At 37.3% G+C, this 144,179-nt stretch overlaps 9 protein-coding genes and 2 long non-coding RNA genes across 13 annotated transcripts in view; 6 read left to right on the forward strand and 5 right to left on the reverse strand.

Moving 5' to 3' along the window:
• Positions 1 to 11,266: 11,266 nt before the first annotated feature.
• On the forward strand, positions 11,267 to 15,952 carry ccdc43 (coiled-coil domain containing 43). Its single transcript, XM_039685918.2, has 5 exons — positions 11,267 to 11,480; positions 11,840 to 11,930; positions 12,386 to 12,521; positions 12,665 to 12,711; positions 12,917 to 15,952. The coding sequence occupies exons 1-5, from the start codon at positions 11,307 to 11,309 to the stop codon at positions 13,102 to 13,104; spliced, it is 636 nt and encodes a 211-aa protein (XP_039541852.2). The 5' UTR covers positions 11,267 to 11,306; the 3' UTR covers positions 13,105 to 15,952.
• meioc (meiosis specific with coiled-coil domain) lies at positions 15,734 to 25,960 on the reverse strand. The gene is made up of 8 exons (XM_039685919.2): positions 25,688 to 25,960; positions 25,119 to 25,232; positions 24,627 to 24,766; positions 22,468 to 22,581; positions 20,233 to 21,955; positions 19,859 to 19,993; positions 18,267 to 18,447; positions 15,734 to 17,256 (listed from the first exon to the last, which is right to left on the reverse strand). The coding sequence occupies exons 1-8, from the start codon at positions 25,691 to 25,693 to the stop codon at positions 17,075 to 17,077; spliced, it is 2,595 nt and encodes an 864-aa protein (XP_039541853.2). The 5' UTR covers positions 25,694 to 25,960; the 3' UTR covers positions 15,734 to 17,074.
• A 954-nt stretch (positions 25,961 to 26,914) lies between these two features.
• On the forward strand, positions 26,915 to 29,537 carry fzd2 (frizzled class receptor 2). Its single transcript, XM_039685913.2, has one exon. It carries the CDS (start codon positions 27,123 to 27,125, stop codon positions 28,773 to 28,775), a length of 1,653 nt encoding a protein of 550 aa, XP_039541847.1. The 5' UTR covers positions 26,915 to 27,122; the 3' UTR covers positions 28,776 to 29,537.
• A 10,474-nt stretch (positions 29,538 to 40,011) lies between these two features.
• Positions 40,012 to 43,739, forward strand: LOC148982013 (uncharacterized). Its single transcript, XR_016155120.1, has 3 exons — positions 40,012 to 40,244; positions 40,367 to 40,416; positions 43,207 to 43,739. It is a non-coding gene; the product is annotated as an uncharacterized LOC148982013 (long non-coding RNA).
• A 644-nt stretch (positions 43,740 to 44,383) lies between these two features.
• Positions 44,384 to 61,639, forward strand: mylk5 (myosin, light chain kinase 5). Its single transcript, XM_089128533.1, has 17 exons — positions 44,384 to 44,696; positions 49,542 to 49,687; positions 50,595 to 50,747; positions 50,900 to 51,097; positions 51,908 to 51,943; positions 53,082 to 53,206; positions 53,306 to 53,459; positions 54,812 to 55,120; positions 55,766 to 55,865; positions 56,272 to 56,475; positions 56,645 to 56,862; positions 57,706 to 57,829; positions 57,933 to 58,085; positions 58,175 to 58,307; positions 58,973 to 59,057; positions 59,479 to 59,601; positions 59,689 to 61,639. Exons 1-17 carry the CDS (start codon positions 44,536 to 44,538, stop codon positions 59,892 to 59,894), a joined length of 2,628 nt encoding a protein of 875 aa, XP_088984659.1. The 5' UTR covers positions 44,384 to 44,535; the 3' UTR covers positions 59,895 to 61,639.
• Positions 61,640 to 66,434: 4,795 nt separating this feature from the next.
• On the reverse strand, positions 66,435 to 72,847 carry ccdc47 (coiled-coil domain containing 47). The gene is made up of 13 exons (XM_039685915.2): positions 72,709 to 72,847; positions 70,167 to 70,459; positions 69,987 to 70,079; positions 69,734 to 69,908; positions 69,517 to 69,638; positions 69,366 to 69,431; positions 69,156 to 69,257; positions 68,287 to 68,397; positions 67,397 to 67,482; positions 67,226 to 67,284; positions 67,026 to 67,135; positions 66,779 to 66,946; positions 66,435 to 66,693 (listed from the first exon to the last, which is right to left on the reverse strand). The coding sequence occupies exons 2-13, from the start codon at positions 70,449 to 70,451 to the stop codon at positions 66,613 to 66,615; spliced, it is 1,458 nt and encodes a 485-aa protein (XP_039541849.1). The 5' UTR covers positions 70,452 to 70,459; positions 72,709 to 72,847; the 3' UTR covers positions 66,435 to 66,612.
• A 1,238-nt stretch (positions 72,848 to 74,085) lies between these two features.
• dcaf7 (ddb1 and cul4 associated factor 7) lies at positions 74,086 to 80,385 on the forward strand. 2 transcript variants are annotated; one of them, XM_039685917.2, is made up of 7 exons: positions 74,086 to 74,602; positions 74,929 to 75,087; positions 76,420 to 76,531; positions 77,315 to 77,433; positions 77,548 to 77,757; positions 77,837 to 77,954; positions 79,187 to 80,385. In XM_039685917.2, exons 1-7 carry the CDS (start codon positions 74,465 to 74,467, stop codon positions 79,357 to 79,359), a joined length of 1,029 nt encoding a protein of 342 aa, XP_039541851.1. In that variant the 5' UTR covers positions 74,086 to 74,464; the 3' UTR covers positions 79,360 to 80,385. The 2 variants fall into 2 exon arrangements, with proteins under 2 accessions (XP_039541851.1, XP_088984661.1); XM_089128535.1 differs by having other exon boundaries at positions 77,837 to 77,953; positions 79,183 to 80,385.
• Positions 80,386 to 81,113: 728 nt separating this feature from the next.
• On the reverse strand, positions 81,114 to 120,185 carry kcnh6a (potassium voltage-gated channel, subfamily H (eag-related), member 6a). 2 transcript variants are annotated; one of them, XM_039685910.2, is made up of 16 exons: positions 119,546 to 120,185; positions 115,171 to 115,401; positions 107,227 to 107,379; positions 106,377 to 106,480; positions 106,053 to 106,296; positions 103,690 to 103,889; positions 88,976 to 89,401; positions 86,409 to 86,826; positions 85,745 to 85,944; positions 85,253 to 85,505; positions 84,508 to 84,701; positions 84,307 to 84,403; positions 83,927 to 84,211; positions 83,026 to 83,206; positions 82,745 to 82,943; positions 81,114 to 82,404 (listed from the first exon to the last, which is right to left on the reverse strand). In XM_039685910.2, exons 1-16 carry the CDS (start codon positions 119,619 to 119,621, stop codon positions 82,135 to 82,137), a joined length of 3,531 nt encoding a protein of 1,176 aa, XP_039541844.2. In that variant the 5' UTR covers positions 119,622 to 120,185; the 3' UTR covers positions 81,114 to 82,134. The 2 variants fall into 2 exon arrangements, with proteins under 2 accessions (XP_039541844.2, XP_039541843.2); XM_039685909.2 differs by having other exon boundaries at positions 83,026 to 83,209; positions 119,546 to 120,184.
• A 6,887-nt stretch (positions 120,186 to 127,072) lies between these two features.
• Positions 127,073 to 134,539, reverse strand: gfap (glial fibrillary acidic protein). The gene is made up of 9 exons (XM_039687821.2): positions 133,942 to 134,539; positions 131,229 to 131,289; positions 131,060 to 131,155; positions 130,287 to 130,448; positions 129,462 to 129,587; positions 129,112 to 129,332; positions 128,983 to 129,026; positions 128,821 to 128,906; positions 127,073 to 127,742 (listed from the first exon to the last, which is right to left on the reverse strand). The coding sequence occupies exons 1-9, from the start codon at positions 134,436 to 134,438 to the stop codon at positions 127,701 to 127,703; spliced, it is 1,335 nt and encodes a 444-aa protein (XP_039543755.1). The 5' UTR covers positions 134,439 to 134,539; the 3' UTR covers positions 127,073 to 127,700.
• Positions 134,540 to 136,868: 2,329 nt separating this feature from the next.
• Positions 136,869 to 138,073, forward strand: LOC148982014 (uncharacterized). The gene is made up of 3 exons (XR_016150671.1): positions 136,869 to 136,979; positions 137,235 to 137,330; positions 137,826 to 138,073. It is a non-coding gene; the product is annotated as an uncharacterized LOC148982014 (long non-coding RNA).
• Positions 138,074 to 141,143: 3,070 nt separating this feature from the next.
• Positions 141,144 to 144,179, reverse strand: part of map3k3 (mitogen-activated protein kinase kinase kinase 3) — an 18,323-nt gene continuing 15,287 nt past the window's right edge. The window contains exon 18 of the mRNA XM_089128536.1: positions 141,144 to 143,964. Coding sequence (XP_088984662.1) covers positions 143,736 to 143,964 — 229 coding nt within the window. The 3' untranslated portion in view covers positions 141,144 to 143,735. The remainder of the gene's footprint in view (positions 143,965 to 144,179) is intronic.

Consider the following 144,179-nt stretch of genomic DNA (forward strand, 5'->3'; position numbering starts at 1 on the left):
GGTAGGCTTAGACAGTGATTTGTATGCACAGTGTTCAAAGCCACTATGGGTCAGGGTGACTGTCAAAGTGCCCAATCACAGAATGACAGGGGAGTTAACACCCGCCCTTTGACACACTACCTGCCTCCAATTGGGCAAGTTGAACAGGCAGGTTGGCACACAGGTGTTACGGGACTGGCTGCCCACAGTGGTGAGTGACAGCTGCCCATAGAACAGGTGTGTTTGGAGAAGACAGGTGTGTGGGTCAAAATATACGTGATTCTCTATCTCTCCCTTACACGCAGGCTTTTTTAGAACTTCTCAAATCTGATTTAACATTTCTGAGAAGATTTTACAGAGACATATTCACGTCAATATAGGTAACTTGATTTAAAATCTGATTTGAAGTAAATGCTAATGCCATCCCTCTGATTTGACTAAAAACACACAATCAAAAAAACACTGTTATGGAAGGCGCACAATCCGCACATACTATTTAGTGGGCCTTCAGACCTCTATCTTTAATCTTAGGCCTTACATAAATCTCTAAGAGATTACTGGAGGATCTTTCTTTTATGTTTGCTGAACAGGGCAAATAAATCAAGGAACTTTCATTGCATTAAAAATATCCTTAACATCATATTAGTTTTAATACACAAACAGATGCAGTTTTGATATTTTGAGACCCCTGATCAAAAGGTTGTGAAACTACCACATTGAATGGCACCCCAAATGTATGGTTTCTCTAAATAATCAAAACTCCCATATCCAATGAATGAATGAATGAAGACAGACAGACAGACAAAAGTTATGCATGAAAGGGAAGAGACGGCCATGTGCAATGTGGAGTGTTGGAGTGTTGGGTGCAGACAAAGACAACAGACTGAGCAAATATTTGAGGCACCGAATGCAAACAGCTAGCATTGCACGGGTTTGTGTCAGGGACTGAGAGATGGAGACTTGCAGAGAAAAAGAGAAAGGGTGATCATCATGGCCTGTCTTTTACACACTGACAATAAACACAATAAAATAATAATTCCAACACTCTATAATAGCATCTCATTATAAAAAAAAAAAACATTTAAAGCAGTTATGGTAAATGGACTGCATTTAAATAGTGTTTTCATAGACCCAATGGCCACAAAAGCGCTTTACAATTTGCCTCACACTCACCCATTTATACACTCATTCACACACCGACAGCGGTGTCAGCCATACAAGGCGCCATCCAGCTTGTCGGAAGCAGCTGGGGTTAGGTGTCTTGCTCATGGACACCTCGACACTTGGTCAGGTGGAACCGGGGATTGAACCACCAACCTTTCGGTTTGTAGACAGCCTATGAACCACTGAGCCACTGCAGCCCCACAATGAAATTCTTATGAAAAATTAACACAACTAAGAAGTGTATCTAACTTATTTTTAACATAAGTGCAAGCACATCCATTTATAACTTGAATGGCTTCTGGAGTTTGGTGTTATATTACCAAAAATATTCCATTATTCAGCTTGATATCACAAACACATTTGATCATATACTATATGTATACGGTATTTCATATACTATTTTCATATAGACATTTGATCACACTGATCAAAACTCATAACAGACGTTTTTGTCTATACAGAAGGTTTTTTTGGAAAGCTGTTTCGTCAACTATACAAAATGTATGTTTTAAAACAACAATTGTACAATCCATTGAACACTATTGTGTCCCTTACAGTCTCGTTTTTGATTAAAAGAAAATGTAATATAGCTCACTGACTATAGGTGAATTGTAACTGAACTTTATGTCATCTGTCTATAAATGTACAGCTACAATGTTGGTGCTTTTCTCAACCATTTCTATCAAATGTACTACTAATTGGCCATTGCTTTGTTGTCTGTTTTCCACATCATCTACAGCTACAGTACTGTTATGTGTAAGTGTAAGACCTACAACATGTTCTCATTAACGGATACGGCTCATGCTTCCTGTAGTCAGACTTGAATTGAATGAAAAAAGGTTTGCTTCTCTTCGCTTTCCTCCTACGTCAGCCAAGACTTTCTCATCCACTGTTCCCGTCTGCTTTCCTCATCTATCACCAGCAAAAGCCACTCTTATCTATCTCCTCCTTTTTCTCTCTGCAACCTTCCTCCCTCTGCCACCCTGCGCTCCATCCATCCATCCATCCATTCATCCTTCGGCTGATACCGAGCCAGCTCTCCAATTTAATTCCCCATCTGTGGACTGCTTGAGATATTAGTCCAGAGATGAGATCCGTGACCCTGAATACGGGGGTAGAAGATTCAGCGGGGGCGGGGCAGGGTCTCCATCCCGAGTTGAAGTCACGTCTCTGAGCTTGGCAAAGACATTGCTGCCTCTCTACCTTCCCAGATCTCCTCCTGAAGTGGCTGGGCTAAATATTTGCCCTCTGCCTCATCGCCGTCTGGAGATGTCCTCTCTTGCTAAGTGACCGTCGTCATCACCTTCCAGCTCCTGAGCCAACACCATCTCCACCCCTTCTCTGCATCAACCATGAGAGCTGGCACAGCGACAGCCGGCCAGAACGGAGGCTAGGAAAAGTTTGAGCGCTCAGCTCAAAAGAGGTCAAAAGAGCCCAGTTCAGTGACCTGGAAAGAGATGGCTGATGCCGAGGGTCTTACTTGCAGGAAATCATCAGCTCCGGGGGGACTACATTTTCATGAATAAAAAAATAAATAAAACTTAAATAAAAATAGCCAAATACAAATACCTTCACATCCTATCAATATTAAACAAGAAAAAGCCACTAGATAGCAGTAACAACACTATAGAAAATTTGATCTGTGTTAAGAAACAGACATTTTAAGTAATATCAGTTAAAGCAGTTGCTCTCCGAAGGTCCTTCAAGATGACTTAAAATTATTAAAAATTTGACTAAGACCTAGAGACACATAAATGAAAGTTACGATGAAATGCAAGTTGCGAGAGATGTTTTCTTTTTTATTGTGATGTATGACTGAGTGTAGTATAATATCAAAATATCGGGAGTTGGCTAATTGACTTTGTTGTTGTTGTTAGACGGTGTTTAATTGGACTGAATGATTGGAGAAGTTTTGCATACGTCACCAGAGAGAAGTCTGCCGTTTTTGTCACAAGGTACAGTTATGACAGTTTGATTAAACATGATGAGGTCAAATATATATATATATATATATATATATATATATATATATATATATATATATATTACAAATTAAATATACGCACATCAGATTAATTGCTCACTAGATCTATAACACACAACAGTTAACACAAAATTTACAGAAAGCAGATACTGTAAATTTTCATCTGAAAATTGCATGGTTTGAATTTTTATAATGAATACAGTGTGTGTGTGTGTGTGTGTGTGTGCGTGTGTGTGTAAATAAATATATATATATATATATATATATATATATAATCAGGTAGAAATTATGAGTGATTTTTTATTCATTTAATTATTAGTTTTATATATATATATATATTAAAAAAAATAGACCAGTTGACATTCATTTTTGCAGACCCCAAAACACTAAACAAAAAAATTAAAACTAAACTGATCAAAAAATAAAAATAAAAAACACTATACAAATAATACTAAGTAGCCTAGTGGAGGTAATGGACTTAGAGCGTATAAGAACAATTTATTCAATATAATTTCCATGAGTTTTCGATGACTTGATAATAGTTATATTAATTAACGTATCTAATTAATTTTCCTGGTCCTCCCTCCCTTGTTTCCATCACACAATTTTCCACACAAAAGAGACCTGTCAAGCAGTCTTTGTGTTTCTGTGGTGCTGCTGTGGAGAAAGAGAAGAAACGGATCAGAGCTGACAGACCACTCTCGCTGGACCGGAAGCAGCCTGTGAAGCCACCTGAATATTCATCAGATTCATTATCCCTTTTTTTCTTTCCTCACTATCCTCTCATTCATCTCGCATTTAAATGCCTTAATTCCATTTAAAACATTTCAGAAGGGCTGGATGGGACGGGTGGATTCAAGAAGGAGCAAGCACACGTCTACAGGGAAGGACGTGTGTATTTACACGCGCCAGCACATTCGGATTAATGACACCATGCCACGATCGCAGGGAGCGAAAGTTGCAGTGAACTTTTTTGCCTCTGAGGGCCAGCTGAGATTTGCCTGGCACACACTCGAACTACTCCTCCCAGCCACTTGACCCCAGCCATCATCTCTGTACACGAGTGTGCGTGTGTGTGAGAGAGAGAGAGAAGAGAGACTTTGTGTCCGTACCTCTCACAGGCACTTCTGTCAACAACGTTTCTATAATATAAGCTAATTAGGTCTTCATTGTTTCCTCATCTCAATCTTCTTCCATCCAAACCTTTTTGCTTCTTTCATACTCTACCATGTGGCACGACAGAACTAAAGTGCTCCCATTATAATCAACAGAACTGTCTACACTGTATGTGATGTGGCAGCTTTGTTATACATAATGGGGACATTGTAGTTTTGTCGCGTCGTTTGCTTCCAGCATTGATGCATTGCAGACTGTACCAATTTACATACTTAAACTGCACTCTTTGCTGGTGATTGACATGTTGTATTTCTCAGATTCGTAAGGCCCTATTGAGAACAGCTTTTCAGGGAATATTCTTTTACAGGCACGATTGCACCCAAACAAAGAAATTAGTATCTAGCTAAATAAATTAACTTCATAAAATGAATTACTTTTTAAAACATTTCAATATCATACGCCTTGATTATGGTAAGGATAAGGATTTTCAAAATAATTTTTAAAGGAGATTGCCTATTTGAATTTGCACTCCTTCATCTCCTTCACAAAATATCTTACTAAGTTTATTGCCTTGTCATAGTAGCCTTAAGCTGAATCACTGGGGGAATTAAGAGCCTTTTTAAAAAATATGTTTCTAAACAATATGTATGAAAAGCGCTTTACAAATAATCTTGACATGGAATAGATTTAAACAGATATAGAAAGTTAATCAAAAGTTAATCGCAATATCTTAGAGGAGTACATGTCAAGTAAATCGTTTTTTAACATTACAAAAATATTAAGCAGCTGTTTTCAATAATAATAATAATAATGTTTCTTGGGCATCAAATCAGCATATTAGACTGATTTCTGAAGGATAATGTGGCACTGAACACTGAAAATTCAGCCTAGCCATCAGAAATAAATTAATAGAAAATAGTACATTTATATAGTGTTTTTAATCATATAAATGCATAAGACACTTTAAATAATAATAATAAATCTTGGGAACCCTGTAATTAAGAAAGTTAAAAGTGTGATCTCTCTTGTTTTGTGCAAGTGATTATGGTCAACATTAGCTGAAAAAGCAAAAACCAACCAGAAACAATAATACACCATACAATTTTCAATGTACTATAATTGGAGAAGAGCGCATTTTATTCTCTGAAACAAATTAGGATGCAAATTCAGGTGTACTATGCCCTTTTCCTGAATAACACAATCCATCCTCTATCCTTCCTCCATTGTTTGTTTGCTATTCTGTCCTCAGAGTGAGACTCTATTAGACAGGCTCTTCTCAGTGTCTGTGTCTCAGTTTGTCGTTTTACCGAGACCAACTGACGAGCAAAAACACAACTGAAAACAGCCAAAGAAGGGGTCGGCACAGCGATAAGACAAGATGGCCAAACAATGGGAGCCGCTTGCCTAGCAGAGGGAAGACAGCCCTGGAGAATGGAGTGAAACCGAAGATAAGACACAAGCGTCTGAAGAGGACAGCGATAGTGTAGGCCAGAGCTGTCACACTGAGAAAGACAGAGGAAGAAAAGTGATAACCTCTGCTCTGCCATCCACTCCATATGCCAGAAAATGGCTACATATATGACCTTCTGCATCTCTATTGTTCTGCTGACTGTCTTTTATAGCCAGAACTTGCACAGCTAACACACATATATGAGAGCATATGAATGCAAAAACACATAAAGAGGTATAGATCTAAAACGTTTAGTTAAAGGTGCCAAAAAATCCAGCTAAAACCAGCCTAGGCTGGTTGGCTGGTCTTAGCTGGTTTAAGCTGGAAGTAGCTGGTTTTAGTTGGTCACCCAGCTTGGCTTAGCTGGTCAAGCTGGTCTCCCAGCCTGGCCAGCTAAGACCAGCCTGACCAGCTGAAAAAGTGTTCAAAACCCCTCTAAAACCAGCCTGATAAACCAACTATAACCAGGCTGGGAGACCAGCCAAAACCAGCCAACCAGCCTTGGCTGGTTTTAGCTGGATTTTTCAGCAGGGATCTGGAACTAAGAATCAAAACATATTCCATTTTCCGTAACAGATGGGGGCAGTATACAGTACCTCCAGAAAGTGAGTTGTGCCGCGGCCGCGCACACTCTCACGTCTACAAATAACACAAGCGAGCGCTGTTTTGCTCTCTACTTCTCCGCATGTTATCAAAATCATTTGACACGATAGTGAAAGGTTGGAAGACTGCAGTTTCACGTGGAGAATTTGGATATTTTTAGAGATCAGAGACTCAATGAACAACATCTCAACACTAAATGATGAAGACCGTCTCATAAACGCCTGTCTCAAAAACAAGCTGCATTTCGACGATATGGGAAAATAAAAGCCTGGGCTATTATTTTAAGTTTACTGTATTCGTTTTGTTCATATTAGACTTTTATTGTTAGTTTGAATTAATTTGACAGACAGCATTCGCTGATGTTGATCAAGCTAGCGCCATTCAGAGCTGCCAACTCTCACGAATTCACCGTGAGACACACACAATTGACACTTAGCAAGCAGGTTAGTTAAGCTCTCAGATTCTGTCAATTTTATTACGCAATTCAAACAATAAATACAGTTTTGGCGTTTGTACATGTTACACCACAGATCCCTAGCGCACGTGAACCGATCATCTCTACTAGCTAATGGGAAAAGAACACGAACACTGTTGAAAGATACAGTATGTTACAAATTATCAAAATTTATTCCTCATGCATAATGTCGACCAATCATTTTTTGAAATTTTCCCTGAACTGAAATGTAGTAGTGGGCTGTATTTCCACACGACTGACATCAGATTCAAGTACACACAAGCCACGCGATTTACTCGTCTATTGCAGTTTGGCTGGTGGTAATGTTGCCCGCCCGCATACCGCCTCCCATGGCCGAAACTGGTATTACGACACTTGCCGGGCCGGGGCTAGTAATTTAGCATGCTAATTTAGGTTTATATCTCGGCAGCACTATAACTTGTCAGTTTTTTAATGAAATCATTGCACTTATTTCTTCTCATTCTTTTGATGCATGTAGCTCATTTTCTGGATATTTTTACCTCAATTATTCCATATGGCACCTTTAAATATTATCTTCACCCGGGCTAACATGCTGCACAAACACATGCATGTATCCGCATGTTTAAAAGAATGAAATGAAAGACTTTTAAGGATGAAAAAAAACATCAGGAATGTCATTAAAGGACTTTAAAAAATGAGGACTTTATCAGTGTGGTCAGTTAAACTAATGGTGATTAGTGTAGTAGACCTTAGTCAGGTTTATAGTCAAAGAGGAAAACAAGGCTGTGAGGGATAGACGTAGTCTTTACAATGGCATGCACTCAATAAAGGTCCAAGATCACGTAATTTTACCAACTTTTAAAACTGTTGCACAGGGTTTTTGTCTACTGCAAGTAACAATCGGATTGTTGCTAAACAACAGTAAAATTCATTGAACGCACTGTGACTCTATCCCTCACAGCCTCGTTTTATTCCCGTAAAAAATATATGGTGCAACCAATAAAAAGAAATTCCGATTTTTTGGGATATGTTATATTTTGGTTTAAAAACAACAATTTCATTTTAATATTGCATGCATTTTTCTAATTTTCTAATATTTAAATTAAGATTAAAATATTTCATGGCATAACTAAAACACGATAAAGAATAAAACAATCAAGCCAAATTTAGTTTTTCACTAAATAAATGAAAAACATGGAAAAAAAATATTTAATCATAATCAGGAAATGTTTTCTTTGTATTCTCAAATTACAACATCCACAAACATACTGTAATTTATTCTCTTTAAGAAATGTAAGATCTTTTATCACCTTAGATTTTTAAATGTGACTGTACTACATTTTAAGGACACCCTGGAAGCAGTCACGAACACACACTGATCATGAAGTGGGCCGGAGGTTTGTGTCACATACAGCTGTGGGTAGCCTCGATACTGACAGAGAGGACACAGTATTGGTCCCCGAAGGGCTTCAGTGATGGGTGGTGGGAGATAGAGATCTTTGAAAGAGAGGCGGAGAGAGCACGAGTGTTTGCCTTTGGACCTGAGCATGTAGATGCCCACCCGCACGCTCTGCCACAGCCCCTGGCTCTTGTCGCTTTGTATCAATCTGCATCCCCTTGATAAAAATAGTGCTTAAAATAGAGGCCTACAGCAACAGGGAACATCGTGACCAACGACCCTGGACCCTTATGCCTGGGAATGGCCTTTATCTAGCAGTATCTTTTTACATCTTTACATTCTCGTTAATCTAAATCAATTCTAAAAAGAAATATCCTCTTTAAAACTATCACACAGTTGGCATGAAAGTTTCAGATGTTTGAACAATATAAGCCACAAACATAAAAAATCAACAGGAAAAACACATGGGCACATTTCTTACTAAAGCAAAGGAAGTCTAAAATCAAAATGCAGAGGCTAAAGTCATTACAATGTTCCTTTATTTGTGCTACCCTTTTAGTTTGTTATTAATGGATGGACTTATTCCTTACAGTAATACTGTTAAAGCCTGATGGATTTTTTTTCTCACTGTTTTCCCCACTAGAAGTTGCGCAGAGTAAGCATGGATATACACAAGAGACTTGTAAACACCAATAGATACAATTGCCCGGATTTAACCCTGTAAAGCCTGACTTACAAAACAATATACAGGTATATATATTAATTTCTCTCTATTTTTTTTTATGGGTCAGCTTATTGAACATTTAGACAAAATGTTAAAATAATAATAATAAAAGTTTACATTTTTATTTATTCTTAATCGCATTTGACCAGTAGGCTTTTATGGCCCATATAACATCAGAGATAATGTGACGTTGCCGTTTACACTCTAAGAGGAGAAAAATAATACATTTTAATTTTTAAATGAACAAAAATATACTATTGTTGTTAAACAAATCAATAGAATTTTACAACAGTGTAACAGACTCCTTGTATAAAATGCATATAAAATCAGTTGTTATACTCTTGCCCAAAAATATGAACATTTGCAATACTATGAGAGATGTAGGCTACAAATACATATTCCTCAAAAAGATTATTTGTGCATGCAATTTATAAAAATCACAAAAAGGCATGTCTAGTGGGCCAATATGTTAGTAGGCCTATGAGACCTTTATGTTTTAACCCTTATTAACATTCCCAAGTGAAAAGCAAAGATAGCTAGCTAGCATCCAACAGTTCTTTACCTGGACCCGTACAAGCACATGTGACTTCAGTCTCCAGTAAAGTAGTACATTGGCAGCTACTGTCCTCTAGTGGTAAGTTTAGGTTTTAAAATCAACTGGATTGTTTTCATGTTGCTTCACAGGATGTTTGCAATAGGACTATTCAAATAAGATGTGTTTAAATCATGATCCCCGGTTTCACAGACTAAGCTTAAGCCTAGTCTCAGGCTAAAACGAGTGAGCTGTTTTAACTGAAAGCAAGATGCACTGACACATCTTAAAATAGGGTTGCCAACTGTTCTGTATAAGAGCGAGCGTGAGATCGGGTTGGTTGCCTAGTGTCCTCCCTTGTCCAGTTTAAGATAGCACAAGGCTGTTTGATGTGCTGTTTACATCTGGAAGACGTATTTTTAAGAGTGTTTGCTCATCTTTAAGACGTCTATAGGACGTTTCCTGCAGATGTCAAATAGACGTTTAGAAGATGTCTCTAAGATGTAATGATTTAGAATGCATGTTAAACTGACATCTTATAAACGTCTATTTGACATCTGCAGGAAACGTCCTATAGTTGTCTTCCAGATGTAAATATCAAATACCCTTGTGCTATAACCACTGAATGATACAACAGCAACACGACATTTGAGAATGATCATGATGTCATAATCCAAACACACGCATAAGCTATAACAAATTGAGAATGAATCATAATTTTGGGACAAATCAGTTTGTGAACAGAATCATACCGTCTTTCTCTGCAAGTCAGCAAATCAGGAAAAGCTTTCTCTGCAAATGAGTTTTGGCGAATGCAAACAATGAGATTTTTGTTCACTAGTCCAACATCCAGCCACGCAAAGAAAACTTGCAATAGAGGGAAATAGGCTAATGCTGATGTGATTTTGCTGCTCAAGAAACATTTCTGATTATTAATGTTGAAAACAGTTATTTTTTTGATGAATAGAAAGTTCCAGAGAGATTAATCTGAAATAGAAAGCTTTTCTTACATTAAAAATGTCTTTACTGTCACTTTGCATCCGTGCTGAATAAAAGTAGGGCATTCAATCTTTTATTTCTTTCCAAAGAAAAATCTTATTGACCTCAAACTTTTAAATGTAGTATCTAATGTAAAAAGCTTTCTATTTCAGATAATTGCCATTATTTTGAATAATTATTATGTGTAATGACATGTTTTTCTGTGATTCTTTTTAGAATTAAATTACACATAAATAGGTTACACAAAACAAATGTTTATGTCTAAAAACCTTTTATACACACACTCAACTGCAGACACTGAAATGTATGTGATACACATATAATGTTTTGAGTGTCCTTCATTTTCATATGAAGTTGGCAACCCATTCTTAAAATATGCCAATTGTTTCGATGCACACCACAATACTGCTTTTTATAAGGAACGTTTATAAAAGCTACTTAAATTCCCCAATTGAACTAATGTCAAATCATGTCTAAGAAACTGGGCTGATGCTTTTAAAGTTAAGCATTTAAATTGAGATCTTTAGTAAGATACTGTAGTCAATGGGGATTGAGATCTGTTTGATTAAAACATTCTTCCAAATATCTTCCTTTGTGTTCAGCAGAAAAAATAAACACATAGAGGTTTGGAACAACTTGAGGGTGAGTAAATGATGATAGAATTTTCATTTTTGGGTGAACTATCCCTTTAGCACGTAGCCTATTGCTACAATTCACGGCCCTCACTTATATGAATACCAACCAAAACTTAATCTATGTCAAAAAGCAAATATTACAAGTTAATAATGAAAGAGTTCACTAATTCTTTCGCATTTAAAAGTATGTGTATCGATGCTTAATTTTGAAAGCTATGTGCCGCATTTGTGTCTGGCATTCTGTGCGGGCATCCCTCCTCACTACCAGGACCCCAGCCAGGCAAGATGGCGGCGCCCGAACAAATCGCCGGGGAGTTTGAAAACTGGTTGAACGAGCGGTTGGACTCCCTTGAAGTAGACCGAGAAGTTTACGGAGCATATATTCTCGGAGTGCTTCAGGAAGAAGAAAATGATGACGAGCAGAAGGACGCTCTTCAGGGCATTCTCTCCGCTTTTCTGGTCAGTGCACGCGCATGACACTTGCACGCTCAACTCAGCTGTCAAGATCTTTCACACGAGTGCCTCTGCTGTTGTGAATATTGTCAACTTTAAGTATTGTTGCGACAAACTCATCATAAACCCGAAATACGCTCCTATAATGTAAAATGAAAATTGTATTGGCTTATTTGAACAATTAAAGCGTGAAAATTGATCAAACGCGTGTTGCTATTTATATCGGAAACATTTATATTGCGCGTTTGTCCTTTATATCAGAAACTATATTTGAATGTGGGTTTACAGATGGTCTGTGTAACTATTAAAATAGTCTTTTGCCTGAACATTTACATTGGTAAACCGAGGTCGCTTTATTCTCACAGGAAGAAGACACACTTGAGGAGGTTTGCCAGCAGATCCTTAAACAGTGGGCTGAGTGTAGAAGCAGATCTGCAGCGAAGAATCAGGCAGAGGGTAAGAGCTGACATTAGAAATCGCATTGGCCCCAAATAACTTAGCAGCTTATAGGTGTATTTATTAATACTTTTATTCAGCAAGGAAACATTAAATTTAGCAGACGTGATAGTTAAGACATTTCTAATATTAAACATTTGTATATTTTACATGCATGCTGTTCTTTTTAACTCTATTCATCAAATAATCCTGAAAAAAATGCATCGCTGCATAGCTGTGTTAGATTTGAAGTATCAAATCACATTAGAATGATTCTGAACAAGATTTCTGAGCTGTGGTGTAAGCAATTTTCTCTTCTTTTTTGCAATTTTTTTGTTGCTGAGCACACATATTGAGCTTTTTGCCAGTTGAATCTTTGTACAATATTTTTTATTGTCATTCTTTTCATAATACCATCTATATTATTTTACAATACAAAATAATAGTGACGCAAACCGTGTTTTTTCTCATTTCAGATGAGGTTCAGGCCATTGCTAGTCTGATAGAAAAGCAGGCACAGATTGTAGTCAAACAGAAGGTTTCGTCAGAGGCATCCAAGAAGGGGAAAGAGGCTCTACTGGCTCAGTATGCTAATGTAACAGATGAGGAAGAATATCCTTTCAGTAGATATGTTGTATTCTGTACTTGTTTCTATGATTTCCATGACACCCACTTGAGAACAAATGATCACTTAATCTCTCTCAAGCTCACGGTTCAGCTGATCCAGTGTGAAGCAGTTTCCTTAACATTTGTACTGAAGATGAGGAGGAACAAGTTGTGATGGGAATACCTATTGACAAATGTATCCTTTGGAATAAAAACAATCAATCTAGGAGAAGATCTCTCCTCTGGTCATGTTCAAAGTGTATAGTATATCTTGATAACGCTATGATAAGTACTTGTTTAGTGTCCAGTGCTGTTGAAGGAACAGCTGCAGTATGTCCGTTATTTAGACTAAATATCTAAGTATCATGAACTGTTAAGTAGCCCTTCACTGCCAGCTCCAGCCCTCTTCAAAAACACTAACGTCGAGGATGTTTTAAACCGCCGCAAACAGCAGCGTGACGAGGCCAGAGAGGACGCACAGAAGAAGAAAGAACAGGACAAGATGCAACGCGAGAAAGACAAGCTGCTCAAGCAGGAGCGCAAGGACCGAGAGAAGAAACGCACTCAGAAGGGAGAGCGCAAGAGATAGAGAAGAAAACTTTGCAGACTATAATGCCAAGGTCATTTACCTAGAAGAGAAAAAACAATGAGACCTCAGCAGACACTGTCCCAACTAACAATGTATGCACCCATATCCGATTTTGTGTCTGATATTGTTTATTGAATGATAATGTTAGCTGTTTTCTTAGTTTGTATAAAACTAATCGCAAACCAGCAAACTGAGTGAGAATTGTATCGTTACCCATCCATTTATTACAGGTGCTCGCTGCTGTGCTACTTAAGGAGAAATTGCACAAAACTGTCAGAAACATGTTCAGGTCACATTTTAACCTGAAAATCTTGTTTCCTATTTCCTCTTTCTAACGGGTTAATTCACCCAAAAATTAAAATTCTGTCATCAATTACTCAACCTCATGTTGTTCCAACCCCGTAAGACTTTCGTTCATATTTGGAACACAAATTAAGATCTGAGGCATTTCTGTCCCTCAGTTGACAACTACAAAAATGACACTTTAATACTTCAAAAATTTCAAAAAGACATACATCATAATTAATCCATATGAATTTGAATCTGAAATGATGCAGTTGTTTATATGATGAACAGCTTGAATTTAGGATTTTATTTACATATAAACATTGACCAGGGAACATTAACAGAAGATCAGCTGAGATTAGAACTTCTAAACAATCATGTGACACTGAAGACAGGAGTCGATATATAGATTGATTCGTTTTACAATCTCTTTATGGACTTTTTGAAGCGTCGAAGTGGTAGTTGTTTCAGTGGAACACTTCAGTCAATGGAGGGACAGAAATGTCTCAGATTTCATCAAAAAGATCTTCATTTGTGTTGCGAAGATGAAAGAAATTCTTACAGGTTTGGAATGACATGAGCGTGAGTAATTGATGACATAATTTTCATTTCGGGTGAACAATCCCTTTAAGGTAATCATGTGCAGAACGTAATGGGCTATATGCACGCATAAGTTCCGCATTTGACCTAAGGATGCTCGTCTGTTTCCGGTTGGGGAGATTAAAGCGGAGGAAAACCGAGGAAAACGGGATTATGGCAGAGTCTTCAAAATTTACTGTCCTCCCGTCTTTGAAACGAAACGTACATACGTTTAGATGTAATTATATATATATATTTGTTTATTTAATATAATTTTAAAAAGAAGCATAAACACAACGAGGGGTGTCTGTTTTGTCTGTTTTTGTGACTAACGTTTCTTTAGTATAACCATGGAGTATAAAATTCAATATAAATTCTCAGTATTGCATTGGACTCTATGATCGGCAGAAGTTATTGAGCATCCTTACACCTTCACCGGAAATACTGCCGTGCATAGAGCCCATTTATTCTCCTATTTTACTTTAAATTTTTTTTTTTTTTTTTTTTTTTTGAAGGGTGAAAAGTGACCTGGACTTGTTTCCGTGAGAGCCACTCTTTAACCTTTACCAGCAGATAACCAAAATGCTTGTGTCTAAAAACAGTATAATTCCTCTTCCTATTGCTTCGGGGGACTGTGAACCTGTTTTATGTTTTCCATATGATGCTTCTTAGTAGCACTCCAGTGATTTTTAACACAAAGTTACTCAAGACACAAAAATATATCTGTTTATTCAGCTCACAAGCTTTTTCAGAACAACCTGAAACCAACTGAAGCCTTCTTGTCATGTCGCAATATATTAAGAGGGTTCAGAGACGACCCAAAGACGGAGAAACGTAACTGCCAATGAATAGGAGAGGGGGACTTTTGGTGTGTTAGATGTTTCTGTCTCAGTCGTGGTTTATTTTTATTGTAGGGCAGTGAACCTAAGAGTTGATCCTAATGAAAGAAGGGTATGTTCATGCATTTATATCAGTTGACAACTGTTAATTTGAAGCTGCTACACATTTTGCCAACAGCTTGCAGACTGCCCTCTCGGATACTTCAATGGCCTGCACTGTAAGCAAACTGATATCTTTAAACCTTTATTGTCTGTTAGCTTGGGAAATCATGTGATTTGAGAATTCTTTTATCAGATCAACAATAGTAAAAATTTTGTACGCCAAAATATTCCAAAATTTGTACAATAAATTGAGCTGTGTAAATGAACGAGTTCACTCTTGACTAATGTGAACAGTTAATTTGAGTCACAGAGAATGAATGTCTACCTTTTTATATATATGTAGGTTTTACAAATGGGACTTTTTAAATGGGATGTTGCAAGGCCAATGGTTGATGCTTTTTTTATCCACAGATTTGATTTGTTCAAAAGGAACATTAGAAGCTTTAGTTTGTATTCTCTGGTGCCACTGCTGAAAGCTGTTATTTATGCAATAAGTGCTCTAACTCTTGAATACTGATGACTGCTAAAACTTTTACATGAAACTTTTACTAAAACATGTTTGTCTTTACATCAATACAATTTAATTGTCAATGTCAAATCTGTTTCTTGACCATATTCAGGGGTCAAAACGTTAATGACGTCCAAATGATTTTATGATGGAAACCACCTAGTGAGGTTTCAGTAATTTTTATTCTGTTCAGTCAAAATTGCTTGATTTAAGGAAACAAAAATATTTGCCTAGGATTTTCAGTACTGAATGAGAGAAAGGGACTTGTTTACAAATGGCTTTCATTATTTAGCCAACCAGCTTTTTGGCGAGTTGATGGCCATTATCGACACTGTTTTAAAACGTATTATATGTGACCAGAAGTGAACAGAAATTCAGAAAAATATACAAGCTTTACTGGATTATTTTACTAGTGGTTTCATTTAATAACGACAGGGATCTGCTTTTTTTAATGAGGTCAACATTAATTGATTAACATTGTAAATTGGATCAATGTTTAATTAAATAAACAGTAGTTTTACGCACCAGTCTTTGAGTTCTGGGACTTCACTGCTGTGTTTTTTAATTGTTAAACTTGAACAAAAGCAAAGGCAATGAAACTAAACAGTACAAGCACACGTCATATGAACAATGTCAGTCTAAAATGTTGTGCCAGTAACAGGTTGTTCACATCATTTATTTCAGTCAATGAATGATGTTACTCTCAGCAACTCAATATATCCTCAAATGAGTTACATTGCAGACAGATTGACCACATACACATACTGAAAAATAGCGACTGATATCTTGAGTTCAATTCAGAATTTAGATAAATTGCAAATAAATAAAATCACGTTCAGATTATTCTAAAACAAAAGACAGATTTAGAAGAGAATTGTGATTATCATTGCTTATTCAGTGAGACCACTAAAAAACAAGTGCTGACATCAAGAAGATCATAAATAAATAAGTAAATAATAACAGGAAAACTAGAACACGTCCTGCTGTTCATAAATACTGTTGTTGTTTTTTTTTTTGTGAAAGTGTGTATCAGCGGACCTAAAATTGGCTGAGTATTTTGTATAGGTTGTAGGAGACACTAATTAAACTGACAAAAAACAGTTAACACTTTTTTTGTTTCCTATGTAACTATTTATACATTTCTGTCAACTAGGCAAAAATATCTCATTATCCTCCAAAGCAACAGACCTTACTCTTGCTGCGCATTCTGTACCATTATCACCATTAGCCAGTTAAAAGGTCCTTCGGATTTCATGTCTCTTTCTTTGACAGTTGTTGAATCAAATTTTCATACTCTCTCAAAACGCCTTGTTTTTACTGGCAGCTCCTCTGGGGTCCTCAGACAAAAGCTCAATATTGATCTTACTGCCATAATTCCATGTATTTTGGAGAATTTGATTATAATCTGATTGGTGGTTTTCAAAGAAGACTGATAAATATTAATGAACTAAGAATTCCATCTGCTGCCCACAACTGAGCCTAATGTATCACTATAGTGGAATAACTTAAATAACTTATTCATTCCTCTAAAAATGCAATCCTATCACCTCTTATGCCTTTTTGTACAGATCGATGTTACTTTGTGTCGGAAACGCACACACACACACACAAAGACTGTATACCTGCCAGAGAGTGATCACGGGGTTGTCAGTACTCTCTACAAGCTGCTCTGCACAGGACTGTCTGGGCCAAAAGGGGAGCAGGCACCTTTCATGTGTTCCTCCTCTAGGTAACTGCTTCTTTTGGGCAAAGTCATTTGTAATGCACACCAGAGAGAAGTTCGGGCCTTTCTGGTGCTGCTGCACATGTCCTTCACTGCAGAAGCCAGCAGAAGTATCTCTGTGAGATTTGAAACACAAAATAGTGTGATAAGGAGGTTAAGGAAGAGTGTGTGTTGAATCTACTCTGGGTCAAAACATTATCAGCAAATACTGCAAATGAACTGAACATAATACTTTATAATATAATTGTGCGTTCACATCACCACCAGCGACAGTGTCAAAATTAGCTCTGGCTGCCCTGCCAACAACGCCATAGAAAGATTCGTGGACGCTCTGACGTAGATCAAATGCTTGGTCTTTATTTTAAACTTTATTTAAAGGGACCGCAAAGCAAACAAGTGAATTGATCGTTATTGGTGCAGACTGACCACAAGTAGGGTATAAGTTAACCTTATGGAATCCTTTAAATATTCTGTACAGAATTGATGATGGAAAGAACTTAACAATTATAGTGACATGTTTGCTAACAAAATAAACCAACTAAAAGCCACTAATTGTGGTGTGGCTTTTGTTTTCATGGTTTAGTGCTAGTCTAATTCGAATTCCCACTGAAAAACAAGTGTTCTAGCATGAAATGTTGCGCACCTTCTTAATAAATTCATATGATCAACCTCTCCTCCATTTTGCTTGGAAACGTATGTGGTCAGAACCAAAGTTTACAGGACTGTATTCTCTGGAATCATCTTAAGCAGAGACTTCTACATTCAGATTGGATGCCGCCGAAACGCATCATAGCTCATTACCATAAAGTTGACCTGACTCTTCTCTACGCCCACACTGCCCAATATACACCGTGCTGCTTCTCGCCGGAGCTCGCCGCTGGTTCACTTTGAAAATGAATGACTTTGATCTCGTTGGCAGCAGTGAGAACGCACAGTAATAGGTTAGGATTATTTTATTTCCATTACCTTTTATTATTTTATGTCTTTTACCTTGTAATTCACATTATATAGGCACAAGATAGGAAATATCTAGGAAATACCATTTGCAGGCCCTGGATTGTGGCTTTACACTAGTTTACAGAAGATGTGTACTTCCTGCTTTTTGTTATAGTGCATTATCACTAACCCCTGTCCTCTCTAAACAAGGCCACCGGCTGCCTCTGTCTGCTGTTAGCATTGATGAATTCGTCCTTGCGGCGTGCCTGAGTGATGTAGATGACCTCGAGATGCCTGTCCAATGCTGAGCTGATATTAGCATGAAATGGAAAACTCCGCAACTGTTCCATCTTGCCTAGCAAACCTGCCACCTACAAACACAAGGCAATTTTGCATTAAAATATGGGAGAGACATCTCATCTGTAACAATAGTCTAAATCAATGTCCATTTAACTCTAGAATATAAGATCACAAAATAACAAAATTGGCAAAAGCAGAATTAAAAAAGAAAACATTTTCATCCCATGTCCCCCAAATATGATGATCCCCTTGTAAAGGACATTTTTGTTGTCTTCAAATATATATATATATATATATATATATATATATATATATATATTAGGGATGCATGATATTGGAAAAAAATTTCCATATTTAGTTTTTCTGCGATATTTTACGAAATGAAAACAATTTCACCTGATGATTTGAATGGCTCTTTTTGTAAAGAATTAATCGTTCTAGGATGATTGGGGTAATTTTGTAGTGTCGTGCATCTGCATAGAAAATTATAAACGAATTACAAGCAGATTAAAGGGTTAGTTCACTCAAAAATGAAAATTCTGTCAGTATTTACTCACCCTCATGTTGTTCCAAACCTCAATGTGTTTATTTGTTCTGCTGAACACAAAGGAAGATATTTGGAAGAATGTTTTAATCAAACAGATCTCAATCCCCATTGACTACCATAGTACATACTTCACAATATCTTCCTTTGTGTTCAGCAGAACAAATAAACACATAGAGGTTTGGAACAACATAATTTTTGGGTGAACTAACCCTTTAATACAATAGAACAAAGACAGATGAAATAAGCAGTGCTTTGTGTTTTTCAGGTAAATTACTGTGTTGAGGTACAGACATTGAATAATCAAATGTAAAAAAAACTGCATAGTCTTCACTGTATAAATTAAACATGATTCATATAATTAATTCAGAAATATCTTTAAGCCACAACAGTGGTTTTCTTTTTTGTTGTTTAATTGTTGTATATGGGCTGCTGTCACTTTAAGACGAATGACGTTTAAACTAACAGGACTTAAAACACATGCAAATGATAAACTCACTCTATGATGGTTAAACTTTGCAATTAATATGTGAACCACATGCTCTCCGAACTGGGGGACAGGACCTGGGAGAAGCAACAGCTTGTACGGACCAACTACGAACCCTATACATTGTGATTCATGCAGCCTTAATATATATATATATATATATATATATATATATATATTTATTTTTCCTACCCACCATGTTAGATATACTGTTGCAAAACCTGAAGACAACATAAAACTATGGATGCCAACAGAATGAAATCATTGTGATTATTCTTTCATGATTTCATGATTTTTTAACAGTAATAATATTTTACATAAAATGTTTTTTATGTTTTATTATTTTATTTACATTTTTACACTTTTTCAGCAGACATGCTAAGCACCCTCTCATGGGCCACTGTTTGAAAACCCTCAGAGTTTTATGAAAAATATTGGACAGAAAGCTGACCCTGGCCTGTTCACGCAGCTGGTCTACAATGAGCCTGTCCACTCTGGATGGGTTTGGAGGCATTTTGGGTAAAACGCTATTGGTCATCATGGACACAAATTTTCCAGGGTAAGTCTTTGTAAGAACAGCTTCTGCCTGTCAGAAAGAATACCATATTACATTAGTTTCTTACCACATAATGCTTGTGAAATAAATATAGTTCAGTATGCAAACTACATGGTAATAGAATAGCATGATTCACCAAGACAGAAGAAGTGATAAAGTAATCCATACATTATTTTCATTAAAAAAATGCTCTGGTTTGGCTATAATACTTGAAAATTCATGAACGAAATACATGAATACCCTCATGTCTCAAAGAACATCACACTTACATTCTTTCTCTCTCTTTCCAGCATCCTCCACTGCTCGTAACATTCCTCCAGGTAAAAGTGTAGCTGACTGTTGGGGCTTCCGAGTGCCTTGCCAAGCTTAGGCAAAGTCATGGCAGATAGAAAGCCAGAGAACGACCCATATCCTGATGCTTGGCTCACCCCAATATATTCTTGTAGATAGGGACTGAAGGGTGAAATATCTTCAGCAGGCAGACGTTCATTCCTGTCGATGACGGACGTGGAGCAGTAGGGCAGTGGGAGTTGTGACTGAATTGGTTGGCATGCACTTTTTCTGGGATCACCCATCTGATATAGGATAGGGAAATGCTGTGGTGGTGTTGTTTTGGCTGAGTTTGAACTAGCTCCATTGTATCTCATTTGTCCTCCGTACATACTGCCCAGACCCTGGTATGGACTCTGCAGGACTCCTGTTTTTTTGTCTGCTTCTTTCAGAAAACCAGGAACTGTGGGTTTCATGCTTAATCTCTGACTAAAATGCCCATCGACCATGCGGCCCGCCGACGACCTGTTGTTCTGTTGTTCAAAATCTGGAACGTCCACATTTCCTGCTTTCTTCCTTAAATTTTCGAAACTGACCTGGCCTATTGCACCATGTCGATTTATTGCATTCCCTTGACTCAAATCAGCCGGGACTCTCGCTGCAACCCGGAACAACTGTTGAGAATGATCTAATGGAAAAGCTCCAGACGTGGACGTGAGCTTTGCAAACCCCTGCGATCCATTGTTGCTGTTGGTCTTTGCTGAAATGTTAGCTTGGATTTGATAATGGTTTGACTGGACAGGCTGGAACTGCTTTACACCAGCTTGAGCTGCGCTGCTTCCCATCAGAATGGCTTCTTTGTTTGGGTGTAAAGTTGGAGGAACGACGGTAGGTGAAAAAGGTTTAGGTTGCACAAACCCTGAAAATTCATTTGTAGTATAATGATTTTGTAAAAGAGTCTTTAGATCCTCCGCTTTAGATCCTTTTTGCTCCAAATGGTTGCGGGTCACCTCTCTCTTAAAATTTGATGTTTGAGTAATAACCTCTGAGATCTTTTGAAAAGGATGACTCTTCTGATTTGCCATGATTTCTTCTGGATTCCTCTGTGTTAAAAGCCCGTTCGATTCTCTGCAGTAGTTCATATCCTGCTCTGCCAAGAGAAAGGCCAGTTTACTGACATCCTGCACAGAGAAAGATTGGGAGTTTCTCATTTTATCTTTGCTCACAGATGAAAATTCATGAGATGAACTGAAATAGGAGTCATCCATTTTTTGTGGAGGCCAGCAGAAGTCGTTGACAGTGCTTATATAATCAGACAGGCAGTTAGTGGTGCTGCGGTATCCTTCATCCTTCTCTGGTGTAATATACTCAGGTTTATTCGCCCTGGTCTGGTACAGGTTAGAGGTTAACGCTGGCGGTGTGTTCAGGCCTGGGGGGCGAGGGAGATCTAGGGGAGAATATGCATCATCCTCTCCATTACAGGAGGTGATATTACATGGAGGTGAACAAGCATCAAAACCATTGTAATTCTGAAATTCAGCCCACTGATGAGATTCTCTGCCTGCTGTCTGAGGACAGACATTGGTCATGGGTTTAGGACAAGTCTGGTTTAATGGGAATCCAGAAATGGGTGGCATCTGCACATCATTATTGAAGTACTGCATGCTATCCTCTCTTGTTAAGTTTGGAGACCAGACCCCTTTCAGACTAGATGGCAGCCTGCTAAAAAAAATTAAACAACAGAAAATATATATAAAGATTTTTAAAGATTTTGTTATGCATGAAGTCCATGCAACAAGCTTAAAGAAAGCTGGTGGATGTTTCGTTTAGATTATAAAATTACTAAAACTGACATATCACATTCAATCAAACAGATCAAACAGATGGTGTAAATCAAACAGATCTCAATCCCCATTGACTACCATAGTATGTATTTTTTCCTACCATGGTAGTCAATGGGGAATGAGATCTGTTTGATTAAAATATTCTTCCAAATATCTTCCTTTGTGTTCAGCAGAACAAATAAACACTTGGAACAACATGAGGGTGAGTAAATACTGACAGAATTTTCATTTTTGGGTGAACTAACCCTTTAATTGCATTGGCAGCCTAAGAAAATTATCTTAAACATTGTTTACTAAAGTCATTTGAATCAGAAATGAGCAATTTTACATTTATTATTCATAATTAGCATTACAGTTTAATTTCTGATACACAAATCAAGAGGGACTTACTTCTCTGAGAAGTACGAGGAGTATGGGTCCAAAGAATCTGGTTCTTCCAAGATGTCTGACACTAATCCATAAAGATCAGCCTCACTCCCACAATTACTAGCATCTACCAGATTTCTATGCAAGACAAACATTAATATTAGATACAGTTATATGTAGCAATGTCCCATGATGACACTGGGGAAATTTGATTAACTTGCAAATTGCATCCAAGACATAAATGACTGGATGTCAAAAAAAAATCTTACAACTCAACCTAGATAAAATAGAAGTTTTGATCATTGGAAAAAAAGATCAGAAAGAGAAATTAACCCCTAAACTAAATATACTGGGATTAATCCCAAGCCAAATTCAGAAAAATGTAGTTGTCTTTGACTTTGACTTTAATTTTAAAGCTCATGTTTGTAATTTTACCAAATGTTAAAGCCTATTAGGGGTGGGAATCTCTAGGCATCTCACGATTTGATTTGAATAAGATTCAAAGGGCTGCGATTCGATGCTAAAACGATTATCTGAATCGACTGTGTGTGTGTGTCTGTGTGTGACTATAAATACTTTACTTTAAAAGTACAAAGTAATGACCCATAAAGAATTAACGTAAAATATATTTTATTAACATTGCAAAGAACCAACAGGAAAATAAATGTGTGCCTGAACAAGCAGCACACTTGTAGTAAATTAATAATATAACAACGACCGGTACAGTCGAGTGTTTTTCCTCCTCTGTGTGGAAACGTGTCATATGGCTTCTCATATTTGTTGTGTTTCTGAAATATTTTAGTTTTATTCTACAAAGCTTACAAATAGTGTGGCTCATGTCCAGCTCATTTCCCCCTTCAACTTCATAGACGCTAAACTATTTCCACACGTCAGCTTTTAACGAGAAGGTTGTTAGGAATTCGCTCTCAGTTATGTGCACACCACAGACGGACCGTCTGCACTTCCGCACTTCAGAGTTCCATCTTTCGGGTTCCGTCAATATTACGTTATTATAAATAAATAAATAAAGTTTTTTTTTTGTTTGTTTTTTTAAATTTGTGAATTGATTCAGAATCGTCCACATCTGCATCACGATGCATCTAAGAATCGATTTTTTTCCCCCACCCCTAAAGCCTGTATTTAAGTCATTACACTAACTGTTAGTTTTCGTATTGATTTTAAAAACCTTTTATTAGGTCATAAGGCATTGCATGAATTTGCTCCAGATTATCTCTTAAAAATGCTTACAGTATATGAACCTAGAAGGACTCTCAGATCATCTGATTCTTTTCTTTTAAAGGGATATTTTTTTCATATTAAACTATGTTATTCCCTTAACTAAGACGAGTTGTGCGTGCACTCAATCGCTCTGGCGCGCGAGACACTTTGATCGCACTTAACTAGCCCAGTTCATTCAATATGGGCCGAGCAGAGAAGTGACAAAACACCTCCACATTTCCCCTATTTAAATACAGTTACACGAGTAGTGTAACTCGACCTAGGATGGTGACACAAAATAAAACGTTGCGCTTTTCTAAGTCTGTAAAGTGGATAACTATATTGTATGGCAAAATACCACAGCAAGTGGACAAGTTGAGTGCTATCAAAGTGTCTTGCGCGCCAGAGCGATTGAGTGCACCCACTGAGACGACAGAGGTATGCATCAACTTGTCTTTGTTAAGGGAATAACATAGTTTAATATGAAAAAAATGGTGGAGTATCCCTTTAACTATACCACAGAGTAGAACTAGATTTGGTGATGCTGCTTTTAGCCGTTCTGCTCCTCGCCTCTGGATTAACCTTCAGGAGGACATAAGATGTGCTGAAAATATTAATAGTTTTAAATCTAAATTAAAAACGTGTTTTTTTAAGCTGGCCTTCCTATAATGTCTTTTAATATATGTGTATTTTTCTTAATTTTTAGTTACTTATTTTATATTTTAATCCTCATAAACTTCATTCTTATTCTTGTATTTTAAAGGGTCTATTTTTTATTTAAAAGTCTAACTATTGTTTCTTTCTTGCCAGTAAAGCACTTGGAAATGCATTGATTTGTTTGGAAAAGTGTTAAATAAAATTGGTTTGCTTGCTTGCCTCCTTATAACTGTTAATATAGTTAATAACTTGCAGTTTTTTCCAAATATAGTATTATATTAAAACAAAAATAAAATAATAAAAATTACCTGTTATTAGGCATGACTTGAGGCCAATCCGCTGATTTACAGTCTTCCTGAGTTGGCCAAACTGTATAAGGTAGTGGTGCACAGTCTTGCAACGTGCAGTCCGAGAACGAGTTGAAGAACCTGTTGTCACTGAAATTATTCTGCAATTGAAGAACAAAGCATTTGTTGATAAGCCTATAAAATGCTTATAAAAAGGATATAAAAACACATTTAAAGTATTTTCAAAAACGAAAAATACCCATCCAGACATTCAAAATCATATGATCTTTTAAATCTGAGACTGATATCTGACATCTTAATCGAAATAACAGCTAAAAGTAGTTCAAATTACTATACATTGAGACATACAAGCAAATTGCATACCATCCCTTGATGAATAGGTGAAAGGTAAAATGGCAAATCAATATTGTAAAATCATAATTGTATTAATTATTTAAAAAATATTTTTGTGCTGTATTAACAGTTTGAACGACAGTATGAAGGTCTTCTCACTTGAGGCTTGTGGGTGGAAAAGTAGGAGTCTGGAACTGAGCTATGAAATCGATCAAAGACCGTTCTTGCTCCATTTGTATCCACGTTGATTTTGTTTTTCACTGCATTATTAACCTTAAACACAAGAGAAAATGATATGTACATGTCTGAATGATGTGCTATGTAAAGGGAATAAAGTTATTTTATTATAATGCAAACGAATAAAAATGATAGGCCTACTTTATGAAAATGGACAATAATGAGATGAAAAATAACGTTTAAACAAACACCCCAACATACATTTTCATGTTATATATAATTATCAACACGTGCCAATAGTCAAAATGAGGCCTTGTGCGGATTTTATTTCGCCCGGTGATACGACATGGCTGTTGTGCTTATTGTTAAACATGAGTCGATATCATTGCCTATAACTTTTCTTACTATGCTAATACATGTTTTAATTGGGTAGTCTATGTGTACACTTCGTAATATCTGTATTCGGTCGGTAACCAAGTTAACTTAACAACCAGACAGAAAAAGTTAACTAGCCAAAAGTTTTTCCTCAGAACAACAAGCTCTTAACTTACCTCCATTGGCAATGAACTCTGCTGGCAGGGGGCCTCTCTCTATAAATTACGAATGATATAAATTATAAATATGTATTGTTCACGATTTTTCAAATTAATCAGATGATTTAATGTGAGAATAAATTAAAGACGTCAACCTCACGACGGGCCAAATTATTTCACGTAAATTTTGTGCAGAGAAGATCGCGCAACCTCGACCGTGTCTCTTCACCGATGTGCCCGCGAACTAAGCCTTTGCGGTCTCGAGCCGACAGTTCTATTGGCTAAACCGGCTTCAATTAGCCAATCGGAATCAATCTAATGGTCGCGTGCAGAGTTGAAGTCAAGCAACGCACCAGAACCTATGACTCGAACACAGAAGAAATTACATAGCGTAGGGATTCTCAGGATTTTTTTTCATCAAATGAATTAACATCCCAATAATTGATCATTTTTTTCTCTCGCTTTATTTTTTTTCCTAATTTTTCTTTCTTAATTAGAATTTTCTTAATATAAACATAAATAATATATTACAAAGAAATGCTACATCCCTTTGTTTGTATATCCCTATCTTCAATGTCACTATTATTATCACTATTATCAATATTACTAACATTTTGATTTAAAAATTATTTTAAAATTTTGAAATATAAGAAATACATTTAATTAAAAATAATAAACGTAAAAAAAGGAATAAATAAAGCGATAACATACGGATGAATGTCACTGACAACACAAAACCACAAGATGTCGCCACTACCCGTTAGATAGATAGATAGATAGATAGATAGATAGATAGATAGATAGATAGATAGATAGATAGATAGATAGATAGATAGATAGATAGATAGATAGATAGATAGATAGATAGATAGATAGATAGATAGATAGATAGATAGATAGATAGATAGATAGATAGATAGATAGATAGATAGATAGATAGATAGATAGATAGATAGATAGATAGATAGATAGATAGATAGATAGATAGATAGATAGATAGATAGATAGATATTTCTCTTTACCAACTTCCTACCCCAATAGGACAATTGGTTTAATTATAAAAAAATACTCTTCGTTTTCAGATAACTGTGGCATATGGTGTTGATATGGGTCTTCAGCTTTTCAATTGGTCTGAAGACCTTGTCCTTGTGTGAATGGGGGTTTAGTGTAAAAATCTGTTTCAAGACCCCCGAAATCCCTCCTCCTTCTCATACTCCAAGTCAGCAACAGGCAGCCCAGGGGGAGCTTGAAACAGTCTGACGGACAAAGGGGGAAAAGTCATGCAGAGTCGCTTCTGCGGGCAACAGATATTTCTGGTTGAGTATGCGATATACACTAGTTCGCGAGTTTATCGAGACTTTTTGTTTTCGATAATTAAATAATATGCCGCCAAAAGCATAGTTTGTGGACTAACATTGTATTCAGTGAAAGTTAGGCGGAACTTTCCGGGAGAATGCAGGCGAGTGGAAGTTTGTGTCTGTTTTTGGCACTGATGTTGCCGTGCTGTTTCGTGGCGTCTGGACAGTATCAAGGAGATAATGGGATAGCCGTCCCCGACCACGGCTTCTGTCAGCCCATAACCATCCCCCTGTGCACGGACATCGCTTATAACCAAACCATAATGCCAAATCTGGTCGGACACTACAACCAAGAGGATGCCGGGCTGGAGGTTCACCAGTTTTACCCGCTGGTCAAGGTACAGTGCTCGCCTGAACTTAAATTCTTCCTGTGCTCCATGTACGCGCCGGTGTGCACAGTTTTGGAGAAAGCCATCCCACCATGTCGCTCCATCTGCGAAAGGGCAAAGCATGGCTGCGAGGCCCTCATGAACAAGTTTGGCTTTCAGTGGCCAGAGAGGCTGAGATGCGAGCATTTCCCAGTGCTGGGAGACGGACACATCTGCGTGGGCCAGAACGAATCCACGGCCACTGTGGCGCCCGTTCATATGCCCGTTCCAGGAACTCCGGGCGTTCATCTTTACTCTTCGCCGGACAAACCGTTCCGCTGCCCGTCAGTGCTCAGAGTGCCATCATACCTCGGCTATAAGTTCCTGGGCGAGCTGGATTGTGGTGCTCCATGCGAGTCCTCCAGAACTCATGGGGCCTATATGTTCTTCACGGACCAGGAGATTGAATTTGCCCGGATTTGGATCCTTATTTGGTCCTCTCTTTGCTGTGCGTCCACTTTTTTCACCGTAACGACTTATTTAGTGGACATGCAACGTTTTAAGTACCCAGAGCGTCCTATTATCTTTCTGTCTGGCTGCTATACCATGGTGTCCATTGCGTATATTGCTGGCTATTTTCTTGGGGATAAAGTTATGTGCAATGAGAGCTTTTTTCCCGACAGCTATAAAACCATAGTTCAAGGTACAAAGAAGGAAGGGTGTACGATTTTGTTCATGATGCTGTATTTCTTTAGCATGGCTTCTTCGATCTGGTGGGTCATCCTGTCTCTCACCTGGTTCCTGGCAGCAGGTATGAAATGGGGCCATGAGGCTATTGAAGCCAATTCACAGTACTTTCACCTGGCTGCCTGGGCCGTTCCGGCCGTAAAAACTATTAGTATCCTGGCCATGGGGCAGATTGATGGAGATTTGTTAAGTGGCGTCTGCTTTGTGGGCCTGAATAATCTGGATCCCTTGAGGGGCTTTGTGTTGGCCCCCCTCTTCATCTACCTCTTCATTGGCACCTCGTTCCTGCTCGCCGGTTTCGTGTCGTTGTTCCGCATCCGCACTATCATGAAGCACGACGGCACCAAGACCGAGAAACTGGAGCGCTTGATGGTCCGCATAGGCGTCTTCTCAGTTCTCTACACCGTCCCGGCCACCATCGTCATTGCCTGCTTTTTTTATGAGCAGGCCTTCAGGCAGCACTGGGAGAAGAGCTGGATCAGTACGAACTGTAAAAGCCTTGCCATCCCCTGTCCCATGCAGTCCGCTCCTCACATGACCCCCGACTTCACCGTCTTCATGATCAAGTATCTAATGACTCTCATTGTAGGGATCACTTCGGGATTCTGGATCTGGTCGGGAAAGACGCTGCACTCTTGGAGGAAGTTCTACTCACGTTTGACCAGTGGCGGGCATGGGGAAACCACCGTATGAAACAGGAGATTGTGGTCCACGCAATAACTTGAGTTTTCGAATAAGAAAAAGATAAAGTGCCTTAGAATGTCAGTATTTTGCAAGCAATTATTGCAAGCCTATTTTCAGACTTTCAGAGACTTTCAAGTGAAAGAGAAATGGGACGTGAACCACTTTGCTTCCCCAAACAAACACAGACAATTTGATACTAAGTGCAGAAATGTTTTCCTCCCCCATTCTGTTGTACCTCTGTTTTTTCTCATAAGCTGCTGGCCATAAAAACTCAACTTGGAAAGTGAGATACCAGCTGGGAATTCAACAAACGACGGAGCAAAGAGAGCCGAGGGGGGAGGAGAGTTCAAAAACTTGTCATCTAATACGGCAGGCAGTTGTGTCAAAATGTAATTAAAACATTGTACATATTTGTAAAAATCTGTATTTGAACATTATGATTATATATTTGTATTTATGCAAATCTACGTTTTTGTGTTATCCAAAGTTTGACAGTCTTTTCTATTTAGAATTTGTATTGTAGCCACTAGTCTCTCTCTCATATCTTCAATACTCATGTATGTCTCTCTGTTTTGAATTAAATTTGCTGTACATAATACTCCTCCTTTTCCCTCTGAAAACTTTTAGTGAAAGAAAAACTCATTATGTGTGTTGTAGATTTAAAGGAATATGCCTTAAAATAATAGCCCTCATATGCTCACCATCATGTTGTTCCAAATCTGTATGACTTTTTTTCTTCTATTGAACAAGACAATATATTTTGAAAATGTGTGTTTTGTTGCCGTTTTTTTTTTTTTTTCTCAAAGGAAGTCAGTTGGGTCTAATGTTTTGCATTTACTTTCATTCTATGAAGAAAGAAAGACGTGCAGGTTTTGAGTGACCTGAGGGTGAGTAAATGATGACAAAATGTTCATTTTTGCATAAACTATCCCTTTAAGTATATAGTTGTAGAAGTCATTGCTTTAATTAACAGATAATAGTGTTTTTGTCATGATATTCATATTTTTCTTCATATACCAAATCTTTAGACTCTGTCCATAAAACTATCCTAAAACCAGAGTTTTGAATGATTGTTTGTGAATCAGAGAGAGTGCTGTATTTTTTTTTTTTTATTGTGGTGTAAGTAGGCAGCCGTTGAGGAGCAAATGGTTCTCGCATGGTCCTGAGAGCTGAGGCATGTGAGAAAAAATGGAAAGCACATGATGAAATGTGTGTGTGCATCACAAACCAGCTTGCTTTACCAAAATGGTGGAGTGATGGACTGTGATCAATACAAAGCTGCCTTCTACGGTACAGATTTTTATTCCATAACTTTCTGTCTCCATTTAAGGTTGATTGATTTTCATGTCTACTTTGCTTTAGCCTGTGAGTGTATGTTTGTGAGCTCAGATTTCTAATGCCCCTGAGCAGCCAATTTCATGCTCAGTGAGTCAGCCCTTCATAGAATGTTGCCTACCCCCTTTATGCCAAATCTTACTCGTTTAACACGCACCACTCACTGTTGTGAGAATTAACATTTATGTGAGTGTATAAGGGAAAGTTCATACATATACCAAACTTACTGAATTTTTTTTTTTTAAAGATGTCTCTTTAAGAAATATCAAAGCTCCATTTATATGATGAAAATACAGTAATATTGTTATATGTAATTTCAATTTAAAATAACTTTTTTCTATTTTAATGCATTTTAAAATTTCCTGTGATGAAAAAGCTGACGTTTCAGCAGCATTACTCCAGTCTTCATTCCTGATCTTTCAGAAATGATTCCAATATGATGATTTGCTACTCAATAAATATTTTATATTATCACATTTGAAATTAGTAATGCTAAACTAACACTTTTTTTAGGATTCTTTGATGAACAGAAAGTTCAAAAGAACAGCATTTATTATGTGAAGTTAAAAATGTCTTTACTATTGAACAATTTAATGCATTTCATTTATAATCGTTTATTCTAATTTATATATATATATAAATGCTGTTAAACATGTCAAAGTTCTAATTTCATGTCAACTAATGTATTAATGTACTCAGCAGATGCTTGCTTACAAGAGCAACTAAAGAATAATATATAAATTAATTACATCAGCTGAGAAGGCACAAGTAATGCTATGAGCTTAAAAATATCCGAAAACTATCCAAAAAAATGGCAAATCTTGAAATTATGATATCATTATGATACTGCACTGTACAGTCCACACTCAGGGCCTTTATAGTGCCAGTGGTGTAGGATTTTTCTTTATTATTTAACATTCATCATATTGTCTGCTACAAAATGTAATACTAAACTTGCTTCAGGACTTTACGATGGACATCAAATGAAGACCAAACCAAAATTGTTTAATGTACAAAATTACAAGTTTTGGTTTTAAAAATTAAACAATGACATTTATTTATATAACCCCCTGAAATGCATCTAACAATTCACCACAAGACACAGTGTAGTCAGCATAAACCATGTTTATACCAGCTGAGAACCGCTGCTTTACACACACTCCAGTCTCCATTTTATTCATTTAATCACACACACACACACACACACACACAATCCAGCAGAGATGAGGGTGAAGAGACCTAAAATAGTAGGGAACTAGAAAGTCTATCGGCTGCTGTGTGTTAATAGAAAATGTTGTGTGTATACATGTTTATGAGTCTTAACAGTAAAATGATATGTCCTGTAACTCAGAGTAATCTCTCCAAACATTTAGTCTGGCACCTATGCTCAAACATTACACACACTCGCAACACTGGAATCCCCCTGAAAGATATAGTCATTCAACTCACCCCTGGAGATGATGTCATTACACATGAAGGGCAAAAAAGAAAACTGATCTAAACAAGTACAGAAATAGTCCCATTGTTTTTAAATCCATATTGTTTTCCAGCAAAAAAACATTGAATTCTAAAAACAACAAATTTGCCAACAACAAATTTTCAACTTTCTAAAGGAAAGTTGACTTGTCATATTGCGAGAATATCTTATATTAATTTTCTTAGCCCGTTACACTGTAAATGGTAACCTGCAATTACAGGGCCATTTTACCTTCTTCAACCCATAACAAATTTTGTTGGTATTAATTAATGGTAGCTAGTTTGGTCCCATTAGTTAATGTTACAATGAGCAGAACTTTGGTTACATTGTTTATTAATGTTTGTTAAAGTTATTTAGCAAAATACAACTGTTCCTTAGTTCATGTTGACAGGTCCATTACATAATATAAACAGATAGAACATTTGATTTTAATAACTTATAATTAAATTTTGAAAATAAAATAAGATTAATAAATGCTTTAGAAGTAGTTTTCTTTGTTAGTTCATGTCAACTAATGTTAACAAAATGTTAATAAACAAAAACTTAATGTCGATTCAGTGATGCAAATACTAATAAAACCAGTTTATGTAGATATTACCATTTTTAGGTTTCTTTTTTTAGCACAGCATATTGTTTTGTGCTCCTCGCGTTTTGGTCAGAAATAGCATTTTATGGTAGGCTATAATCATGTTATAAATTATATGCAGTTATAATCCATTTATTCACTTTTGAGCATAGACCTGAAAATGAAATTTCCAACATAAATCTTGAAGCACAGCACATGTTGTGGAGCACAGACTTTGGTTTGGTCTCTTTTTAAAGAAGACGCTTGGCTTTTAAGTGAAAACATTTTTTTTATAAAAATTGTTTCTTATTAAATTCCAACACGATCATTTTAACCATTTTTAACCAAGAGAAGTATGTGTGACTATTTTTTTCAGGACTATTCAAGCTTTTTTGTTTTCTCATAGAAAGTGGCTAAACCTTGATGAAACCTTTATCCAGTTTCATACCATTCGGATGAAGAAAAAATAAATAAATACGTAAACATTTTCAGTCAAAAATTACAGAAGAGCAACAGAGGGCTAAGCAATAACTTCACAAAATCCTTTACATTTTTTGCTTAGCAATAAATAATTATGTATTTTCTGAAAACGATGTTAATATGTTTTTGCTCCTAAATAAAAATTACTAGGCTACTTTATTTATTTAAAGATCTGCTTCCCTGTTATAAAATTCTCTATGTTAGAACATTCAATAATGCTGAAAACACACCTCAATAACACTTTCAGCAAACCAAATTTTATTGCTAACTTCTCAGAAAATCTCGAGATAGTTGTTATGTTGACAGCTCGACAGTGCTTTCAGATCTGTGCAGAAGGTATTCATGTCTCTGTAAAGATACAGAGTCTGTCATCACTTTTATTCTTCTTGTGGCAGACTGATCCCTCAGGGGAGACCAGAAAGATGTAGGTTAGATAAAACAGATGTATCAGATTTGTTACAGGTGACATAAGGGTGTCTTATGACATATGACACACAGGTCTAAATGGTAATATGTTGCCCTGGATGTAAAAAATAATGAATCTAAATGTGTTTATTATTATATGGCTTTCAATGCTCCCTTCAAATTGCAATAGCAATTCCCTCTCTCTTGCTCAGATGAAAGTAGGGAATGCAGTGAGCCAGTGGCCAAGTATAGAGCATTGACTGCACTCTATGAATTTGGCTGGCTCAGTGACAACTTATATCCTGTGTGTGTGTGTGTGTGTGTGTGTGTGTGTGATGGTTGGCTCGCCTAGGGACTTGATTTTTCAGCATGGTTCAAGTTATGACAATCCCTGTCATTAATAGTATTAAAAAGTTGGATATGGGTTCTGGAGCAGAGGGTAAAGTGCACTTTCCATGATGCTTTTTGTGCGAATGGTTGAGGAGATAATGTGGAAAATTCAGCAGTACTGTAATGGGCTCTATTTCCCGCCTTATATTTGTCCAGGATAAACAAGAAGCAAAATCTTTGTGAGAACAGACGACTGTTAAAAGGAACATTTGGCCTTTAACCTGCAGGCCAATAATGACTACAGCAGCCAACTTTACCAAACACTAACTTGTATGCAAAATTGGCACACTAAATGCTACAAACGGCTAACTGCACTGATCAGTTTAAACATCACATAACCCTTTACACACTGAATCATGTCTATGTGACATTTAAAAGTAAGGGCTTACAACTCTACAAAAAAACAAGAGTAACTCTTATTTGGTAAAAAAAAAAAAAAACTATCAAATTTGGCAGAATTTGAAGATTATTTATTTTGATCATGCTTGGAGGCTATTACAGAACTTCTCTGGTTACTCTCATAACCTCAGTTCTCCGAGAAGAGGGGATTAATTAAAATTGCGTAGCTACGCTATAGGGGTTATCCCCCTCCTTCCACAAATACTGAAGCCTGATTTCATCACACCAGTAAAATTAACTGGCCAATGACTCACGAGCGCACAAGCTAGGCAGTCGAGCCCACTTAGCTTGGCAGTCGCCATCATTGAATCAGAATCTTTTGACTGTTTGAACAGCCATATGAGACTCTGGGAATTACAACACAGTAGCATGCGCAATGTCTCGTTCCCTTCTCTCAGGGAAATGAAAGCTTGGTTCTGCCAGGAAGACTCAAGCGTTACCTCACTTGTCACCTTCACATCTAACAAATCATGTTCTAATACTTGTAGTATAAAAGATCGGTACTTACACATGTCTGAGTTCGCAGATGTTGACGCCAACATTCACCTCCATCCTCCCCACCACCACCAGGATGGTCCTTTCCCATACCTCCCAGGGCGTCGGCTGCGCCCCTGCCTTCGTCTTCAGGCAGTAAATGTAGATTCTGCTAAAATGCGCGCTAAGGACAGGGCCTACGCAAAAGAACTTTATAAATATTTGCTTGCTGGGCTGTTAATAAATATGCTTTTGTTTCATAATTTTATCTCCCGAGTCTTTCTGGTAGAACCAAGATTACGAGAGTAACCAGAGATGTTCCCTTACGAGTCTCTCAACATTGCATATAGCAACTCTATGGGGATAGCGTTGTGTTGTAAGTAACCCAAACTATTTAAATATTCCATGTGACAACAGTGGCTCAACTATAAGTTTATCAAGCGACGAGAATACTTTTTGTTCGAAAAAACAAACAAAAATAATGACTTTATTCGACTATTCCTTTTCTTTCTTGTAGGCCTGAAACGAGACTTCAAGAGATTTCCCCGACGAATCCGCGAGAATTGCGATCTCCTTCAACTACTTCAGTTCAGTTCTCGCACATGCGTCGGGGAAATCTCTTGAATCGCTTGATATTATAGTTGAGCCATGGAATATTTAAACATTTTCTTCATTGACTTTCTGGGCCGTCAAGTTTCATTCCCTTATAGACTATATGCACCAGAGAAATAAGGTCGCCGCCATCTTTAGAATATTGTCTTTGAACTTCCGTTTTTGCGGTCGCTCTGTATGTCTCTATGGCATTGCTGTTCAGGAGTAATTCGCTTTTGAAGTGGATTTACTTGATGTAAAGTTAACGAAAGTAATCATGAGGATTGTAATGTTTAAAGCAGAGGTCTTAACAAATGTCAGTAGACCGGGAAGATTTTAAAATGAGCCGTTCATTCATAAAGATCACTGTGTAAATACAGACAGGAAGACAAAAGACAAGACAACGAGCGCAGCGCTGAAAAGTGGTGGGGCTATAAGGTCTATAGGCAGCCAATGTGGTAGTGATACAGCTCTCAAATTTAATCAAAAATATCTTCATTTGTGTTTCGAAGATGAACGATGGTCTTATGGGGTTGGTACAGCATGAGAGTGAGTAATTAATGACTAACCCTTTAAGGTTACTGTTAGCTCATGCATGAACTAACAATGAGAAAAACGTTTGTTACAGTATTTATTAATCTTTGTAAGTTAATAGAAATATAACTTTTAATTGTTCATGTCAGCCCAGGTCCATTAAATTACAATGCCAGATACAACTTTATAAATAAATATTGAAATCAATAAATGCTTTAGAAGTATTTTTCAGTGTCAGGTTATAATAAATATTGTATCTACCGTGGCTCAACTATATGTTTATCAAGCGACGCGAATACTTTTTGTGCGAGAAAACAAACAAAAATAAACGAGTTTATTCGACTATTTCTTTTCTTCCTTGTAGGCCTGAAACGAGACTTCCTTAGATTTCCACGACGCATGCGCGAGAATTGCGATCTGCTTACACTACTTCAGATCGCAATTCTCGCGCATGCGTCGTGGAAATCTAAGGAAGTCTCGTTTCTGACCTACAAGGAAGAAAAGGAATAGTCGAATAAACGCGTTATTTTTGTTTGTTTTTTCGCACAAAAAGTATTCGCGTCGCTTGATAAACATATAGTTGAGCCACGGTAGTCACTTGGGATATTTAAACATTTTCTTCATTGACTTTCTGGGCCGTCAAGAGGCAGTCCCTTAGGAGCCAATGTGGTAGTTATACATCTCTCAAATTTAATCAAAAATATCTTAATTTGTGTTCCGAAGACGAACGAAGGTCTTACGGGGTTGGTACAGCATGGGGGTGAGTAATTAATGAATTAATTTTCATTTTTGGGTGAACTAACCCTTTAACTATGGTTAACAAATAAAACTTTATTTTAATGTGCTAACAAAATTTTCTCTAAATCTACAAAATGATACTTCAAATATATGCATCTTCAAGTTAATTCTAGCAAATAAATGAAATCAAAGCTAAAAAGAGAAATTCTGAAACATCATCATTGCAGTGACATATTTTACTTGTGATCTTCTTTAAGATGCTTTTGCTGTAACAGAGGTGGAGAAATAGTGAGCAGATTGGCTCCACGCTCTTAGCATGTGTTATAAATGTTAATGGTTTGCCAAAGTAATTAATTAAACTAATTTTCACTCTTCTCAGACTTCTGTTAGAGGCACAGATCAAAGCATTTTCTAAGAATTTCTTGTTTATTTCTCTTTAACACGTTTGAGAAAGCAGATGTTTTTAAACGGGTTATGCTATGATGCACAATAAAGCTGTGCTAGAGAAAGCAGACATAGCAAAGGAGAAACTAGACAAAAATAACATTTATCAGCTTAACGGAAAAAAAAAATGTTGGGTTTAGATCTTCTGATATGTGTGGGAATGTTTTCACTCATTTTTATGCTTGTTGAATTAAATGGCCTTTATCTCTTCCCCTAGGACATGAAAGGACAAGCTAAATAGTGGGCAGAGGAATGTTAATCATCAGATCACATACTGATTAGCATGCGCACACGCACACACCATGTTTTATGGGGACCTTGCATATATGTAATGGTTTTCATACTACTGGATACTGTCTATTTATGATTTATAAGCTGTTTTCCTCATGGGGACAAAACATTTCCCCACAAGGTAAAAAAAAAAGGACAGAAATGCATCATATCTTTGTGGGGACATTTAATCTCCCATAATGTAAGGTTTACCAGACCACACGTGCTTGTGCACATTCCCATGTGGACATATGGGAGCTTAGATTTTACAAGATATTGTGGCAAAACCATGTCTGTACAAGAGTCTTTTTCTTAAAAAATAGTAGTTGTTTCATACATTCCCTCACATGTGTCTGAAGGCACTGTAAAAAAGATTTTGCAGTTTAGTTGTTTCAACGTAATTTTTTAAGTTGCATCTTGCCGTTCCTGAATTTATTCATTCAATTTAACATGTTAAAGGAGTAGTTCACTTTTCAAAAAACTTTTGCTCATAATTTTACTCACTCCCATGTCATCCAAGATGTCCATGTCTTTCCTTCTTCAGTCGAAAAGAAATGAAGGTTTTTGATAAAAACATTCCAGAATTTTTCTCCATATAATGCACTTCAGTGGGAACCTTAAAACGGAACTTAAAACGGTTTAAGGTCCAAAAGACACTTTCGGTATAAACTGCAAACTGTTCAAAGGGCTTTTAAACGATTCCAGACGACGAATAAGGGTCTTATCAAGTGAAACGATCACTCATTTAAAAAAAATTCATTCGTTTCCTTCGTTGTATGAACCAAATGAAAAAGATTTGTTCGTTTTGATGACCGAGTTCGAACAGGAGAGTCACGAATGTGCATCGCAGTACAGAGCAAGGCGAGCATTTGAGCTTATAAAACTTAAACTTTGTTATTTATTTATTAAATGAGCAATCGTTCCCGTTGATAAGACCCTTATTCATCGTCTGGAATTGTCTAAAAGCCCTTTGAACAGTTGAGCAGTTTATACTGAAAGTGTCTTTTGGACCTTAAACCGTTTGGTTCCCACTGAAGTGCATTATATGGAGAAAAATCCTAGAATGTTTTAATCAAAAACCTTAATTTCTTTTCGACTGAAGAAAGAAAGACATGGAAATCTTGGATGACATGGGGGTGAGTAAATTATCAGCAAAAGTTTTTTCAAAAGTGAACTACTCCTTTAAGTTTTCACTGTCTTAAAGTTTGTAAGTTGACTCACGAGTATTTGCTGCCTCAACTCAAACAAATACGTTGAATCAGTTTAATTACAATACCACGTTCTTAAAATGTATTGCGAGATCTCACGAAGCACAAGATTGAAAAATTCCGGCATGTACCAGCTCTTGACCATCTGACCCAGCTAATCAGTATCCCTCCATCTTTCCATTTTCCTCTTTATATACAAACAGGAAGAAGTTTGTGTTCCTGCTTCCACCTTCTTTTGCGAGAATTACTTCCTGTGTAGAACTGGGATTGTTGAGGTGTCTATACGTGTGACAGAGACTGACATCACTGATCAACATTTAAGCGTGACCAGATGACCTCTTTTTGGGGGGACACCATAGGGAAAAAAGAATAAGAAAGTACAGAAGACAATTATAAACAGAGCATTATAATATTTATTTAAAAGTAATTTTTAACTTTTACTCATCAAGAACACATTAAACTGATCAAAAGTGACAGTCAAGACATAATATTACAAAAGGTTAGCATTTCAAATAAATGCTGTCTTTTACTTTCTATTCATCAAAGAATCCTTAAAAAATGTAGCCTTTTACAGTTTCCACAAAAACTATTTCCAACATTGCATAATAATAAGAAATCATCGTATCAGAATAATTTCAGAAAGATAATTTGACACTGAAGACTGGAATAATGATGCTGAAAATTCAGCTTTGACATAACAGCAATAAATTACATTTTAAAATTAATTAATTAATTAATAAGGCGTAAGAATTTCAATGACACACTGAATGCTAAAGTAGAAAGATTTCATGATGTTCTCATTACACAAATTATAGCTTTGTGTCTATAGTGCATGTGTGCTAGCTTTCATGGATGCATGCATATTTATCTTTGTCTTAAGTAAGTCTGAGTCTGTGGGTGGATTTGCCAAAGGGAAGTCTTGAAGAGTGTGTGTGTGTGTGTGTGTGTGTGGCAACAACAACTTCTGCTACCAGCTGTTGTTCAGAAAAGTGACGACAGCTGTGTTATGACTGTGTGCTTGTGTGTGATGGCTATTTACAGAGCAGGACACCCAGAGAGGATAATGATGGCCTTCTGTGTGAGCTTGCATGTCAGTACGCTGAAGATCAGCACTGGCAGAAGATTGAGATGGACCGAAACAGAGATTGGGATTACAGTCGAAAACGACCAACTATGCAGAAACAACAATCAGTTACAAAAACTACATTCACATTTACATTATTATTGCATCCAATGTCAACTTACGAATCCAAGTAAATCATTGATCATCTATGTAATTTATATAATTATCTTCTTTGTAAAAATTCTTTCAGACCTTACATTTTAAATCAGGTCCATTTTAAGTAGGTTTTGCACAATGCATCAATATATAATCAGATGAAAGACAAAAAATTGTAAATTTAGGAGACTATGTAAAGGCTAGTTTAGCCAAAAAAGAAAATTCTTGGTCACACTTTTTATTAGGTGTCCTTAACTACTATGTATTAACATTAAATACCTAAAATGCATTTACTTTCTAAAGACAGTTTTGTTCTGGAAAATTTCCACATTTACAGAGTATGGTTAGGATTAGGTTTATGAGAGTTTTAGGTTAGGCCTACAATGCAAAAAAAAAAAAAGATTGTCATAGAGTTTTGGAAAGACAAAGAGATCTTCATTTGGGTGAACTAACCATTTAAAGATGATTTAAAATAGCTTTAAGCTGTTAGCATAAGCTTGCACACACAAATACAGTTTGCACGGTGCCATGCAGAAATGTTTGTTTCATTCGTCCTCCTTGTTTAAGCTGTGGTATGTGACTGTAGAGCATTGTGGATGTGTGCCATATAGACCTGCGTGAGATGACCTAAAGGCGGAGGTTTTGGCTGTAATGTGAATTCTCTCTCTCTTTCTCTCTCTTTACAGGTAATAAGTTATGGCTCTGGCTCCTGACAGGCGAGTCGCTTTGCGTCAGGACTTTAATAGAGGCCTTTAACATGGCTCATCCTTAGGAATTTACAATCCCACTCCCACCCACACATATACTCTCTGAGAGCAGAGTGGGAGAAACAAGGTGGCTAGCGTACAGTCATGTAGTGCCGACAGAGAGCCGAGCGGAAATGTACCGCTGGAGGCAAAATGATGGAAGCAAGAGAGCCGTGTGTGAGTTTGACTGAGAGAAAGAGAGAGTGAGTTTTGCAGTTTTTGCCTTTGTCGTCTGTCTGTCTGCATGCGTGTGTGTGTGTGTGTGTGTGTGTGTGTGTGTAAAGTTGATGGGCTGTACATTTGCTCTGTAATTTCTCCCTCCCAGAGTAATCACTTCCATCTGGGACCTGCCCAGAGAGAGGCCCCAGATTGGAGGTGAGGGTTAGTCTCTCACACACAACATTACAGTATGAGTCTCTACTCTCAGCTCTCTGAAATGTAAAACTAGTTTAGTCGGACTGAGCTCAAACTTTAGTTATATAGGAAAAGCATGAACTAAAAGACAAGATGACAAGTTACAAATAGAAGGAAAAAGATAAAAAAAAATAAAGGAACAGGAAGTGAGTACAAAAAGACTAGGTATCTGCTCTACCAAAAAAAAAAAAAAGAAAGAATTACCAAACATGTAAAATGATATGCAGTTCAGTCTTACTGTGCTTACAGTAGAGTTAACAACGATGTACTGCCATCTGCTGGTTATTGTCATTCTCTGTATCTCCCTGAAGTCTAACTTAATTAAATCGATAGAATACCAAACTAGAAGGGTTGTTCAAACTACATGTATGTATGTATGTATGTATGTATGTATATGTATATATATGACAATGCTGAAAATGGAGAATCAACAATTTTTATTGTTAACTGCTGCGCAGTCATGTGATTTTGTCAGCTTGATTAACATTATTACTATAACACGAAGTTACGACGTCACTCTGTAGGCTAAAACCATAGGCCAAAACGCGGAATTTAGTTAGCATTTTAGCACTAGCCTACCGGTTTTTCGATCGAGGGAAACCCATGCGCCGCTAGCTTCCGAGTTGTCCTACAACGTGACGTCATCACTTCGACACTCTATTACAGAAACTAGCCTATAGCTCAATTCAAAAGTATAAATATATATTTATAAAATGTATAAGCGTATTTGTATGGTCCTCGAATGTGTTCGAATATTTCACCAGTGTCAGCCTTTTCACCGTTTGTATCACTCCGCTTGTCTGTGTTTTCCCAACTTGCATCAAGCCAGTAGGTGGCGACAAGTAACTTTATTTATCAGTGAACGAACTGATTAGTGCCAAAACCATTGAATAACTAAGAAACTGGTTGCTGAAGCCAATCTTTAATGCTAATACATAATTGCTCATTTGCCTCTGGACACAAACAGATTGCACTGGTGTTTGTTTGAAATGTTACATCTATGAAAAAAATAATCCTTGAAAGATTTCTCTTAAAAGGTCGTTCCTGTATGGAATATGTGATTGTGTATTGTCAACAATAAGCAGAAACATTCTGCATTTCCATGTGTGGATCATTCATTTCAACATTTATTCTCATTCTCATATTTAAGAATCTGTTATCTGCTTGACAAATAATTTATGCTACTGCCCACTGACATGCTTTTAAAGCTATTGTTATCCAATTTTTATGACCTCCAAACACATTAAATGCACATGTGTAGGTCTGAGGAGTCCACATTTTCTCGGGGGAGATTTTCTTTCCCCAAACACCCCTAACTATACCTTACATTTGAATGTGCGTATAACTGTGTGGCAATGTGGGCTGGTGCGGTTAGTTACAGTGCCAGGAATGTATTTTTCTTAACCAGTCTACCCCCTGCACATAGGCCTGCAATATACACTTCTCTGTATCACATCATGTTATCTTATTAACCACCCCAACCCCTGATGTTTCGGGTTCAGCCCCTGATGTTTTTAAAACCTAGAAACGCCCCTGCCGCCAAGACCAAATAGGCCTACATTAACATTGCCATTTCCATTACCATGCCAATCTCTCAAAGAGTTTTCATGATAGAAATATTCAGTATAGTTTTAAATATTGTTTTAAATGGGGTTCATCCTGCAGGTTTATCGACTTCCTAGAAGTATTTCATTTCTTAAGCACGCATTCACAGAAAATCAAAGCAACATCAAAATGATCATACAGGAAATCTTGAGTACTGAATTCCATATACCACAGGAAGCTGCACAAACAAACAGCATTGCTTGTTCGTGGGGAATTGAAGTGTTTGAGAGAATAAAAGTAACTTCAATCGGAGCATTTTTTAAGGCAACAGCTGTAGAGAATTACAGTGCTCAGTATTTTATCCAGATTCTGATGACAAGTGTGAGGAAACAAACAAATGAAATAAACCACAGGGAATCATTTACTACACAGATGTGCTTCAATAAACTGACTGCACGCACGTTACCATTTAAAATGCCCTTCAAAATCATTAATCATCAGAAAGGTTTTCAGATTCTGACAAATGTTTTTAAATCATCTTTATTATTTATTTACATCAGCTATATCTATATCATAGTTCACCCACCTATCTAAGCATAAATGGTTTTCAGCCATTTCATCTGAAAAGTCAAATAAAAGCCACGACGCCTATAACAATAGGTGAGCAGGTGTGTGTCAGAGGGTTCTACTTGTACATGAGAACCACATCAGAGTTATTTGTGTTTTAATTTAGTTAATTCCAGCAAATATTCCCCACTTTAGACTAAAAAGATAACAGGTCTTTGAAGTATTACTGTAGCTGACGTGTTCTCATGTGTTATTCCTCATTCTTTCCACTAGAGTGCACACGATTCTCACCTTCTTTCAAATTCAGGAAATAACAGGATTTTACAAAGTATATTAGTTGATTACTGCAACAATTGAAGCCCACTTTTTTATACATAATGCACATTTGATGTTCATTGCACAAAGCGCTCTTTAATTATTTCATTAATTTTGGTCCAACTTTATGTGTGAGAGAGAGTATAATATAATATTTATGATTATTTGCACATATCATTTACTTTTGAACCAGAAAGTGTAACATTTGAAATTACTGCAATCACTTTACCATACATATATACATATTTTTTTTAAATGTAAAGGAAATCCTTGTGCGACAAATGAGTCAAATATTTATTTGTCTGCTTTGTTTTTTGTTTCCAGTTATTCATGGATTCTTGTCCAGGATCTTCCTGCATTCCAACCATAACAACATTAACAGACCTTTGATGGGCTGATTGTACACTACCCCCTTAATTAACAGTTAGTGGATTTACTCTCTACAAAAACAAAGCTGTGGGACTTCCTCTTGCTCCTGGCAAGCATTTCATTCATGTTACAGTAATTTCAAAGTTCATTATGTTTTAGTTTCATATACACATGCAGTAACATTGTTTTTCTGCATTATTGATTCCAAATGAGTGTGTTCACATGCTCAAGGTCTTTAGTGGATGTTTGGGTTTCTCTGTGGACTGGCATGTCCAAAGCAAACAGCTCCTCATCACACACCACTGCACACTGCAGTTTTGCTCACTTGGCCTATCTGGTTTTCATGTGGATTTTTGTTCATTACACTTCTTAAAATAGCTTGATTTACATTAAATTTGACGCGTTACTCGGTAAATTTATATTCTTCATTCAGCAATGATGCATTAAATTAATCAAAAGACATTATGCTGTTCCAAAACTTTCTATTCATCAAGAAAAAAAAAATCAGAATGATTTCAGAAAGATCATGTGACTGAAGACTGGATGGAGTAATGAGCTTTGCCAACACAGGAATAAATTACATTTGAAAATATATTCAGATAGAAAACAGTTATTTTAAATTTTATTAATATTTCACAATGTTATTAATATTATTTTTATTATTTTACTGTTTTTGATCAAATAAATGCAGTCTTGGTGAGCATAGACTTCTTGAAATGTTCTTGCATTTGCAGACTAAATGACACAGATTCGAAACAATCAAGCACAGTTTTCTTTCCAATAGAAACAAGCACACAAGCAAAGTTCAACTGATAACATGGCAGTAATTACAGAAGGAAAAGGAATGGGGAATGCCTGACCTTTGATTCAGTTTTTTAATCTGCTATTTGTCTATCTTTGTCTCCCTTTTCACACAATATCACTGACATGACACAATTTAGTCTACTTTTCCAAAGTATTAATGAATATAACACTCTATGTTTCCCTCTCTCTTTCTCTTCTCTTAAAGAAACTGTGTTAAAGATAAATGGTGAAATGGTGTGATAGTTGCGGGTGAGGTCTGTGGGGAGGTGCTAAATCTAACCCAGCACGAGGACAATCTCCCGCAGAACAAATGAATAAGGCTTCAGTGGTGGGGAGGAGTCATAAATAAAGAAAGAACGCAGAGAACAACACGGGTCAGAGGACATGTGTGTGAGCAGACACAGGAAAATACGAGGCGTCTGATAAGAAAGCTGGGAAATGACTTGGGTTTTATGAAACGGGTTTATACTGAGAGGAGAAATGAGTGTCACTGATGGGAAGACAAGTTATGTGTCCACTTTCAGGATACAGCTGTCAGGCTCCAAGTCAAAGGCGGCCAGTGAACAAGGGTCCCGACCCACACACAAAACTACATTTAACACAGTCGTGAAGAAGCCTGAAGAGACTTTCAGCACAGGCAAGTCTGCAAACTTCTTAAATTTTGCATTTGCACACAAGTGTTTGTGAGTGTGTCTGTCAGTTTTTGCATACTCCATAGAGCCTATTTGTGTTTCTGTATATGGGTGCGGGCAAGTTGGTTGGATGTTTGCATTTAAAAACATGTTGAGGTTAACATGATCTTTATTTGTGGTTAGATGAGTGATCTTTGCAGGAAGTATTGTTCTTAAGACAATCCCTCTGTAGAGTTGTCATGGTTAATAACCAGCATTTCATGTAACACTCATCTGAGAATGACAGGCACTTTGTTTTCACTTTCACTCCATTTGGATTGTAATAGGTGATGGGGAGTTCACTTCACAACTGCATTCAGCCAGATTTAGATGGGGAAATTTTGAACATTCTTATGTGACAGATATCTTATTACCTGCCTGAAAGGATTTTTTTTCACTACCAGGCTGACTTCTGATAAAGATACGATCTATGCAGTTACTTTACAAACTAGGCTTACCATCTAGTGTTATGAGATCTAGTGTTATATATATATATATATATATATATATATATATATAAAGTGGGGTCTAAAACATTGAGACCAATAGTGGTAATGCTTTGCACAATTTGCCTTTTTTTCTAAATCAATAAAATGTTTAATTACGAACTACCAGCAAAACACTTTAGGTGTAATGTTTAAATTATGTGCATTTCAAAAATATCACTTTCTGGGGAATCCAGTGTTCCACATACAAGACTAAGCAGGGAATGAATGTGAAAACCAGGCTATTATAAGGTGAGTTAACCAATAATCCAGAGTGGAGTTCCCTCTGGTGGTAATGATGGGCAATCTTACTGGAAATCGTCCCACATATAAGCCATGCATATTTCCCGCTGCAATTATTATTATTAAAAGAAACTGGGAATCGATTAACCACAATTATTCTTGTTATTCCAGAAGTTTCGACACTTTTAAACAAAACAGTTGAAGGAAAAAGAGGTTTGCTGAAGTGTTGTCGATATACTCACGGCCCGATATGTGAATGTTTTTTTTTTCGTTCTTCGCTTAGGGGTAAAACAAAGTTCAAAATACTTGAGTAGCGATATAGGCTCATCTGACCCCACCCACACTGCTGAGAATGGCGTTTAGACAAATATGTGCTGCGCGCTTTCCTCTCAATAACAAATGCACAACAAAATTGAAAAAACAGCAAGCATTAATTTAACCCTTGTGCATTGTTCAAATTCACTACCCTTTTCGTTATGTTCATGGCTGAAAACAGCCAATACTTTAAACTAGATAAATATTTAGGCGAGGAGGATTCAGAGGATCCTGGATCTGGGTGGACTGGGAGAATCTTGAGAGGGACATGGTGGCTCCGGAGGCGTGACTCCAGGTCCGACACGCTATGCAATCGCAAGGGTCCAGAACATGGATTTTGTGCTCAATCTGTTTTTTTACGGAGGAGATTGACCTCATTGTCAACATGACCAACCTACATGGGCACCCCAAAATGAGAAACTGGACCGGGGTGGAATCACATGGGACTAATGATTTCGGCGTCTACATCCAGAGGGGAGTCCACACGTTGCCTGTGGGATGATCGAAGTGGTCGTGCGATTTTTAGAGCCACCAAGTCCCTCTCAAGCTTCTCCCAAATCCACCCAGATCCAGGATCCTCTGAATCATTCTCGTCTTCAGTGGAAGCTTGAGATGATGACGAGGGTGCCAAATCCCCTGAGTCTGTGGTGTCAGAGTGAGAAGACAATACCTCCTGCAGCTTGCTGGAGGGGTCATAATCATCTCTAAAACTTCACTACAGGTCAAGCCCTTTCTCATGTTGCTTGCTGCTCTTCTCACCATCAAATGACAAGTGTTTATATCCACTTGCTTTGTTTTTGTTTAGTCTGCATTTCTCACCATCAAAAGGCAGCAGATGCATAAATACACTTTGTTTCTGTTTACTCCATGTAGTTCTGAGAGCTGAAGTGCATATTTTTATTTTCTCAGACGCATCAAGTTGAGTTCTCACACTCTCTCTCACTCATACACACACACACACTTTAATATGCTATTATACTCCATATAACTCCATGTAAAAGCTTAAAGGGTCTAAAGGGTCTAAAGGGTCAATGGTTCCACCTGGTTATCAACAGTAAAAACAAATGTATCTCTTCCCAACCGGGGAGGAACCACTGTTTTGAACCACCCAAAACCACTAACAATCAAAAATGCATGATTATATGGTGTCATGGCTTTGCAATCAAAAAATGTGGTTATAATGGAAGTCAATGTGGCAAAAACAGCCACGAACAGTAAATGAGGGAGAAAAAGTTCAAATCTGATGCTACACAAAAACTAACAATGCATCAAAACCAATGTTGTTTCTAATCTTTGACATGTCAAAGACTGTGATAAAAGGAAAAAAAAAATCCAGTCCACAATCACATTTTATATTGAAAAATAAAAATCAGTGACATCATTTATGAATTTGGCAATTAAAGAGTTAAATTCTTACGTGACAGATATCTTATTACCTGCCTGAAAGGATTTTTTTTCACTACCAGGCTGACTTCTGATAAAGATACTTAGGCTACTTATTAGAGTACTCTACACAGTTACTTTACAAACTAGGTTTACTGTCTAGTGTTATGAGATCTAGTGTTGAACTTTGAGACCAATAGTGGTAATGCTTGAGAACCTGCTTGAGAACCATGGATCTAATCCATACAAACTATACGGATTTGTTAGTGTACCCTAATTTGTCAGGTTGATTTAATCAGATTAAATAAAAAATTTTAAGAAACATAAAACCAGTTCATTTAGATGTAACAACACGAATTACATTTTAATCATCATCATCATCATTTAATCATCTCTTTTTTCTTCTTAATTTTACAGCCTAACTTTACTTCTGTTTCAAAATAAACGTTCCTAAACCGTTCTGTGTATTTCCAGGTTTAAAATGGTCTCTTTTGAACCCGACCAAATCTGATATGTCTCAGGATGCAAATTACTGACCAGGCAAGAGGTCATTATTGGAAGGATGTTTTGTGTTTCATGCACTGCCTTGTGTGGGACATGTACTGTTTGATGGTACTGCTGATCTCTTCTGAAATGCCTTTTAACACAGTTGAAACACAAGTTCCTTCCTTTCATTGCTTAGATCTTATCACCTCACACATGACAGTCACAGCACAAAGAATGAAACTTAAAACATCTCAGTTTGTTCTTCTCAGAATTGGAGTCACCATTTTATTTTTTCGACAGTGTGTTCCCATAACAACCAGTAAAAAAAAATGTTTGCATGAACAAACAAGGATTACTTTAGGCCAGATCAAAAGACCATGTGATCTACCAGGTCAGCGAGAACAAAAGTATTGGTCCATTGTTAAGACAGGAGGACTAGAATAACTATATCTTTTAATCGAAATTATATGTTATGTGTCCCTTGACTAAATGACATTAAAAAGACAAAAATACAAAAGAGGCTATTCACGTTTTAAAGTTACTATGTTCAAACACACTTTTGATAGGCTAATTGTATTATACAAGGCTCCACCCAATGCCATGTACAAAAGGTAAGCGATGGTTTTTAAACAGAAACAGGTTTGTTGGAGGAGTGTCAGATCAGATCACAGTTTAGCTCAATATTGGTCTGATTTCAGTGCCGCTTTTTTGAGTTACAACTAATTTTGTTAGTTGTATTGTTCTTTTGTTTATCATTTTTAATGACAGTTTCTGTTGTTTTTTGCCATTCTTATGTGGCATGTGAATAAGCACTGTTTCTCGACAAAATGTGTGATGGCGAGGAGGATGTTAAGAGATAGAGCAGCTGTTTACTGAAACACATCTCTTCATTTATCCGAGTCTAGCTGGTTTCTTCCTGTGTGAATTTATTGTTAAACGCTATACAGTATGATTTAGGTCTAATATTAAGCTCTTATTTATTATGGCAAAAAAAAAAAACTATGTTCTTAATAAATATTTTGATCTTGTTTTGCAGTAAAACTATCAAAACATTAAAACAAGATAAAAAAAAATTCCCTTGCATAAGAAAACATAAGCTTAACAAGGCATGAAAACTAACATGAGCATGTTACTGCTTAAAATGAATTATTACTAAATAAATACCTTTTTTTTTTTTTTCCTATTTCAACAGATTAGTACTGCAAAAAACGCAATGCAATGTGCAGCTGAAACGGAAAAGAGCGGAGAAGTGCAAGCATATTATTTTTAAGCAATATCACACTCAAGAGTGCTGATATATTCAGACAAACAGCGTGGTTGTGAGTGTGATATTGCTTTTATGCAATACCTCAAACAAGTTATGTTGAGAAAATAAAAATGAACACAATGTTGGCTACTTTGTCTATTTTTGCTCCACCAACCAAATTATTTCCAAATGAACCCAGAGTCTCTAAACAACAAAGAGCAGTGGCGTTCCTCAATGATCTAGTGCTTTTGAATGAATCGTTGAGTGAATGATTCCATGATTTACTCATAAAATGAGGTGTTTTCCACTTCAAGCAGAACTATATCTGCAGGCAGATCAGTGTATGACATAGTGTATGACATAGATAGTGTATTTTGGGTGAACTATCCCTTTAAGTATCTGCATGAATCGGTGTGTTTGAATGAATCAGTTAAATTAATAATAAAATGACTCACTCATGGAGAGAGTGGTACGGATCTAACCAACAAAAAACATCACTGATAAATCCCCACCACTAATACACAGACTGACTGGAACACACACATTCAGACAGTGTGATACAAACAGTGAAAAGTCCCAGTGCTGTTGGAGCAAATTTGAAAACCGTTCTTCATTGGTGTATAATCTGTAACTGTTCTTCTTTGTCAAGCTAGTGAGTGGTAAACACAGCGATACAAGGGGCCTGGATCCACCGCTTTTCACTGAACCCCTTGAGGACTGTATAGTGGATGAAGGAAATGACATCAAACTGAAGGGGACTATCACAGGGAGTCAGCCAATCAACATTTCCTGGCTTCATAATGGTGAGTCCAGTTTTTGTTTATCCTTAATACTGAGTTTGCTACTATAGTCTGGCTAAGAATGTACACTATATAGACTGAAGAAAATTATGTTTTTCGCAAGTTCCTCTTCCTTACTTGACTTTGTAAGTTTAAATTGTTCAGTAAATTACAAAAAAGAAATATAAAGATTCATATTAATTACATGCATACATATAGATAATGTTACACGTGCAAACAGAAAAACTGAATCTTTGAAATTTTGATGACTCAAATGTCTATCTTTTCTTAAAGGATTAGTTCACCTCAAAATGAAAATTTCCTAATAGTTTACTCACCCCAATACCATCCAAGATGTCTTTCTTTCCTCAGTGGAAGAGAACATAAGTTTTTGAGGAAAACAGGATTTTTCTTTGAATAATGGACTTTAATGGCAACCAACGTTTTGAAAGTCATCACGTCGAAAGTTCACGCTCGAAGTCGCCGGCGCCGGCTGAAGTACCGCCCCACTGTTTACAAAGCAACCGAGCAAAGGAGGATAGTTTAAATTGTATTGTATGTTGAATGGCATATTTATTTTTCTTTGTGTAATACTAATAATATTGTAATAATATTAATATTGAAAATGACCTATCGTTTCACTAGATAAGACCCTCTTCCTCAGCTGCGATTGTGCACAGCCCAATGAAACACTTCGAAGACCTTTGAAACTGGTTGCCATTGAAGTCAATTATTTGAATAAAAATCCAGAAATGTTTTCCTCAAAAAACGTATTTTCTCTTCCAATAAGGAAAGAAAGACATATTGGATGGTATTGGGGTGAGTAAATTATTAGGAAATTTTCATTTTGAGGTGAACTAATCCTTAAATGCCACAAAGTCACCCCTTCTCTTTTTTCTGTCCATCTGTAACGTTACCATAACCGTTTTAGGTGAGTTTGTGCTGTTTGGTAAATCCTCATTTGTGGGAGGAAAGGTGAGTTTGGTAGTTAAGGAATGTCTCCCGGAGGATGCTGGGGCTTACACTTGTGTGGCCGAAAACACAGCAGGAAAAACATCCAGCAGTGCAGCAGTGTGTGTGAGAGGCAAGTATGTACTCAAATTCAAGCCGAAGTGTGCCGGTGTTTCTGTTTACATCATATACAGAAGATTTTACCTTCTCTAATATATATTTTTTTTTTTCACTCTTAATTTATTTACTCCCCTTTTACTCCTCATTCTAACAAATCAACTGCAGACTATGAAACAATTGCTGGGATTCATAACGAGATGACCCAAACATCTCACTCGCATCCTAATTCTTCTCACACTCCTGATATGGTAAACGGGGTTTTAAACTCTACTCAGAACGTCCCGGAGGACATCAGTGTTTTTAAAAGCCCACAGTCGCCCCAGACAGGAAGTCCTATAACAAGCTCTCCAGCACTCAAAAGAGGTATGTCACAAACAATCGCCTTACTCACAAATTAATCTGAAAGATTAAAGTGTAGGAAATGTCATTTAATACATAGAACATTTTTGGTTCCTCTGAAGCTACATTGTCATTAGGGTGGTGTCACTTCCTAAACTACATCTAAAGTGATTTTATAAAGCACTTTCATTTGTCACACTAGAAATCCAATTATTTCATGTAATTATTATACTGTACATAGCTCATATATTATATTATATTATATTATATTATATTATATTATATTATATTATATTATATGCTCAGTATATATATATTTTTTTTAATTATGTCGTCTATATACATTATGAATAAAAATAAAATATATTTTTATGCCAACATGAACCAACTATTAACAATACAACACTAATACAACATTTATTAATCTCTGTTAATGTTAGTAAAAGAAAAAAATCTAACTGTTCATTGTTCATGTTCAGTGCATTACCTAATGTTAACAAACACTTTTGACTTTAATGTATTAATAAATGTTGAAATTAGCTTTAACTAAGATTAGTAATATGCTGTAGAAGTATTGTTCATTGTTAGTTGCCGATGTTAACTAATGTAATTAATATAACGAAACCTGTTTATATAGTATTAGCATAATGGATAATATAGAGGACTATTTCCTGACTGGTTATCATACCATGGTGCTGTCACTCATTTCCTCTTTAATCTATTGAATATTTTTCTTAGACACGCATACCTGATCACTTGACTCCTCCCTTCTATGATAGGCAAAGCTTATGCTATCTATGCTCTTTAACACATTGTCTCTATGTCATGCTACAGAGGTGCTTGTCAAAAGGAGAAGCAGCTCAGGTACAGGTAAGACATCAACATGTCTGTCTTCCACTGTCAGTTCTACTTTTGAATCTTTTATGCTTCTTGGTGCAAGATTTACTTGTTCTTATCCTTAACTTAACAGATGAATCCCAGACTTGTGTTACAATTTTCTGGATTTCAGTGAAGATCTTTTCTTTCCTTCCTTATTTCTTAAAGGCAATCTGATTTATAGTCTCCCACACCCACACCTGCCTTGCTTTTCTTAATATTCTAATAACACCATGTCTTTTAAACCTTTTTTTGTCTTGAATTGCGAGTTAAAGTGTAACCACTGTGACCTGCTTTAAAAAAGTGAGCAATTTGCTCTGAGCGGCTGTGTTTCACTCTGCTGATCTTATAACTTCCAGATCAACTGGCTCTTCCAGGGTATTATAGTGTTGTATACAGAATAACAGGAAGCTGAATACAGTTTTTTTGTGTCCTGACTACTAATATTCAACTTAAGAATGACTTTATTCTTAACTACAGTAATCCTTTTGTCCATTGCAATATTATTCGATAAAACCTTCCATTAAACATCAACTTTTGCCTTACCGTACTTATACCTTACAGACAGATAAGCAGTTTAAGGATCCCAAATTCTTAGACTGAGGTATAAAATAGGAATTTATCAGTTTATAAGCATCACTTCAACATGTTATCAGCATTTTCTATGGCACTTCTGTTTTTAACTGGGCTGGGCAATGAAACACTGAATAATGAGTGTTTTCTTTAGGTGTTTCATGTAAAACACACTGCTATCTGTGGTACCATGTGGTTAGATCAGGCTTTTATCAAGCCAGTCAAGTCAGTCAAATTTAAGTGTGTTTATTTGAATAATTGCTGTATGGTGGCAGATAACCCTAAAATATATATATATATATATATATATATATATATATTATAAAATCATCAAATAAGGTTGTGTTTACAATTGTCTTATTTGACTATTTTTATTCATTAATATGAATAATATAATATCCACAAATGAGACAATTGTAAGCATATTACAATGTATTTCACCTTTATATAAAAATCTGAAAAGTAGAAGACTTAAGCAAAAGTACCCATTTGCTCTCCATTTAATCTCATTGCTGTCTAGAAAAAAACTTTTTTCTTTCTCATGGGCTGGTGTTTACAGCACCTGTGCAGTTTGTGGGTCCATTAGATCGACTGGAGGTGCATGTTGGAGAGACGGCCCGTTTGACGTGTGTCTTCAAAGGCAGCTGTCCTGTTGCGTCTTGCTGGGTCTGTAACAAAAAAGAGGTAAATAAGCAAGCACACTAACACAACACAATCCAGACATGTTTCATACTGCAGGTCCTCCAGTTTACTGTAGGTGTATAATTATCCGTATTTCCGAAGGTGGTGGAAAGCTCCAGGTTTCATATAGACTCCTGTGATGAAAGCAGTTCTCTAGTGATCTCTGAAGCTCTTCCTGAGGACTCTGGACGTTACACGATATTTGTGCGAGATCGCAAAAGTTCAGCACAACACACAGTGACCCTGAATGTCATTGGTAAGGTCAGACAAACAACCCCCACATTGAGTGGTTTTTTAGGTTGTGATGCTCAGTTTTTAGTCTATTACTGTAACGTGTATGCTCTGTTTTGGTTCTGTGTTGCCTGTTCCCATTTGCCTGTGTGCCCTGACATTGTAAGGTGATATATGCTTTGAAGAATCACCCCCTATCCACATTCACTATTCCCTACATTACTTCACTTACATAAAGTAGTTCACTTGAAGGAGTGAATGAACAGGAGAGAGAATTTGGATAGTTTTGCATAGTTTGTGCTTGCTGTTTAATAATCATTTGAAACTTAGCAAACTGGAAGCTCCAGTAGTAATGAGAAGATTCATCTTGAACTCTGCCATGGAAACTAGCATGTATAAACCTTAAACAATTTAATATTCCCTTAAAAAGGAATTTATACATGTATGATATTATGCTGTAGCCAGAGTGGACCAGCGTTTTGTAAAATGAATGGACGGATGATTCAGCAGCGGGCGCCATCTTCTGGTCAGATATAGGAATTTATTCGATTGTACTATGGTTATTCTCTAGCCGTTGAGCTTACATCGGTAGTACACTCGTTATTGCAGTGCATTGTGGGATTGAATGAGTGCACTCGATAATGTCCACTATTGTTTCGGACACCACTACAAATGGATGTCGCCTCAAATAGCGTTCTATTTAAGGGTATAGGGGGAAATTTCGGACACAGCTCTAGTTTCCTAGTGTGTGCCAGTTTGTTCCCTTAGTTACTGATTAAGTTCACCTGTTGTTCATTTAGTTACCTAATTTCTCCCTGTGTATTTAAGCCCCTAAATCTCCCCAATAGTGTTGTCAAAATTATCGATTTGTGTGACAAGAGTACTGAAATTTAAAAAAATGTGACGCTTTGAGCGGAATCGTAAACATGTTTTTTCGTAAACATGTTTTTCATTCCTGAATTTAAATTAATTTTTTATATTTTTGAGGGACTTGAAGTCAAGAATTCCTGGGTGGTGTAACTGTACAGGGACTGAATAAAATAATTAGATAATAAAATAAAATAATATCATTAAAAAGTAAAAAGTTATGTAATGATTAAACTTTTATTAACAAAGTAATAAAACAAATTATTTATATCAAAACTTTGCTTTTTTAGCATTAGATAATTTTTTTTATTTTTACTGTTTTTTTTATTTAAAAGTTATCTTATTTATGTGAAATGGAGTAACCGTCAGATATGTCAGATATATTCAAGCCTACAAAACACATTTACAATCAAAATCTCACTTCACATGTAGAATAATTCAATTAAATTTTCATAGAAAATGGTACAAACATTTGATGATGTGATTTGTATTTATGCGTCTTTTATCCAGACCTGCCACAGCCTCCTGCCTCCTGTCCCTTGGCGTGCGTTCTCTCCCCTCACTCTCTGGTTTTGTCCTGGTCTGGGCCATCTTACGACGGTGGCAGCGCTGTGACGGGATACGTGGTGGAGGTTCGTGAAAGCCCTGGTGAGACTGACCACTGGAAAGAGCTCACGGCCCAGTGCAAGAGCACCTCACTCAGGGTGACATCAGGACTCCAGCCTCAGGGAGAATACTGCTTTCGCGTCAGGGCCTATAACGCTGTGGGCATCAGTGAACCGAGCCAAGAGTCCCAGCCAATCAGGATGGACAACCCAGGTGAGGTTTTTCTGAAATGTTATAAAAGTTGATGACTTTTAGTGGTCTTCATGTATCTTTTATGCAGAATAAATTGCCCTTTAAATGCAGCCCCTTACTGGCTTGTAATTTGAAGCTAATATTTTTTCACAATTATGGGAACAAGATCCAACCAGATTGTAAACAGGAAGAATGCTTTTAAAGTCATTACCAAAGGGGATGCAATCTAAGGGTTGAGGCTTTGAGTTGAGGTAAACAAATAAAGAAGTGTGCACACACTGAAAGTTACTGCTCTAAAGGATTTATTAAAAGGCAACTTTGTGTGTGTGTGTGTGTGTGTGTGTGTGTGTGTGTGTGTGTGTGTGTGTGTGTGTGTGTGTGTGCGTGTGTGTGTGTGTGTCCGATTAAGGTGATCACCTGTGTCTATTTAAAGTTGACTTCACTCTACATTGAAATTTTGCCTGATGAAGACCTGAGGGTTGAAACGTTGCCTTTTAATAAATCCTTTGGAGCAGTAATTTTCAGTGTGCGGACTTCACACTTCTTTATTTGTTTATATCACTTAGTTGTCCTGCACCCCCAAAAGTTTGGGATGTGCACACCATTTTTGTATTTTTTTGAGTTCCCATGGTCCCATGGTGAATGAAACCATGTTGTCTTTCAAAGCAGAGCCCTGTGACGAGAAACCAGTGGAGTATGTGAATGTCACCATCAACACTGAGAATAAACTTTCTGACCACTATAATGTCCTGGAAAAACTAGGAGTGTGAGTATCCTTATAAAACGCACACATTCAGCGGGCCTCATAGCTCTCGTTCGCAGGACAAAACTTCTAAGTGCATACATGTTCCTACAGGCTTACTTGCATCAAAAAGAGAAAACAACCCACACACTTGACCATGATTCCCAGAAAAATTCCTAGATAAATGATCATGTTTACACAAAGAAAAGAAAAATAAGTAGGGTTAAGTTAAGAGTCACGGTTGGTACATTTTGAGTGGAAATTGCATCATCCATCATAACCTGTAATTCATAGATTCGAGGTGATAAAAATAGGTTTTCCTATTTCCTTTTAACTGATTTAAGGCGATATCAAATTCTCTTAATTCTCAAGAACTAGATAAATGGGAAGTTCGGATATAGAGAAACAATGATTTCATAATCTTCCCCAGAGGGAAGTTTGGCCAGGTGTTTCGGATGACCCATAAGGAGACCGGACGTGTATGCGCTGGAAAGTTCTACAAAGGTCGTCGGGCAAAGGAGAGAGAAGCCGCGAGGAAAGAAATAGAGCTAATGAACTTCTTACACCATCCGAAACTGGTGCAGTGTCTCGCCGCATATGATAACAAGGCAGAGATGGTCATGGTGATGGAATAGTGAGTATCTTGCATGCTGGTGTTTTGAAGAGTGCAATGTTTTTAGAACAATATGCAGAAATGAGAAATGCCAACTGGGTCAATGCATTAACTTCAATAGTGACAATAGTTTGATCATCACTGCAGTATTTTTGGCACCTAACAGCTGAATCTGTGTCTGTATGTGCAGTGTTGCTGGTGGGGAGCTGTTTGAGCGTATTGTGGATGATAGTTTTGAGCACACAGAAGTGTCTAGTGTGGGCTACATGCGTCAGATTCTGGACGGGATTCAGTATATGCACCAGCAAAACGTCATCCACCTGGACCTCAAACCTGAGAACATCGTCTGTGTGGACAGAACCGGGTTTCAGATCAAAATCATTGACTTTGGACTCGCTAGCAAGCTGGGTACGAATGTGCTGATGAAACTGTCAACACAACAACATATGCTGTAATAAAATTGTGTAATAAAATAACAAAATAAAGTAAAATATATAATAAAATATATACATTCAAAATGTCAAAATAATATCACACTTAAATACTGTTAATATAAGTAAAAATATCAAATATATCATAAATAATAATATTAGCTATAGTGTTATAGATGACATTTAGTTAAATTAAAACTAAATGACATTGATTTTACATTTCTAACAAATACCATGTTTTATAGGAAATGAACGGTGGCAATAGCAATACAACTTCGTAGTACCATCTAAATACAACATATGCAGATATTTCTATGGTAATCTTTCAGTATTATGGTATAGATCATTTGCAAGATGTAAACAACACTGGTCCAGAAACACTTCCTGTTTCAGTTTGTAACTGTTTTCTTTATTTCACATGTAAAGAAAAAATCTTAGAGATGTTTGTTTAACTTTTTGATTCAGTTTTAAATGTTCTGTTGGTTGTATTATATCCCAGCTTTTATGTAGTGTTAAAAAACTGAAACAGGAAGTGCTTCTGGACCAGCGTTGTTTACATCTTGCAAAATGGTGTATATATATAGCGAGTTACCATGTTGTTGATACACAGTAAGTTATCTCTGAGTGAAATGTTTGCAGAGTTAACTTATTATCGTTACTACAACTATAAATGTAATAAAATTTATTTTTTATATTAAAAAAAAACTGCTAAAAAGGGAGGGGGACACATAAAATTATTAAAAACTGGAGAAAAAAAGTCAAAATATTGATAAAAAATGTTTATAAATGTATAACACTGCATGTTTGTTATGTACATTAGATCCCAACACACCTCTGAAGGTGATGCATGGCACTCCAGAATTTGTTGCTCCAGAAGTCATCAACTTTGAGCCTGTCGGTCTGGCCACTGACATGTGGAGCATTGGTGTCATCTGCTACATCCTGTGAGCTCAGCTCTAACACTGCCAGTCACTTAAGCGCTTGTTGCCCCCTAATGGCTAATCATGCCATTACATTTAATCTGATTCTGATTCTGTCCTCTTGTAGGTTGAGTGGTGAATCTCCATTCCAGGGTGAAAGTGACACAGAGACTCTGGCTCTCGTGACAGCAGCGAAGTGGGAGTTTGATGAGGAGAGCTTTGAAGATATCACAGACCTTGCAAAGGATTTCATTAGCTCTCTGCTCAGCAAAGATGTCAGGTGCTTTATTATCCTTCACGTCCCTTACACACATCATCATACAGATGCATCCATACAGATTCATAACTGTGCGTTGAACCCTCTGACAGGCGTAGGATGTCATGTGAAGATGCCTTGGCTCATGACTGGTTGGCATGTACGTGTGTAGACAACACCAGCAGCGCCACCAAAAACCTTTCAAAAAACAAGATGAAGAAATTCCTGACTAGGCAGAAGTGGAAGGTAATCTTATTACGAAGTTAACTTCTTTTAAATTTGGGTAGCTAACTGCATGATGTTATTTGAACAACGCTTTATATACAATAAATCCGTTTGATCAGTGTTATACAAATAGCCTATATTATCATATTGTCCAGCCCTAAAACTTTATAGTTTTTTTTGTTTTTTTTTTGGTCAGTGTTTATTAAAAACATCCAATAATGCAATGATAAAGCATATTAACACAAAATGATAACTGCAAATCCACCTTTCGCTGACTGGAGTCTAGTTGTTTCTGTGAATTGCAGCGATCCATTTGCTCCTCAGTCAATCGCAAAGCTCTTTCCCACTTTATAAGTGTTGTGTACGGTGGCCGAGAGGTGCAAAACAAATCACATAAAAACAAATACAGCCGCTCAGTCTTTTTGCCACTCACTGTGAGTAAAACAGCCATGTCATGTTTTTTTTACTGTTTTCTAAGGGTTTCTTAATTTTAGACTAGTTGACCAGCACACATTATTTTGTAATGCAATATTAATCATGAATAAAATATATTACAGTGCAGTGCAAGTAAAATTTAAGATTTGGGTCAAATTCAAAAAACTTTAGAAGTCAAAACTAGAATTATGAAGACAGGCATGTGTTTGTGTGTGTCTTGCATTCTCTAAAAATAATGACTGCTATTTTAGAAAACTGGCAAAGCTCTGCTGGCTCTGAAGAGGATGGCTATCTTATCTAAACCAGAGGCTTCTGGAAGCTTGAGCCCTGTAGATGGTGAGAAAGAAATTAACAAAAAATCAATGTGCTTCAGAAAAAAAGTGTATAGACCATTTCACAAGATGTAAACAACACTGGTCCAGAAGCACTTCCTGTTTCAGTTTTTTAACACTACATAAAAGCTGGGATAAAATACAACCAACAGAACATTTAAAACTGAATCAAAAAGTTAAACAAACATCTTTAAGATGTTTTCTTTACATGTGAAATAAAGAAAACCGTTACAAACTTAAACAGGAAGTGCTTCTGGACCAGTGTTGTTTACATCTTGTGAAATGGTCTATAACGTCGCACAATGTCAGCATTTGTGACTGTGACATCTCTGCCAACTGTGTCTCACTGAAGATGTTAAATGCTCTTTTTATTGCAGTGATAAATGATTTTACAGTTCAGTTTATTGATATTATATGTGTTATAGAGACAGATAAAGCAATGCAATCTCTGGAGCTGAAGCTTCAGTGTAAACCCGAGTTCAGCAAGACTCTGTCGGACTTGACCGTCCCGCAGGGCTCCAGCGCCCAACTCTCCTGTCTCATCACAGGTTAGGACCAGTGGTTGTCAGTGACCTTCTCCAAGACTTCACAGCCAGTCTCTCATGAAGTCACTGTTTCTTCTCTTTGCATTTCAGGTTACCCTGACCCTGAGGTGGTGTGGTTGAGGGATGGCGAGCTGCTGGAGTTGCAGGACGGGTGTCTGACAGTGGACTATGAAGAGAATGGCAGCTGTACGCTCACCCTAGAGAACATCTCTCTCCACCACAGCGGCCTGTATTCCTGCAAAGCCACTAATGTACTCGGGGAGGCACTGTGCTCTGCTACACTTATTGTAGAATAAACAGACAGACACATGGATTCATAATATCACATACAAAACAATCACAATACAACATACACACACCAGAGAGATTCAAATATACTGATGCAATCAATGGGGATATAAATGTGAATTCAGTGTTAAAACTGTAATAAAAAATCTAATTTATGTTGTCATTTATTATCATTTGTTTATGGGAATATTATTGGACCATTTATCATTGGCGATAAATATAAATATCATAACATCACTGACCAATTAGTATCAGTGATCGATGTTTAGTGACATCATTGTTTGTGACATCTCAATATAGACACAGTTTACACAAAATATTACACAGCTTAATTAATATCTTGAGTCTGAGTTTAAATAGATTCACCCTATTTGTTTTATAAATATATGTTATAGATCTTCTTGTGAACAATTCATGCAGCGATGTCTCAAATTCCTTAGTTCATCTCTCAAAAGTAAATATCTGTGTCAATGAACATGTCAGTGCCATCAGAATGACAATTGCTTGTGTCATTGTGTACAGATAAGACAGTCACATTGCTTAGTCATGTTGTCAATATAGCAGTGTACTCTGGTGGGATGTTTTGATGTAAACTATGGCTAAAGTTTTGATGATAATTATTGTAAATTGTAGGTTACACATGTGGGAGTTTGATTGCAAGAGACTAGACTAGATTCACATTTACGCTTTTCGTACTGTAATCTGTTGACAAACCATGTCTTTGGAAAATACAGCACTGCAAAGCACAAAGAAAAAAATGTGAACAGGACAGATTTAGAAAAAAAAGTCTAATGGAAGAAATATGCTTGATTATGAAAACTTGTTTAACCATTTTGCATGTAATGGTTGAACAAGTGGGGGGGTTGACAATTCAACAGAGACCCATTAAAATACATTATGATCAACATGACATAAGCAATTGATAATGTAGGAAACAGCAGAGAATTGTACATAATCATTTGCATGGATGTACCAAAGCATTTGCAACTTGTTCAAAGACATAGTGACACAATGGTGTGAATATTGAACAGGTAGTTTTGAGAATTTCAATTCTGATCTGAGAAATGTACCATAGTGACTGAGAAAAACTGTATTATCCAACCAGGCTATTCGCAAAGTTTAGAGATGCGTGTCAATAAAAGAATGCACAAGAATGCACATAGAATGACAAAGACAAATGCTGTTTAAAATATCATTGGCATTCTAAAAGCCTCATACACACTAATCTGAGCCTGTGTTTGTTTCAACTTTAGCAGTCTGTGGAAAGCCTTTCCATTCTTTTAAATCTCAGCTAATCTTATTAACTTTGTTGGAAGTTTGTCTGCTCTGATCACAAATTTGGTAACCAAATGTATGTGTACTGATCTCAGTGTAAAGGAAACCTTAGACACATATGCAGTTTTGATGATACATGTTACTGATGCTGTACATACAATTTTGACAAAGTGAGGCCATTTTGTGGTCTTTTGATACCAGCCATTTGCACATGGGGTTGACGTGTTCATATCAGTAACACTAAAGGTTGCAGTCTCTTGTGACCAAAGCATTTGCTTGAAATGAAAAAATAAATCACCTAGGCTATTAAAAGCCAGGTTTTATGACAATTCTGGTTTATTAGGCTTTGGAAAATAAACAAATGAAACCATATTTTTACATATATATATGGTTGGTTGCTTATTTTTATTGTTCCTGATTAGTCACATTTCCATACGATCTAAACATAATCCAGCAATAAACTGAATTTTCCCTCTTATTTAGTGTGTCATAGTCATTTTCCTACAATTTGCATCTGCAGTATACAGGGGGAAAAAATCATCTACATGGTTTGTCTTAGAAACAGCATTTTTTTTTTTGTTTAACAAACCTAAACGGAGAGGCAGATGAGAACAAGACAGAAGAAAGTCCATCAATGCTGTATTTTCTTGTTCAACATCCCCATGTGAATTGACCTGACCTGAGGTCAAAGGCCAACAGCACAAGAGGAAGAAGGTCAATATAACCAAAATATGTGCTATCTGGCTCCTTCTGAACATCTTTCAAACAATGGGTGACTTCATTAATATGAGAGTAAGTTTGGTGTATGCAGGTGTATTTTTCTTCTAGTCTAGTAAACCACTAACACCAGATTTAATAAGTGTTTTACTATAACCTTGATATTTGTAGTAAAACCATGGAAGAAAAATTATCAACTGATCAATCTGCCCCCAAAACGTTGCGTTTTCGTTTAGTTTCTGGTCACCAGCATCAGATTCTTGTGGCCCCAGCAGGCTTTTTGACTAGTTTAACAAGCAAGGCCTATGGTCAACCAGCTTAGCAACCATTAAAAAAACACTCTAATACACCAAATCAGCACCAACCAGCATAAAAATTATCATACTGGTCTTTTCAGCACGTTTGTGCAGAGTACTTGACATGGGTGTGGGAGAGTTAAACATCAGAAATTTTGGCCACGAATTAAGAATTTGTTCCTACAGCTTATTTTGTTCCCTGTTTTTAATTGGTTCCCTTGTTTTCATTAAAGGGATAGTTCACCCCAAACTGAAAATGTTGTCATTTACTCATCCTCGTGTCATTCCAAACCTATAACTTACAACTTTAATCTTCGAAAAACAAATCAAGATACTTTTTAATGAAATCTGTGAGGTTTCTGACCCTCAGTGGAAAGTCCAAGAAACTTTCAAGATCCAAAAAGGTCTTAAAGCCATCATAAACTGAATCTATACACTCTCAGAAACCTAAAGAGTGTACATTAGTACCTTGGTACCAATACATAGTACCTAAATGTTACATATTATTACCTTTTTAAAGGGTCTTGTCCAGTGACAGCCTTTGAATCGAGTGTATGAATCCTAAATTAAATCTAAAGCAATCGCACCTCTTGACTTGAATTAAACTATTCATTTTACATCGTCTTTTTGGATCTTCTATGGTTTGGTTACCTGGACTTTCAATGGAGGGACAGAAACCTCCCAGGTTTCATTCAAAACATGTTTGGAACGACATGAGGGTAAGTAAATGATGACAGAATTGTAATTTTTGGGTGAACTATACTTTAAATCATGGTCAGATTGAATAAAATAAAAACAAGTGAACAAATTAGCTCAACATGGCCACAACTGAACTACAACAAGCATGTCATGCGCAGGGGCTGTTGGTTTGTCGCTTTAAAACAAATGATCTTGCTTGAAACAGATGTGTAGCCTATTCCAAGGCAAAAAAGTGGGAAATAAGCTGGTTTTGCAAATGGTCATTTGACCTTCCTAACGCAAATATATCACAGATAATAGATGACAGAAACATCAATCACAAGCTGATGTTGTACTATAAAAACCACACACACACACACACACACATCAAGGAGCACCAGACTTTATTTCTCTGACACTGACAAAGAATGGAGATGTGGAAAACAAAAACTTCATCTTCCCAGATTGTAGACGGGAATTTCTCCAACATTTCATCCCACGACCAACTCTGCAAAGGATCGTACAACACAATCCTAGATGTCCTAATGCTTTTTGTCAATCTTCCGTTAACCCTCTATGTGGTTGCAGAACTATTTTTGAAACAATGTGCAACATTTGCGCGTCCAGGAAACTCGTCTACCTCTTCCCAAAACGAACTCCTCTTTCTTCATCTAGCTTGCTGTCATGTCTTCTATTACGTCAGAGTTATGCTGAACATCGTCCAGAACCTTGGTGGAGTGATTGGAATCAGACAGGAATACATTACAGCCTTCCACAGCAGCAGTTTGATTGGAGGATCCTTGTTTTTCACTGGCATGTCCATCGACTTGTATGTAGCTGTGGCTCATCCTGTAGCCTATGTGAACCAGAAAGCTTCCACAAAGCAAATACATGCACATATATTCTGTACATTTGTTTGGATGTACAGTGTCACCATAGGAATAGTCACAGTCGCTTTTAATTTCACAATGTACCATCCGTTGATTTTGGCTTCATTTTGTGCAGCAGTCCCTGTGAGTTTCATCTTTTGTCTGGTTATACTGATCATCTTGCATAACTCTGGATCAGGAAAGGGCAGTCAGACATCTAGACCTGACAAAATCAAACAGACTGCTATTCGGTTCATCTTGAACAGCTTGATTATATTATCATTTTACTTTCTGCCTCACATCTGCGTAATGATCTACATTTCAGTAAAGAAGGCTGACTGGTTTCATCTGCCATGTGAAGCTCTACCTCTGATGCTTACCGTCCAGATATCGGAGTTTGTGATGCCTCTCGTCTTCTTCCATAACACAGGAAAACTGAATGTGATAGCTAAACATTGTTCAAAATTCTGTCGCAATATTGGCAGTTGAAGAAGAATTGTCAAAAACTGGATCCACATTCTGCGAGTCGTAACTTTTCCACTCCTCTATCTACAGTAATAGAGAAAGAAGAAAATGTGTAGTATGTGTGTTTACATCAAATGTATAATTTAAAATGAATCCAGTGAGTGAAACCTGGCTGTGTTTGAACAGAAGAGCACACTTACACTTCTCACCAAAGGTTTGTTAATTATCAGAGAAGCCACATTTTTGCTTCTCTACATGTGAAAAATAATAAATTAACCTGAAAATTGTCTTGTGAACGCATAAAACTTAATAGTTTACACAAAGATTTCAGAATTACACTTTTATTCAAAGGTTTGGGGTAATATTGGGAAAATGTATTACAATTTAAAATAACGATTTTCTACATGAGTATGTTTTAATATGTAATTTGAATTTTCAGCATTATTACTCTAGTCTTCAGTGTCACATGATCCTTCTGAAATCATTATAATATGATGATTTGCGGCTTAAGAAACATTTCTTACTATTATCAATGTTTGAAAACAGTTTTTTCTGCTTAGTATTGTTGTAGGAAGAGTGATACATGTTTTCAGGATTATTTGATGAATAGAAAGTTAAAAAGAACAGCTATTATTTAAAATATAAATCTTTTCAAACATTATAAACATCTTAACTGTCACTTTTGATCAATTTAGTACATCCTTGCTGAATAAAAGTATTAATTTCTTCAAAAACTATAAAGGGGTGGTGACCCGGAAAACTGAAGCAAACATTCAGACTTTATTAATCAACATCTAGAATTAAGGTTAATATATATATATATATAGGTCTATGCGTTTCCGTGTTTCTCTACTCTAAAGGCAGTAAAGTAACATTGAGGTATTGATTATACATCCAAGAAACTTCCAGCTTCCCTGTTAGGTAACAAACATGTGGCTTTGAGCTTCTTAACTTAGAACGTATATGTCATACGTACATACGTCAAAATTCACTTCCATATTAAGACCTATCCTTGTCGTTTTCATTGGTTATACAATTGCATCAGTGGAAACATCTATGATGAGTTAACGTATTACGTTGCACACATATATAGCTTTCCCTCTGTCTGACATGTGTTCCTCTTCTCATGTATTCAAACTCCAAAAGATAATACACTAATTATGAATATTAATAAAGAACAACAATACAGATACATAATATTATTAATAAAATTATATTAAAAGATGAAATTTTAGTCTTCATATAAAGGTGACAATTTGTATTTTCAGATGCTGTAAAAAGTCAGCCTTTTTTCCTGCACCATTTCTAGTTCACATTTTAATTGGTCCATCAGTGCATAAAACTAAAATGACAAAATATTAAAAAAAGGAATGAATTTATAAATTTAAATGTACAAATATTATATGGTCTTTTAATAAATGTGGTCAACAATCTTTTTAATAGATTAAACTGCTAAAAGAATTAGCAACATGATATTTAAAATAGCTTGCAGGGTCAACTACCCATTGACACTTTTTAAAATACATTTTACACCTGAATCATATATTTAAAAGTCAAAAAAAAGGACCAAGACGATAAGAAAATGTTTTCAGAGAATGTTTTATTTAGTTTAGCGTCTCAACAATTGTTACAGAAAAAAAAGGGTTATAGTCAATGTTCACTCATAAACATAAGCTCATGGATGCTCGGACTATTAACTTAAGATAAATTAAAATTTCATCTCTGTTAAATACATATAAAGGAGTTTGTGCCGTCTCGACTGACACTTCACAATAGGCCTTCGCTCATAAAAAAGAAAGAGATTGAAAGACAAATGACAATGTGCCAATTACTCATCTATAAAACGCTTGCAATCATTAGAAATAGGGGTGAGGAAGCACTGTAGTACAAAAAAAGTAGCTTTCTTACTCTCCGAGTTCCTTTTAAAAAACACTCCCTGATTTTACTACAAAAAGAAACATAGCTGAAACGTTCACAAGATGAAGTTAGATCTCTGGGAGTAGCAATAAATGAACAGGTCCTCTCGACAAAGGGTCCATACTGAACTCCAGGAGACAACTGAATTGGAAAAGGTTGGCTAAAGTGGCATGTTGGTAGTTTAATGAGGCCCAAAAGATCCAGTTTATCACAACAAAAAAGCAACATTCTTAATCATATAGCAAGTTATGTAGAAAACAAATGCTTTCAATGACTTTTAAACTAAAAAATGTTCAAATATCTCCAATCCAGCTGTCTTTTAAAGATCAGACATAGTCCTTAACAACCAGCTGCTTTCTCCTGATTGGACAGAGTGTTTCTATGGGTGCAATAGCAGCCAATCAAATGGCATGCACATTCATGTAGAAGAGTGTATATTAGCAGGTGTGGAAGTAGTAGATTTTTTTCTCTAATGACTATGAACACACGTGTGTGTGTGTGTGTGTGTCTCACATAGCTTTCACTTTGATTTGCTTCATTTTCATCTGCTTTTTCTCCAGTTTCTTCTGATCACGACGTTGGGCGGCTTCCTGAATTATAGAGGGGAGAGAATGTATTGATGTAGATAACGGCACGATAAGAGAAAAGAGCCGCTTTTTAATGACACACACTCACCTCCAGGCGGCGCTGTCTCTCAGGATCCTCCTCATTCATGATCCTCTCCTTCTCCGCTCTCTTCTTCTCTTCGCGGCGCGTCTGAGCGGCCTCCTGTCGTTGATTGTGAGTTTGCTTCAGGAAGTTCTCCTCCACGCGAGCACGGTTCCTGTCTGCTTTCTGCTTCCCCTAAACATCCAGACAAAGCTTCACATTAACCCCTGACTATTTCAACATGTTGTTATGCACATTGTGCGTGTGCACTCACCTCTCTGTTGAGGCGGAGCTTTTTGACCTTGTCGATGCTATAGATCACCAAGTTCATGAGAGGCAGCAGACTGTCCATATCTTTGGGAGACGTGTTACCCATCCCAGGCACTGTAAAACACAGCACAGCACATTAATAGACTGACAAACACCCATGCAAGAACAGAAAATTGCCATTTGTGGATTATTAATTTCACTCACCGTTAAATGTAAACAGCAGTGTTTTCTTGGTCTCGGGCAGCTTTAAGGGCTGACCTTCCCTAAAAATAATTTAGAAACCATTAGCATTAACGTTTATTAACCAGAGCTTCCAACATAGTGGAATAATGTAATAACATCTACAAGAAGAATAAGAAAAACTCTTAGCCTTACTCTTGCATAACTTTTGGACCAGAGAATTGGTCCGAAAAATGGATGGACTCAATCTTGTCAGCATGACCGGTGAGGTAATGTACCATCTGAACACAGAACAATAAAAATAGAAGTTAAAGGACAACTCCGGCGCAAAATGAACCTTTGGTCTAATAAAACATTGGTACCTAGTCAACCGTTATCTGAGATTTGTTTTCATGATTGCCGAATGTAAATAGTTTTATCTCTAAAAACAATTTAGCCTATAAGGCTAGTATAATGCTAGTATATAGGGAATTGAGTAATGACAAATAAAAATCGCTTGTCATTACCACTAACAAAGCTCAAAATAGCCCCACACAAACACGATAGCATAATAAGGGTCCCTACATTCAAACCGAAGCATTGAGAACTTTGTCAGTGTCCAAACAGTTTAATAAGAAGATATTTTATACACACAGTCAACTTCGCGAATACAGGAAGAAGCCATCTTTGAAAAATAGTCTCTACCAGTCGATCTACGAACACAGATCCAAGTACCGACTCATGACATTGAGAAGTGAAGAATGATGCATTTCACAATGTTTTTTTAGTAATGATTAAATTCTATTATAGTTTTAATTATGTTATATTAGCTCAGTTTTAATTTTAATTTTAAAGTAATTTGTAGTGTTTTTTATTTGATTTTTATATATTTCTATTTACATTGATTTAAGTTTTAGTAATTTTAGTACATCAACTTAAACTTTGTTTTCAGTTAAATGGGAAATTAACATTTCTAGGTTTCATTTAAGTGTGTCCATCTAATTTTTAGATATTTATTTATTTATTTTTAAATTTAGTTAATTACAACAGTGATTTTATTTTGGGGTTTTATTTGAATGACTGGGAACATCTGATGTTCATCTCACCTTGTTGTCCATCACTCCATCCGTAACCTCTCCCATCTCTGATAAAATGGACAGAGATTCAGGAAGGCCATATTTTGCCCCTGATTTGGGCTTATCACCACAGAACTCACTCTGTAAAGAAAGCAAGAAAGAATAAAATTAGCACAGATGAGTTCCTGGAAGCATTAAAACTACAAAATAAACTTGTGATAACACACCTTTGCTTCTCTGGCTGCAATACTGTAGTTCGATTTGCGAACAAACAAATTCTCTATGCAATGAATCTCTCACACGCGCACACACACACACACACACATGAGTTATTGGTTTGAATCAGACAACTGAATCCATCAGTGTGATGAGTGAATCAACATCACTGGGTCACTCACCAACCATAAGCCATTACACTGTCAGTTTCTACAAGAATTGATATGTGCACTTATGGTTTAAGAAAAATCTAAATAATATTAATACTGACTGGTTGTACATATAACAGTTTGTGGCTAGACGCATTTAAAATGTAATTAATTTTTAAAGTATTTTTTAAGTATTATTACATATTAATCGTTTTATTTTTCTATTTTAACGCGTCTTCAGTATCACATGATCCTTCAGAAATAATTCTAACTTGATGATTTGCTGCTCAAGAAACATTTCTTCTTATTACCAAACAGTTATCGTGATATGTTTTACCGTGATACATTTGTTTCAAGATTCTTTGATGAATGGAACGTTCAAAAGAAAAGCATTTATTTGGAACACTGTAAAAGTTTTTTATGCAGCCTTATAGAGTAAAAGTGACAATTATTAATTTCTGGCCCCAAACATTTGAACAGTAGTGTACATAATATTATATTCTGTATAAAATATGTAAATCCTTCAGAACTAACCAGGTCCTGCATCTCTTTCTGCAGCCGTGCCATGGCCTTCCGACTCCCCACGGCAAACACAAAAGTGTCCATGTCATCATCATTCAGAGTCACTTTAACTTGCTGTATAAAATGAAGAGTGAGAATTTGAGGAACAGCATTTTGAGCATCCATTTGAGATGCTACTTGTAATCTTTCTACGTTAATACATCAGAATTTGCGTGTGCCTACCACTTGATCACAGACTGGTCTCATCATCCTGGCCAGCACATTCAGCAGGTCTTGTCTTTTCAGAAACTGCAGAACAACAAACAATGACACTAGTGAATACACATATCAAACATATGTGTTTTTCTCTCTCATATTCAAACACGCATGCCACCTTAAGCTGAATCAGCATCCCCTCACAGCAAACACGTCCTGAGCACCACAGGTTATAGATGTGCTCATTCTCCTGGTTCAGCTTCCCCGTACTGGTGGCCTCCTTACTGGTACCATCATCTCCTAAAAATAAAGACACATTTGAGAATCAGAGAAAAACAGGGTCAGAGAAAACACCATAAGAAGAAGAAACAAAGTGGAGCAAGAGGTACACTTACCCACGAGGGCAAAGTTGCTCTCGAGAAGTTCTCTGTGGGAATTGAACCAGGCCTGAGCGAGCCTGCTGTTCTTGTTTTTGCCAATTATGTAGTTCATAATATAGGCAAGAAGACCGGTGACCATCAAGATCTCCATGTAGTAACTCTCCCAGCTGTTCTGCAGATGTGCTGGGACCTGTAACATACAAACACACAGTCAGCTGAGGAAAGTGCCCGTGAAGCTCAAATGCATTTTTTTTTTCTTCTTTTGTACCTCTCTGTATATAAGAGTGTCTTTGAATGAAGGGTTGCTCTTCTCGTAGCCTTCAAATTCCTCGTTGTCATATTTGCTGTACATGTCTTGTTCCTTTAACAACGATCAGATTAGATTAAATCATTCATTCACTTGGACTTTCAGAAGAAAGGAGATAAGAATGGCTTTTCACATCTTTACCTGTGCATCGCCATCTTCAAACTCATCCTGGCCGTCTTCGTTCTCCACCGTGGCCTCGTCTTCGTCGTCCTCTACGGGTGTGGATGAGGGGGCTGCCCGTGGGGGTGGCTCTTTTTCCACATCGACTGCTGGGTCCTCGCCGACATCCTCAAACTCAGCAAAGTCATTGTCATCAAACTCAGCAATGTCCTCACCATCATCGAAGTCATCGTTGTAGCGTCCCCTAGTGTCCGGCAGGGCCAACAGGAGCAGCAGGGCTGGGAGGAGGAAGACCAGGTGCCTCATGGCTCAACCTACACAGTAAATGACAAATGAATTGAGTAAGTTGACATTAACACAAAGTGTGATCAGTTATACTAGTGTTCAAAATATTGGGGTTGGTGAGACTATTTCATTTTTATTTATTTTTTATATTTTATGCTCACCAAGGCTGCATTTATTTGATTAAAAATACTTGTTTATCATCATCGGTTTTATCCTTTTATCCGTCTTTGTTTTATGAGCAGGTGCCACTCGAGAAATTGGCAGTTTAGGTTGTTTCTCTGCCATTAGCACAGCTGCAGCACACAGACAATCTTGAGATTGGTTTGAATGACGGCGTGCTGTGCAAGAGAGGGGTGTGATCAGTGCGTACATGAGCGTGATTGACACTGCTAAAACAGTGTCAATGGCCTAGCCAGTTTCCAGACCTGAACCCAATAGAGAGGGAGAAAGGGAGCTGAAAGTTTGTATTGCCCAGTGACAGCTCTGAAACCGGAAGGATCTGGAGACGGTCTGTATGGAGGAGTGGGCCAAAATCCCTCCTGCAGTGTGTGCAAACCTGGTCAAGAACTACAGGAAACCTTGAACTCTGGAATCGCAAACAAAAATTTCTGTACCAAATATTAACATCTGCTTTTCTGATGCATCAAATACTTTAGTCATGCAATAAAATGCAAATTAATTACTTAATCATATAATGAGATTTTCTGGATTTTTGTTTTAGATTCCGTCACTCACAGTAAAAGAGTACCTATGATACAAATTACAGACTCCTACATGCTTTGTAAGTGAGAAAACCTGCAAAATAGGCAGTGTATCAAAAACTGGTGTAGCCTAAACGAGTAAATGTATGAAAATAGCATACATCTACTACTACTACTGATTTATTAATGAGTGATAAGATGGCCCTGGAGTGTATATCCAAAAACATTTCCCATTCAGTGATGCCTATGGTATTAAGTCAAACAGAACTTGATTGTTTGGTTTCTAATACCAAGAACACAAATGTTTACAGTGTAAAGAGTCGAGCCTAAAAACAAGTTTACTTGCCATATGCCTTTGTTAAAAATAAAAAAACACTTGTAAAGCAATTCCTCCTCCTCACACACATAATGGGAAGATTATTTTTTACCTAATGTCTAACAGTACTGTGTGTATAAATTAATGAGAAATGGTGCAGTAAACAGACATAATGGAAGGAATATTAATTTCAAATGGGTCCCACGGTGATTAACATGTGCAAAATGGTTCAATGGTTTTAATACTGAAACAGTAACACAGAACCAGCAGGAAGGGGGAGGTCAGTCAGTCTTTTGAGTCTTAACGTCAAAGCCTAAGCCTCAGATGTTCATTGAAACAAGCATCTTCTAATTGGATGAAAGTCTTTATTAACCACATGGCAAAGACTGGTTGGCCATACACTAAGCTGATTCACTCTTTTCCTATGGACAGTGGATGCTAACCATCTTACAAGATTATGCACAACTTAAGTTACCTACAAAAATCAGTATTTCATTTCTGAGGTTATACACGTGAATTAAGCATAAAATACAAAATACCATTGAAAAACTAAATGAATGTTACATAAAGAGAATTAAATGTTATAAAAAACAAAGACGTAAACATAAAAACAGAGGAATTTATTACAAAGGCTTTTAGGGCCCCATAGCTTATATTCCATTTCATTTTTTTTCTCTGGTTTGTGTCTATATTCATAATAATTGACAGTATAACAGGCATCCAATCCACTGTGTGTAAATCCAGACAGAAGAGTAAGTTAGCTTCTGCCAAGACGACGAGATACATGCAGCTTGTAATGTGAGTTAACAGCTATAACCGGGTGTCAAGTCATCCTCCACCTGTTACAAGGCTGTAATTGGAATAAGTACTCGAAATAGTAAACCGTAGATTCATAGATGACGGAAATGTTGCTACATTTTAACCGTGTCACCTCTAACGATAAACTTGGAAAAGCTAATTGTACCAGAGCCAATTAAACTAGCGTTACTAGATAAAAACTCTGACATGTTCCGTGCATGTCGTGTCAGGCAAATCTAACAAATCTTCAAATCGAATGAAAAAAAAAAAAAACCGGTCTCTACCCCAACCCCCATGAGTCTTGCTCCATGATAGCTCATTAGCTCGCTAGCTGTGGCTGCTACACAATCAACCTCGAAAAGCCCACGACACACTTCTGCGCCACTGTGGCAGCGTCGATCAGTTCACTTCACTGGGTTAATACAAAAGGTTACCGAATACGGCGAAAGTCAGGCAGACGTACCTGTAAATATCGGTGTTTCCTTCAGTGGCTAACAGTGTGTGACAGCAGCTGTATCTCTCACAGGAGAGCCAAGGGTCATCTGACAGAATCTACCCACAATGCTTTGTGAAAAGATCGAGGCGTTTGTTTATGGTGGTCTCTGCACCAGCAAAGTACAATGTTTGATAATGAAACATTTAGAATCAAATACTTCTATAATTATCTCAAATCGCCAATTGTACCTAATGAATGACATTCAGTTTAGAATCATTATTAATGTTTATCCTGCTGCTGAAATTTTACGGAAAAGATTTCCGCTTTGAAGTAGATTTTTGTGGAATCTGATTTTGGAGGAGCCTTAAACCATTAAACATTTATTTATTTTTCTTCCCCAGGTCACATTTCAGTTCTGACACGATATTTATACCTGGCAATAAAGATCCTGAAAATATTTTTTTTTTATTCATGTTTTGGTTTATGTAGAAAAATACGTCATTGATGATGTTTTTATTAACATTAACATTATTATTACTATGGGTAAATATCATACAAAAGCAACTGGAATAACCGTAAACCCTCTTATCTTGTTTTAAATATGAATGTAAATGTTTAGCATCTATACAATACTTAATGTATGAGTATCTTTCCTTCTAAGATTTTGTATAAGCTTCATTTTTTTCTCCTTGCATGTACAGGGGTACATGTCTGAAGATTATGCTTTTGTTTATTGTACTAGATATGCTCATGTTTCTTAATACACATTACATTGTTTACACATTAAAATGATAGATATGAGATTTTACATTATTTTATTTTCATATGCATATTATTGTTCCATATTATTATTCCATAGTTGAGTTTGAAAATTGATATTGTTGAATGCAAAAATACTCTGTTTAATGCTCTGATAAATGATTAACCCTAAGTATGCATGATCAAATAATCCCCAATAATATTAATTATTATTGAAAATGGTATAAACTTCGACAAAAAAAATCGACATTTGCATTTTGAACTAGATAGCTTTAACTAGATTTATTTTATGTTTAATATTGAGCATCCACAATTGTTATTGGCCATTGTTTTACTGTTTCTTGGTATGGAATCCGTTATTTATTTATTTATTTATTTATAGTTATTTAGGATTTTTTATATATTGTTTTGTGTGTGTGTGTGTGTGTGTGTGTGTGTGTGTTTTTTTTAACTACTTTAATCTGTCTCTAGAGCCACAGCCAGATATATTTTGCACGCTTGCTTTGCAAGGCTAAAGGCAAGGGGACCGCTGAAAATTCTGAAAAACCTGCCCTATATGATGTGAAAGTAAAATTGTCAACTAGCAACAGATCTATAAATAACCCCAACGCTCAGACCCCATTTTCTATGAGGGGCTTTTATTTTGAAACACTCACATCCTCAAACCAAATGCGCCTTTGAGAGGTCGGGCCTATTTAGGGCTTTCTTAAGTTAGAATTAAAACCGTTGGGACACAGCAAAAAGATGGGTCTTTAGCTACACACAATCTTGAATATTGGATGGTAATCCGTGTGTTTGATTAAGAAGGTTTTGTGTCGTCGCAGTGAGAGCGCGTCTCTTCGTTTTCGTGGCCGTTGCGGAGGGAGATCGTTATGTTATGACATTCTCTTTGTCTCTCGCTGCACAAACCAGAGACTATATTTCTCGCTGAAGAGCCTCTTTCAGCGATCGGTGCAAATCTAGCTATTCGTAACGACCTTATTCTAAATACTGCTTTTCGTCGAACCAATCAAGGGGTTGGAACATGTCATTACACGGTAAACGAAAAGAGATCTACAAATACGAGGCGCCATGGACAGTCTATGCCATGAACTGGAGCGTCAGACCCGACAAGCGCTTTAGGCTGGCGCTCGGCAGCTTCGTCGAGGAATATAACAACAAGGTGAACCAAGAGATCCCAGATCACTCTGCCTTATATCTTTACTTTGTTCTGTGTAAATGCATAATAACATGGTGGCGGGCAGATAAACGGGATTTAGCAACGCCAAGTTACAGAGTCTTTGACATGGATGGTATCCATAGAGCACAAATGTATTCTTTGAACCTGATTCATTAGTGTTTTGCCTGTTTGCTTTAAAATAACTAGCCAGACTGTTATTTGTATCTTGTTTGTGACTCCTGTTTTGACAGCTGTCAGAAACTTGTACATCATGAATCCAGTAGATTCAATGTGATGTGGACATCAGCTGTTTGTTTTGTGATGTTCAGGTCCAGCTGGTGGGTCTTGAGGAGGAGAGCTCAGAGTTTGTATGCAGGAACACTTTCGATCATCCGTACCCCACCACCAAGATAATGTGGATCCCTGACACCAAGGGTGTCTATCCAGACCTGCTGGCCACCAGCGGAGACTATCTGCGCATATGGAGGGTATAGAACCATGCAGACACTCTTCTGTTACGCATAATCAGACTTTAGTAATGAATGACTGCACTTCAAGACAACATCAGATGAAAATGCATATCAATGTATGTCCCTGGTCTTGAACATTCATCAATGCACAACACATTGGAGTCCCACTTTATATTAAGTGGCTTTATCTACTATGTATAAATGAATCTTTTGATACAACACACTTATTGTGTGTACATACATTTTAGATTCATCACCATCAATTTTTATTTCCAGACTATTGGTCCATTCAGAAGGCACAGACAAAACATGCAACATACATAAAATGGATACATGCAAAAAAAAAAAAGAAAAGAAACTACAATATGGCATTTCTTTTGAAACACTTATACCAGTACACTTATAACTACAATAGGGCATTTCTTTTAAAACACTTATACCAGTACACTTATAACTACAATATGGCATTTCTTTTAAAACACTTATACCAGTACACTTATAACTACAATAGGGCATTTCTTTTAAAACACTTATACCAGTACACTTATAACTACAATATGGCATTTCTTTTAACACACCGTTACCAGTACACTTATACATTGTGCTTTTATTTCAAAAATACCTCCATTGTTATTACAGCTGTAATTAATCTGTTTGTAATTTGTTGACCATTGCCTTTCAACCTGACCTCTACCCATACCACCAAACCTGTCTCTAACCTTACCTGTATCCCACCTTAATAGCAGCAAAAGTGATTTGCTATAAAACATGAACACAATAAGTACATTGTACCTAACAATAATTTTTTTTATAATTTAAGTAAAGACGCCTACTATAAACTGAACAAAAAAAGTTTTTAAAAATCTACTTAATTATATGCTGTTCCTGATACAACTTTCCTTTTCCACTGACGTCACTTGTGCAAAAGGCAAATAGCTGTATATTGTTTCACTCTGAAATAATTTAAATGACAGAATTCAAGTTGCAAATTGCTTTACACATTGACTTAAATCATATGACACTGAAATTTCTTATGATTTAAAGATCTTATTATCAAATTTACAGGCAACATGAAATTATGTTCACAACCCTTTTACTTCTATGTTGTGGGGCTTGATTGGTCAGGACTTGATTAAATCCATCTGTAACTGATTTCTTGGTGAAAGGTCTCATATTTCAAATAAGTATGCACTGATGAATTGTTCACAATAAGACCAGGAATGTGTATGAAGTAAGTAAAATTTACTTAAATGTATCTTTCAGTGATCAAAGACTCTATAGCTTTAATACTGTGAAGCATAACTGTAGAAACACAAATACTTAAATGAAGTGTGTGTATCTTGTTGTCAGGTGAATGATACAGAGACTCGTCTGGAGTGTCTCCTGAATAATAACAAGAACTCTGATTTCTGCGCACCTCTGACCTCTTTTGACTGGAATGAAGTGGACCCCAATCTTCTGGGTAAGAGAACAAGTCAAGTCAAGTCACCTTCATTTTATATAGCACTTTTAATAACAATATAGATTGTTTCGAAGCAGCTTTACAGTGATGATAGGAAATTAAAAGCAACAGAGATTGTTTTGGCTTTTACAGCAGCTCTAGAATAAAGTTATTGTGCTGCTAAAGTTAGTTTTGATTGATTCACTTCAGGCAGCTAACACTATTCTGCTCTAACAGAAAACCCCTGATGCGATCTGGCCGCTCTTTTGTACAAAATAGTGCCTGGTGGCTTGACAAATGCAAACCATAAAATATGTTCCAAGGTACAAGCCTTGAAAAATGTATAATGCATAATTTTTTATAGCTTCCGCCGTAGCCACGTGAACCGGAATTAATCCCGACAACGTTTTAACTGTACAAAGGTACAAAGGGAAGGAGGCCTTCACAGGGGAGGGACTGCGTTGTGGTCGTGTCCAGGCGCAGGTCCTTCATCAGATCCGGATCCGGTAAACCTCGGATAAACAGAGAGACTAATATTAGCGTAGACGCCATTCTTCTTATGATGTAACGAGTACATCAGGATTTATGGGAAGTGTTCCCGGTTCTGGCTAACCCAATCTATGCAGTTTCTAGGCAGCGGTCGTTTAATCATAGCCAGCTTAAAAGTTTATCGATCTTCTTGCTATTAGGCGACAGTGCTACCCAACACACCAATAGGATAAATAATACTTAAAACGGTTGTTTGGTAGTTTTTTTTGTTTTGTTTTTTAGATTTTAAATGTCGTCATGTATGTGATTTTTCAGGCACCTCTAGTATTGATACCACCTGCACGATCTGGGGTTTAGAGACAGGACAGGTTCTGGGAAGGGTCAACCTGGTGTCAGGCCATGTCAAAACACAGCTAATCGCTCACGACAAGGAGGTGAGTAAAAATTCAGGTTCTCATCTTTTAACTGGCGGGACTTTTACTACCACTCTACTTTTGTGTACTTTGTTGCTTTCTTTGTATAAATCAAGCATTTTTATTGGCTTTAAGGTGTATGACATTGCATTCAGCCGTGCGGGTGGCGGTCGGGATATGTTTGCGTCTGTGGGAGCCGACGGATCTGTGCGCATGTTTGATCTGCGGCACCTGGAGCACAGCACCATCATCTATGAGGACCCTCAACACCACCCGCTGCTCCGCCTGTGCTGGAACAAACAGGACCCCAACTACTTGGCTACTATGGCCATGGATGGCATGGAGGTCTCTCTTTTAGTCCATTAGTACATTTGTCCTCATCTTTACTCATGTCCCTCACTTTTTGCTGTTTTATTATTGTCAGGTGGTGATTCTGGACGTGCGTGTGCCATGCACGCCAGTGGCTCGGCTCAATAATCATCGTGCCTGTGTGAACGGTATCGCATGGGCGCCACACTCCTCCTGCCACATATGTACAGCAGGTTAGAAACCAGCCCGTTCACATGCACACATACTACTGTACAGTATGTGTGTGGATATATGTGTATATGTATATATACACATACGTATATAATATAATTAATAAATGCATTTATTCAGCAAGAATGCATTAATTTGATCAAGAATGTTTTTAATTTTTCAAATGATCCTGATATTGAGCAGGACAACTGTTCTCAACATTGATAATAAGAAGCAACAAAAATCATCATATTAGAATGATTTCTTAAGGATCATGTGACACTGATGACTGAATTAATGGTGCTGAAAATTCAGTTTTACCATCACAGGAATAAATTACATTTTAAAATATATACAAATAGAATTTTAAATTGTAATAATATTTTACAATAATACATTTTTTACTGTGTTTTTGATCAAATAAATGCAGCCTTGGTGAACATAAGAGACTTCAAAAACACAAACATCTTACAAACCAGTTTTTGAATGGTATATGTGTATTCAATTTGCGTAAATAGTAGTATATTCTTTTTGGACTAAATGTTCAAATAATATTAAAATATCTGGGGTGGTGATGGCGCAGTGGATACGACACATGCCTTTGGTGTGAGAGACCCGGGTTCGAATCCACTGTGAGACACCAATGTGTCCCTGAGCAAGACACTTAACCCCTAGTTGCTCCAGAGGCGTGCGACCTCTGACATATATAGCAATTGAAAGTCACATTGGATAAAAGCGTCAGTAAAATGAATAAATATGAATGGTCCGATAGGGAATGTGTCCGTTTTGTTATCCTTATTGTTGATGTTTTTGTTGTGTCAGTATAAAGGTCTGTTCACACCAAGAACGATAACGCTGTAACGATATCTATATTAGTGTTCATATCCGCAAACAATTTAGTTGTTTATTTTAAACGTACGCTGCAGTTTTGTGGGCTGCAAATTTAAAAGCTCAAGCTCTTTAAAGTAGGATGGATTCTGATTGCCTGTCAGTGGTTTTGTTGTTCATCAGCTTGGCTAAATTGAGATCTGAAAGTGATTCCATTGATTTTGTTTCTCTGTACGGTTATCGATATAGTTGGACTATTTCTAATGCTATTCTTTTATATTTCGAATGATTTTTGATTTTTATAACTGAATCGTTATAGTTTTTGTCATTGGTGTGAACAGCCTTAAGACTGTAGCAGCCGTGACAGTGCTGTTTCATTATAAGTCTTCTTTACCTGGCCCCCCTTTTCTTTTAAATACCACTGTAGCGGACGATCACCAGGCTTTGATTTGGGACATCCAGCAGATGCCGCGGGCCATCGAGGACCCCATCCTGGCCTACACGGCCGAAGGAGAGATCAACAACGTACAGTGGGCCTCCACTCAGCCCGACTGGATCGCCATTTGCTACAACAACTGTCTGGAGATCCTGAGGGTGTAGAGCCGAGGCTTAAAGCGCCCCTGTGCTTCCTGTGGGGGAAAAAGCAGAGACTTGTTTTCTAAAGTTCCTGAGGTTTCAAGCGGGAAGCGATATGAACAGGCCTATGGGAACAACGGTCTGAACAATGTGTGTACAACTTTTGTCTGGAAGAATGAGATGTGTGAATGAGTATCTGTGTTTCTGCACATTATATTGGACTGTTTTCCTACCTGCTGTCCCAGAGTCCTCATTGTGGGATCTTAAACACATCTGTAATTACTATGATTCTTGGCCATTTGTGTTAGGTGAGATACATGTTTATTGAGTTTGACCGTTAAAAACTAGGATTGTAAAGATTTGCCAACATGGACATCCAAAACATCCCTTTTATGAAGATGGATTGAGGCAGTTTTAAAGAGCCTCTGAACTTCAGATCCTGCTTTTCATTTCAGGAAGGTGCCTTTTTTTTTTGTTAAGCTTTGGAAACTTCGTAGTATGTGGATAAAATGCTTGACGTCACTGCAAAACATTGATAATAGTTCTTCAGACACGCTCATAACTCGCATAGCGGTTAGTTGCATTGTTGACGTCAGTGTTTGAGTGGAGGATATCTTGAGCAAAATGTTATTTCAGTTAAAGATGCATTACTGCTCACTAATTGTGAGAAAGCTCCTGTTATTTTTTTTCCCGTGTTAGTTTTCAAAATAAGTCAGTCCCCTTTCAGCATGCTTGTGCTTGAAGTGAAAAATGTACTGTATACATATATAAATATTATGTACAAGGTAGGACAAACGTGTCACTTTTCAAGAATCATTTTGCATTGCGAGGCATTTGGTCTGATCTTGTTATTCATTGTTCTGTTGTTATGCAAATATGATGTAGTAGTGACGCCACTCTTCGGTCAAGACCGAAGTCAAAAGTGAGTTTGCAAGGCTGTGTGGGATCGTCATCCTCACCTCACACTCTTAGATGGAGTGCTTATATGTAAGTAGTTCTTTGTGTGTCCAGCCATTATGCTTTTCTATTAATAAACTCACTTAAACTCTTGTTCTTTCATAAAGCTTACTGTGGTAATTCATTATGTAACAATTAACATTTTCGTATGTTTCCTGTCTCCCATTATTGGACAAACGGATTAATCTAGCTGTGTCTGATTATTGTTGCCGTGACTACTGAGGTCAGGCACACCTGAATTAATCAGTTTGTCCAATAATGGAAGACCGGAAACAAGGAGCTGGCTGAAGTTTAGGAAGTTCATTTCTATCATCTAACGCTAAGTTTATAAATCCTAATAATAACACTTGAATGTAATGTTTAGCAAAATATAGAAATTAATATCCATTTTTCATAGTTCACTATAATGTTGTAATGCCTGAATTCACTTGTAGCATTTAAAAAACTTTTATTTAGATAAAATAGTAAATGTGTGTGGATACATACATAAATATTATGTAATATTAACCACTTATCGCTTATAACCATGTAAAAAAATGTGTTGGTATTGGAATAAAGCTGAAATTAAATGAGTATAAGAAAAACGTAAACTAAACAACTGAATTAAGTAGGCTAAAGTACTAAAATTGCTAAAACCGAAACAAAAATAAAGCTAAATGAAAATATTACAAAAAAAATGATACAAAATTACTAAAAATTAAAATAAAAGCTACTTCCCAATTTTATTATATTACATAAAGTACTAAACACTGATTATGGCTATTTTAATATCAGTGCATCTTTAGTAAAAATGAAACTTAAGAAAACCAGACCAATGAAAATAAGGACAAAGAATATTGATAGCTTAAACCCAGTACAACATTAGTACTTCTTTATAAATAACATTTAATCTAAAAAATATTAATAATAACAGTTGTGTGCTTTTGGAAACCTTGACAGTCCAACGAAGGTTTCTAGTCATTTTACATACATTCATCTGCTTGCATTGCAGAGGTGAAATAAACTTTACATTGATTTCATCTCAAAACGTCATTTACAAAAGCAGTCCTTCACTTTCCAAACAGAACGTCAAGAATTTGTGAGAAAATTCTCAAGAGTCTAAACATATCCACACAGTGACAGTCACACCACCCGTCAGCAGTTAAAATAACCACTTCTGTGACAGAAATATCATTTCATAACCCTGAATTCATGCCCACTTGGTTACTGAATCCAAATATATACAAAGATTCATTTTGTGCCAGTCATTTGATGTAGTAATACAGTAGATTTGGATTATATACACACATACACACACACACACTCTCTCTCTCTCTCTCTCTCAATATATATATAGCTTAAAATGATCAAATCTAACATTGAAAAGAAAATCAAGCACATTTACAATATCAGTACACACAAGCAACTCATACTTTTAAAGCCCAGGTATATGTATCATATTTGTCCTGGTTTCAGTGATGCTGATGCCTCAGAGGATCTGCCTCGAAAGACAGGATGGAGTTTAGAACGTAAAGACAAACCTTAAACCAGACAAAACATTTACAATTATTACATGATGGTGTCAAGTGATCACAATGTAGCATCTCTCTTTGACTCTTTGATCTTGTCTTTATTGCCAACTGTGCTTCTCTTCATATTCGATAACAAAAAAGTTGAGAGGCGTTACCAAATACTCTCGCATCAGAGGAAAAAAATAAAATCCTGCTCTTAATGAGAAGGGATATGAGACAAAACACCTCAGAGATTCAGAGAAATCTACTTTTCTCTACTGGACGCCCTTGGAACTAATGAGTAATATGAATGACTGTTTTTGTAATATGAATAACTGTCTGTTTTTGGCCTCTAGCTTCCAGGTAAGACTGGATCGGACATGTGCCTCTGGATTTCTGGTGATCCCTCCAGTGTGCTTGGATTCTCCAGACTGTCCGGGAGAGATGGGAAGCGCAGGCTTCTACACAGCAGTCCCGGGGGCTGTAGATGAGGCTCTCCTGTGGGCACAGCTAGCTCTGTCTCTGGAGACATGGACATGGTGTCATTTGAGGCAACTGTCAGGTGGATCCCACTGGACAAAGAGTCTGGAGACTTCTCTTTGAAGCTGTACAAGTCAGGACTCTGTGTAATGTGGAAAACAGGTTCGGTTCAATACAGCCGTGCAACGTGCTCACTACAATGATTAAAGAGCTAACAACAGAGATCAGTGTATCTCGCTACAGTCGCTATATTACCACAGTCTGAAAGAGGATGGTCTTCAAAAGAGGGTTAATTTAGAGACAAGCCAACATACAGCATCTCAATATTTATATGAGTGTTTCATTTCCCCCTCTTGCTACTGTTTCCATCTGTGCTATACTGTTTCATTGCTCATGAATGATTTTTAAACTGTGATCAATCCATGTAATATGCGATTTACAAACCCACGGGTACATATCACACCCTCCCTCTCTCAACTTACCTTGCCAGGCGATGTACTGTCAGAGATCTGTAAAGAGGGCATGGTGGTATGTGTTGCTGTAGTGTACAGGCTGGTGGGGTGAGCGGGGTGGGCCAGCGGTTCTGGGGAAACGGCGCTGTAGGCGGGGGGTACAGGTGCCATCTGCCTCTGCAGCAACTGCAGGATCACGTTTATATCTGCTGTCATCCTGGTCTCCAGTCTTTCGAGAGAGAGAGAGAGAGGTTAGAAAGCAAATGCAGACTTTGCATTTAAAGCTTGTTTTTTTTCTCTGGACGTCAGACCTGTTGAGTTGCGACTGCAGCAGCTCCAGGCGGGCTTGCAGTTGGTTTGGTCTGTCCTCAACACAGGGGCTGTGATGGTGGTAGCAGGCCTGCGCTGCAGAGGAGTGTCTCTTACTCTCGGAGTACTGACTGGCCCTGCGGTCGGGCAAATAGCTGTATAACCCGGACACATTCAGAGGAGCTGCTGGATGGATGAAGAATGACAGAATAATGGACAAGACCAAAATGATTAGAATATGTCACAAATTTGCAGATAAAAAAGAAACATTAGCTAAATACTAATTTGCATACTTCTACCAAGTACAAAACGTATACTGCAATGGCTAAGCTATAGGTGGCATGACATTTTCTCTATGTATTTGCATGTTCTATATCATTCTATATTAATTATTCTCTTTTTAACATTTCTTGACCTCATAGTTTTTCTCATAAATGAATAGTACTTTTGAAAATTGTTTAAAATAATGTTATATCATTAGTATAATAAGAGTAAAAGCTGATTAATTTTATTCGCTTCATAGGATCACATGATCAGACATGTGCTCCACATGATTTAAGCTGGATTCAAAACTCGGTGCAACACAGGCTCGTCAATAGAGGCTCGTTGCCTCTACCTAATTTTTACGTTTTATAGAGCTTTAAAACTTTTAGCGGCACTCCCCAGACATCATATTTCCGAACTACTGTGCATGAACATGCTTGAACCAGCTTAATAAAATGTTGGCACTGTCACTTTTATCCATCCTGGAGAAAATCGAATGTGAAATTTCAGTTCTGCAAAATGTACAAGCAACATAATAGCATTTTTCACAAAAATGTCACCACAGGCACATATTTTTCATGACCCGGGGTCGATATTATGTTCAGTGTGCTGTGATTCAAGAAGCACCAATCCTTCTACCTGTGTACGGATGTACCCCTCCCATTGTTCCTCCCGTGGCAGAGGCTGTGCTGTTGCCCGGCGGCAGATGGCTGACTGCAGAATGAGAGTATTCCTGCATCTCTGTCCCTGGCGAGTACATCTCCCCTCGGTCGGACACCAGGGGCTTCATGTCCTCCTCACTGGACAGGGATGCATTGCTGCATAACTCATCCCAGTGTGAGAGCGGTATTGCCCCCCGATGGTTCCCCACAGGGGAACAGGACTGGACTGGGTACGTGTCCATTCCATCTCGGTCCATCCCATCTGTGTGATGCAAGAGAGAAGAGAAAGATCAAAATAGTATAGTCCTGCAGCAAAACCATTTTTGTGACCCCCGTAGACTAGATAGGCACCATTACCAGGCCGATTTCGCTGTAGGGGGTTCCTCCGATGTCTGGGCCGACGGTACCCACAGTCTGAGTCCTCGCTTGGGGTTTGATGCATGATTCTGTCTGCCTGATACACACAAGCTTCAGTAACTCACATAATTACAGAACACGTGCGGAAACACGAATAAAGACGTGCTCTCATCCAATGTGTTGTGTGTTTGAGTGGCTTACATCTCGAAGGTTGAATGTGATTTCCAGGTTGGTCCAGAAGTTGTCTGAAAAATCGGGGTACATGTCCAACACTTCCAGCAGGTCGTCTCTCAGGATCTTGTGCAGGTCACAGTACGTCAGAGCCCTCACGTCCGCACTTGATTTCCCTGGCCTGCCGTATAGACTGATGGGCTCCCCAAAAATATCATTCTTGCCTACAGTGAAAACAGGACAGGAGGCAGGAGGTTGGAATAATTGGAAGAGAACAGAAATAGAGAAAGAAGAATAACAGTTGGGGGGCCAAATACTGTGGGTGTCACTTGAAATCCATCAGAGATTTCCCAGAAATCACTGCCCGGTCTCATCATCCCTGATTGTTCTCAGCTGTTTCAGTCCCTGCCTATTTAAGCCTGGTACATTCAGGGTACGTTTACATGACAATGATGTGCTAAGAAACTAAAAAGTTTTTTCTTTATACAGATGACAGACAGCTTTATCAAACCGATCCCCATCCACACAAATTGTGGATGCTCAACCTATTGTATGTTGGGATCCTACACTGCCAACACAATATAATTGTAATAGTATTTCACATTAGTAGTATTTTACTGTATTTATGACGGTCAAATAAATGCAGTTTGGTGAGCATAAGATACTTACTAAAGTTGTTAAGGCAGCATTTAAACTTTATTTTTCAAGCTGAAGTGAGTTCAAATGAATGAGGAATGAAGCAAAAGATAAAAACAGAATTAGACAGAATTCCAACCTAAAATGGCCACCACGACATCCTCTCTGAGGATCTCTATGGAGCCGCGGGAGATGAAATATAGTGCGGTCAATATGTCTCCGCTGTGCACCAGAGTGTCTCCAGGTGGGGCATGGGTGGTCTTAAAACGCATGGCCAGAGCACGCAAACAACCCTTGCTCGCCCCCCGGAATGCCGTACAGTTCTGCAGCAGACTGCGGTTCAGATGCAGACAGATGTCAGCTTGCAGACACTCCGGAAAACCCTTTAACACCTGGGAGAAAAGCAATTTTGAAGAAATTTCACATTTTTATTAAAACAATTAAAAACAAATAAAATTCAACCCCAGAAACCTACCAGGAGTTTAAAAAGTAGCATATCAAGTACAAAGCATAAAATTAAAAGCCCCCTCACCGTACTTTGAACACTGTAGAGGGTGTATGCAAGTAATTTTATGTAGGCTACTGCATAAATGCTGTGGGTTGAATTGCAGGGTGTGTGGGTTTAACTCACAGCGTTCATGTCGATGCCATTGGTATAGGACCAGGCATGCTGGAAATATTCTTCTAGTCGTTGCCGAAGGCCTCCTGGGATCTGATGAAACCTGATGAACTCTTTCACACGTAGCATCTGAGTGTGGTAGCGAGCTGTGCCTGAATACAACCTCTGAATTATAGCAGACACGTTGCCAAAGATACTGGCATACATCAGGGCTGGAAAGGAAGATCAAAGACTATCATCAGCAAATAGAATGGGCCAAACAATATATATTTTTTAATTTATTTAGATTATATAGACACTGTTTAAAGTTTAGGGGCATTTGTTAAATAAGTCTCTTATGCTCACCAAGGCTGCATTTATTTTATCAAAATACAGTAAAAACATTTCTAATTATTATCAATGATGAAAACAGTTGAGCTGGTTAATATTTTTGTGAAAACCGTTGATGAATAGAAAGTCCAAAAGAACACTATTCATTTGAAATAATTTATGACTTTATAAATGTCTGCACTGTCATTTTTATAAAATCTAATTAATGTGTCTTTGCTGAATAAAAGTATAAAGTTATTTGTTTTTAAATCTTAGTGACCACAAACTTTTAAATGGTAGTGTATAATAATGTTTAAGATTTGAAGACTTAGTTGTCATGTCTAATAAAGATAATGAGTGCACTTACAGCCAATGAGCATGACACAAATGGAGAATATCTTCTCAGGGTTGGTGTTAGGAGAGACGTTTCCGAATCCCACACTGGTCAAACTACTGAAAGTGAAGTACAGTGCAGTTACATATTTATCCTTGATGGAGGGGCCGGAGAAGGAGTCACTGTCATTGTAGCGCTTGCCAATCTGGTCTGCCAGGTTGTCCAGCCAGCCGATCTTCATGCCTCCGATTCGGGCAGAGCTGGTGCGCTCCACATTGCCAATGGCGTACCAGATGCATGCCAACCAGTGGGCGATGAGGGCGAAGGTGCACATGAGGAGGAAGAGAACTGCTGCGCCATACTCAGAGTAACGGTCCAGTTTCCTCGCTACTCGAACCAATCTCAGCAGCCGTGCAGTCTTTAGAAGGCCAATCAGAGTGGTGGTTTGAGGCTGGAAGGAGGAGTTTGAGAGTATTAGTTTCCATTTCATAACAATTACACTTATTTTTAATTTTTCTGCCTGGTTGAGGCGATATGGAATGTATAAAGGAATGTATACCGCCGGCCCGCTCCCGAGATCCAACTACGAGCTTTTTAACTGCAGAAACTTTAGGTTACGCTATTGGAGCTGGAATTATCGCGGCTGCTGGCACCAGACTTGCCCTCCAATGGGTCCTCGCCCATGGGTTTAGGATTCGCTCATTCCAATTACAGGGCCTCGAAAGAGACCTGTATTGTTATTTTTCGTCACTACCTCTCCTTGTCGGAAATGGGTAATTTGCGCGCCTGCTGCCTTCCTTGGATGTGGTAGCCGTTTCTCAGGCTCCCTCTCCGGAATCGAACCCTGATTCCCCGTGGTCACCATGGTAGGCGCCGAATGTACCATTGAAAGTTGATAGGACATTCGAATGAGTTGTCGCCGCCGTGGAGGGCGCGCGATCGGCCCAAGGTTATCTAGAGTCACCAAAGCGGCCGGGGCGGCCGGAGCTGCCCCCGGATGGGTTTTGGATCTGATAAATACATGCGTCCCCGACCCCCCGAGGGGAGCCGGGTCGGTGCTCGTTTGCATGTATTATCTCTGAAATTGCCACAGTTATCCAAGTAGCAGGTGGAGCGATCAAAGGATCCATAACTGATTTAATGAGCCATTCGCAGTTTCACTGTACCGGCCGTGTGCACTTAGACCTGCATGGCTTAATCTTTGAGACAAGCATATGCTACTGAAGGATCAACCAGGTAAACCGTCCTGTTGGGGGAAGGAGAACCGCGAAAACGCTGGCTTCCTACACACGGGTCTTGCTCCGCTCGAGGCCCCGAGGGTGGGGTTCAAGGATGGCGCGGCCGCTCATAGGGCGCGTGCAGAACCCTCCTGGCCGCTGGGTTGAGGCCGTAAGCGGGAAAGGTGCTTTTCGAGCAGGGAGGTGCGGGTGCAAAGAGTCGACTGGAAGGGGAGGGCGGTCGAGCCCCCCCGTACCGTCCGATCCGACCGACGCGACCGCGTCCTCCGTTCGTTTTAGATGGGCCTTCTGAGTCTCCCGAGGTCGACGCGGCCTGCTTTCCCTGGAGGGAGGCCGCATCTAGAGTCGACAAGCAGAGCGGGGAGGAGCATTCTTTCTTCTATGGCTCACTGAAGTGGAATCTCTAAAGAAGTCCTAGCCACTTCTGTACATGTAATGAAAGGACTTGAGCTGTCAAGTTTTCCAAAAAGTACTGCAAGACTATCAAAGACTCTTCTGAATTGTTTGGATAACTTTGTGTAACTTTATGTAACATTTTCTGTACTGAACTGCAGTGATTTGTGCAGTGAAGTCATTCAGGCCAGTTTTATGAACTGGATCAAACGATTAATTAAAAATGATCTGACTCAAAAGAATGATTCATCCACATATTGGACTTGACTACTACTCTCATGAACTCTTGACTAGGGCTGATTTCAGGATTTGAGACCTACATTTTGGTCCGTTCCTCATACAAATCTAGTATGGCTTAAGTAGTCTTTTAGGGGGAGAATTAAGGTTCATTAAGGGGGTAATGAACAAATATCCCTTTGAGAGCTGCTAAGCACTTAAAAGATCGTCGTTTTCTAGAACAATGTAGTCAATGTGAGTTTAAACATAAATCTAAAAATGCATATAAATGCTTCCAGTGTGTTTACATGCAAATTCATACTTACATAAAATCACTATAATCAGACTCTGGTTTTCATGAGCAAAAATGGCAGATTTCAAATGAAATTGTTTCAAATGATTCAAATGAAATTCTGGAAACTGTTACTGAAAGAAGTAAGCAATAAGTATGAATTATTAACATATGATGTATGAATTATAAAAATGGATGCTGTTTCATCATTCTGTGAAGGTGGCCTTCCTCATTATGGCAGAATCTACATGCGAATAAATCATTCAGCATACCAAACACAATCAACATTATTACACTGTGATCAATAGTCTAGATGATTCGTTGATTAGTCTGAGTGGTTCTTCTAAAGGTAGAGTGCTTTACAATTGTACATTCTGTTCTAGCAGTACATCTGAAATATTGTATACAATATCATATACATGTATTCATATACCACCTAGTTAGCACATCACAATCCTCACCTCATCTGAACCTGATCTGAAAATGAGCAGGTCGAAGGGAACCGCAGCCACAATGTCTATGAGGAACCAGCCCTTGAAGTAATGCTGAGCGATGCGAACAGGATTGCTGACAACCTCGTCGTTATGATTGACATAAGTGGTCCTGAAATTGATGAGGATGTCGATAATGAACATGACATCCACCACCAGGTCCACTACATTGAGGGGGTTGCAGGTGTAGCCGCAGGTGCGCCTCCTCTCGTCCTCCTGCTCATTGAGGAGAAAGGCAGCGGAGTAGGGTGTGAAGACGGCTGTGTAGAGCACCAAGAGTAAGATGATCCAGTCCCATACTGCTTTGAATGGGCTGTAGTGGAGGATTGTCCACTTGTGGATGCGTGGAGCTTGAAGCTTGTACTCGGGAAGCACATCTGCCCCGAGTGACAGTACCTGGGAAGAAAAGGAGAGATGTTCAGAAGATGTCATGGGGTATCTTTAGAAAGGTTAGCATCGCAGACAGTTTTGCTGGCAGATTTCATAACTACAACATTCAAAACTACTTTGTGTTAAATTAAATAAAATAAAGGTAACACTTTACAATAAGGTTCATTAGTTAACTATAGTTCACATGAACAAAGAATGAACAACAGTGAAAAGAATAGTTCATCCAAAAATGAAAATTAGCCCATGATTTACTCACCCTGAAGCCATCCTAGGTGTAAATTACATTCTTCTTTCAGACAAATACAATCAGAGTTATATTAAAAAATGTCCTGTCTCCTCCAAGTTTAATAATGAGTGAATGGCTGGAAAAAAATTAAAACCAAATCCATCCATCCATTATAAAAGCAATCCATATGGCTTCCGAGAGTTAATAAAGGCCTTCTGAAGTGAGGAAGCCATGCATTTGCGGCATAAGGAAAATCCTAGAAATTTAAAACTTTATAAACTATAACCACTAGCTTCCGAAAGACAGCTGTACAAATCGATTTACGGTGGAAGACTAACCCCTAACCCGAAGCACAGCGTAATGATGAACGTGGAAGCTCAGAGGAAAACAAAACACTAGTTGCGAATGGGCTTCATGCACAGCTGCACTACTTCCTGAACTTCAGCCAGCTCCTTGTTTCCTGTCTACAATTATTGGCCAAATTGATTAATTCAGGTGTGACTGACCTCAGTAGTCACGGCAACAATAATCAGGCACACCTGAATTAATCAATTTGCCCAATAATGGCAGATAGGAAACAAGGAGCTGGCTTAAGTTCAGGAAGTAGTGCAGCTGTGCATAAAGCCAATTGCAAGTCGACTTACGTAGCATGGGTACGATCGTCTGGTGAAAACTAGTAATTTTAGATTATAAAGTTTTAAATATGTGCATTTTTCTTACAAAAACCCATGGCTTTGCTTCAGAAGAACTTTATTAACCCCCGGAGCCGTGTGGAGTATTTATTTCATCATGGATTGGATGCACTTTTTTCTCTAGCCATTCACTACCAAGCTTGGAAGAGCCAGGACGTGTTTTTAATATAACTCCGATTGTATTCATCTGAAAGAAGAATGTCATATACAGTACACCTAGGATGGCTTTAGGGTGAGTAAATCATGGGCTAATTTTCATTTCTGGGTGAACTAACCCATTGATCTTACAGATTATATTAATTTCAACATCTACTAATATGTTATTAAAATCAAAAGTTGTATTTGTTTACATTAGTTAATGTGCTAAACTAACATGAACGAACAATGAATGGCAGTATTTTTATGAACTAACATTGACAAAAATGAATTAATACTGTAACAAATGTATTGCTCATTGTTAGTTCATGTTAGTGTCAGGACTCTGGTTTGATCATCAGCCTTTCTGTTGTGTTTGGTTTGTGTCTTTGTTGTCAGTCTCTGCCATCACAGCTGCACCTCATTCTAATCAGCTCTCCTACGCACACACCTGTCTCCGAATTTGCATTGGGTTTCTCCACTACTTCTCTCTTTCTTTGCTTCTCTGTCAGTGTGTCTTGGTTATCACTACTGTCCTAAACAGTCTGGTCGTGCCCAGTTTACATGCCTTGTCTGCTTATTTAGTCTTGTTTTGTTTTCCCTCTGATTTGCCCAGTCTCTGTACTCAGTCCAGTTTCGGCTCGTTCACTTTGTTTTGATTTGATCTGCTCTTGTTTTGGACTATTGCATTGGCTCTACCCTGGGGCTGTGGTTCTGCCTCCGGTTTTGCTCCCTGCAGGGCCCGTTTCTCCATATTGGGTGCTTCTCAATATCCCTCCTCGTCTCCTCGCTCCTCCGTCCTCCCTCCTATGACCCGGAAACCGATCGAGCTCAGCCATCTTGAAGGACATCTCAATTCTCTAATTGCACCGTGAGGAGTCGAGGATCGAGGAGTGAGGAGACTTCCTGAGGAGTCATAAGCGAGGATACACAGGTGCATCCTACGCGGAACTGTTATATTGACTAAACGTGACGCACGTGTCATTTCTCCTCCCACTTTACATCGGTTACAATCATTTTAATTTATACTTTACCTTTGCAGTTTATATAAACCACACATCTCAGATATTTCAACAGTATAGCCTATCTTTATTATTATTTATTATGAATTTATTAAATAACCAAACTTCAACATCATAAGGGCAGATCCTTTTAGCGCTGCTGATGACACTGTGGAGTGACGCTCGAGTGATCAAGTACTCCAATGTATATAAAAAAAGCTTTTATTCGATTCCTCTGTCCTCCTTTCCTTTCCTCGCTTCCTTCCCTCGCGTCCTACAGGGGGTGGAGCTGAGACGAAAGGAAACAAGGAAAGGAAACGAGGCTGCACAAATAAGAAATGAGAAGCACCCATTGTCTCTCTCTTGAGATTGATACCTCGCTGAACTGACTTCCTGCTTTTCTCCTGCCAGCCCCTTGGATATTGCCACTGCCCCGCCCTTTGCTCGATTGATTTGTTTTGTTTTTTCTTTGCATTTTGTACAAATTAAGTGAACTGCTAATCTGCTCTTGAGTCCCTTTTTCATCCCAGCACCCCTTATTGTAAAGTGTAACCAAAATAAAATGTAAATTAGTTGAAAAACTTAAACTAAATGAAAACTGAAATAGGTTGAAGCACTTAAATGACTAACTGAAAATAAAATGGCAATTAAAAAAGCTAATGAAAATGACAAAAGCATTAATTAGCATTAAATTGTTGACACCGATAGCCTTGTGAGCAAGTGTGCCGTTGTGCTTCGGGTGACTCGAGTTCGAGTCCTGGCTCGTAGACCTTTCCTGATCCCGTCAAACCGCCGTCCCCGTCCCAAATAATTGCATATATTTCCTTATATACAGTAATGCATATATAAGGAATGAAAATATAGCTAATGACATTCAAACAAACATGTCTACTACAAGTTATGAGTAAAAGTGTAAAATGTTAGAATATACCTCAATAGACCCAAACACACACACACAAGGAAATACACTGGACACTAGATGATATCTTGTTCAAATGCATTTAAAAAACTGACATTTCTCTCGATGCTTTGAACTGTATTGTCAGATCTCATTTTAACCCAGAGCACGAAACATCTGCAGACATCTGCTCATCTTTCATCTCATGCTTTGTTCTTCAAGATATAAGCCTCCTCTTCCTCTTGACATGTGCCATTATTAAAAGGAAGGGCAGCAGCCATGTCTTACAGACAAGAACCAATTTTAAAGGGCACGGACTGAAGAAACGCGCCACAGGGGGTCTGTCACTGAGACGAGTGTATGATAATCGACCACAGTGCTTGAAGGGGTGTAAATGTAACGCTATAGGAGAAATGACAAAGACACTAGGAAAAAGAACCAAACCTTGAAGAGTCTGTCAGTATTTATTCTCCTTATCCTTATTCTATATCTTTCTGTGAAAGATATTTTACACACAAACACACACAATTAGAAAGTATGATCTATCGAAGTAGTCTGTATGACTTGATCTGCCTCTGAAGTCACACAATAGCTTTGTGTGAGGAACAGAGCCATTTTAAATCCAACACGGCAACATGACACCTATAGGCCTTATTCAGAGCAGCGCAATGACAGGTATAAAACCAAGGCTGTGAGAGTGTTTTCAAGCTGTATAAAGCTCCTATATCACTTATAATTTTCCACAGCTCGTGATGTCAGGAGTTTTTTGTCTACTGAAATTTCTTGAAAATATACTGTATTTTTGCAGTGTTTCGTAAACAGAACAATCAAAAACCTCATTGAATAACAGTACAACCCACTGTAGAGATGTATGTCTTGCCCTCACAGCCTCGCTTTCATTCCCATCAAAAATCAAAGATTGCGCTGCGGTGTATAAGGTCTATGGCACAGGTTTGACGTCATGACTTACGTTAAAAAAACACTTAAAAACCAATGACGTTTGAAGTTATTGACATCCAACCTTCACTATTCACAGTCAACTATTTCACACGCTCTCGGATATTAATAGCTAAGGTTTGTATTGTGTCACTGAGAGGATTGTGTGGTCTGGATCAGTTCATCCATTCACATCACGTCAGAACAGACTTCAGCTTTCCATTACCTCCCTCGACTCTGATCAAAGATCAATCGCTGACCATGGCTCTTTAAAAACATGGGTTCCACAAGGAAGTTTTCATAGAGATGCCATTTTGTTTTGTTTTTTTAGAAAACAATTCTTAAAAGAAGCATTTCTTATTTTTGCAGTGTGAATTTTAATAATCTAAAGAACTTTTAGGTTATTTTTCCACTATAAAGAACCTTTTGTGCAATATAAAGTTCCATGGTTCTTTATGAAAATCAGATGCCAATAAAGAACCTTTCATTTTTAAGAAAAAGCTAGAAACGTCACTGTACATTGTATCTAATATAGACAAAAATCCCCAAAATAAATAAGTTTAAATAATTTTTTTTTATGTTCAACACATTATGCCAACAAGTATGCAGCTGGGCTATACTGTATATGTAACTGCTGATCTATTTCACACTGAGACCTATTTTCTGCCAGAGCTTTTGCCCAACAGAAAATCAGTCCTTTAATACACCATTAGAAGCCCATGATTACTGCTTGCACAGATGACCATGGCAACCACTGGCTGCCATGGAAACTACAATCAGGGAACATCAGTCATGTGGAAAAAGTTGGTCGATTCTTTTGGGAAAGTGTTCTTTTGAAAGAGTTCTAGATTAATCTAACAGCATCGATAAAATCTCAAACAACTTTTTTTGTTGAAATTAGTATATGCCTTGCAGTTTCCCTTTCTTTTTCTTTAACACAAATTTCAGAACCCATGACAAGCTAATGCAAATCACAGCCGTATGCGTTTTCACTGTCAAGGAAGTAATGAATGTGAAGAGACATGTCTTTTTCCTATTTTCAGACGGTTTTAATATAATTCAAAGCTTTTACTTTCCTTGAGCATTTAAGGGGTCAGAATTGCCTTTGTTTAAGCAGATGAATGGCTTCATTGAAGCAAATATTAGCTTTGTTGTGCAGAGTTATAATGTAATTTACCTGTAGCCACTTACTAACTATTTAAGCTGATGCAGCTTAATATTATAAATGTTTTAGTTCAGAAATTAGTCATATCGCAAGCCATTAAATGAGAAAGTACACCTGTAATGTTTGCAAAATACACATCCATTCATAAAATCTTTCTGAATATAACATTTATGTGCATGCTGCATAAACTGCAGTCTCTACTGACCGGTATGACAATGAGTGGCTCCTTGTCCATGTTGTCCAAGGTATCATGCGAACTCACAACATCCACTGCAAAACTGTTTCTTCAGAAAGAGAAGAAACTCCACAGTCTCTACCTCCAAACAGACATGTCATCTTTACCACAAACATAAATACACCTGATTTAAAGAGAGCAAGAAAGACAGTAGTGCTGGATAGATAGATAGTAGAGCTTTCCTAATCCAAGGGAACAAAAAGATGGATTGCTGAACAAACAGGCTAAACTGCCTAAATGCACCAATTTACAAGGGGAAAATATCGACAGGAAAGGGGTGTGGTGAGGGTGTGGAACATTTCCAGCAGGTCAAACCAAATGAGAACTAAAAAGGCGAGGTAAAACAACATTTCCAAATAAGTTTACAAAGAATAATGTTGACATTTTCAATAAAACTGAAATTGTAAATGAATTAAAAAATTACTTCGTAAATATTGGCCCTACTTTGTCACAACAAATTCTATGTTGGCAGTGTTTTTCTTGAAAGTGACAAGCGAGTGAAATATTGACAACTGTTCAGAAGTGTGCCAATAAAAAAAATCTAATCATAATAATGATATGAATATGGTATTGATAAAGCAAATTCTAGATGTAATTATTGAGCCTTTTACCTATATCTGTAATTTATTACTTCAGAGATATTTCCAGACCATGAAAATAGCCAAAGTAATCCCACGCTTTAAAAAAGGAAACAAATCTGAATTTTCTAATTAGACAAATAAAATTACTTCCACAGTTCTCTAAAATTCTGGAGAAGTTATTCGTGATTAGAATGAATAAATTACTAATTGAATTTAAGATTTTAAGTAAAAGTCAATATGGGTTTCCTCCTAATTCCTTCTACAAACTGAAGAAATTAACAATGCTATAGATAAAAGGCACTATTTAGCATCTTTGTGGATCTTCAAAAAGCGTTTGATACGCTGGACCACAAGATATTGTTGCATAAATTATATAAATATGGCATCAGAGGTGTGGCACACTAATGGGTAACAAGTTATTTAAAAAAAAGTCAAAGTTGTTGAAATTGACAACATAAAGTCTAAAAATTGTAACATAACTTGTGGGGTACCGCAAGGATCGGTCCTAGGACCTATACTTTTTCTTCTATATATGGTAAATGGACTGCATTTATATAGCGCTTTCACAGACCCAATGGCCACCAAAGCGCTTAACATTTGCCTCATTCACTCACTCATTCATACACCAACAGTGGTGGCAGCCATGCAAGGCGCCATCCAGCTTGTCGGGAGCAGCTGGGGTTGGGTGTCTTGCTCACGGACGCCTCGACACTTGGTCAGGTGGAACCGGGGATTGAACCACCAACCTTCTGGTTTGTAGACAACCTACTGTAGATGAACCACTGAGCCAGTGCTGCCCCTTTAAATTACATTGTGTCTGAGTCTCAGTTACTAAGGTGCATTCTGTTTGCGGATGACACCACTTTATTCTGTTCAGGAAAAAATATAAAAGGTGTCCTACAAATTGTAGAGAATGAGGCAATCCACAAAGTTCTGTCAAAAATATATATTTATCTTTATCTTTTTTCATTCAGTGTGCAGACAGCACCAGCATTAATCTTGCATAAGTAATATGAAATATTTTGTGTATTATTTTTTTTTTTGAGAATTAAAATGTAGCAATAGCAAGCTAGTTTATGTTTTCAGTCAGTATAGACCATCCATTATGTATTGTAAACTGCTACTGTTCCTGGACAGTATCTATAGTTTAACTTACAGTATATCTGTAGTAAGACCAGAGTAAACACAGATTTAAAAAACAACAACAACAACAAAAACATGGATAGCCCCTCATTATGATGGTTTGGTAACAAAAATTTCAAGCAACTATGGTGTTCGGTTTGGCAAATAGCTTAAACTGCTTTTAAAGCTGCTACTACTAGTTGTAATAAAAGTGAATCAGATTCCCTTAAATCACTACTAAATAAAATGACAAAGGAACGGTTAACAGTTTTGTGGCAAATGCCAAATTCTTTATTCTGTTGAAACTGTAGCAAACTAGCTCTATGAAATATTCATAATCAATTACAAAGTTAGTTTGCTACAGTTTCAAGACTGTTAACCATTCCTTTGTCATGTTATTCAGTAGTGATTTAGATGAAAAGTTATAGATCCATACTAAATCACGGATCAGTTTAATTTGGATCAGTTAATCGGGTTAACTTGATGTAGCTACATTAAAATTACAACCAATTACTCGGTTCATCCCGTGAACACTCAATATTGGTTATTAATTAATTAATAGAAATGTTCATGCCTCTCTCTCTCTCTCTCTCTCTCTCTCTCTCACACACACACTGAGGGATGAAGTAAATGCTTATTTTTACACTAAGAATTCATCAAAATACAAATATGTCCATCCTCAATTTGAGGATCAATATAATGCAAATATGTTTGAGATTTAATACTACTACTTAATACTAATACTTTAATACTGTGCATATTTTATATCTATTTTGTAGCTGTATCAACAGTTACTCATCATGTGGAGTCACAGTCCTCTCTTATCAGTCTGCACATGTCAGTGGACACACAAACACAAACACGCTGTGAGCGCACATTCAAATCCATGTGCTGGTGAGATCCTAATGACAGAAGGTGCACATGCACATACACGAATTCACTGGAGCGAGATATTTGTGCTTATTGATATAATCTAACACTGTTTCATAATGATGGAACCAAGCAAATCCATTGCCACTGTCTGCACGCTGTCCACAGCCACAAACTTGGTGTGTGACACACACACACACACAAAAGATACTCAAAAGAAAACACTACACTCAGCAAAACATCACTACCAGCTTTATCTTGTATCCAAGGTCAATGTAATATTTTCGTGATCTGTTTTTGCCACTATTTGTATTAATAAATTATTTCAAAAATTGCTCACAGCCTGAAGAAAAGGTTTTAACACGCAACATTGCGCATCAACATTCATAACAATCACATGATGAATGGAGAGAAGAAAGGAAAACAAAGTACAGCAAACTGAAAGGATGTGTTCACATGCTACCACAACAGACTTAACTAAACAATGGGGAAGGGCAACAAGAGAAAACAAAAATAAAGATAAAACAAACTAAAGCAAAAAACAAACACTATGAATGGCAATAAAACAACTTAAAAATAAAAAAACTAAAGTAAAATATAGAGACGTGACTACAAGCCACTACTTCAAAAAAAGGAGCATATGGTGAACGGCACAAAGACAAAACAAAGAAATAAATACAAACAAACTAAGGCAAACTAAAGGGCCACTGCTACAAATAAACTGAACATATGGCAAACGGCACAAAGACAAAACAAAGAAATAAAGACAAACAAATAATGAGGCAAAATAAAGGGACATGTCTTCAGGCAAAAACATGTCTCAGTTTGCATGTCTCACAAGTCACTGAAACAACACCATTAACAGTGATCCATGTGCGTGGCATCAGCTGTCAGTCTAATCCATCCAGGTTCTGACTTTTTTTTTTTAAACCAGGTGTGGGAGGTGAAAATCAGAGTGAAATAGAAACACAAAGCAGCGAAGGTAAGAAAAGAGAGTGGATGAGGAGGAGATAAATAGAGGTCAAGGCAAGTCTTGTACTTACAGGCTTAAGTTTCTGTTTCAAGCTCATGGCGGCATTCTCTGAGCAGTGCTGAGACAGACACACAGAGCACTGACACAGGGAAACACCGCCCTTCCACGCTCGCTCTCTTTTTCCTCACAAACACACACACACACACACATACTGATAAAGGTGTGGAATATACGACAGCCATCCTATTTGCATAAAGAGTCTGCGTAGACAGAATGTGGATGTGATGCATGCATTACAAAATATGTATTTCACACACACACACTGTTTGCACTTATGTACACACATAACCATTTCTTTTAGTAGTTTTATTAATAAAACATGTTCTAGTGTAGTAGTAATATAATGGAAATCTCAATTTCAATGTAGAATTTGTCATTTTGTAAAGAAAGTGAATCGGTTGAGTTTGATGTTCATGTATTGAAGAGTGTCACTGTAACTACACTTTATATGCTTGGGAGGCATAATATCAATGCATTTGCTCTCTACAGCGGGACTGTGGCGTGCTTATGTCGCATGCCTATTTACACTTACACTTATTATTAGAGCAATAGTGCCGCATTGCTTCTTGATTAACTGGATTTATCTGAAATTTATCTGGAACCTTCAGAAAAACCTGATTTTTCTTGTCCTTCCAGTAACTTTTCGAAAGCCCGCGAATCATTATCGTGAATGATTAACGTGCGACCCATATTCTGCCCGTATCCATTAACATCAGCGGGCTAGTTTCGCCAATGTTAAGGGTATAAAGGAACATGTGCCGATGCTGCCTATCGATGAGGCGTTTGCAAACTATCTAGCGTCTGGACGGGCATCGACACTGAGATCTCCAACCCTGTCATCCAAACTGCTTAAAGCGACATCCTCTTTGAATGGCAGAGCATACATGGCAGCTGGTCAGGCCGGCCAGCCGATTTGCTGGGGGATCTCAAACAGGGATATCCCCTGAGGGGGTTGCGGAGCTGCGCCACACCACTGACCTTGCTCTCCGGGCCACTAAACAAACTGCCTGTCGATGGCAGCCACGAAGAGGCTGAACCTGGCCGATACACTCTCAGAAAAAAAAGGTACGAAAGCTGTCACTGGGGCCGTACCTTTTCAAAAGGTACACTTTTGTCCATTTTAGGTACTAATATGTACATTTTAGGTGTTGATTTGTACATTTCAGGTGCTAATATGTACATTTTAAGTGTTGATATATACATTTCAGATACTAAAATGTACATTTTAGGTGCTATTTTGTACATTTCAAGTGTTGATATGTACATTTCAGATACTAATATGTACATTTTAGGTGCTATTTTGTACATTTTAAGAGTTGATATGTACATTTTAGGTGCTAATATGTACCATTAAGGTACCTTTTGAAAAGGTACAGCCCCAGTGACAGCATTTGTACCTTTTTTCTGAGAGTGTATGAGGGAGAAAGAGAAAGGCTTTCTATTTGCTGGTTTCACCCTCTGAACTTTTTGGCACATCCCGGCACATTTGGCACACTTTGGTGTACAAAATACTCTCCCTTGAAGCCAGAGCATTCCATGAGCTAAAGCCCATATGTATAGATGGGGGCCTCCATTGAGGTAGAGTGGTATATGTTGTACTCCCCTTGCTTAACCCTCTGGGGTCTAAGGTGTTTTTGGTGTCACATGCCCTGATATTTGTGCTTTTTTCAGTTGCTTATAAACATATTAATGGCAAAGGCGTAATTACACTCTATTTAGCACAAACAGGGCTTCCATAATATGTGAGCAACTGTTCCCTTTCGTCCAGGGAACTCCAACGTGTTGTCAGGAAGTTCCCTGACGAATTGGGATCCCAATTCGTCAGGGAACTCCCCGAGGACACGTCTCCATTCCCTGAACTCGGGGAAGGAGGGTTACATATGTAACTGAGACGTTTTCAACATTAATAATAATAAGAAATGTTTCTTAAACACCAAATCAGCATTTTGCAATGATTTCTGAAGGATCATTTGACACTAAAGACTGGAGTAACAATGCTGAAATTTACAGAAATAAATTACAGTTTTAAAAAATATTTAAAAATATAAAAATAATATTTTACTTTTTGATTGTATTTTGATCAAATAAATGCAGCTATTGTGAGCACCAACTGACTAGCTAACTTGCATTACCTCTCTAATATTTCTATTTCTTTTCTATGATTGTAGGACCCCACGTACCTACAAAATTCATGATCATATTTCATTCAAAGGTTAATACTCCTCACATGCGGACCAGTCAACTAAAAACAGTACAGCTGGTCACATAACTAGGTACGTCATGTTATATAGACAAATCAATAGCAACAAAGATCAATGCAGATGATCATTTCCTTCTTGCTCAGTGTCAAATCGAAGTCCAATTATCAAGCCAGGAATTGCCTGTTCTACCTCAGGACGTAATACAAACACAGACTGCACATATGCCTTAATACCATAATATCAAGCTAATGCTTAACGGGTCGTAGAAAAGCTTCACACTAGTTATTTACACTGGCATCTTCAGAGTGGCTTAGTGAACATGCTAAATGATGAATTAAAAGAAGGCCAAAATTCAAAAAAAAGGTTCATGTCAGGGTTAGGTTTAGGGCAATGGGGAAAGAAATGAGCTAAACATACAAACAATGAAAGTGTGAATATTAGAAGAAAAGAGAAAAATAGTGAACAGAAAGAGATATGGTAGGTAGGAGGGCCAGAGAAAGAGAGTGTGTCAGCATGCACACTTTTGACAGATGTGTGTACGAGAGAAAAACAGACAGTCAGTGTATCTTTGGCCCCTGCCGTCACTGCCCTCTACTTCCATTAGCCCTAGAAGCCAAGGTCGCAGAAAGCAACCACACGCACACACACACACACACACACACACAGCCATCCACACACGGGTCATGCTCACGCAAATTAAAATGCTCTTCATATTTTCAAATATCTTTTTTTTTTTGTTGTTGTTTGTTTCTTTGTCCATACAATGGAAGCCAATAGTCACATAGAACATTCTTTAAAAAAGTTAATTTTTTAAAGTAAATGATGGCAGAATTGTCCATTTTTATAGAGCCATCCCTTTAATTAATAATAGTTTTAATAATAGATAGTTATGAGGATGCTTCATGAAACATATATTAATAATGAAAATACATAGGAAGAATCGCGAACAACGTTCAATTCACCTGTTGGAATGTGTCATATGCTGCTTTAAAAACTAATACAGACACGCACAGGCTTTATGATTGAAATGTGCAAGCTGGCAGTACATTTGTCACCATGATTGATTTTTCCACTGGTAGGACGCTGGTCTCCCACGTGTGTCCATGGAGAGAGACGTCACCAATACAGTCTCTTTCTCTCTGTCATTTTCACTGTCTTTCTTTGATTCTTCTACATTCTCTGCTGTACTGCACCCCTCTTTTTAGTATTTCACACTCTTTATCTCTAAGTTTTGAAGACAATCTTTCAAGTTTTTATATAAACCATGGCATGAAGAGCCTGCACAATCTTTGCCCTCATTATGTGAAACATAATGTACAGTAACTTGAAAACACAAGCATGCATTCCAGTAAACCCAGTACACAGCAATAATCACACATATACACAGGGGTAGGAAAAGTGTGTCAATGTGTGTCCGTTCCCAACACAACAGCCCAATAAGCACTTCCCACATCAGCACAGGACTCAGTGGTCCCCTGTAAATAGGTCACTAACTGCTTGTGTGGAGATGTTACAAAATAGTAAATGATGTAGATGATGTCATCACCCTTTCCATTGGCTGATGAGGATGAGTGAAAGCTTTTGTGATGTCAACTAGTGCAACTTTTGAAGTTTTGGTATGTATACATGAAACTTTCGGGGAACTTAAACTGGAATGACAAAGTTAATGTAATGCATTTAATGTAAAATAATAAATTAATAAATCTGTAAGGCACATAAAACAAATGTGTCTTCATCAAGAAATGTGAAGACTGTTTTAACCTTCAAGCTTTCATCGGTTTATTTTGAGTATAATTCTGATTGCAAAATAAATTGAGAGATCTAGATGATTATATTTAATACATTTATATATACACATTTTTACTCATAAACTATCATTCAAATGTTTGGGTTCAGTAATTATTATTTTTTTTAATTTTAATGTATTATTTTATTCCTCAGGGATGCGCTATATTTACCAAAAGCCTAACCCTAACCCTTAGGCCATGTGTATACCAAAGTGTTTTTCCACGCGCCTGGCATATGTTTTCAATTGTTTTCAATGGGAGCGCTGCATTTTTAGAACGCCATGAGCGTAATGAGGTGCTGAACTTTTTTTCACGCTGAAGCGCCGAGCACCCAGCGTTTTTTATTGGTCGCCGAGAGTTGAAAAATGTTCAACTTTGGATAAAACGCAGCGCTCACTTTTTACCCAGCCGTCCAATCACAATGGAGGAGGGGTGGAACTAATACCACACCTACCAACTGTCACATAATTCTTTCTGTACAACGGCATCAATTGGCAGAGCTAACTGAACAAAATGGATTCTGTATCATAGCAACAAAAAGTCACAATGGAAAAAAACGCTGCGCTGCCAAAACGCGCTCAAGCTCGGCGTCTTCAGCAGAGCGTCTAGCGTTTTTCGCTGGCTAAAAACGCTTTGGTGGACACACGGCCTAACCCATTGTTACAAAATATTCCTATTTCAAACAAATTCTGTTCTTTTGAACATTCTATTTATCAAAGAATCCTGAAAAAAGGATCAGGTTTATGCAAAAATATTAAGAACAACTGTATTTAATATTTCAAGTAATGCTTCTAGAGCAGCAAATCATCATATTCGAATGATTTGTAAAGGATCATGTGACACTGAAGACTGGTGTAATGATGCTGAAAATTCAGCTTTGCCAAAACAGGAATATATTTAAAACATATCCAAGTAGACAAATGTTACCCTAAATTGAAATCAAATTTCACAATATTACTGCATGTTTTCCTCTATTGCTGATCAAATTAATTCAGCCAAAAGAGCATAAGAGACTTTTAAAAACCGTATAAAATCTTACTGACTGCCAAAATTAGAACAGTGATGTATGTATCATATATTATAACATAGGAAAACTGCAATTAATTTGATTATTGGTATATTGCACACACAAATTTATTAGAATATAAATTATTCGAATTGTAACACGATTGACAGCCCTTATTTTCACGTTACTGAGATTTCTACAATTGTAGAGAAATCTACAATTACTTGGCTTTTTTGTGTGTATAGCAACAGAACCATAAGGTATAAATAAATAAAATGACAAAATCAATAGGCCACACTTAGGAAACAGAAACAAAAGGAACAGACTGAATCCGGCAATACAGTACATTAGCATGAAAATGTGTATGAAATACGTTTCTGTGCTGTCAAGTACTTTTTCATATTACCTGCGTGACTTGAGTGACCTTTTCTGAGACGTTCTGTGTGCGGTCTTTAATCTTGCTGGGTGCTATGATCTCGATCTCTGTGGGGGAAGGTGGTCTGAGGTCCGAGCCGAAAGATATCGTCACCTGAGGGATGCGGCCAATGGTACGGTGCCGCATCAAATCTGAGTCTGAGGTGGAGTTTAAGTTACTGGGCTTCAGATCTGGAAAAGAAATATCACCCTCTTATCAGTTTTCATCACAGTAGTCAAAAAAAAAAAAAAAAAAAACATCACAGGGTTTTTGATTAAAACAATGTCATTCCACGTGACTTGCACATCATCCTGTATGCATCTGCCAATTGCATTGCAGGTTACGTCACTGTTATTATAAATCTACGAGTCATTTGGACACCTAAACAGAGACAGAATAAACTCTTTAGAGCTCGCACACACACAATCACAGTATTCACAGTCGCACAAAAGCATTGATTAGGACTACAGTTACAGAAATAGGTCTGTCAGGCCGCCACATGTGCCCATCTCAGCAGGGAACCAACCAACACGTCTTATTCTGGACTTCCAGAGACTTAAATGATACAATTTAACATTGAATGGACCGCTTTGTTATGCTCATTAAGCTTTGTGCTGCTTTTTGGAGTTGTTCCATAAAGTCCATTAGAAAACCATTCTAGAGCATTTTTATCAAAAGCTACTTCTATTTAAGCTAATTGGTTTTAGAATACATTCAAATATAATGTTTATTTCCATCAAAAGCATATCCTGTACTCTGTCAATGGTTCACCCGTTTAATGCTAATGGCAGAGTTTAATCACAGCTAAGAGACGAAAGAGCTGATCAAACAAGGCCGAATGCAGCAACAAGCTGACTGACACGCATCTGTTCCACTCAGTCCCGGCTGGGAGTCCCCGCTCATGTCTGACATGAATTATCAGACATATGACATGTGATTTAAAAAGGAAAACACTGCCCAGTAAGTCAATGTCTGAAAGAACAAAACAAGAACCAGAAAGAACCAAACTTCTTTTGTCATCACTTATTTTGTCATAAACACTTTTTAAAGCCAGTGATGATTTACGACTTTGCTGTTTTCTCCACTGTAAAAGCCTGTTATAGGAAACAGTTTCAGGTTGGTAAACATACTGACACAGTGGCTTTGGAAGACCAAATCATTTGCACTCTATTTGGATAGTTTATTATAGAAGCTGGTTTCCATCACTGAGGAATCAAAAAAGGTCTTTCTCACTTTACGTCTCACAATTACAACTTTAGTTTTACTCTTAAGTTAATGTCTTCCAATTAATTGCAAGTTTATATCTAACATTGCATTGTTTTGTGCATTGTTTATTTATGGTTTTATGGTTTATGGATAATTGTTTACACTTTTTATACAGCACTTTGGCCAACAGCTGTTGTTTTTAAATGTGCTCTATAAATAAATATGATAATATCTATCAGTGACTTTTACTGTATTTCTTATCAGTTTGTAATTTATAACTGTATGCTATTTCAAAATTTAATTCGTATGATTAAAAAAAAATCTGCATTATTACTCCAGTGTCACACAATCCTTCAGAAATCATTCTAATATGCTGATTTTCTGCTCAAAAACCATTTCTTATTATTATCAATTTTAAAACAGTTGTGCTGCTTCATGTTTTTTGTGTAAACCATGATAATTTTCTTTGATAATTACAATGTTCAAAAGAACAACATTTTTTTAAATATAAACATTTTGTAACATTTTAAATGTCTTCAATATCACTTTTGATCATAATGCATTCTTGCTGATAAAAAACCTTAAAAAAACAACTTATCAACACCAAACTTTTTAACAATAATATATAAACAATTGGATTAATGCATTAAATATTCCAAGCCTTTATGTTACGCCCTTATTTTATAATGGATTTCTATTAGAGAAAATATGTTTTTTTTTTATCATAGCATCATCCTTTTGCTTGTGGACAAACTAAGAGAAATTTTGTTGGATTCTGTTTTGTTTAGTTTTTTTCCTTTTGATGGATTTTTTTATTTCAATTCTATTTTTTGTGAGTTATGGCTTTGTTTGCACTAAATGTTTATCAAATTAAACGTTTTGGTACAAGTGAGTGAGTTTAGAGACATCCATGAGAATATATAAAAATAATGACTATCACTTGATAAGCACAAAATTAATAACTGTGATCTGAGATATTATCTTAATTTGTTCAACCAACCGGAAAATCACACAGAGACAGGATGTTATGTCTTGATGTCTTTCTACCTTCAGGCTGTCTGATGAGGTAGAAATAATAAAGTTTTGCACACAGTAATGTTTCTGACAGTACTAAGAACTAGATGATTGCACAAAACAAACATTCATACCGCTCCACTGGTCCCTCATGCCGTCGATGTCATGCAGTGAGGATGCCCGGCGCAGGCTGCATACGCTCTCCCTGGAGTGGCTGTGTTTGAGAGGGGGTCCGCCAGGCTCTAGCCAGTCTGAGGGCCGTGAGAGTGGGGATGAGAGGGAACAGGAGGTCTGCTGAATCAAGGCCTGGGTCTCTGATTTCAAGCAGCTGTCTGGAGACATCTGGAGGTCTTTCAGGGCCACCTCCTCATGAGAGGGCTGCAGGACACATGGAGGGGAGTTGTAGATCACATCTCTGTGAGAATATTAACTTATGTATTGTATATGCACGGATGTACCTGTAGGTAGTCCACCACCACTCCTTCAAAGTGGTCCTGAGGGAGGGACGGCTGCCGTTTGACACGGAGAGAGGGCATTCTAAGCCTCATCTTGCGTCTCTGACCTAATACAGAAACACAAGTTTACATAATCAAAGAGGAAGATATTTTTGCACAAAGCTTAGAGGACATGACTGGTGAGAAACAAGTTCTAGTCTTTCTGATTCTGAAGTCTGGCGTGTCCTTTTAGTAACGTCTGATGGGCACAGTGTGTGATAATGAGGAGATCTCTTTTAAAACCTGTGAAGCAGGAGACATTTCTCTCATTTAAACACATTGCTGTCTAGGATAAACTAAAATATTAAGATATTAAAGAGATTTCTTGTGATTTTTATATACTAGAATAGTGGAACTGAGAAAATGTGTTGGATAACTAAATATAATATAATAATAATAATGTTTAAAAACATCATACATTATATACTATAACTTGAAATATGTTTCACTAATGATAACATTTTAAATAATTTTATTTGTCAACATATAATATAATTAAATGTAATGACAAAAATGTTACTATTTTAACTTAAATCAGTTTAACTTATGTCAACTAAATATATCATAGTGTCTAATATAAAAGTGTAATGCAACACTGAACAGGAATAATGGGGCATGTATACACACACACACACACTTCTCATATAAACACTGACACCAAAATCTGAAACCAACTTTATCAAATACTGCCTCTGGCTACACCTACACACCAACCGTCACACCAAACACAGCAGTCAGCAGTGTGTTTTCCTTATAAGGCTGTTACAGAAAGGGCCAGAATCTCAGTACACACCGAGAAAGGGGGGACACGCACCTGCCTGTAGCCAGCTGTGTGCCATCCGCTGTTTAATGCCACCTTTTTTCATAGATGGGTCTAAAAGCTCCTGGAAGTTTAGGATGAACATAATTACGACTCCTTCCTCATTCTTTACTGGAACGACATCAACTAAACATGGCCTACACGCCCCTGAAAGGCAGAGAAAGAGAGAGAGAGGAGGGAAAGAGAATTAATGTAGCTAACAGGGATATCAGCTAGCAGAGATGTTTGAGTACAAAATAAAACAGAAAATTAGTTTAGTTTTGATGAAGAGCTGTTATGAATACCAGTGTGAGGGCTGTGAGCCTGTGAGTAGTCTAAACACACTCACACTTACACAAACACACACAATAAGACACCCACACACAGGTGCTGCCGCTCAGGGGTTCTGACTTTGAGTACACATAAATCTAAAAGAAAATAGGAGAGACCATGAAGTGCTCTGTAACACATTCTTTCAGTGTCTGTGTATTTTTTTCACTGTCTTAAAACTTTCATATAATGTTTTATTGACTATGAATTAAAATGGTTCATAAATCTACTCATCCTAAAACTGTGAACATTTATTTCACGTTTAGAGAGTGCTGTTATTATCTCACCACAGGCAGCATTAATAGAAATGAAATAAAATAAAATATACAATTTATGCCATCACCCATCTCCCCCTTATTTCATTTTAAACAATTCAATATAATACACATACAGGAAGTATTTTAATTAAAAATGGCAAATAAAATTAAAAAGGGAATACATAAAGCATAAGCTAACAACTCTAAAAATTTGTGACGAATGATTAAAAATTAGTCAGTTATTTTCACATGCTCACATGCGATTTGTTGGAATCGGATAAGGAATTAATGAGCTACACCTGTTTGAAGTCAACAAAGTCAATTTTGAGAAAGATCAAGGCTGCGTCTGAAATCGCGTACTATGTGAGTAGGTACTATATTTAAATAAGAACATACTTCACAATTATTAAAAAAGTATGTTCTATATAGTATGAATACGGGTAGTATGAATGAGCCCGGACGTACTACATGCGCCATGTTGTTGTCGCGTGACATACGCTGTCACAACACAACAGTGTGAAAATTTAAAGAGCCCATTCCAGTGACAGCACCAACTTTGCGCTGTTTTTAGTTCTGCTTTCTGTTTTTATCTGTGTTTTTACGTTGTCCGAACCAACAATCAAGAGGAGGCGTCGGGCACACCTTTTGTGGAGTTTCTCAAATAACATTTATTTGCCTAATAAATTTTACCTTATAAAACACACACACAACCCCTATGAGCAATGACAGATGTTTATTTTTGGCAAGGAAAAGCCATTTATTTGCTTGTGATATTACCATCGATAAATAAACATGAATGAATCAATAGAGATACGAATGTGTGTCTGTGTTTATCTCCTAACGTTACAGCCGTGTCTCCGGTTTCTGCCATTTTCAAATACATCAACAACAACTTCTCTCCCGTGGCATCATGGGATAGTAAAGTGTCCATCGTATGCGCACTTCAGAATCTCGCCGGAAGAAGTTTTTCAAATTCTAGGATTTCGGACATGGTGCTCGCGTACTGTTTTTCGCATATTATATAGTAGGGAAGTATTCGATTTCGGACGCAGCTCTAGTTACAAATTTCTGAAGTTCCAAAATAAAATCACCTAGCAACCATACCTTAAAATCCCTGGTAATAACAACAAATTTGGCACACACGAAGTCAAAACCTATATCTATATGTACAACGTTATTGAAAATATTTATATAAAGAATATTTAACATTGTTACCTAACTGATTTTTCAGCTTAACAGTCAGTTTGAGTCACCGGTTAAAGGGCTAACCATGTAGCAAAATTATGCAACAAAACATGCAGTCACCGAGAAGCGAGCAGGGAAAACTGCAATTTTTGGGAGATACACTGGGTGATTTCAATACAAAGCATGGCATTAGTTTTCACTGTTAATGTAATAGCCAAGAATACTGTCTAACACTTGATGGCTGCTCTGTCAAGTTGTTGTTGTCATCAGTTAGAAACCTGGGTGTGCTCTTTGAAAGTTACATTTGCCAAACCGCATTCTTACATCTTAAAAATATATTCAAATGACAACATATGCTCTCAATATCAAATGCAGAAAAGTTCATTCATGCATTCATGACCACAAGGTTGCCCTGAATTCCAGCTGGTCCAAGACACAGCCACTAGAGTTCTTACTAGAACCAAGAAGTATGACCATATTAGCCTGGTTCTGTCAACACTGGATTGGCTCTCGATTAAACATTTTCAAATCTTGCTGATTACTTATAAAGCCCTGAATGGTGTAGCTCCTCGGTACTTGAGCGAGATCTTAACGCATTATAGTCCTTCAAACTCATTGCGGCCCTAGAATATGTAACGACTTAGACAAATCAGTAACAAGTATTTGTTATATTTAACAAATAATCTTTTAAACCCCGCACCAACCACAAAACAAGGAGCCAAGGCGAATACGACAAACCCCTAAAAAAGACCAGGCCTCTGGTTGCCATGGTTTCATGACCTGAAAGAATGCAGACCCTTGCTCTAATAGGAAAGGACAGACACATCAAGCAGACTCTTCTGCATTCATATATAGACAAACTGTTCTATAAATGAACGTGCATTATTATTATTATTGTTGTTGTCTTGTATAGTGTCTCTTGCATTTGTATTTATTTCATGCATGCTTTATAAGAGAACTATAGCTAATGTAATCCCACCAATATCGTGTCTCCTATCCAATTAATGCACATTTAACGACTCACACTTTAGTGGACATCACCTCTTCATAGAATGCAGTGTGTGTTTGTTAAATTATTCAGATTATAAATGGACACAAACTGCCAGACCCATCCTAACCATGCTCCATAAGAGTCATAACATCTCCCAACAGAGGATTTTTCCCGCTTGGAAAATCTACCTTTCTCATTGGTCAAGCCCAAGCCCAAGGCACAAGTTCATTCCCCTCTTCCTATTTCTGTTGGTCGCTGTATGTGTGTGGTGCAACCATGCGGTCGCCGGCCCGGCAGGCCCAACACATCAAGCCACCTTCCTCGACCATGATGGTCACTTACCATTTTATCCATGTTTTACCCATAGACCCACCATTTCCCAGAACCTACTGCTCATTGTTAGTTTACTGGTTTCAGCTGTGTCTTGTTAATCATATCAATACCCTGTCTATTTAAATGCCTTTTGCCTTAATTCAGTAAGAAGTCTTGTTCGTTTGTTTTTGGTTAACATTCTCCGTCAGCATTTCAAGTTTATCTCTGCCTCAGTCTAGGAGTCTTTGTTCCTGTCTGCACTTGATTGTATTAGTGTTCAGACTGATTACATGCCCTTGACCCTCTGCCTATTATGGTATATGATCTTGGATTATATTTGTCATTAAATTGCGTTTGGATTCTCACTCTCACTTTGGTCTGCTGTCTTGCCACAATTTAGTTAATAAAACTTGTGCAAAATACATATTTGGTTCTGATTTTCTGCTTGCCGCAAAGTCAATTTAACAATTTCTGGTCTCGTTACATGCTCTATGAAAGAATTATTTTTTCTGTGGCCGTGAAAAATTAATTTATAAGAAATTAATGAATAATCAAAATTGTTCGCTGGATGAACTGATTAATTGATTGTAAAATGAATTTAGCTACATCAAGCTAACCAGATTAACATTCAAATAGGATGATTCATAATTAATTATATGAGTTATGATTAATTATACATTTTTCCTATTTTAGCTAATTTGTTACAATTATCAAAACTCTATATATTTTAAATCTAGATTAAAACATTTCTATAATACAAATGCTATAGACCTTATGTAGCCCCGCCCCTTTTCAGCGCTGTGCTTGTTGTCTTTTGACTTCTGGTCTGTATTTTCACAGCGATCTTGCATAGGTATGAATGAACTGCTCGGAAAAAAATTCCCGGTCGACATTTGTTAAGACATCTGCTTTACAATGCTTATGATAAACATTATAATGCTCATAACTTTTGTTAACTCTACAATTATAGGTAAATCCACTTCACCAGCTAATTACTCTTCGACAGCGATGCCATAGAAATATACAGAGCGACCGCAAAAACGGAAGTTCAAAGACAATATTCTAAAGATGACGGCGCCCACATTTCTCTGGTGCATAAGGTCTATAAAGTGTTATTAGGAGACCAGGTACACTTCTCATAACATCTGATGTACTTGCCATAATAGCATCTTATATTATTATTCCTGTTTTATCCTTATCCCAAAGTTACAGTAGTCAGCCAGATCTGGTCTGTTTTCAGATGGAAGACCTGCACATAGAGATGACATAGAGACCACAACACCAAGAACAAGAGAAAGAAGACCTATGAAGACCATCAGCACAGATCGTCAGCAAAGACTACAAGAACCAGACAAGCCGTCTGTCTGAATGCCAGCATCTTCAAGTAGAAGGAGATGGATGAAATATCCTGACTGATATCAATCCACAACATGACTTGTGATGCAGTCTGGACTCATAATCACACCATGCTTGTTCATTTGGCAAGTAGATAACAGATCCCTCGATTGAGCCTGGTTTCTCCCAAGGTTTTTTCTCCGTTCCGTCGCCTGATGGAGTTCGGGTTCCTTGACACTGTCGTCTCTGGCTCGCTTAGTTGGGCACACATAATATTCAGCAATATTATTGATTTGACTGCACTGGCACTGAGCTGGATGGTGGCATCAATGGATGGTGGATTTCTCCAGAGTTGCTTTATAGTTAAATTGAACTTGTTTCATAACTGATGAACTTTACACAATTATTGAACAAAACTGAATCAACACTGAACTGATTTCAACTGAATAATGACCATTTAGAGCTGCTTTACAGCAGTCTTGAAGTCTGTTTACATCGTTGAATCATTATTTTCATGTTTATCACTGTAAAGCTGCTTTTAAACAATCTGTTTTGAGTTCTATATAGATAAAGGTGACCTGACGTAGAATAGAAAACAGTTATTTTACAGTCAAATAAATACAGCATTGGTGGGCATCTGAGACTTTTTCAAAAATTTTACTGTCTCCTAACTTTTAAGCACTAATGTAGATGAAAAACTTGTGCAAACAATCTGGTGTTACAATCTGTGGTGCTGTCCTTTAACATCCACATCCGGATCATGGATAAGTGATTTCACCTCTGGGGATCATTTCTAATTGCTGAAACTCCCTGGACTCCAGAACTCTCAGACAAACACACAGATGCACTGAGAACATTTTGAGTTCACTTATATTTTGGCTATGATGTTTTCATAGAAATCAAAGCATCATGAGTTGTACTTTTAACCCAGGCATGATGAAGAACAGCAAAGTAATAAAGGAGATAAATAAGACAGAGCAGAGAGAGTCACAGGAATGAGAAGGGAGTGATGGTAAGGAGGACAGAAAATCCAGAGAAAGAACAGCATGATTAAAGTCAGCCAGACCCCCCTCAGCTCTTGACTAAAGCAGGCCATCAACCACTCTAAATATAGACCCTGCCCTCACACACACACACACACAAAGGTGCTGTTCAGTCTCCAACTCAACTGTGACACAGATCGAGATGCTGTATCCACTAAAATATGTGATGGATAAAAAGAACAGAGGGGCGGCGGCATGTGTGAGCATGTGCATGTCAGCCTATGTCTGTGCATCTGAGCTCAGTGCATTAGTTTAGTGATAGGGTGCGAGTCTCTGGAGTCCTGTTGTCATGGTAATGTTATCAGTGCACTGCTTCCCGACGGAAGGAACACCTGTCTACTTTCTAGCTGAGGTACAATGAATGCCCACATGCACAAACACTGGTTTAACGACATTCAGAGAGCCAATGACTCCATTCATTTGTTCCTGTCTGAGGAGACTAAAGACATAAACACAGAGTCTGTGGGATTGGTGGCTCCGTCAGACACACAGGCCCTCAGCTGGTCTCTGTAGTCCACCAAATGACGATAACTATAACAATAACAGTAAATATATAGTTCTAAAAATTACTCTAAAAATAGAAGAACAGAGGATTCACAACATAACGATAATGGCACAGAGAAAAAAATCCTGACAGGACCACTACTGTCAAAGATGACTGACAATTAGCACACAGTTTGGATTGGCTGTGTGGTTCTGCCCTGGGCAAGAACTCCCTGCCCCTCCCTGCATTTATAAGGGCAGGGAGCGCAGCCATAATCCCCTTATAGGACAAACAGAACAAGCAGAAACAACATAACCGTATTACAGATATCATTAATTACAATAAATTATTTTAACCGTAGTCAAGATAAATGACAGTATGATTTGAAGAGGAATGCTGTATCCGAAGGCTAAGTCCTGACTGTGATGAGAGTAGGATCTGGGGATAGAGGAGGGTAATTAACTCCTGAGAAACTCATTAAAGCTGCTGATAATAATACAGAATGGGTCCTTATGCTGTGATAGAAGTCATATTCTTATAAGTAGACATGTCTCAGCTGAGAGTAAGCTGATGCGAGCTCAACTGACTTGACCAGCCAGAACTGCTCCTATGCTTGATTATCGCAGAAATCACTTTCGGAACAAATTTATTTTTCAGCTCATGAATGATGAAAACATCGACAGCCAATCAGAATCTATCCTGCTTTAAGAGCTCAAGCATTTAAAGTGGTCCCCGACAGAACTGCAGCACATGCTTAGAACAAGCAGAACAATACTTTTACTCTCCATGTTTGTGTGTGTGCTCAATGACAGATGAGGAATACATATTTCATAAGTGTCATAGCTGAAACTGAAGTCTGAAGTATAACAGGAAGATTTGTGGAGATGGTCCCTTGGTGCGTTTACAGTGAAATGCTGGTGACGATTTAAAAGCTGCCAATAAAAACCTTTTTCCTAAGTTCCTTTGAGGCAAGTCAGTTCAGTTGGTGGTTATCTTACACTGTCCCTTACACTCACCAAAGCATTACATTATATATATATATATATATATATATATATATACAAAGTATTTATTTGATCACAAATCTAAAAAAAAAAACAGTAATCTTGTTTGTAAGCGACTTAAAATTGCTATATATGTCAGAGGTCGCACGCCTCTGGAGCAACTAGGGGTTAAGTGTTTTGCTCAGGGACACATTGGTGTCTCACAGTGGATTCGAACCCGGGTCTCTCACACCAAAGGCATGTGCCGTATCCACTGTGACATCACCACCCCGACTTTTATACTTGAAAGGTAAAATCATCAAAAAAAGATTTAATTTCAATAATATATTTAAAATCAGCAATAAAATCTGACAACAGTGCTATTTAATTTTGTTTAAAAAAATGGACTATATATATATATATATATATATATATATATATATATAATATTTGTACTCTAGGGTAGGCATGAACAGTACAATAAGTTCTACACTACCCATTTTGGTTTAATATATTGATTTAATATAAAATTATTTTAACTAACCAGCTAATATTCATTAAGAAAATAGACAAATCTGTAATTGTCTAGATTGACAATATGTTGAATCTGTCCAATTAAATCATTCCTTTTTTTGTTTGTTTGTATTCTATTTATAAAAAAAAAATAACAGCACATGAATTACTCTTTATGTAAAATGCATTAATGCCAAAAAATGCACAGATACGGATGTAATGACAATCTATCTGCTTCTAACGTTGATGCTGCACCTGCTGCCGATTGAAGAACATGCTGAATAACACTGACTAAAAGACGGGGAGGAGCCGAAGCCTGCCGCTGTTTTCATTTGTGTTTTAAAGGGAACTGAGGCGAGCATGAATATGTGTTTACAGATTACGGAGTTAATTACAATATTTAAAAAGAGGGCCTAGTGACATCTCTGGTTCAGACAGTGTCGTCAGTATCTGGTGTAGCTGCATTGATGTGAGTATCAGCACAATGCAAAATTTGTGAGTGAAATCCTTGCTAAGCCCAGCATACCTTCCTTAGAGTAGAACAGGATCTCCACCTTGCGCTCTTCTGACCCGAGCAGGGCCTGTGCCAGCTGTGCCAGGGCGCTCTTCATAGTGCCCGGCCCCACCAGGAACTGACACGTGCAGGACTGTTGCATGATCTCTGCCCGCGAGAAACCAAACATCTGACAGAAGCCCTCATTGCAGTAGATAATCCCACAGTTCTTCACCTGGGCGTTAGCAATCAGGAACTTACGATCTGGTCAGATAAGTGTTAAGAAAAAGAGTTACGAAAGAATAATTTATTGACATTATTGACATTTCCACTGTTATCAGGGGGGGAAAAAGACATTTAAAAGTGCATTTAACACACACTGAACTTCTGTGCGACATGTTGTCACATTATAGGCCAATGAGGTGAGTAGTCACAAATTATTCTAAATTACTTCTTATCATTACTATTACTTTACATTTAAAACAACTTGTCTCAACCTGACATGAATAATTCATGAATTCACATTCACAATTTCTCATCATTAAGAAACAAACATTTTATCTAGATCAAGAGGGTTGTGAACAGTGTATTTAAACGAAATGTTTGAACGCAACATACAAAATAACTGAGAGAACTGATAACTTTTATGTAACCGGACTTTCTTACTGAGAGTTATGTTTTCTTCTCGGTGAAGTAGCTCTTCTCAATACAGGGTACAAATAATGGGATTCAATTTTAAATGTGTGAGATAATTACTGAAAATGCTTTTTTCACTAATTAATTTTTTTTTACTTTTACAATTATTACTTAGTCACCTAAAAATAATTTATTTTTAAATCCATAACTTTTTTTTTCAGGTTATCAAAAAAAAAAAATCCAATACATATCCACACTTTGATTGAAGGGATGCTTTTGATGTGATTATGATCTTGTCGGTTTTATGTCTCTCTTTTCTCTTTCTCCTTCCTCAGCCTGTATAATACTACAGAACATTTTCTGTATTTCCGATGGCTGCTTTGATCTAAACAGGAAATCTGCTTACAGCTGCTATTTTTGCAGTCACACATCAGCTTCAACAGGTGGAGAGCAACAAAGTTCATCTTAAGACGGTTAAGATTGAATGAAAATAATACTTAGCTCCTTTTAGCTCCTGTATATATATTACCTGTGGCTCTAAGGACACACACTGCCTGCTTTTATCTCTGAAACTCAATGTTGTTTCTCCATCTCTGAATGTTAATTGTGTTTGGTGACAGCAACTTTTAACGCCCCTCAGCATCAAACTCATTATCGCCGTTTTACTTCAGGAATAGAACACAACGCACTGAGATGGTTGCCTAGCAGCCGCAAAATGACACTATAGTCTTTACTGATAGTGAGTGAAAAGAGGAGCTGCAGGCTCACATTCACAATATCTACACGCACAGGCACACATATGCATGCTTGTAATACTTGTATACTTAAAAGATGAATTATTAGCAATACACATATTTGGTAACTGAATGGGGATATAATTGTTGCATTATTCCAAATAAATAGTTTAAGATCCACAAATAAATGTAAAGAGTTTCACAAAAATGAGTGAGGAAAATATTTACAAATGTGTTTTATGTCACAAACACAACTCTGCCTTGCATTCATTTGAATCATTTCCTGTGTATTTGTTAATCATTTCCTGTGCATCTGTGAATCATTTCCTGTGCGTTTGTGGATGACTGCATGTATTTGTGAAACGCTGTCTGTGCATTTGTAGATCCTTGCACGCATCTGTGGATTTTGAAACAATTCTAGAGTCAAGACGTGCATACAAATCCACATATCAACGGACACCACCCACCGTCTACTTAAGCCAGATCAGTCAGAATCAGATAACAGCCAAATTGCGCTGGCCAATCGTACCATGTTTTCACTACAACCAATCACGTTTGGCTTTACACTCGGGGCGGGAACAGTATCATTTTGCACATCTGAAAGGAACTGTATTCTAAGGGTGCTTCGTTCAAACTGAGCTGAAGTGTTGTTTGTGTGGTTAAAACACCTTGCTTCCAAAAACTTATTAGAGTTTAAGGCTTCTTTTTATTTCCATCAGGACCATCCATCCTCTCTACAACGGATGCACGTGGCGTGACAGAGCACGTCAAAAGCAAATAGTACCCATTATATTATTTAAATGGGTGGTTGATTATGATTTCACTTTTCTAACTTTAGTGATCATGTGTAATCTTGCTATTTGAGCATAAACAACATCTGCAAAGTTACAACGCTCAAAGTTGAAAGCAAAAGAAGATATTTGATTTTGTAGAAATCGTTTTTTAAGGACCATGGCTGGTATCCCTGTGGAGTATTTTGAGATAAAACTTCACTTACACAATCTGAGGACAACAGAGACTTATTTTACATATTAAAAGGGGCATAATACCACCCATTTAATCATACTGTGTTTACACGCGATGCAACACGACGATTCATTGACAGTAAAGGGACGCCCTTTCTACTTTACCACACAAATGATTCGCACATTCGCTTTGACGTGTCCAGCGTAGACAGGGGTGAGATGATGTAAGACAGGGCACAACGTCAAGCCAGCAACATAGTGTCGGCCCAGATCCGGCCCACATCTGGTACACGTGGATCTGGGTTGACACTGGGTTGCTGTCTGGGCGGCTAATTATGCCTTTTAAAGCACAATCGTGGTGGCATATACACATATGTACCAAATATGAGCCCAAATAATCATCAGTGATTTAAAAGTACGAGCCTCAGCATCCCTGCAGCTGTACTGGGTTTTGTGAGTGTATATTAAAGCAAATAAAAATCTTGCAATGCTGATAAATCTTAGCTCTTATTTTGGATGCTGCAAATAACTTTTACAATCAAAACTATTAAGTTTGATTCAAGAAATATTATTTGTGTGGTTAAGAGTTTTAACCGATATATAATGCATATCGCTTGTCTACTGGGAATGTCACTTTTAAATGCATTATATGATCTCTTTGGAATGCAACAACCTGTCACACATTTAAAAAGAACCCACCTAAATTTTTAATGCTCTATAGATCATCAAATCCATCATGAGGTTGAATCTAGTCTTAAATAATGTGACGCTTCCATTATGCATTGTTCCCATAACAGAGATATAAAGCGCTGTTCCTCAGGCATTTTCAAAGGCATATAAAATATAATACTATATGGCTTGGCTTGATACACAGTCTAATGGTTTAATGAAATCCAAATTTTACATTTTTTACTGTACCAATTTTAAGAGCGTTGTACTTCTGATTTGAGCCAATGAATGGTAAATGAATGAACAAAGATATTTCAGGCCAAGACTGCCCTGATTTGTGAACAAATCAGGATTGGTTGGAGCAAGAGTGTGACCCAGCTCAATGAATTCTGATTTGCTTATGTAGATGGTGGATGGAGTTAACTAATTTGTAGATTTGTATCCAGGTCTTGACTAAAATGTCTCAAAATCCATAAAATGCATTTGGGGATCTACAAATTCAAAGGACACTATTCACAAATGAATGCCAAGCAGGCAGAGTTGTGTTTGTGACATAAAATACATTTTTAAAAAAGGTTTAAAAAATAGGCCTATTTGCAGTTCTCATTTTTCTTTTATTTTTTATATTTTTTGTAGAGTTTATGAAACAATAAAAATAGAAATACTTTGACTTCTGGGAAGAACACTCATTTATGGCCATAAAGAACAGGCATAGGCCATTGGTTTACCATTTGGTATAGGGCATGGATAAAGATTAAAATCAGGATTTGGATCTCAAATTTCAAAGGGCTATTCTTCATAAAGTTAAAAATAAAACTTGATAAAACTTGTAAACCTTTTGTTAAAAATGCTTCCCCTTTAGACTTTGAAAAGAGAGTGGAAGGATCAAACATGCATGCAGGACAAATGTGGTGAAATAGCCAACATAATTTGAAATATGAAAACTGATATTATGCAAATTTCATTTCATTTGTCCAAAATCAGGAAACATGATGGAATGAATAAAGCAGGTGCACAAAATTAATAAACACACGCACGCACATTCAGAGAAGAATGGAAAATATAGAGACAGATGGTTGTTAGCAATTTTCCATGTTAGTCATTAGATTAGTTTTTCCACTGGATTTACATAATGTTGATAAAATAAGCTCTCTCGAATTGCTCTCTCACCTGATGATCAACTGCCATGCAAATCAAATTTCAAACTGATACTAATGACTGACCAACACACTTCCAATGGTCGCTCGCTCTCTGACTGACATTTTCTCGCGAGTGCGTGTAACCTACGACCCTAATTGCTAAACAAAAAATGACATTGCTATGATGACTACTACAATAACACATGTCTGAGCTATAAAATATCTTCTTACCTAAAGAAAGAAAATAAAAAGTTCTAAAACTTACTTTGCCCGTCAAATTTCCGGATGATGGTGTCCAGATAAGTGTTCTGAAGAGCGACGTGTCCCCGGCGCACAGGCATTTTCACGCGTGGACAGATTCAAGAACCCTCTTATTCTGGTTCTCTCTCTCTCTCTCTATCTCTCTCTCTCTCTCTTTCAAGGACGACCGAGCAAGACAAAATACGATCATCTAGAACTCGTACACATTGTACAAGAAACAAGTGCTTAGCCCCAGCAATAAATACAATGGACACGTGAATGCTAAAGGGTTCCTCGCGAAAGTGAAAAATCGCCGAGTCTAAATGCAAAATAAAAGAAAGCCGGGTTGTTTGAAAGCAAAATGTCTTGCTTCGAGTTTTGGGACTCGAAACTCTCGCGTCGTCAGATGAAATGTCGCTGCGAGCTGTGGCTTGGATGTGCTCACTCAAACAGACGAAACATATTCTGAAACAAAAATATAAGAACAACGCGAGATAGCAGACCTGACGCCCGAGACCTTAGAGGTAGCCAGTCAGATGAAGCTCGTTGTGGAATAATGGTAGGTTGCTTTCACAGGGGAGGCAGTGGACACAGCTGTCACTTTTGACAGAAGGCAGATGCGCCCTCATGCTCCTCTCTCTCTCTTTCTCGCTCTCTCAGAGAGCGTGCGTTTATCTATGTATGCCCTAGTGGGATGCAGTCCACCAACGAGCACAACATTTAACACTATGGCAGTACTTAGTGTCGTACTAGCATTTAGCAGACGATCATACATGTTTGCGACAATTCTTTTCTTGATAACTGTTTTGTTTGTTTATTTGTTTGTTTGTTTGTTTGTTTGTTTGTGAATATTATATCTTCATGTCAGGATGGGACAATTAGTAACATGTATATTTTGTCTGAAACTCCAATTTCTTGATATTTTACTTGTATTTGATATATAGGTTATCTCTCTCACAAACACACATATATAGCTATACTACTCTATCCAGAGAGAGGGGATTAAGTTCACCCTTATTATGACAATCGACTTGATATTAGAATATTTATTAAAAAAAAAAAACATGATAAATAGCCTACATACATAAAAAAATATTTAATAAATTACACTTTTTACTTTTTGGTAAAAAAGAGAGAGGGGGAGAGAGACTTTGACTTAAATATCAATTTATTTACAAAATAAAGTGATATTTAAAGTGATATCTCACTTTAAAGTGATATCTTATCCACAAATAAAAGATAGCCTACAACATTTTTATTTGAACCTAAAAAAGCAGCGGAAGCACAATGGTTTTAGAGCCTCAGGGTGTGAAAAAGCATCTTAAAAACGCAACACTCGTTTAAAAAAAAAAATCAACCTTTACAATTTATCTTCACTTATGCATACAATTTGAAGAGAGAGAGAGAGAGGGAGAGGGAGAGGGAGAGAGAGATTTGCTTTTCAGACAAGTTTATTTTCTGACCACCAAAATAGTTTCAAACAAAAACAAAGTGTGAGCTTTTTCTGTCCAGGGCAACTTATAGCCTATCTGAGCAGAGCAGAGCAGAACAGCATGCATCACTGTAACAGAGAGGCCTGATATTAAACAACACAGACTTAAAGGGGTTGGCTACTGCACTGTGGGCTTTCAATAAAACTTGTCTGCCTACGCAGTAGAAAGGCGAAACAAATTTGTAAATCGGTGCCACCAAAGAAAACAGAGAAAAACGCTGTTGTCTTCCCTTTTGCCAAATATGTAGGAAAACTCCAACACCCATAATGCGCATGTTGCCATCCAAGGCCGCTCCCACCAGTCTGCTCGTCTGGATACACTTACCAGAATCAAATACCGCCTGGCTTTAGTAGGAAATACTCTTACTAAACTTTTATTCATAATGGTTGTATTGTTCCCTGGTGCAACTCAAAGAGTAAACGTTTAGCTGGAGTGAGATATTTTTGGTTTCCAATGAAGGATCCAGTGCGTTGTAGGCAGTGTTTAAAGGCTGCAAAGAATTGTTAATACAGAGAGAACGTTGCAAAGGAAAATCAGATAAACCTCTAGTTAACATTTCAAAGGATGACCAAAAACAGTGTTTTAGTGCAAACGGTCAGGAAAAATACTGAAAGAATATGCCGTTCTGTCACATCCAATCATAGCCAATGGAGGCATTGCCTCCTCTCACGTACCTTTCCCCCATTCATTCCCAATTACCTCCCACCAAACCCAGTGCACGCTTAGGGGATCTGTTAAAACTCAATGGGCTCAGGGGAGGCAAGAGAGACGCAGACTTCCGCTGTTCATGTTAACATGTTATTTATACACTTTTCATTGTCATATTTTGTAATAGTTGTGCTTTGTATTTTTGCAGTATGGATTATTTTCTCATCCATTTTTTTTTTTTTTTTTTTTTTTTTTTGTGCAGGCATTGCCTCCCTAACCTCTTTCTGTTTCACCGTTCTATTCCGTCTGGTTTAGTTTTATAATATTGTCTTGAGTTTAATAGGCTATATATTTTAAATAATCTCACACATTTATATCCCACAATCAAGCATATAACTAATCCTGACAGATTAAAATGATGAAATTTAGACCTGATACAGTACATCATGTGCATGTATTTTGTGATTTATTCTGTGTAATGATTTATCTGTCCTGTAGAGGGCAATGTAAATGTAAATGTCCTGTAAGTGTAAATGTTCTTATTTGTGTCTTTATCTTATAGGAACTGATTGCCTGCACCTGTGGATCGTGTAGGTTTCGGATAAGAAGTCTAAGCAGCCAAATCTGCTTGGCGGGCAGGGTGTGTGGCGGTCATGGTTCTGTGTGCTCTCTTGCTCTGTTTACCCCGATTTATTTTCCTTCTGCTATTATGTATATATTGTGTTATGGCTGTGGTCATAACAAGACCTAATTTATTTCCAAAACCACACATCATACATTAATCACAGTCTGTGCATTAAGTTATAGTTAGCAAAGCAACATTGAAATGTGCAAAAGCAATGCAGCCTACTACCAATCGGTTTGTTAATACTAGGCATATTTACAGATTTGAAGATGGTGACAACAGGAGCATAGTGAGTGAATGAGATGAAATATCATTAAGAGACGACAGATGTTGCCGTTTATGATAGATACATTCAGAAATATAATCATCCAGGGTGCGAACGGTCCTGCTTCTCATTAATATGATATGATATTATGCCTCATTTAACTCTGTAATTAGAGTTTCACGACTTCACAACAAATACTTACTATGGGGAAAGGTCTTGCGCACTTGGCGTGCTGCCCGGGTGGAGGGCTCTGAGCTCGGAATTTCTGCCTGAACCCAGAGTACTTCCCGCCCGTTGGTGACAGTAGATGGAAATAAAAGTGAGGAGAGGTGGGATGCTGATAAACTGCCAGGGAACCGAGGTGGGTTCTGCTGTTACAGTATTTATCGTGTCCTGAGTTGATTATTGATTGATCTCCACTTTAGCTGATTAGAGTAATTATCTGCACCTGCTCCTCCCGAAACTTGTTAATTAAACATGATTTTGTAGTCGCACCAATAAATCACCAAGACAGTCTTACATTTTCATGATATTTGTTAATACATATTGTTATCAGCCATCGCTGCTATTTGCAAAAAAAAGTTTATCCAGCACATGGGCCAATCCAGAAGCCTGAAACTCAGAAGTGTGAAATTGACCTATTATTGTTCTGTTAACAACCTTCTGCGGATCTGAATATCCATGGGTGGGGATACAGACTGAACATTTAATTTGCATGTGCATGGCATCACCATTTTCCCAAATTTGCTTTTTTTGTAGGCTACATGGAGACGATAACAGTATCATTTTGAAAAACTTTCACGTTGAAACTGGCTTTCCAAAGTTGACTTTTTCAGGCCCCAAAACGCTGTTGTAGTGTAAATGAGCGGGCAAGGCATAAAAAAGTTGCTGAAAGGGTGTTGGTTAAACAGACCCCAAGTCAAATTGTATGATCTCTCTCTCTCTCTTTGTCACCTCTCTCTAGTGGTTTCAGTAAGATCCCAGAACGGAAAATCCTACATCGGTGTCTCGCCAAATGAGAACACCACTGCTGAAGTGTTTTATCTGTCCCACATACTTCCAGTATCCCAGACCTGATTGCTTCCTAACCATGTACAAACAAATCGGAGAGGACAGACTCTGAGAAAAACAAAGTTCAAAATGCGTTGGATCATAATGGCAGCTACATCTCGTCTCGCATGAAAATTGCTCCACGTATATATTAATATCAAATATGTTATCATCCTGTCCCTCTCACCTTCCATACTAAGGTCACTCAAGTTATATATATATATTTTTTTTAATAGGAGATAAATGTTGCACTGCTGGAAGCAGTCTTAACTTGTGTGTGAATGAACTGACAGAAATGAGGTGGTCATGGAGAGATCTGACACAGTGTGACAGGTTTAGCTGATTGTGACGTACTTTGCACAGATTCTCCGGGTGCCTGAGTAAAGAGGTGGCGGCGCTCGAGGGTCAGACTAAGGTTAAATAAGAGGACATGTTTGATTACAACCTGAACAACCTCTCTGATAGATTTCAGTGGTGCTCTTGGTGTCTGATGGGCACACCTTACATTTCATCTCTTTATTAATCAAGAAGGGAAATTTGCTTTTATCTTGCATTTTATCTTGCATTTTGCTTTTATCTTGCAAACAAAGGCCTACGGAGCCTCTAAAGCAGGGCTGGGCAATTTAAAATCTTTCCTGCAGAGTTGATCCTGATCAAATTCATCTACATGTAGCTTTCTAGTAATCCTGAAGACCTAAGCTATATTTTCTTTGAATTGTATCTAAGATTCTTTATGAATACGGGCCCTGACTTTTATTGAATTCAATCTAATTGTACAATTGTCTTTAAGACAACTTTTGAGACATTTTAAAAATATAAATATCTTGGGTGATTTATGTACCCATTAATCGACAGTAGTGGCTAAACACGGCCTTTAAGGCCCCATAACTAAGGGGAACGCAATTTTGTGAGAGCATTGAAATATAATTCTTCCCATTAGCTCCATACTGACCAGATTCAAGCTGACATGTTGTGAAATTTTGTGAACAGGTGTTAAATCACTGGGATATTGCTATTAGTGGGATATTGATAATGTTCCTACTGCCAGGACTTTCTTCATTGTTTATCAAGCCCATATCACCATTAGATCCAGAGACAAGCTTCCTATAATGATTTATTTCTTAGTGCAGTGTTTAATTTGGAACCAGTAGCCAATCCAAATGCTATCAGACTATCCGTCGCATTGTTCTAAGTACTCCTTTTCAGATATCTAAGGTGTTGTTACCCTTCAACACTTCTTTACAGTACGTCAGTGAGGACATCGTGTAATTATGGCACTCGGTTGCCCTTGTTTCAGAGTTGCCACACTCCAAATGACGCATCTAATATGCCCCAATTTCTTCATATAGGACTCAACTCAAGCCAAATTCTTTCAACTCAGTATGAATGTGAATGTCATTGCTGTCAAAGGTTTTAGTGACTATCTGAAGTGACATTTTATTTCATGAGTTTTGATTTTGACATTTGTTGGCTCAGTGCTTTTTGAGGAAATCTACCCATCTGGAAAATGTTCCCAGATTAGGCCAGGGACATGTTGTGGAAAGTCATATTTCTCAGCATATGTCTTCTAAATACACATGAGGTCTGGACTATGAAGTCCAGTTTCCGTCCATTTGAAACATGTGTGGTTCAAAAGTGAGAATGGAACCTTTTATTTTTAAATAAAAGTTTTGTAATAATTACCATAACAATACAATTTGTAACAAGTAGAATAACCACCAAAATATCAGAATTAAACAACGACAAGATATGAAATTATATCACAAAGAAGGTAAAAATTCTTACCCCTTTGTTGACCCAGAATGAGTATGTCACTTTGACGGTCCCAAAAAAAAAAACATGCTGTTATGTACTTGTACCTGAGATATTTTCAATAAGTAAACCTTTGAAATTATTTTAGGTTGAGAATGTTCTTTCGTTTTGAATTTCATTAAACCTCTACCTAGGAAGTATGATTATCTTGATAGCCAAGGCATCAAAACCCTAAATAAAAGCAAACCTAGTTCTACTTCTAGAGTAACCAACTGTGTCCTTGTTAATTGATCACTAATTGACATTGTTAATCAATTAAGGACTAAAGAAAAAAACAAGGGTGGGATTTTATTATAGAAATAAATCATATTTGAGGCAAAAAGACCATTTCAGTCACTTTTATGCCTGTCATTTATTATGGGGATATTTTGTATAAATTGGCAACTACTAAACTTTTAAGGTCTTTGGATATGTTGTATCATTGTGCACTTCGGTTTATACTAAATTGTAAATACAATAATCACCAATGTTAACAGAGTTGGCTAGTCTTCATTATCAATACGCAGATGTAAACATTGGTACCTGTGTATTTAAAAATAAATGTTGGGTCTAATTGCCTCTATATCTTTGCTCTCTTATACCCAACACAAACCTGTTGGAGTTTGTTCTTTGTGCTCACATGAATTTGCATACCCTCTCCATTTCCACTCGCCCGAAAAAACAAGCTTTTTGGTATGCCGCACCCAGTGATTGGAACTTTTTACAAAATGACTTGAAATTGCAGATCCTGGTGTCAATTAATATTTTTAGATCTTTCCTTAGTGAACTGTTAGAGGAAGACACAATTTGTAAATGTTTTACTGTTTTGATATGTTTTAATGTCTTAGTTTTTTTTTTCTTAATAATGTTGTGCTGCTTTTCTTGGCCAGGCACTTTTGTAAAATAGATTTTTTTTAATCTCAGAAAGTTTTATCTAAATAAAAGGCAAAAAAAAAAAAACTGACAGAGACGTAATTCCAAGCGTGGGATCCACACTCTGTCAGTGACAGTGTCACACACGCCTGTCAATCAAACCTCATGCCCCCTTGACATGTTCACATGTCACTTCCTATTTTGTTCACTTTTGAGTCTTTATTAAACACTCAGAATGCATAAGCTGCAATAATTATGCTGTTTTGTTGAGAAGCATAATCATTTAATCATTAATCTCTTCTATAAGCAGACACAAGACACTACCGAATAAAAATTATTTTTTTTACTATTTTTGTTAGTCACCACAATAGAAGGGCATCCAATTCAGTATGCAAGAGTGGTAAGTTAGCCCTCCTCGGTTGAAAACATAGCTCAGTGTTACCTGGCAGTATTATCTCACAGTAAAGGTACAGTCACATTAGCTACATTTTGCATGCAAAAAAAGATCCATAATTGTCGATAAATCTTACACAGAAGTCACTTTAAAACCAAATACCTTTTTGTTTGTCAGTGCAGCTAATTTACAAACGTGAGCGTAATCTGCACAGGAAACCTGATCACGTGTATTCCTGTTGGAATGAATGGTAAATATGACTGCATCTTAAAACAATGTAATATGGTATCAGTTGCAAAACTCCATCTGTTCATATGATGGGTAACGCTATGTTAGATGTTTATAATGAATTTAGCAAAACAATTTTTTTTTTAATTGATTAAAATGTAGAATTAATGTTTTCTATATGTCAATCAAGTCAACAAGCAATTTAATGCATTTTAAAGAGATGAGTTAGCTATTGTGCAAAAAACATTGTGCATACACAGTGAAGGAGGAAAATATGCTTAGCACTGCTGACAAAATCCATCATCCCTTTAAAACTCTCACAAAGATCTTGCTGTCATAATACCCTTCAGCCTTACTTTAACACTGACCATTCCGATTTAAAAACTTCTGGTTCCAAACCTGCACTTCTTCATCTAATACATAATTCTTAAAGACTACAATACATTTCAGAACAAAATCACTACAGTTTGCGCTTGACAAAAAAAACTATAATCCCCATGTACCCGCTCTGACCACTAGCAACATCATTTTCTACTTTCTACTTTCATCTTTCCAACTATGACTTTTTATGGCACAATCGGCAATAAACTAGTCATGCTAATACTCTTCACCACAAAAAAAGACAGATACAGTAAAGAGAGAAGCCCAGGACGAGAAAGAGTTGTGTATTGCTTATTGTTGCTAATGTAATTGTTCCCAGGAACTATATACACTAGGAGAAAATAAGCAGGAAAAGTTGGTAAGAAATCACATATTTGATCGCAGCATTAGTGAAGAAGCTCTTCAATTGCAGCTGATCCAGTCTAAAGCTGATTACGGCAGATCCTTCCTCTCCGTAGTGGACTCTTTAATGATCTGTGAAAGAGATTGCACAGGTCAATATTAGCTGAAACAGAAAGCACAGCAACAAAATTAAACAGATTAATGTACAATTCTCTAATGCACAGATGCCCAAACCAGGGCCTGCAGGGTAAAGTTGGCCATTGATGATCTTTGATTTGGCCTGCCATGCCATATCACAAAATAAATGTTTTGTTTTATTTTTGCTTTGAAGTGTACAGAATATTAATGATTTTTTTTAAATGGTTACACTTTACAAGATTCCATTAGTTAACATGCACTAACAATGAAAAATAATTCTAAAGCATTTATTAATTTCACTTAAAGTACATTTTCAACATTTTGTATTTGTTTTGTATCAAATTTGTATGTGTTAATATTTTTTTACACATACAAATGTATGTATTTATGTACATTTATGTATTTATATTTAATATGATTTAATGTCCATTGGAGCTAACGTTAACAAACGGTAAAGTGTAACCAAAAATATATATAAACTAGGGCTGTCAAACGATTAATCGCCATTAATCACATCTAAAATAAAAGTTTGTGTTTACATAATATATGTGGGTGCACGGTGTATAATTATTTTGTATAAATAGCCTACACACACACATGCATGTATATTTAAGAAAAAAAAATATTATTTATATATATATAAATCTATATACAGTATATACATGAAAATATTCCTTAAATATATACAAGCATGTGTGTGTATTTATATACATAACATAATTATACACAGTGCACCCACATATATTATACACAAACTTTTATTTTGAATGCGATTAATCGTGACAGAAATGGATATAATGCAACATTTACATGTGGCCCATGACCCTCAAAAATAATTTTTTTTGTTGTTGTTTTTTGTTTGTTTGTGTGTGTGTGGGTTTTTTTTTTGTTTTTTGTTGTTGTTTTTTTTTTTGGGGGGGGGGGGGACTCTGCTCTAATGCAATGTATGAAAGATAGAATAAACGAATCAACAAATACAAGATACAATAGATTATGTCGAAGTGAATAAAAGTGAAGTGGATTTCAAAAACTTTAAAAGTTGATAAACAGCGTCCCCTAGCAGCGCGTTTACCTCTCCGTCACGAGTCTCAACAGTTCGCACAACTATGCTCCTCTTCACATGTGCCTCGGGAGTCAGCTTAGTTTCCATGCTGGTGTCTAGCAACACACACGATTATAGAGAAATTTAAATCGAGCTGTAGGCTAATCAACAACTGGATGATGAATTACTCACCTCTAAACTGTAAGTTGGTGAAATTCTGCACTGGAACCGTGATTCTAGAAAAGGTGGGAGAATATTTATTGAATCCATCGTATTATAAATGAATTTAATCAATGTTGTTCATGCCATTTCTCTCCTCACCTGCTTTCTTCTCCTTCGAGCAGCTTCCGGTAGGTGGCAATTTCAATGTCCAAGGCCAGTTTTACATTGAGCAGGTCCTGGTACTCCTGCAAATGTCTTGCCATCTCGTCCTTCAGCATATGGATCTCGTCCTCCAGACGAGCCACGGTGTCCTGGTAACCTGCCGTCTCAATGGCGAAACGTTCCTCCATCTCTCGCAGCTGACGCTCAAGGGACTCATTCTTAAGGATTTGAGAGGATTTTAATGCGTGATTTCTGTGCTGCCAAGTACTGTGGTCTACTACAGTCATGACTGAAATTTAGTAAGTTAAACTTAGTAAATTTGGTGGCAGGTGATATAAAACACTTACAGACCCACGAAGAGATTCCAAGTCACAGGTCATGCCTTGAATCTGCCGACGATACTCATTGGCCTCCTGCTTAGCTTGTCTCAGAGCCTCTCCGTTCCGATTGGCTGCATCAGTCAGATCAGCAAACTAATAAAATACATAATACATTTTTCTTATTTATTTTACTTATTTAAAGTAATACACTAAAATACGAAGCCCCGCACATGACATGCAGACAAATATTTAGGCCTATAGTACTGGTCAAAAGTTTGGAAACAATACGCTTGTGACTTTTTTTGTTATATTATTGAAAGTAGTCTCTTAATCTCACCAAGGTTGCACTTATTTGATAAAAATACAGTAAAATAAGAAGTAAATAAGAAGAAGAAATGATTTTAGAATGAGTTCTGAAGGATCATGTGACACTCAAGATGGAGTTATGATGCTGAAAATTCAGCTTACTGTGGGTAAGTTTATAATATAAATTGAAATGCGTTTTGTTTATAATTATCGTCTTTAACTATAAACTCTATTATATAATAGGCCTATTAGAAATAAAATATTCCTCTAAAAGAGAAAAGCCAAAGAGAATGCATGTGTCCAGTAGCACCTCAATGCAGAACATGAGATCCACGGGGAGGAGTCGGATCACGATCCAAGGGGTGGAGATGGGTAGGATTAGGGGTGGGTTTAGGGATTAGGGGTGGGTTTAGGGATCAGGGGGTGGAGTTGGTTAGGTTTAGGTGTATGTAAGGTGGGAGGAATTGGATCTGGATCCGACTCCTCCCCATGGATTTCATGTTCCGCAGTGAGGACCATCTCCATGTGTCTGTGTGTTCGTGTAACCTTTGAGCGATACCACTCCTCAGTCTCCTGCATATTGGAGTTGGCCATGGTCTCAAACTGAGCTCTGATCTCCTTCAGGGCATTGGTTAAGTCTGGCTTAGACACATCCAGATCCACATGAACCTGTTGGGCCATCAGCTGCTCATGCAGCTCTCTCATCTCCTGCACAGAGGAAGTCAATCAAAGTTTTATTTGCCATTTGTATAGCACAAAGACTGTACTGCATCACACTTAGAGTCACAAAACAAAGTGCACCAGTGCTTGCTAACCGTTTGTACTATATATACCCTATTTACATGAATTCACCATTTGTCTCACTGCGCAACATGACATCATGACTTTTGCATAAACATACACGCCACTTTCAAGTCAAGTGACGTGTTACGCGATTGCTAATGAGCACACCGGTCTCGCATCTCTCACGGAGGAGCGGAAGCATGAAGGGGGAGCGACTTGGTTCTTTTATACTCCTCTTTGTTTCCAGACTTGTAAGCTTCACGTCTTAGAGGACAGAATGTGTTTGAGAAGTTTCCAAGTGAGGTAATATAATGTTGTTTTTTACTGCACGGTGTCTGATCAAGACAGATTTTTACTGTCCACACTGTAATTTTGCAAGTGATAAAATTGAAGTCATCAGAATCCATTACAGCATACAAATAGCCATTTAAATGAACAGATTTGAGACAGATATGCCAGTAAAATCTAAGAGACAGAGAAAAACTGAACGTATACAGAGATAGTGAGCAGATAAGAGTGTGGGAGAGATAACAAACCTCCTCGTGGACCTTCTTCAGGAAATTGATCTCATCCTGCAGAGCATCAATCTTCCTCTCCAGCTGTACACGGTTCAGAGCCGCTTCATCCACTTCCTGGAATCAAAAGTGAAATTCATGACAGCAATATGCTAACTCATGAATGAGATGGGAATGGAGTGGTTCTTACTTGTCTGAAGATGTTAAGGTTATTTTCTGCCTCTTGTCGTAGGGCAGTTTCATCTTGAAGTCTGGAAAATGGATTAAAAAAAGTTACCATTCCTAAAGTGAACAATCTCACAAACTAAAAAGGATTCTATCCTAAGTTCAACAAACAACTGTAAATTCATCATCTGGAATTGTTTAAAGCCCTTGAACAGTTTGCACTGAAACTGTCTTTTGGACCTTGAACTGTTTGGTTACCAGTATTATGAAAAATCCTGGAATGTTTTCGTCAAAAACCTTAATTTCTTTTCGACTGAAGAAAGAAAGACATGGAAATCTTGGGTTATGGACATGGACATGGGGGTGAGTTTTTTTTTTAAAGTGAACTACTCCTTGCAGTGCCAATGACTCGCTTATAAAGACAGTCACTTGTCGCCACCTACTACCATAAGGACCTGCAGAAAGATTGAATGTTCCCACATCAAAACTGACAGACTGTCTGGGATGGTTGCAGGACAGTTGTCCTCCAGGTCTGAGTTTGGACACTCATGACCTAGACATGTAGAATAAAATTTGTTTTAAAAAATACAACTAAAAATGTACTTGTGGTAGGCTTTGTTAATGTTATAACTAACCCATGAACCCATGAGTCCATGAACAGCTCACCTTCCAGCTAACAGCTAAATTTGAACTAACAACTTGCATGAAAAATATCTACACAGACACATAAACATAATTTAACTTTGATGAGTTTAACTACAATGCAGAAATATCCATAACCACAATAAAGGAAGTTAAAAAGAAAAAGAAAAAAAAGGATTCTTCCTCAGGGCTCTTCATTCTCACATGTGGAATAAGGACTCAACCGAGCATGTGTGAAGTTAATCAGGTGATTTATAACTTGTTCCTGATTGGAGAAATTGGAAGTGTTACAATTAACCCATGTTACAATCATCCCCCGTCTTCCTATAAAACTTGTCTTTAAAAAAAACACAAACAAACAAAAAAAAAAAACAATACAGTATGCTTTGTAATGAATCAATTATGGCAGCTGTAATGAAAGGGTCCCAGTGAGGGGACCTGTGGAGGTGTGGTGAGACCTGCAGGAGGCAGGACAGGGTTCAATGGATCACTCATGCATTATTAACTGCTCACACACACACTGCAACAGCCACTCTTTCCCACGGGGTGGAGTACATGCACACCCTTTCATGTTCTTATAAACTGAGCAGCTATACCTGTCACAAGCAGTGCAATATACATCAATTCAAACAAAAATAAACAGTGCCTAGTATGAGCATATACAAATAAATATGTACATCAAAAATAATCCCTTTGAATTCAGATACATCGCCAGACCTAATGCAACTTTGTAACCATGGTCCATGAATAAAATTCTATGTTGCATTGCTATGATGTTCCATCAAATATTAACAAGGAATTAAATAGAGAATTACAAGTGACATTTTATATAAAAACATACACATTCTCATGTCTGTTCTATTTGATAAGATTCTTTAAGTGCCATTGATTCAAATGAGTTTAAAGTTGAGGGTTTGGAATTTGATTGAAAAATGATGTTCTTCTCTCTCATACTAACAACGGGGCATCTGCACTGGGTGGGTTCAGTCTTTGTGGAAGCTGTGCTGTGAGGTATTTTTCCCCTCCCCGCCCCCATAGTAGCTACTCAGTGGATCAGGCTTTAGTTTAAAAAATAAAAAGGCAGTGTGGGGTTGAATGAGCACGAAATGGAGAGCCTCTCATTGAAAATGGGTTTGGGTTTGCTATAAATTCACTAGAAACATTGTAGTTTTGGCAGTGATGTGAAAAAATGCTTATGGCGCTGCAGTTGTTTAATTTTAAGTGATTATCTACCCATAAGACAGCTGTACTCAAAGGCAGGTTAATAGATGGTGATTCTTTGACATGGCTTTTGAGCTGTTTTTGTGTCATTGTTCTCCTGTTGCTCTTAGCGCTCTTCTTGGCATGTTCTGGAATGCGTAACACCTCCACCCCAGCCAGACACATCTAATCGTACACAAGTGCACCCAATTTACTTTGATAAGCTGGTTAGAGTGATTTTAGCTTTGTGTTGTAATTTTTTTTCATCATGACACTAGTAAACCAAGGTATTCCTCACTGGGTCTCTTTTCATTTTTGAAAGTGAACTGATTAAATGTATCACTTTCAAGTGTCTGCCAATAGTATAAATGTGAAGGTAATATCAATACAAGACAACTGGGATAATCAGAAGTTACCTTGAAGATGAAAGTTTATAACATTTTGAAATGTAAAAAAGAAAAAAACATTATTCCTTCAATTTTTTAATTATTCCCACTCAGTATATTCTTCATTCACAGTTTTTTTTTTTTTTTTAATCCCTTTATAAAAATTTTGGGGGGGAAAGTAAAATATTTAAATTTGCTTTAAAATAACTATATGCATTTTATAACTATATATATATATATATATATATATATTAATATTCCCAATATATATTCAACTAATTGTTATAATATTTAATTTCACAATTTATTTTTCTTCCTGTTTTTTCATAATTTCTACAGACCCATGAAACTAATATGAAACCCCTTGTTTTAGACAAAAAGGTGCAAGATATAAAATATTTATTATTTTTATGTTTTATTGAATTTTTTTGAAAGTTGCAAAGTTTGAAAGTTGAAAATCCACTCTGCTTAAAACTCCTTTGAATGGCCATAAAACACATCTGTGCTTACCTATGTTTAAGAGTGGCCAGGTCTGAGGCCAGGTTGTCCTTTTCTATCTCCAGTCTGGCTTTCCCAGCGTTGAGGCCGTCCACCTGTCTGCGAAGCTCCCTCAGCTCCTCCTGGTAGATGTCCCCCAGACGACTGGGCTCCTTCCCCCTCAGCTGGTTCAGTTCTGCCACCAGCATCTTGTTCTGCTGCTCCAAGAAGCGCACTTTTTCGATGTAGCTGGCGAAGCGGTCATTCAGCCCCATCATCTCCACCTTCTCATTGGTGCGAGTCTCCCGGTACTGGGCCTTCAGCAGGGAGTCCACCGAGAAGTCCAGCCGCTCCCCGCCCAGGGACAAGCGTGAGGTGGACATGGTGGCTGGGCTGGAGGTGAGGTGGCGCGGGCTGCTGTGGAGGGACAGGCGGCCCGTGCTGAGGCGGCTGGTGATCCCCACGGACGGGGAGCCGCCCGGTGTCCCGAAGCGCTTTCGGTACGATGAGAAAGCACGCTGGGGTTCCATGGCAGAGGAAAATGAGACCGAGTGAGGGTGAACTTTGGGTTTTTATAGAGAAGGTGGGGGAGAGAGAGGGTCCAATAGGGAGGGCAAAGGCCAGGGGGGGTGTATGTGAGCCTGGAATTGTTTGTGCTTGTCCACCCAGTCTCCTGACTGCCTCTTTTCACTCCATTTGGTCTGTCTCTCTGGTGTGGGGTGCACCGTGTGTGGGGAGGGGACACAGCCAGACAGAGAAAATCCTATTCATGCCACTGCTGGAACACATACACACACAGCGACTGACCGTAATGGCACTGATGTTTGACTGTCACTTCAATTCTCTCTCACCCCATAATGAGGGCAGCTTCTGCGTTAATTTGAAGTTCCTCTCCTTCTCTTTCACAGTTTTTCTGCCGTTCCAAGATGGATTTTAATGATGTCACAGAACATTGGGGTGATTACGTAATTCTTCAATCTAAATCTCTCTTTTGTGCTGATCTGGGAACATCAAACACACACACACACACACACACACACACACACACACACACACACACACACACACACACACACACACTTTTCAGCACCACTGATTCATATCTGTTTACCAGAAAAATATTGTATTGGGAGAATTTGACTTATTCAGCTTTACACAACTCATAAGGAATGTTTACCCTTGTTCGCGCTCATCATCATGCCATTCCAAACCTGTATGACTTAATTTTTCTGTGGAACATGAAAGAAGATATTCTGAAAAAAATCCCTCCTGAGCAGCCATCAAATTCAAGTAAATGGAGACCAAATCTGAGCAAATATTTAAGGAAAATCTTGCCTTGAAAAGCTTGACAAATGTTAAAAAAATGTAGCTTGAACATTGTGCTAATAAATTTATCACATATATATTTTAATAAAATAAAAAAATTCAGAAATCCAGTCAAAAGAACCAAAGACTCACTCTACTTGCTTTGCATCCGTATGTATTATAGTGCAAAAGACACATGGTTTGGCTTATGCCCTCGTCAGCAATTAGAGGAGTGTATCAGTGGCAGAGAGACTGAAACAACACATCCACCAAAACAGATTTGTAGGGGATGAGCTCATCAGCCGCCAACACTGATGACCAGCAGAGTGCAGGATTGTTATGAGTGGATGGTCAGGTCCAGTGAGTGTTGAGTATATGTGAAGATGTTAGTCTATTTCACAAAGAAAAGTGGGGTAAGATGTGTCAGTGGGAAAGTTGTGTGTCCCTTTAATGTAGAGAACTGTGCGCAATTGTGAACATATATTTAGGAATTACACATTCAGTCTGTGGTGTGAGAGGAAGTTTGCTGTTTTTTGATTTGTACACTACATAACATATTTAAATAATATATTGAAAGCAGTCTCTTGGCCACAGAGGCTGCATTTATTTGATCAAAAACACATTAAACACATTCATATTGTGAAATATTATTGCAATTTAAATGAACTGCTTTCTACTTTCACATACTTTAAAATGTAATTTATTCCTGTTATCAAAGCTGAAATGTCATCATTTTATTTCAGTCACATGATCCTTCAGAAATCATTCAGATAGATGATTTGCTGTTCAAGAAACATTTCTTATTACTATTATTATGGTTGAAATTAGTTGTGCTACTCTTGGATGAGTATGTATATATTAATTAAGTAAAGTATTCATTTAAAAAAAAAAATCGCACTCACCAAAAGCTTTGAAATGGTAATGTATGCAGATATAAAAATATTTAACATAAGTATCTTTAAAATATATACAATTTTATAAATTAAAATTACAAAATTGTGGAAAGAAGAGAGTAACATCATATTTCCCTGCAACATTAAGAAATGTAATGTAGAAATGAAATTAATACGATTTCTTTTTGCAGTATTCTTGCCTTAACACCCAACAGCAAGCCAAACCTGCTTAACTGAAATACTCTCTATAGAATTTACTAGAACTTTAAAGCATACTTGTTTCTTTTTTTCTTTTCTTTTTTTTTTTTTACAGATTTAGAACAGATTTTTTATGACAAATCTGCTGGCTTAAGGTTAACTGTAAGGTTAATACTGTAATACTGTCTATTATAATTATAACATTGAATGTTAAATCAAACAATGTAAATGAGAAGTTATCAACTTGGTTAAAACTTAAAAGGAAGTTCTATTCAACAACTATTTATTTATCTTAGGTGACTGACTGTGTTTTTAAGAGTGTTTCTCATGATTTATTTATTTCTCAGCTATCAATGAAACATTTAAATCTGTGGAAATGTTGACTTTAGGCATGAGAAATTCACTGTAAATTCAAGCCAATAACATTTTAGCCCAGAGGGGTTTAATAATCCTGTTTTACAGCATACTAATAATCCAGTATTCCAGCATACCTGTAGCTATTCTCAGCAAAAAAAAAAAATGGTTTCAATTTAGCAAGCAGACTATATAATCGAGCAAACGCTTTCAGTTGACCAGAATTACTGACACTACTGCTTCAAAAGGAGTTTGTTAAAGCTGCAACCATGAAGGCTCTGGTCTGTGCTCTTGCTCTGTTGCTCGTGTGCAGCACTACTGGTGAGTTTATCTTCCATAATTGCTGAATACCAGATACTGAACAGGGTGAGATTTATCGTACTGGTGATTGGAATTCAGAACTATGAAGTAAACCTGGAAATGTTGTCTGAAACGATTGTGCTAAAGATACTGTAATTGTACTGAAATAGTTAGGAAAAATCAACAATCGACCATGTATATCTTGCTTGCTTCTGGTCTTTCTACATACAATTCCACAGTGCCTCATGGTCTGTTTGTGGTCATGTCTCTTTGCAGTGCACTCCCTGCAGTGCTTCACCTGTGTGGGAGACGACTGCAAGGTCGCAACCCAATGCCCTCCATCAGCCAACTTCTGCAGGACCGAGGCCACCGGTACGTTCTGAGACATGTCCTCCTCACCCTGTCACTGCTATGCAAAACTATAGCTCTGAGACTCGATTTAAAAAGTCAAACCCAAACTTATTCAGACACCTTCAACATTTCTCACAGTTTATTCACTATTAGTTTAGAAAATGGAAATAAAATATGACAAGAACTCAAGAGTTATCAAATCAGTTGATATATTCACTGGTTTTGGCCATCCTTCTGTTAGACTGTCTCACAAATGATTTAGGTTCAATAGCTGTCAGCTGTTAAGTACACAATTAGATCATACCAATTTAGGTCAAGAATTTGGGGGTATAATGTGTCACCGTTTACAGTATTTTGCTGTCCTCACTTACATAACTGAACTAGTGTCCTGCAACCATTAGTTGTTAAAAAAAAAATCAAAAATTATATCTGGTGTCTGAATAATTTCTATTTTGACTCTGTGTGTGTGCATATATATATATGCCTATTTAATATATCTAATATATCTCTTTTCAGCTTCTCATTTGTCCCGTACATGTGAGGACACCTGCACACCTGGGGAAAATGTCCACTGCTGCGATCATGACTTGTGTGGATGAACGTCTTTGTGCAGTGTGCAAAAAGCCTTACTATGCATGAAGAATCATTTATCCATTATTAATCAATAAATTTAATATGTGATCACTCCTCACCATTATAATGGAAATGTGAGTTTCATGAGCATGGTAAAAATGCAATAAAGGCACTTTAAATTTCTGCATAAACCATTTCCACTTGTTTTGCTTGTTGTTGGTTTAGTATTGCTGCAGGTGTGTAAAACAATACAAGAAATAAATAAAATATATAAATCAGAAATATTCAGACTAGAAAGTCTAAATACAGAGTCCCACTGGGAACAAACTGTATTAAATAAAACTCATTTTGAATTCTTACTTAAATTATCAACAAACTTTCAAACTTGGTTGAAATTTGACAGGGCAACTACGAATGAGACTTTAATCAAAATATATGTTCCTGAAAGAGTGGTGCAACTAACAGTGTTGGGGAAAGTTACTTTAAAAGTGATGCACAATATTGCTTTACTCCCTAAAATGTATCTAATTGCATTACTTTTTTATGGAAAGTAATTTCTAATAGTAATACTTTGGCATTACTTCTCACATGGGCTGCGCTTGCTTGCTTGTTATTTTATTAATACCAAAAAAAATGTATTCTATTTTTGGCAAATGTAAAGGCAACTAAAGGTGCATAAGGGAAATGAATTAGAATGAGATGCAAACTGAAACCTGTGGGGCGCAATTCAGACAAGAATGTTCATCACTCTTCAACAATAAAAACAAAAGTGAAACAAAAAAGTGATGTTTATAAAGTCTATTTTGAATTGGATTACTTATATCCCTTAATATTACTTATTACTTATATATTAAGGTCAACAGTAAAGACATTGGTTAATAAAGGGAGATTAAATACATAAAGTATTTCTGTTTTTAAGAGATTTAATTAGCGCAGGTCTGCGTAACGTTGGAAATTCAAAGTTTGCATTTCACTTTTTTATATTTTGATGAATACTGAATCTGTTTTTGTGTAAGATGAGTAAATGCCTGCTCACATTTAGTCTAGAACTACAATAGCCATCATGTTTACACATTTATCACGATTTCTCTCAACATGTGGACAGGAGAGCTGTCAGTCAATAAATGGGAAATCAAAGTAACTTAGGCCGATTTGAAATGTAAATCTTGTTGTAAATTTAAAAGTAATTTGTTACTTTACTAGTTACTTGGAAAAAGTAATCTGATTCAAACATGGATTACTTGTAATGCACAATGCCCAACACTGGCCAATACAAGGCTTGCTGTAATTTATGCTGTTTGGTGTGTTTGGTGTCAGGACTAACATGAAGGAGCCGTTGTTGCGATCCCCTAATAAATATCTGCAGGGGTGACTGTGGTTGCCTCAGCCCCGGTAACTGGGGGAATGTCTGTCTGAGACGAAACATTTAAGAGAGGTGAAAAGTTCAAAGAGGAAAGTCAGTTACTGTACGAGGAGCATTTCCATAGAAATGTCCAGTTGTTGCCTTCAATTCCTTCTCATTTTTGTTAGTCGATCTCTTCTTTTTATCATTGTGGCTTGGTTTCATTCTCTCAGGTTTGGAAACGTTAAACAGCTGATTCATGTCTTCAGTGTTATGAGGCAGGGGCGAACAGCAGAATCCTAATGACGTTTTCTCTGACTGATCATCAGCCAAGACCAGACTCTGAGACTACACTAATCTGTCAAACTATGTTTGTGCTTTTATGCTTGTTTATGGGTGTGCAAAAAAAAAAAAAAAAAATTGCCAAGAAAATCCAGCCAGGTGCTCTGCAAAGAAGAAGAGACATTTGCTTCAAACGTTTTTAACAAGTAAATGTTTGTTAAACTAAACAAAACTTTATAAATATAATGAATAACCATATATATATATATATATATATATATATATATATATTGTATATGTGTGTGTATATATATATATATATATATATATTAATTTATAAATGTTGTTTTATTTTATTTTTATATTTCTTTTAAGCATTGCTGTGTGCTAAAAGTGAGTGGGCAAGAAAATACTGTTCAATTGCAGACATGTTTGCTTTAAAAGACTAAGATAAGTTAGATAAACTCAATGTAATTGAGGCAATCTATTGCCTCAAAATTTTTAAGTTTTGAGTCACATGTTTTTAAGTAAACAAACTAAACATATTTGATTATTGTGTACTTAAAACAATGTCAACACAAACCAATAAAATTAAGTTTTGTTAACATAAAATTGTGTGGTTGTGTACTTATTTTTTTAAGTTCTGTGAACTCAAAACTTTGTTGTAATAACTGAAAAAATTAAGTTGCCTTAACAGAAAACTGTAAGTCGTATTAACTGCAAATATTTGAGTTGAGCGAAATGAGCACTTTAATTTAACTGTTATCAAAAGGTACAAGTACCAGGTAATCCAACCTTTTAAGTTCTGGAAAATTGTGACTTTTTAAGTTAATCAACTTAAAAAATTTGAGGCAATCGATTGCCTCAAATTTTTTGAGTTCTGGGAACTTGTTCGGGTTTACAGTGAGTGTATATATATATATATATATATATATATATATGTTAACAACCTGTTATGAAATGCCACTAGATATCGAGATGGTGTGAAAGTAGGCTACTGAAAATGTTCATGTTAAACATGAAATGTTTTTGGTATCATTTCGCATCAACTTTGGCAGCCCTAAAATACTGAAACTAAATACGGAGTTATTGGGTGTCGTTTCCCACAGCATTAATATAAAAAAGCAAACATTTTCCCAGAAGAATTCTAAAAAAAAAAATGCATTCTTTCTCGGTCACAACTGGTCTAACAACATGCGCAAGATCGAAAGTCCTCTGTCAAGGACTCGATGGAACTGTCAAAAGACCAGATGAACACCATGACAAACGAAGCCTTAAAGGCAGTGAACAGAAAAAAATGCGGTAAAGAAATAGACTTTGCATAAGTCACTTGTTTACGTGAGCCTCATTCCTGAACATAATGTTTCTCTTCACACTATATTTCACTGAACTGAGAGCGGAGGGGGAGCAGACGCTATAAATTCAGTCACTCCTTCCTTGATACCACAATGGCGTGTATTCACAAAGAAAAGCAGTTAGTACTGTGACTGGCTTAGACTGACTCCAAATAGACAAAGACTGAAACTGAGAAACACACTGTTAGCAAGATTCACGGACAAACACACATAATGGGTTTTAGTGAACACTGAAAATGATACTATATACTTTATATTCAAGACTAAAAAGAAGCATACAAGTTTGTTTTAGGCATATTATTTTATTGGAAAATATACACTGGACTTTGCACTGCAAGTCTCATGTCAAGATACATAATCATATACTGTGTATCTAACCTATTTGTTTGTATTCTTTTGCTTATCCCAGGGTTCTCAACTAGACTTAATGTGACATTTTTCTCAGACATTTGGTACAATACTGATTTTTAGCTGCCTAAACAAGAACTAGCAGCTTTTCAAGATCATATTTGAGCCATTCAACTCTTTTGAGGAGGCCAAAATACTTTCAAAATAATATAAGAGGAGGACAATTTGTCCTGTGGTCAGTGTTGGTGTGCCCGTATGATGGACACCTGTCACTCAAACCCTGAGCTAAACAAAGTCGTCAAGCTGAATGGAATTTTGCGCCTGGCATCGGCATACCCTTTCATTTGAGCAAGACCCCATAATACATTTCCAAAGAAAGCTCGGCACCTTTTCAAACACATTTCTCAGTTCATCACAAACATTCCAAGTCCCGTGTGCTTACTTTCCAAGTATAATAACACTTTCCTGCATTCTGAAATACACACATATATATTTATTTAGTTATTTTTTATAAGTCCTTCATGCTCACCAAGGCTGCATTTATCTGATCAATCAAAACTATATTTTTGCAAATTTAAAATGATGTTTCTAGTTTGCTACATTTTAAAATGTAATTTATTCCTGTGATGACAAAGCTTAATTTTCAGCATCATTACTCCAGTCTTCAGTGTCACCATTACTTGTCATTTTTAATGTGGAAAACAGATTTGCCATTTATTTTTATTTTTTTGTGGAAACCATGATAAATGTTTTCAGCATTTATAACATTATAAATGTCTTTACTGTCACTTTTGATCAATTTAACACATCCTTGCTGAGAAAAAGTACTCACTTATTGACCACAAACTTTGAAAGTTAGTGTACATCAACCTTTAAACCGTTCTTTTTTTTTTCTTAACATAAATCTTTCTTTTACAACTCTTATTTTTCTTTCCAACACTACAACTCTGAATACATAAAGGTAAATGCATCTCTGTGCAAGTCATTCCTAAGTGGCAGCAAATGTGAAATTCTGTGTATACATGTATTACTGAGAATGAGTCAAGGCACTGGTCACTTCCTGTTACAACCTGCATTCAAATCCTGTCTACATGAGATTCTTTCCAATATCCTCAGGGAAAAAGCAGACGGATAAACAGAAATAGACACACACGCAATAAACACTTTTAAAAAGTGATAGTACAGAGGACTTGTGACTTGCACAGATCAGGTGCGGCATAAATCGCTCAATTTCCAGCCAGAAATAAACATGTAAAATCATGTTATAGTCTCTGCAAAACCAGCTGCTTTTACAATTTTAGTTTCTAACTCGTCTTCTGTTCCTATTAGCACAACTCGGTTCAGACAGAGTCACTTTATAAAAATAGATTTATACATAAACATATATATACTCATATATAAAAATGGCTGAACAATGGGATATAAATAAAAGTGAAAAAGGCTTCACATTCTCTGTAACAAACGAACAATTTGGTAATTTCAACATTCATTTAGTAAAAGTGCATCTGATCCAAACGAGTCCGATATACTGCCATACGATACTTAAGGCACTTTCTTAATACGTTTCCTTTGGCTGGGCTGGAGAGAAAACTAATAAACATCTTAATGTGCTCTCAATATCTCACCACACCCTAAATAACCGATAAAACGCCTTGCGAGATTCCCAATTTGACATCTTATCACTATGGGAAGACTCTTAGTGAGATTAGCTGCATCTTAAAGGCTGTACTGCTGCACTCTACAGGATACCACAAGGCACTACGATGGTACAAAACTACATATTACGCTTCGTCCAAAGAATCTCTTCACTTTAACCTCATGCTCTGACCCTCAAGTCAAAAACGAGAGCAAGCCGCTTCCTGTGACAGACTAAATGCTACTTACAAATGACACATCAAGTGCAATTCTATAAAGATTAATCAAAATATAAGATTAATCACAAACTCAAAGCATCCGAGACTGACGTGCGCAAGACCCTCATTTGTCGAAGGCAGAAACAAACCGAGACACAATTGCTAGGCTTCCTCTTACACTAAGTGCCTGGAGTGAGAAACAACATGGAGATCCCGGAAAACTGGCACGTAAAGCATTGGCTTCACAACTCTGCTCTGGACTGTACGAAACATTCATTACTAGGAGACATTCTTGATGTCTGAAAACCTCATTCAAGGAGATTAAGACCCTGTTGGCTTCAGAAGGCACATTTGGCAGTTGTTGTAATAAGTTCTGTGGCAAGTAAAGATGTAATTAACAGCTCAAACAGTATCATGTTTGTTTCATTTGCTCTTACATCACCAACCAGTATATTCCTGAACAAAAGAGCGTGTGCAGAACGAAAAGTCCTGTAGCGCCCCCTGCTGTCACAAAGACGCCATATCTTAAACTGATTTTAAACCAGTTTTTGACCTAATCCAGGCAACATGCTCTGGAAACATAGATTGCTTTTGGAAGTGAGTTTATCACTCTTGGATGTTTTTGAAAAGGGAAACTAACAAGTTGAAGCAGTTGGATGGACAGTGGGCCTCCTCAGCACAAGATCTGTGAGAAGGGATGCCTGAGCAGCTCCTCCGCACTCGGCCGGTATTTGGCCTCCACGAAGATGCAGCGTAGGAAGTCCCGCGTGTGCTCGGAGATGTGGGAGGGCAGCTGGGGGTTGGTGGGCTGAGTGGCGATCTTAAATATGGCCGCCATGGCCTCGTATTCAGCCCAAGGGGGCTTTTCTGTCAACATCTCCACCACAGTGCAGCCAAGACTCCTGTTCATACAACATACAGTTTAAGATTAATGACCTGTTAGGTCACATGATATTTTTATTTTATTTTACATGCCACATGTTTTCAAGTACCGTCTGTTAATTTGTCAAAGTTATAGATTCCAGATGTTTCAGATTATAGTTCCAGGTGTTTATCTCATACATTTTGATTGATTTTTGGCAATTATCTTTTTAATTTTGCCACAAGTAAATTTATT

Source organism: Pimephales promelas, chromosome 3 (genome assembly GCF_988280905.1).
Source record: "Pimephales promelas chromosome 3, fPimPro1.hap1.1, whole genome shotgun sequence".
Classification (NCBI taxonomy): Eukaryota; Metazoa; Chordata; class Actinopteri; order Cypriniformes; family Leuciscidae; genus Pimephales; species Pimephales promelas.

Coding starts and splice junctions, on each gene's coding strand:
- ccdc43 (XM_039685918.2), top strand. CDS start 11,307: ATGGCGGCGCCCGAACAAATCGCCGGGGAGTTTGAAAACTGGTTGAAC. Junction 12,522..12,664: donor AATGTAACAGATGAGGAAGA/ATATCCTTTCAG, acceptor TAACATTTGTAC/TGAAGATGAGGAGGAACAAG. Junction 12,712..12,916: donor GGGAATACCTATTGACAAAT/GTATCCTTTGGA, acceptor TGCCAGCTCCAG/CCCTCTTCAAAAACACTAAC.
- meioc (XM_039685919.2), bottom strand. Junction 22,582..24,626: donor CAAGTCATGCCTAATAACAG/GTAATTTTTATT, acceptor TGTCTTGCATAG/AAATCTGGTAGATGCTAGTA. Junction 19,994..20,232: donor TGGAAAGAGAGAGAAAGAAT/GTAAGTGTGATG, acceptor TCTTTCTGACAG/GCAGAAGCTGTTCTTACAAA.
- fzd2 (XM_039685913.2), top strand. CDS start 27,123: ATGCAGGCGAGTGGAAGTTTGTGTCTGTTTTTGGCACTGATGTTGCCG.
- mylk5 (XM_089128533.1), top strand. CDS start 44,536: ATGAGTGTCACTGATGGGAAGACAAGTTATGTGTCCACTTTCAGGATA. Junction 51,944..53,081: donor GAGAAGCAGCTCAGGTACAG/GTAAGACATCAA, acceptor TGGTGTTTACAG/CACCTGTGCAGTTTGTGGGT. Junction 56,863..57,705: donor TGGACTCGCTAGCAAGCTGG/GTACGAATGTGC, acceptor TATGTACATTAG/ATCCCAACACACCTCTGAAG.
- ccdc47 (XM_039685915.2), bottom strand. CDS start 70,451: ATGAGGCACCTGGTCTTCCTCCTCCCAGCCCTGCTGCTCCTGTTGGCC. Junction 69,909..69,986: donor ACACTCTTATATACAGAGAG/GTACAAAAGAAG, acceptor TGTATGTTACAG/GTCCCAGCACATCTGCAGAA. Junction 67,483..68,286: donor ATGGAGTGATGGACAACAAG/GTGAGATGAACA, acceptor TTCTGTGTTCAG/ATGGTACATTACCTCACCGG.
- dcaf7 (XM_089128535.1), top strand. CDS start 74,465: ATGTCATTACACGGTAAACGAAAAGAGATCTACAAATACGAGGCGCCA. Junction 75,088..76,419: donor ACTATCTGCGCATATGGAGG/GTATAGAACCAT, acceptor TCTTGTTGTCAG/GTGAATGATACAGAGACTCG. Junction 77,954..79,182: donor CCTGCCACATATGTACAGCA/GGTTAGAAACCA, acceptor TTAAATACCACT/GTAGCGGACGATCACCAGGC.
- kcnh6a (XM_039685909.2), bottom strand. CDS start 119,621: ATGCCTGTGCGCCGGGGACACGTCGCTCTTCAGAACACTTATCTGGAC. Junction 85,945..86,408: donor TTGTGTCATGCTCATTGGCT/GTAAGTGCACTC, acceptor CTTCCTTTCCAG/CCCTGATGTATGCCAGTATC. Junction 84,702..85,252: donor TGTCGTGGTGGCCATTTTAG/GTTGGAATTCTG, acceptor TTTTCACTGTAG/GCAAGAATGATATTTTTGGG.
- gfap (XM_039687821.2), bottom strand. CDS start 134,438: ATGGAACCCCAGCGTGCTTTCTCATCGTACCGAAAGCGCTTCGGGACA. Junction 131,156..131,228: donor ACCTTAACATCTTCAGACAA/GTAAGAACCACT, acceptor TTTTGATTCCAG/GAAGTGGATGAAGCGGCTCT. Junction 128,907..128,982: donor CACCAACTTACAGTTTAGAG/GTGAGTAATTCA, acceptor GTGTGTTGCTAG/ACACCAGCATGGAAACTAAG.